General features: G+C 39.7%; 2 protein-coding genes across 4 annotated transcripts; both read right to left on the reverse strand.

Moving 5' to 3' along the window:
* Positions 1-14057: 14057 nt before the first annotated feature.
* Positions 14058-102103, reverse strand: ANKRD12 (ankyrin repeat domain 12). Of its 2 annotated transcripts, XM_075213298.1 has the most exons (13): positions 101521-102103; positions 56179-56313; positions 41962-42109; positions 36725-36793; positions 30185-30331; positions 29360-29560; positions 28374-28516; positions 27546-27699; positions 21733-26180; positions 19166-19264; positions 18730-18873; positions 15906-16001; positions 14058-15639 (listed from the first exon to the last, which is right to left on the reverse strand). In XM_075213298.1, the coding sequence occupies exons 2-13, from the start codon at positions 56266-56268 to the stop codon at positions 15454-15456; spliced, it is 5925 nt and encodes a 1974-aa protein (XP_075069399.1). In that variant the 5' UTR covers positions 56269-56313; positions 101521-102103; the 3' UTR covers positions 14058-15453. The 2 variants fall into 2 exon arrangements, with proteins under 2 accessions (XP_075069399.1, XP_075069400.1); XM_075213299.1 differs by lacking the exon at positions 36725-36793.
* An 8496-nt stretch (positions 102104-110599) lies between these two features.
* On the reverse strand, positions 110600-128722 carry NDUFV2 (NADH:ubiquinone oxidoreductase core subunit V2). 2 transcript variants are annotated; one of them, XM_075213301.1, is made up of 8 exons: positions 128561-128722; positions 124438-124497; positions 122026-122088; positions 121723-121839; positions 119431-119599; positions 117222-117331; positions 111841-111917; positions 110600-110777 (listed from the first exon to the last, which is right to left on the reverse strand). In XM_075213301.1, exons 1-8 carry the CDS (start codon positions 128600-128602, stop codon positions 110684-110686), a joined length of 732 nt encoding a protein of 243 aa, XP_075069402.1. In that variant the 5' UTR covers positions 128603-128722; the 3' UTR covers positions 110600-110683. The 2 variants fall into 2 exon arrangements, with proteins under 2 accessions (XP_075069402.1, XP_075069401.1); XM_075213300.1 differs by lacking the exon at positions 128561-128722 and adding an exon at positions 128444-128554.
* Between the last annotated feature and the right edge of the window lie 15457 nt (positions 128723-144179).

The raw sequence follows: 144179 nt of genomic DNA on the forward strand, positions 1-144179 counted from the left end.
ATATTATGCTTTAACGCGTGTGTTAAAGTATAATTTTTATTTTTTTTGTACACAAGTTGTGGAGTTGTTTCTTCTCTGTTTGACCGGGTATTTTTACGTTTTATTGATGTCTAATAGTTAATGTGTTTGTTGCACATAAAATTAATGAATAAAACTTGGTTGCAAGTGTCTGTGAAGTGTGCCAGGTGTAGAGGGGGTGCATATATGCTAGTGGTGCAGACCTGCACTGATCCTAAGATGTGTACTTCTCAGCATAATAGAGCAAAAACGCTATTTTTACATCCTTTTTTTTAACTTAAATGACGACGGCCAACTCTGCATCGGGTCCATTGTGTTCTATTTTGTGTGCTTTTTGTTGGGAATCCTACAGTAAACATAACTTAATCGGGTGTTAAAAATTGCAACACCAGTGGATATGTGGCCTTAAGGATCACAATGAACTTAACTTTTCTGTGACTTATGGTGGGAGGGAGATATTTTATTTATCAAATGCTAAACTTATTCAACAACGCTGTACAACTTGGTAAATTATAAATAGTGATAGAAATACATGCTAATTTATATTTGCAAACTAGTACAAAGGTATAACAGGCCACTGCCTATGAGGCATGTAAACCACAACCACTCCACTTCACCATTTATTTATATAGCGCCACTGATTCCGCAGCGCTGTGCAGAGAACTCATCCACATCAGTCCCTGCCCCATTGGAGCTTACAGTCTAAATTCCCTAACATACACACAGACAGACAGAGACTAGGGTCAATTTTTGATAGCAGCCAATTAACCTACCAGTATGTTTTTGGAGTGTGGGAGGAAACCGGAGCACCCGGAGGAAACCCACGCAAACACAGGGAGAACATACAAACTCCACACAGATAAGGTCATGTTCGGGAATTGAACTCATGACCCCACTTTTTTTAATCCACTGAAGAAAGGCAGTAGTACCGAGGCAATGTAAATGCCATCACTCTGTCGGGTCTCAAGCCTCCCTGTGCATGATATAGGGAGATTCAAAGCCTAAGTATTCAGATTTGCACACAGAAACTATTGCTAATGGTTAGGATAAAACTCATATTTAGTAATTGTAGCATTAAAAGCAGAAGATGGACAGGAAAGCCACCCCACTAGGCTGATGTGTTTCAAGCCAAAATTTGCGCCTAAAGGATAATTTCTGGAGTAAACTCCGGTTTTCATTTTATTATTATTATTAATATTTATTTATAAGGCGCTACAAGGCATCCGCAGCGCCGTACAGAGACAAACAAAATCACAATACAATGGGAGACAGCACAGTACAATAAACACAGCAACTCAGTACGCTCAATGCACAGCTAGAGAGGGCGGGGAAGGGGGAGGGAGGATCCGAAAACGACGGGGCCCAAGAAGGGGGGCGCAGAAGACAGGGAGACCCCCAGGGGGGAGGAGGTAGCGAAAGTGGACGTGGGGTGGAGGACCTTTGAGGAGGAGGGCTAAGTAGCTGGAGAGCAGAGTTAGAAGTGGTGGAAACAGGAGGAGAGATGGCCCTGCTCACAGGAGTGTACAATCTAAGGGGAGAGGTGGACAGACAGAGAGACGCAGGGGATGCTTATTTTTCATGCTTTTTTTTTTTTCATTATTTTTCATGCTTATTTACCTAGAGTCCGGAGAGCAGTGGTACGTGTGAGCTAGGCATCATAGGATCTGCAAGATATCTTGAACACCAAAATCCAGGTATCTTTTGGGATCAGGGTTTACTTAAAGGTATTTAACCAAAACTGCATTTTCAGTTTTAGGTGAAATTATCCATTACAGTGTCAGTAAAGACAGTTTTTGACATACATATATACAAAATCCATTTTAAGGGAGTATTATGAGTTTTCTTCCTTTCCCGGTTCATCTTTTTCCTCACACACTTATGCACAGTGAAGTGCACAGTGATCGTACCATTCACTGGTCAAGTTCATCGATGGGCTTGTTGAAGGCTGGATAATATCACTCCTGCTACTGCCTACATTCTGCTATCTGATATGAGGTGAGCAACTCTTGAAAGAATTGCCCTTCAGTAAGACTGACCAGCACAATTTACCGTCATACTTCAGATATCTCATTCCAAACCATGGGTATTAATATGGAGTTGGTCAATCCATTTGCTGCTATAACAGCCTCCACACTTCTGGGAAAGCTTCCACTAGAATCTGGAACATGGTTGCGTGGACTCACATCCATTCAGCCAAAAGGGCATTAGTGAGGTTGGACAATGATGTTGGGAGATAAGATCTGGCTTGCATCTAAGATGAAAACCGAGTTTGCAAAAGAAGATGTGCGGGTGGAGGAATGGCAAGAGTTATAGACAAGCTCTGGCAACAGGAGCAAGGTCACCCAATTATCATGAAATTTAGAGGTATACAACATAAGAAATTGCTCCAGGGATTGGTTGACCCTCTCAGTATGCCCATTGAACTGCGGTTGATATGCTGATGACAGGCTGATGTTAATCCCAAGAAGAGCACAGAAGGATTTCCAAAACTGAGCGATAAACTAAGAGCCACGATCTGAAACAATATGTACAGGAAGAATGTGGAGGTGGAATACATGTTGGGGGTGTGAGCGTTAGTCAGTTTGGCCAGATGGATGAAGTGGGCCATCTTACTCAACTGGTCCACTACCATCCAGATAGTGTTATGACCAGAGTAGATCCACAATAAAATCCATCGATAAATGTATCCATGGTTTTATTGGAAAAGATAAATAAATGATGATGATGATGATGATGATGATGATGCATCAATTGGCCCAAGGGACAACTTCTGGAGGAATTGCTCCTAGCGCATTCCTCACAGGAGAGGTCAAAATCCCTGACATCCGAGGACAAAGAAGGTCACCAGAGAATACGTGAGAGGATCTCAATGGTCTTGGAGAAATCAGGGTGTCGGGGTCTTTCTCACATGGGACTCAGAAAGAACTGCCTTCCTAAGATGGACTGGAACAAATAATTTATTAAGAGGAGCCAGAGTTTGAAGCTGGTGGAAGGATGTACACAAATCTTGAGCCAGTCCAATAAGAATGGAGGAAGTCAGAGTAATAAAGAGAGGTTCAGAAGCAGGATAATGATGGGAGATGAAACTACGAGTGAATCAGCTTTGGTGTTCTTGGAACATGGTCTAACGGTAATGACAAATCTAAAGCAGGTGAAAAATATAGCCCTGTGTGCCTGTCTGGAATTCAACCTTTTAGCAGATTCAGAATATAACAGATTTTTATGATCTGTGATAAGAGATGGTATGAACAGCCCCTTCTCACCAGTGAAGCCACTCATCAAAGGCCCATTATATAGCCAGAAGTTCTCGATTGCCCACATCGTAGTTAGCTTCTACAGAGAAGAATTTCTGGGAGAAATATGCACAAGGAGCCAGTCTGTGATCGAGGAGGTCCTTTTGGGACAATAAAGCACTTGCACCCACATCGGATGTGTTCACCTCCACCACAGTAGGTAAGTCAGGGTTACAATGTCTCAGAACGGGATCAGAAGTAAAAGCTAATTTAAGAGCCTTGAAGGAGGCTTCGGCATCTGACGTTCAATTGACAGTGTCTGCCCCTTTGCGGGTTAGGGCAGTAATTGGTGCCACCAAGTCAGAAAAGGAACAAATAAATCTTCTGTAATAATTAACAAAGGCCAAAAATCTTTGGATGGCTTTCAGATTGCTAGAGTCCACCCTGTTCAGGATGGCTTTGACTTTGCTAGGTTCCATAGAGAACCCAGCGAAGGAGATAACATATCCTAAAAAGGAGACATTCTGGACTTTGAATTCACATTTTTGGTGAACAGATGGTGTTCTCGAAGTCTTAGAAGTACCTGCTTGACATGAAGATGATGCTGTGCCAGGGACTCTGAATAAATAAAAATGTTATCCAGGTATACCACAACGAACTTGCCCAGTAAGTCATGAAGAACATCATTGATCAGATCCTGGAATTAAGCAGGTGCATTACAGAGGCCAAGAGACATGACCAGGTATATATAATTGCCAGATTGGGTGTTAAAGGCAGTCTTCCACTTGTTGTCCTCTCAAATGTGGTTGAGTTTATATGCCCTGTGACGGTCAATCTTAGTGTAGATTATAGTACCCTTGAGTTGATTGAAAAGAACTGAGTTGAGAGGGAGTGGATAGGTGTGTTTAACAGTGATCTTATTAACACCTGGGAAGTCTATACAAGGTCGTAAACTCCCGTTCTTCTTGGACACGAAAATTAATCTAATAAATCCTTTCTGAAGATTTTCCTCCACGTATTTTTCCATCGACTTGGTTTCGAAAACTGAAAGTGAATACAATCTCGCCTTGGACAACTTGGATCCCGGGATAAGGTCTATGGCGCAATCATAATCCCAGTGAGGCAGTAAAGAGTCAGCTGATTTTTCTAAAAAGACGTCATGAAACTCACAATAAGGTGAAGCAACCTGTTCTGACAGAGGGGCAGCGTCAGAAAAGCCGATGAGGAGCATGGACTCCAGCGGATGATCTCCCCTTTATTCCAATCAATGATCGGATTGTGAAGATGGATCCAGGGCTGACCCAGAATAAGTGGAATAGAGGGGCAACTGATTAAATAGAAGGACAGAAACTTCGAATGGAGGGTTCTCACCGTGAACTGTTAAAGTTGACACAGAGAGGATATCTTTACACCAGGCAAAGGACCTCCATCCAGACCACAGACAGTGATTGCTGTTTCAATCTTCACAGGAGGAATCCTTAAGGACTTGGCAAACCCAATGTCCAGGAAATTACGGTAACCCTTGTTGTCTAGGAAACCAGAGATGGCTGTAGTAAGAGAGTCAAAGTAGACCAGAAGTGCGTTTTTGGAAGAAATGATCTGCAGACCTATATGAACCTCTTCCTCATCCTCTAGACCTGATCTTTTCTCGCCTTGTTAGGACAGGAGTGGAGATGATGGCCAATGTTGCCTCAGTATAGACAGAGGCCCAGAAAACGTCTTCTCGTCCTTTCTTCAGGAGAAAGACGGTACATACCTACTTGCATTGGTTCAACTTCAACTTCCACTGGTGAAGAGAACGAGGCTGATGGTATAGAAGAAGATGCACCTCTTTTTCCGCTTTTCCTTCCTTGATTTGCCTATCAATTTTAATGGCAAGTTGCAGAAGGTTTTCCAAAGGGGTGGGTGAAGAATATTGCACCAAAGAGTCCTTTATCTAGTCAGACAAACCTAAACGGACCTGATTAAGGGATGGGGTCTCCGGCGAAAATAAAGCTAACTGCTTTGTTTAAAGTTGTGGAACTCCAGTGCTCGGTGAATCGATCCATTAAGAAAGAGAGTTCTTGGACTACTTGTGACAGTGTCTAAATCTAGCCAGCCAAGATCATCGAAGCAAAATCCTCCAGTGTATGTTTATTATGGCCGGGTATAATGTTGCGGCTAGCAGCTACTGACATAAACTTTTAGAACAGATGGAAAGAGGTCTTCACCTATGGCAGTCGCCTTTCCTGTAGAGCTTATCACACTCGCAGGTACGCGGATGCCCCCAGGTCTTAACTCTAACATAGTAAAAGATAATGTATGGCTACCTTAGCGCAGGGTAGGAGGCAGATAATCGGAACTCAGCAGACATATATCAGGTACAGGCCAATGGTCGTGGGCCAGTAGCCAGCAGGTTAGTCTGGGACAAGTCAAAAGGTCTGGGTAGGTTGCAAGAAGGGAGAATCCAAAATACAAAGCCAAAGGTTAGGTGAAATCATAGTTCAAGCACGGTCCAGAAACAAGCCAGGGGTCACAGTAGGAATGAACCAGAATTCAGGCAGAATATCCACAGGAAACTGGAGCAAGTCAACAAATATGTGGCACAAACGCTATTACCATCAGGGAGGCTAAGCCCTAACCACCTTAAATACAGAAATGGGCCAATCACAATTCAGGGCACCAGCCTGCGATAATCATCCTCAGGTGCTGTTATCTAATTAGACTGCATGCGCCCTGCCTGGGTGGGTCGGAAGTGAAAAGAGCATCCTGGTTGTCCTGGCATGGCAGGGACGCTGAAACCCGGAAGTGATGTCTTGGCTGCCAGGGCAACAGCCGAGATGTGTCCCTGAGCAGAGACAGGAGAGCCATCACGGCTAGCATGGCGGCTTGTGACAGGAGTTCAAAATGTGTGGAAAGGGGTGTGAAAGAGGGCGTTCAAAAAGTGCCTAAAGATGTGGGAGGGTGGACATTCATAATGTGCGTAAAGGAGTGGGAGGGAGTAGGTACATAATGTGTCAAAAGAGGTGGGAGGGTGGATGTTCATAATGTGCAGACAGGAGTGGGGCACGGGCGGGACGCTTGAAGTGACGTCCTGGGTGCCAGGGCAGCAGCCGGGTTGCGTCCAGAAGCAGAGACCGGCGAACGACTGTGGCTAGCGTGGCGGCTTGTGACAGCGTTTAAATGTGGGGTGGGCAAAGGCCGGGACACTGAGGCTGGAAGTGACATCCTGGCTGCCAGGGAAAATATGCGGAAAGGGATGGGAGGGCGTTTATGATGTGCGAAAAGAGGTGGGTTGTTGGACGTTCATACTGTGCGGAAAGGGGTGGAAGGGTGGACGTTCATAATGTGTGTAAAGGGATGGAAAGGTGGACGTTCATAATGTGCAGAAAGGGGTAGGAGGGTCGATGCTCATAATGTGCAGAAAGGGGTAGGAGGGTCGATGTTCATGATGTGCAGAAAGGGGTAGGAGGGTCGATGTTCATGATGTGCAGAATGGGGTGGGATGTGGGACGAATAAGGTGGGACGTTGAGGCTGGTAGTGAGGTCCCAGGGCAACAGCAGGGATGCGGCCAGGAAAGGGGTGGGAGGGTTTACGTTCATAATGTGCACAAAGGGGAGGGAGTCTGGACTTTCTTAATGTGTGGAAAGTGGTGGGAAGGTGGACGTTCATAATATGCCTACAGATGTGGGAGGGTGGACATTCATAATGTTCAGAAAGAGGTGGGAGGGTGGATGATCATAATGTTCAGAAAGAGGAGGGAGGGTGAACATTCATAATGTGCGGAAAGAGGAGGAGGGCGGTCGTTCATAAAGTGCGAAAAGTGGAGGTAGGTTGTTCATAATGTGCGGAAAGGGGAGGTAGGTTGTTCATAATGTGCGGAAAGGGGAGTGAGGGAGGTTGTTCATAATGTGCAGCAAGGGATGGGAGGATAGTAGTTTATTAAGTACAGAAAAGGAAGGTGGCGTTAAAATATGCAACTACGAGTTGAGGGTCATAATGTGTGGCAAGGGGTGGGAGGTTCGGGGGGTCATAATGTGTGGCAAGGGGTGGGAGGTTCGGGGGGTCATAATGTGTGGCAAGGGGTGGGAGGTTCGGGGGTCATAATGTTTGGCAAGGGATGGGATGGTAGTGGTGCATGTTTGTCAAGAGATGGGATTGTGGATATTCATAGTGTGTGGAAAGGGGTGGGTGGGTCATAATGGATACAAAGGGGTGTGAGAGTAGGGTTTTGTAATTGGGAAAAGCTTCATAATTGCTAGAAGTGGGGGGTCAGGGTTCATAATGTGTGGAAAGGGGTGTCAGGGTGGAGGTTCATAATTGCTGGAAGTGAGTGGGGGGTTGAGGGTCCATAATGTGTGGACAGGGGTGGGAAGTCATAATGTGTGAAAAGACCAGGCAGGGGGTTCATAATGTGTGGAAAGATCAGGGAGGGGGTTCATAATGTGTGGCAAAAAGGGTTAGAGGGGTCATAATATATGGGAAGGTTGTAGATGGGGTCATAATGTGTGGAAAGAGGTGGTGCGGGGTGTCATAATGTGTGGTAAGGGATGGGAAAGTGGGGCGGGAAGATAAAATGTGTAGCAAGGAGTGGAAGGTCAAGGGTTTGAGGGATAGAGAAGTCAGTGTGTGGCAAGGGTTGGAGGATAGAGAAGGCTTTAAGCATGCCCTTATGACTCATTTCTTGATTCAAACCTATCAGCCTTCCTCCTAACTCAACTTGTCATGACTTTCACACCCACTTCCCCAGTCGGTACCATCCTATTTGTATTTTCCCCTTTCCTTTAGGATGTGCACTCTTATGAGCAGGGCCCTCTTTCCTTGTGTTCTTCTAATATTCCATCGCCCTCTGTACCTCTTGGCCTGCTTCCCTAGCCATTTTCTAAAGCTTAGGCCTACTTCCTGCTGAATACTACCATCACTCTCACTCACTGTATTTTTATTCATTCAATATGTCTGGTCTTTGTATTTTGTTCTTCACGTATCATGTTATGTATTACTGCTTTCTGTATATGTCATGTACAACGCTGTGGTGCCTTATAAATAAAACAGAATAATAATAAAGTCAATATGTAGTAAAGGGTTTGGGGGTAGTTGTGTGATGTGGTCATAGTGTAGCAAGTGGTATGAGGATGAGAGATTACAATGAGTGACAAGCTGTGGGAAGGTCACAATGCATGGTGAGGGGAAAAACACATAAAAATGTCACATTACATATATATTTGGGTAGGGCCATCTTTCATGTCATTGTTTTTTATTTGTATCATGATAAGATACAGCTCACTACTGGTATGTTGGCAATTTATAAATAAAAGATAATTGTAATAATTTTCAATTCAGTTGTAATGTGTATATGTGTATAGTGCCTGACAAAATGAATAACTGGATTGGAATGAAAGCAAAAGAATAATGGTCATACATTTAATTTTTACCGGCTGTGTAACCTTACGGTACAGCTTGGGGGAAGCACTTATAAGGGGTTGCCTGTCTTTGTGGAGTGAATGTTGGTGTGGTGTATTTTGGGTTTAAACAAATTCTCCACAAAAAGGCAGGGGGACAGTTTTAAGGATTTGTTTTGGGATTTCACTGTCAGTAACCTGCCATTACTGACCACTCCTACTGGTTCTGCTTGACCACCAGACACTGACTGTTAGGGGCATATTCAATTGTCGGCGGGATTGCCGAAAATCCCGCGGTCCGCGCACGATTACCGTTATTACGGTAATCGTGCACGGAAAAACTGTTAATACGGTAAATTACTCGCTGGATTTGATTTCAGCAAATCCAGCGAGAGATTACCGTATTAACGGTATTAGTTTTCCGCGCTCGAACCGGCGGACAATTGAATACCCCACTAAGAGTTGATGCCCACCAACGTGGCATTTCTAGTTTTAGAATAGTCAGTCATCACATCGCTTCACTAGGACCTGGAACAGCTTGCTTTTAGATGGTATTTGTGTGTGTAGTTGCTGCATCACCTCTCTGCGGAGGTCTCCGGCTAGATCCTCCAGAACATTTGTTGAGTAGCAGGCAGTGTCGGGTCACTGGGTTCAACACTGGATGGGTTTTGCAGGAAAAAGAGCAGGATCTTTAGGAACGGCAATCCACCACAACAATCCAGACCCCCATATCCCAGCAAAGGTTGATTCCGTTATCTAGCATGTGAATCAGCCTGGACCATTTGCTTTTACTTTTGGACTTAAATTCCATGACTAAACCAACCTAAATTCCCATGAGCCCTTTGGGTATAGTACCTCCTATCTTGCTCCAGGCATGAGCCTCCAGAGTTACTTTAAATCCTGGAGGCACTGATAGTCCAAATAGTGCTCTGCAACTAATGGCTGGTGCTGAGGTGGTTGGACAGTGGATCCTTCAGTACACCAGCACTCTGTTTCCCACAAACTAGAAGCTGCGTGTTAGTATAACGGTGCTCGATGCGCTATAATCTGCACTTGACCACCAGGTTATTTTTTTGTATACGTTTTGCACAGACAGTGCTGTATATTAATACTCAGGCACTTCACGTGATTCTGTTACAAATAAAACATTTCCCAAAGCATGTGCCGGCGAAGGACGACTTGGTTGTAGTACTGGCCTGTATTCACCTGTGGTGCCTCTTGGCACTCCCAACTACTGTTTTCCTTACATGTCACAGTGCAGAAACTAGCACAGTGTGAAGCCGTTAGAACTGCAATATGTTGTCCCATCCCTCTATAAGTGCTGGACAATAGTTCAAGATGTGTGTAAAGTGATGGAATAGCTAATCTGCAGGGGATAACACAGGCACTAGGAGCAATAAAAGGTACCTATATTTGAAACCACAACAGGGTCAGCTATAGGAGACTACAGTCATTACCTTACCAGTACATTGCAATATTAGTTCCCTTTTACCTTTCTGTGGAGAGACTCTGCAATGTTGAGTTTGGTATAAGTCGAATGAGGTATAAAGTTGGTAGGTAAATGAGACAACACAATTTTAAAAAGCACAGCAAAGTGCGGGATGAGGAGAATGTACAGACCGTCCACTCGACACCAGTATAACTGGCATGTAGTGATTAAGCGTAGGAACTCTCTTTGTCTAGCCTACTTAGAGAGCCATCCATACCTTGTACTATTATAAAATAATGTAATTGTAAGGAATAGTTATTTATAATTTACAGTTTTGCTGTGTTTTACACACGTTCTGCTTTGTTGAGAGTCCACAATCCTGGTCAATTTAAAAATTCAATTTCCTTTTTCCCAATACCCCACTGTGCATGGCTTTACCGAGAATCCCTGGTACAAAACAATGTTACTAGCCAGAGAATTAACTTTAGCTTGAATCAGCAGGAGACCTCTCGTTCAGCTTTGCTCCCATTCCAGTTCCTAAACCAGAGAGTGAGCTGTAAGGAGCAGAACTGCAAAGCTGCATTAACAGCCACATATTTGAATGCATTATATGGTTATAAAGCTACAAGTTAACCCGTGCATGATACTCATGCATTCTAGTCAAATCAAGCTACTTAAGGTGTTAAAAAGGTTCTTGTCATGCATTTGGGCCTAGCCCAGGCCTCCTCAGGGGAAGAGCGTTACTTCCCGACACAAGCGTCCTTTTTTAACGTGGTTTTGTCTACATGTCACCACCTCATCATTTTTCTCCATCACCTCATCCTTCATCTTCATCGCCACATCCTTCATCAAGATACTTAAGGTGTTAAAAACTCCCCACTGTCACCCCCGGCAACCACCAACCACTCCCAACTGTCACTTCTCCTTCAAGAAATATATAGGTCAGTGTATAACTCTGCCCAGCAGGTGGCGCTGCAGCTTGGTTTTTTTTTTCCACACACACACCACTAGGCATTTATATAGTAGATATGATTACTATGTTTAGCAATACTTTAAAAAGGACTCTAATATATGTGAATATTAATTCGAAATCAACCTTCTACCTATTGCATCATAATTCTGCTATGCAAAGCTTCATAAAAGGTGGAGCTTAACACCTTCATGATGGGAGGTACCATATCGACCAGAACAATTTGTGTGTGTTCATTCCAAGCAAAAGTTGCTGGGAAAATTTATTTCCAAGTATAACTAAGTGAATTGTGTTTGGTGTCCCCCCCCCTCCCCAAGAAAAAAAACGGGATTTATACTTACGATAAATCTTTTTCTCTGAATCCATCTGGGGGACACTCCTTAATCATAGGGTTGAGTCGGGGGGAGGAGTCTGGCATCAAAGAGTTAACGTTTTTAAAGTTTTAAAAAAAGATTTATCGTAAGTATAAATCCTGTTTTCTCTTTCATCCATCTGGTGGACACTCCTTAACCATTGGGACTTACAAAAGCAATCCCTCTGAAGGGTGGGACCGCTCTGATCTCCTAGCACGCAGAACACTACGGCCAAAGGAGGCGTCCCCAGACGCAAATATATTAAATTGGTAGAATTTCGTAAAGGTATGGACCGAGGACCAGGTGGCTGCTCTGCACAGCTGGTCCGCCGTGGCTCCACTACAAGCCGCCCGACGCCCCAACCGACCGGGTAGAATGGGCAATAATACGTTTCGGCACAGGGAGATTAATACTTTGGACATAAGCCTCCCCGATAGTCAGGGTAAGCCATCTGGCAATAGTTTGCTTAGATGCTGGCCATCCCCGTTTGGAAAACTCAAACAACACAAATAGAGACTCTGTCTTACGTATCTTTGCAGATCTCTTAACATATACGTAATGCCCTCACTACGTCCAAATATTTATTTGTCTTTGTTCTTCTGTTTGGTTCTTGTCCAGCAACCACCAGCTGAGGACCTACCTCCTCTACTGGTACCTCGAGCACGGGAATGCTCCTCTGGGATGGGACCCTGCCCAGGGTAAGGTCGCGAAAGCAGCTTCAAAGACCTGGCTACTGACAGCCTCTTGTCTGACAGGATCCTGCCTGTCCACTCCATCTAGGACCTCAACTTGTCCTGTGGAGACAACCTTCTGCTGCGTACCAAGTCCCTCACTCTTTTTCACAAGATAAGAAAAACTAAATCACGTTTCAAAATTCACAAACACTTCTCCAATTTATCAGAAAATACAGATTAGGTTATATTAACATATCATAGTATTTCTGATTTAAATAAGACAGGCTTGGAGAACTTTATAGTTTTCTCATAAACAGTTCTCTCAACACATCATTGTCTTATAATATACATGTCTACACATGCGCACACACATACACACATAAGAAAATAAAAGTGATACTCAGCGGGGAAGATATGTGTCAACAGTGCACTTCTCTTCAAATGACTGCTGCAACTGTCCTCCTTTTGAAGCTTGGCGCCAAAAAGGGATCTTCCACGTGCTCACTCAGCGGGGGTGGGGAAGAGGTGTTTCTCAACACATTCCCCTACCACTGGAATCTCCTTCTGTGTCTCTGCTAACAGTGATTTCCCCAATCTACTTAGGTGAAATCCTGTTGCTTTATCTTTCTCACATTTTGCTACCACACCGCAAAATACAGGTACATATTTATCTATGAACCAGTCAAAAGATAGTATTTCTGTTCCTTTTCCTCTATATAGAGAGTATAAGGTAAAATTTTTTTAGTCAAGCTGAAAGGCTGCAGCAGGTTTTTCAGTAATGACTGCAATTAGCACAGAACACCTGGGCCCATTTAGCATTACATTTGGAACAGACAATATGTTTGGCACGCCCAAACACTTCCACAACCTTTATCAGAAAATACAGACTAGGTTATTTAACATATCATAGTATTTCTGATTAAATAATACAGGTTTGGAGAACTTTATAGTTTTCCTTAGACACAGTTCTCTCAACACCTCATAGTCTTATAATACACATGCATATACAGAAGAAACAAAGTGATACTTAGTGTGGAAGATATGTGTCAACAGTGCACTTCTCTTCAAATGACTGTTACAACTGTCCTCTTTTTGAAGCTTGGCGCCAAAAAAGGGATCTTCCACGTGCTCACTCAGCAGGGTGGGGGGGGGGGAAAGCGGTGTTCCTCAAACACATTCCCCCTCCACTGGCTCTCCTTCTGTGTTGTTTACCTTAACAGCGTTTTGCCCTTTCTATTATATTAGGGGAAAACCTGTTAGAATGTGTTCCCCGATAGCGCTACTCAAAGCGCGCCATCCTCAAGAATTCACTGCCATCCCCATGGGAGGAGGAACTTGGTATACTCCAGCTGGCTTCCGGGGAACCTCAGCAGTAAAGGCGCTCTCTGCCTAATGGCAGCGCCCATCCTGCATCAGCGGGGGGAGTCTCTTGCCGACTGCTTCCCGCTGTGAGAAGCGCTTCTTACCTCTCTGTCAGCGGGGCCGCCCCCGCACGGAGCCTCTCGCCACTGTCAAAAGAAAAAAACTGCAAAAGAAAAGTAAAAAATCTATAACCAGTGAACCCTGTTCACTGTCTCTCTTGGAGCTCTTCAGGTGCAACCTTCTTCCAAGGGCACCCAATTCAAACTGAGGTATGTGGGAATTGGCGGGGGTGATATGCTGTCAGCTGAAAAAAGTTAACTCTTTGGGTGCCAGACTCCTCCCCCCGACTCAACCCCATGGTTAAGGATTGTCCCCCCCATGGATGAAAGAGAAAATAGTTTATGGGCATTAATTAGGCATAATGGCAAACATTACACTGCCTAAAGTTACTCTTACTCAATCAGCGCAGTCCTAGAACATGACTGCTAAGTTACACCACCTGATTCTCCAAAGCATACCATATATAAACTGTAATTTTTGCAATGATTGAGGTAGATATAGGGACAAGAACAATGGTATGATTTTTCTTGCAACTAAAATACATCATTAAAAAATTACTTAATGGAGATAAGCAAGAGGTTAAGTGGGAACAGGATAGATTTATTAAAATAAATAATATATTTTGTTTCATTACATACTGGAAAAACTAGCAGACTTCTCCCTCCAGCAAGTAAAATTGCGTTGAGGGTAGACATGCTAGTAACGTTTGTTTCTAAAAACATACTTTAGCTAAAAACAGTTATTCATGTACTGCAAAATAAATATGAAATAAATGTCTGTAAATGAAATAAATTTACTTACAACAAATTTCATATGCTTTCCGAACATGACCAATAAAATTTATTAAACAATATATTTACATAGATATATACAAACTTTATGTAAATATTAAAATAGACCATTTACAATTTTAGAATTTTCGTTCAAAGTCTTCTTTAAAAAATAGGCTCATTTGAGTCATATGTCTAACAAGTATTGATTTTTTTTTTTGTTGGTTTTTAAGATTTAAACAAAAAAATACTCTGCGTAAGATAAAGATTATCAGCAGCAGGCCAACATGAACTTTGTTTTCTGTTGAAGTGTTAAATAGTAATGTATCTATTGTAGGAGAAATGTTGGACTGAGTGATGCATGCAATACCTTTTATCCATAAACCTTTACAAGGCAACGGACATGCCCTACTGAAACACTGACAAGTACAACACATGACAAATAAAAACAAAACCAAAAGACAACAACTTTGGTCCATTAAAACATCAGACATAAGTTTACACATAAAATATCTATCTTTGTACAGGTTTTGATCATTAATTACAATACTATATATATACAAATGCACATATATATATATATTTATATATAAAATAAGTTATTTAAAATAAGACAATATTACATTTGTTTGAATTTCACACAATCTTTCTAAGACGTGATCAATTCAGAGCTTTTCATTGCATTACACTTCATTATCTCCTGGGTTTCAAATGGAACGTTAACCCTTACTTTGGGTGTAAAGGGGTGTTCCTGCATTGCACTTTTATGGCACTCGGCGGACGAGCTACTTAGTGGAACTGTAATGCATGTGCAAAAGACAGGTACCAATGGTAGCATAAAGAAAAATGAATAATTCTTTATGTGAATGTCATTTAGAGATGCTTACTTCTTTAAGCATCTTTGTGAACTATATGTGGAATATTCCCATAAAATCACTGACTGTGAAGTTACATTAGTCAAATTCAAATTATTTTCTTTATTATATATGTAGAATAAAAAAAATCCTATGTGCATCTAAGTCTAAACTGTTCCTGAAAGACCTGAAGGCTGTGAGCACTTATTTCCTTGACATTCCCTCTTCCTTTAAGAAGCAGTGCATATATTCATCATAGACGCCGTGCCCTGCCATAATTGTTACATCAACTGTCTGCAGCTGAACCTATTGAAGTGCAGTCTATGGAAGTAGCTGCAGAATATGACAGTGTCATATCGGCGTCAGTTCAAAGTCATCGTTGACTTCCACGAGAGGGACGTAGAATTCTTGTATCTCATAGATGCTGACGGATTTGTAGGTGGCAGGATCCAGTTCTTGCAGCTTGAGCTGCCACTCTAACCTCTGTACAGCATTCAGTGCCGCGGCCTCATGCTGCTGCCTCATGAGTAAACACGTCTGCAGACAAAGTAGATAGAAAGTGACATAAGTAACCTTTTCTCAAGACACGGGCATCTTGTGACATTTACCATACAAAACGGCATATTGCATAACAACCTTAGCAAGGAATGATTTGTACAGCAAATAGATGTACAATACATTGGTGAAATATGATCAATAATAAACACTATATATAAATACTATATAACACTATACAAATGTTTACATGCATTTCAATCTTGTATACCAACAGGACAGCATGGATAATGCATAATACAACTTACTTTTAGTTTATCAAATTTATCATCTACATCATGTAGCCAAGACATGAACTGGCGTGCATTAAATCGATCTCGTACAGATGCTTTGCCATCTTCTGTCTACAAAAAGAAAACCATAGAAGTTTAAAATAAAACTCAAGCAAAACAAATGATTTCTCCTTTTTGCAAAATTACACAAATTTTATAAAACAAGATAATTAATGTATACATTTATGCACATTTAATTCATTTTTAAAGGACAAGCTCATGTACAGGCTGGTAAGTTAGCTAAGTAGAAAACGAGAGAAGCCAGACGGGCAGGTTTATTTGAGAAAATACCAGTTAAAGCATCTGAAATATACCTAGAAGTTATGTGTTTAAACTATTTTGAAATAGAAAACATGAATATTTATTATTAGGATGCCTTTCCTTGTTAGATCAAATAGTTCAGGCCTAGCTCTGGGACTTTAACAAGATAACCGTTATAAAAAAATGTTATTGCGAGACAGTGCCAATAAAGGAGTGTACTTGAAAGATCCAATACATGCAGACAAAATGAATAGCGGACTAAAAAACACATATCATAGATTTCATTGATGCCTATAATAACTTGACATCCTGGTATCTGAACATGTGTTAAAGTCCAGCACTCTAGGATAGCTATATATTATATTGCTATAAGAATTAGGCCACTGGGCGGCAATGTTTTAAAAATAAAATATCTCTCTCCCCCTCTCTATGTCTTTATATATCATCATCGGCTATTTATTTAGCGCTACTAATTCCGCAATGCTCTACAGAGAACTCATACACATCAGTCCCTGCCCCATTGGAGCTTACAGTCTAAATTCCATAACATACACACACAGACAGAGAGACTAGGGTCAATTTGATAGCAGCCAAATAACCTACAAGTATGTTTTTATAGATATATGTATCTCTCTTTCTATATATCTAAACACACACACACACAAATTATATATATATATATATATATATATATATATATATATATATATATATATATATATATACATATATACACATATACACACACACAAGTTAACCCATGCATGATACTCATGCATTCTAGTCAAATCAAGCTACTTAAGGTGTTAAAAAGGTTCTTGTCATACATTTGGGCCATAGCCCAGGCCTCCTCAGGGGAAGAGCGTTACTTCCCGACGTAAGCGCCCTTTTTTAACGTGGTTTTGTCCACATGTCACCACCTCATCATTCTTCTCCATCACCTCATCCTTCATTTTCATCGCCACATCTATCCAGATGTCTATCCAGACACAGGGATCTCTCTCAGCGGTCCTGAGTATCACACTCCTCTCGCTCTGTCACCCCTGGCAACCACCAACCACTCCCCACTGTCACCCCCGGCAACCACCAACCACTCCCAACTGTCACTTCTCCTTCAAGAAATATAAATATATATATTTTTTAAATCTTTATAAACACTTTTAACAATTAACAAATTAAATTAATAAATTAAAAACATCTTAGTATACCAAATTTCAGCCCTTTCTGGATTTTTTTCCCACACACACTAAGAATTTAGTAGGTCAGTGTATAACTCCGGCCAGCAGGTGGCGCTGCAGCTTGGTTTTATTTTTTCCACACACACACACAGACAGACTAACACACGCCACTAAGCATTTATATTATAGAGATAGAGATATATATATACATATATATATATATATATATATATATATATATATATATATATACATATACACATATACATACACACACATACATATATACACATACATATATACACACACACACACACACACACACACACACAGACACACTTCTATCATGCCATACATAGTTAAAATACAGAATAATTGTCTGCCTGCAATTCCAGGCTTGTGTGCGTAAACACAACAGAGACACACACACACAAGTCGATGAGGGCTACTATACTGCTGCTTTGACAACCCATATTGTGGCCTCCTTGTCTAATATCTGGAGATTACATTCGGAAAGCTGAAGCTTGTGGAGGGAGCAGAACTTCTATTTGTCCACAATACAAATTGGAAGGCAGTGTTTCTTCTCTGCCTAATGTAAGTAATCCAATATACTTTTGGCAGGTACACTTTTAAAAGAACTTCAATTATCTAAGCAAGCGAGTGCTTATTTTATTTTGAACTAATTATTTAACTTTTTTTAAAAACTTTTTTCAATCAACATCTTGTATGCAACTGCAAAACTGTCCTGTGGTTATGTATCTTGGAGAAAGATGGATGGAAAGTATATTGTTGGCCTAGCAACAATTCTGTTGTGTGTAGGGGAAAAAATAATCCATCATAACAGATTTATCTGAAATACCTAATAAGCTCCAAAACTGATACATATTTACAAATCTATATGGAAAAATGCAGATTAGTTATCCAAGGATAGAACTTAATTTCTTATATCCTATTATACGTCCTGTATCTTGCATTTTTGAAAACTCTCTTTGCTGCTAACATTTTAAAGCAGCAGAAAACTGACAGTGGCTGAAGCACATTAAAAGCACTTGTAAAATGCTGTTGCCTCAGGGATCATTGATTCTTAGGACAACAGCGTGTGTTCACAGCTTAGAGCACGGTGACGTTCAACGTACTGGAAATAATGCAGGCAGTATTTTACCAAGAGTTTTAAGATACATTTAAAAACTCCTGTGGCCAGTCCTCTTATGGTTATTACACTCTCTAATATCAGATTATAGGGTAGATTTGTATAAATTGATAATACTAAATTACATTTTCCAAATGGAAACAGCCAAGTGATGAGATGTGTAAAGTATGAAATTCTGTATATGGCTAGTTTACTTATTTGTTCCTTTTACCTGTGACTCCTGTGGAACGTTATACACCTCAGCATCCAGTAGTACTGTGCAGGCACTGAATGGGAGAGACTGATTGGCCAACGTCCTTGCAGCTCGGTAGTGGACACGCAAAACTTCTTGTTCATTAGAAACAATGAGCTTCTCCTACAGCAAATGAAATGTTACTGTAAATTAAGGATTCAGTGGCATCCTCTCCCCCCAAACATCTGAGTCCATACAGAATTACCCTTTCATTGATTTAGATTTCATGATACAGTATTCCTCTCATGTACTGATGACTGAATGGAGATGCATCCCATCTTCTGCCCAATTCTAGGGTTTACCCCAAAGGTAATCAAACACAGTATTTGCAAAATACGAACCCCTTTTATATATTTTCAAATGTTGCCATGTTGTAAAAATTCCCATTGAGATTGAAACGAAAAACAAAACGTACCCTTTCAATGCTGTGCTGCAAACGGAGTTTCATCCGTACAACCTCCTGCTGTCTGAAAAGCTCTTTGAGTGGTTCACAGAGGGACGGAGGTGGTGTAATCTGGAATATAACAAGACAAATAGCTTTTTAAAATTTCAATACAAGAACAAACAGTGCTGCATTTAATAAGGAGCAAAGAAAGTAATGAATTACCATTTGATGCAGTTTTTTCACATTTTCCGTAATACACTATCCAGAGTGTTACAGCTTCAAGAGGCTTATTCAATACCGTGGTCATATTGGCACAAAGTGTTGTAGCCCAGCACAACCAGATATTTGATTCCATTGCTCTAATAGCACTAGGACTGATCAAAGTTCATGTATAACATCCTGTTTATGGGCACAACATATGCCATCTGCATCATGTTTAATAAGCCTGATCGTTTTATGTACTTGTATATTATGTCTTAAATATTAAACCATTAGAGATAATGGGTTTTGTTCAATTTAGAAAAGTATATCCACCTCACAAAAATATAGTTTAAAAGCATCTTTTCCCACTTAGCAGAACAGCAGGGTCATTGGTGAGAACGCTCTCCACAATCTACACCACACTGCCACCATTCTAATATTTGTAAGATGCAGGCTGTTAATATGTGCCTTGAGCCCATTTTATTGCCAAAATTATACCCATAAAGCCCTATCTTTGTTTATTTGTTTCAAGGCAGATGATGCTTTCTTTCAGTACCATAATAAAAAAAAAAAAAAAAAAAAAAAAAAAAAAAAGTGATTTTGTTTTTTTGGGAGGAGGAGATTCTTCACTTTACTCTACAACTTCTATTTACAGCAGTGTTTCTTAACACCAGTCCTCATTCATTCCGAACAGCTCAAGTTTTCGGGATTTCTGTCTGTGGAAACAGCTAGGACAATTAATGACTCGAGTTACTTGTATGTGATTAGAGAAATCCTGAAACATGCGTTGTTGAGGGGGTGCGTGAGGATTGAACTTAACACTGCTTTAGAGGGATACCAAAAGTGCAGATTATTGGAAGGTTTGGTGCATATATTGGGTCATTATACGTAAGAAATTGTTTTTTTTCCTACTTAAACTTTCTAAAAAAAAAATTAAAAAATTATATATTGTTAATTTTCTGGCCCCTTTTTTCTTTTTTAAAAACTTTTAAACTGGTAAAGCATTTGTTAACATGCAACACCATAGACTAGGATGTCACTCTGATGATAGGAGCACCATAGCACCAGCAGGGGCGGATCCAGACTATTGCTATACCCTGGGCGATTTTAGGGGGGGGGGGGGGGGGGGGGGGCAGCACACTGTCACTGCCGAGCGGACCTGCACAGTGTGCAGCTGTCGGCAGCAAGCCCCCGCTAGGATCCGCCACTGAGCACCAGACCATTCCTTGGGCACACTAGGAGCATATTTTGACAGAATGGGGTACACACATCAACTACAACTGCTCTGACGTAAATCCTATGATGATGACAGAGGTATGAGAACCGCACCAGGTCTAAATATCTACTTGTATAATTACTGCCTCTAAATAAATACATAATAGTATATTCAAGAAATTCAGCCATATTTTGAAGTGTGCACTCAACACATTGTTTAATTTAATCAAAACAAGAAAGAAAAAAAGCGGTGTATCCTGAGGCACTCCAAGGTAGCTATTAAAATATAACTTTAGCTTTATCAAAGCTTTAGAAGTGAAACGTGAGTTGGCGTTTTGCCTTACTATATATTGATACTACTATTCCCTCCCTGAATCGCTCCCCAGTTTACTATCAGGTAGGGCATTTTCACAGAATCCCAGCGATATCAGGGGGAGGAACCCATGCTCTCTCCTAACATTATCTTTAAGCTCTCATTTTAATCGTTTAGGAACAATAGTATTTAGTTACTCCAATCTTTATATAGAGATTTGTGACTTTGTGATAGATACAGGATTGTATCCTTCAAGTATCGCTGTGCCAATATGTAGAATCCAAGCTCTCTGCTATCTTCCTTACCTAACTTTGATTTTCACAAGGATATATAACTATACAGTTCACCAATCCTTTTCGATATCAGAGGTATTGTGATATATTCAGGATCACATTTTTCAGTCATTACTATGCAGTATGAGCAGAGGGATCATCATTAGAATTTGGTGTAGGTATACCTCTATATTTAATATAGTGAGGCTATGCAACAGAGTTTGCATTTTTAGATCACAGCTCACATTTATTTTCACCTTTAGTTAATTTTTAATATTTCGCTCTAAATTCCCATTTTTAATACTTTTCAATAAAAATTATATTTTAATAGCTACCTCGGAGTGCCTCAGGATACACATCTCATTTCTTTCTTGTTTTGAGTAAATCCTATATTGTTGTCAGAGGAAGGGTTAAATATATAAGGAAGTAAAAGATTTTTAAATCAATTTTGTGGGCCTCAGTTTCCTAAAAAGTAAAATTCTAGTCATTAATCAATTCAACGTAGGTTAAAATTTGTCAAAGCCTACACATCATCATGAAAACGTAAAACAGGTAAGCAGATGTAAGATTCATTGTTAGTCTAATAGCTGATTTACCGTTGGTATGCAGAGCTTGCTGAAGGGGTTTCCATCTAGTAGATATGAGCCATTGAAGGTCACATACTCATCATAGTACTGTGGTGCCTGAGGAATGACACTACACAGCATCTTACGCCTCTCCTCTACCTTCCTTCTTATGTGGAGATACTCAAAATAAGGATTTGCTCTCTCGGACTGATATGGTTGAATGTCATCCAGTTTCAAAGAATCTACAACTGCTGCTAGTGACTGCTGAGTTTTCTCCTTTGCTTGCTGAATTGATGGATTTGCTAAACCTGGCTGTGGCACACGAGGCATTTTTCTTTTACGTGGATGATGAACTTGTACATCATCCTCTTCAGTTAGTCGTATCCTCCCTCTTAACGATATAGATGATTCAACAGAATCCTTTTCTGAAGTTTGTGAATAGGTTGCCTGTATCTGTTTATTCTGATTGGCTAACATGTTGGCTCGGTTTCTAGTAATTCGTTGTGGAATTTCTTGAGGTTCTGTTTTCTCCTCTGCATTTTCCTCAAATTCCATCTTAATGGACTGACTAAATTTCTGTATCTCTTCTTGAACGGAAGAGACATGATTCTCGGATGCAAAGTGTACCTCCTCAGGTTTATGCAACAAAGTGTCCCTTGTGTGCATGGACCGACTTATTTGAAGATGTGAATTCTCCTTATGTGTTTCCCCAGTTTGATAAGCTTCTTCCAAATCAAAGTCACTCTTACTGTTGCCCAATGAAGGGGACACATTTTCAGTAGTGGTTTTGCCTTCTTTAGGTGTAGATTGGCCATCATCTGTTTTATCTGTCAGAATACTTTCCTTTGTCCGCGCATTACTTTGTGAGCATTCCCTCAAGAGGTCACTGCTTCCCTGTAAATCATCTGTGTTTTGTACTCTTTCCACAGCACAGTCTGAAAGTACAATTTTTATCCTTTCAACAGGATGAGGATTTTCTAACGGTGGTACAGAAGGCACCGTGGTCTTCTCTGCTTGGGAAGGTTTGGGATCTGTTTCTTTCACGTTGTTTAGTTTGACACTATTGGAGTTGGCACTCGTTGGATTCTGCTCTTCCCCTAAATTGCTGTGCATTTCTTTAAAATTGCAGAGCAGTACAGTGTTTGGGGAACACGGTGTTTCCGAAGCTGCCTTATTTATAGCAGCAGTACATGACGTTGGAGAAGGCAAAATACAGATTTCATGTGAGCCTGTCTTTAGGCTTTCCTGCCTAGAAGAAAGCAGATCCTGAGATACTTCGTTATCAGCATCAGTGGAAATGGTATTCTCTGGTTCAGAACAAACTAATTTAACAGGCTTCAATTCCAAAGTCGAAGGCATTACTAATTGACAGTCAGGTTGGTCTGTGCCACTTTGAAGAGGAGTTCCTGCAGAAGTAGATTGTGTTTCTTGGTTTAACACATTTGAATCTACAGTAGGCTTACTAAAAGGTAAAGATTTTTTGCTGCTAGCATGACAATTAGAGACAGTACTGCAAAAATCTCTATCTGAAGGGGACAATACTTCTGGTTTTGGAGATATACAGCAGTTTGGCATTGGTGGGACAGCTGATGATAATTCTTGTAAAGTGCTTTCAGATACAGAGGTGGACTTTATTCTCGATTCTACAGCTGGTCTGTATTCACCATCATCTACAGAGATTGACCTAAGATAATTTGGGAGAAGTCTATTTATCAGAGGTGGTTTAACACGATCCGGTAGCTCGACAAGACTGTCCAACTCTTGAATAGCCGGTGACTTAGCACTCGGTAAAAATGGTGACTGCGAGAAAGACATTTGAGAGTCTGAACCTTCAAGTGCAAAGTCTGAATCATATTCAGTTGTAGGCCTTGGAGTAGTCACAGAAGCATGGCAAGAGTCCTCAGAGCTGGCAACTGAAATCATTGATATTGATCGAGAACTTAGACCAGTTTTTTCACTCTCTGACCGAGGAGATCTTGCCAAGTTATTGTTCTCTAAAATTAAAAGGGTCTTTCCAACATGTGTCAAATTTTTTCCATCAACTGATTGTGATCTGCAGCTTGTGGCATCCTTTAACAACTTTTCTTTTGTATAGACATCAGACATCTCCGAACTTTTGGATCTCATCAACTCTTTGTTTTTAGATGGTGTGAGTGAATGTCTAAGTTTTTCTTTTTCCTTTATTTTACTTAATTCGGCACTGTTCCGATGTCTTAGCCTCTCCTTTTCCTTTTGTTTTATTTTTTCTTTATGCTTTTTGTGCCACTGTTCAATTTCTAGATCTTTGAGACTTAACATTCGTTCAAAACTAGTTTGCATAAGGTCATCGTTAACCAACCTTTTTTCTTTCGGCCGAGTATCTTTTATTAACTGTAACTTGGGTTTACATTTTTCTGGTTCAGTCTCTTTTGATTTTACTTTCAATATATTGGTTTGCGTTTTGTCTTTATGTTTGTCTCGTTCTTTGTATCGATCAATGTCCTTTTCTTTGTCTTTCCTGTCTTTTTCTTTGTAGTCTGTAATCTTCTGTTGCTCCTCTCTGGTTTTTTCCTTTACTATTGACAGTCGTTCATGCAGTATTTTGTTGTTGTCTGTGTTGCTCTGTTTTCGGTCTTCCTGACTGTGCTTCATACTTGTCCCAGCAATAAAGTCTCCTTCTTTAGTTTTTTCCTTCTTTCGATATTCACGCTCCCTGCGTTTTGCCTTGTCCATTTTGGTTATTTCCAGATCCTTATCAGATAGTTTGATCTTTTTATCTGAGCAAACTTTCTGCTCACTGAGATGTTTATCTTTCTCATTTCTATCAAGCTTTTTCTCAAGCTTGTCTTTTGACTTTTCTTTGCTGGCTGATGCATTCCTGACTTTGTCATTTTCTTTTTGTACAGGTTGCAAATGTGTTTTACACTTTTCAGTAATCTCATTTATTTCAGTTTTTTCTCTTTCTGATTTGTGATCTTTTGCTTTTTTCTCTTTCTCTATACTTTTTTTATCCAGTTTATCTATATCCTTTTCTTTCAACGCCAATCTTTTGTCAGTCTTTTCTCTGACTTCTTTAACATTTTTTTCTGCATCAACTTCTCTTTCCAAGCTTGACGATTCTTCTTTAATAAGTGCATTAGATGAGAAAACAACTTCTTTCTCTGAAAAAAAAATATTACAATCTCTCTCTTTTTTTACAATCTCCTCATGTTCATTTTTAGAACTTTCTTTGTGGTCATGATTTTCTCTTGCTTTGTCCTCTTTTGCTGGTGTTTTTTCCAGCTTGCCTTTTTTATCTATGGTTGTGTTTTTTGATTCCATGCTTAAAAATTCTTCATCATTTTCATCACTTTTGAAAAAGTTTTCTTTCCAGAATTCTCTGTCAAACTCAATATTTATTTGTGTATTTTTACTGTTCTCTTTATGTTTATTTTTCTCCTTCTCCACATCTGGTTCTTTTTTAAGCTTGTCCTTTTCCCTCTCTTTATGTTTCATTTTGTGCTTTTTAACGACTTTTCCCTCCTTGTCTGATTTTTTTGCAGTGCATTCAGATGTCTCAAATGATGGGCTCTTACAGTCTTCTTTGCACTTTGAGACAGTCCTCTCTCCATGCTCAATAAAAAAGTCTTTTAGATGCTTACTTTTTTCTTTGTATTTGGAAAATGTGGAGCTTGAACTTTCTAGTGCATACTCCGAGTCAGGACTCTGATCATACCGAAATAACTCTGCTTGTAATGCGGACTCTGATCCTCCAGGTGGCGAAACACACAGTTTAGTGTTTTCTTGTTTCAGTGGTGTTGATTGCTTATCAACAAACGTGTATGTGTGTTTGGGAGATTTGCCAGGAGTGATCTGAAATAAATGTAATGACCCTTCATCCTTCGTGCACAAAGATTTCCTAAACATGTCCTCATCTCTGGTTTTCTCCAATGAATCTAAGCTCACTATGTTTACTACTTTCACATTTTCTTTCTTATCTTTTTCTGGCTTCAATTCTTTGTTCTCCTTATTTTTACTTTGGTTCTTCAGTTTCCTTTTGACTTTACCCTTCTCCTTCTGTTCATGTAAAACATTGAATTCTTTTTTAAGTCTGATATCAGAATTTAGGCTTTCCGTCATCAGCCCCCCTTTCTCAGCTGGCAAATCGTCATCTGAACTATCAGAACTTGTGAATAAGAGTCGTGATGGTTTTGATTTTCTGTTTTTATACAATTTTGGAAAATCGATCTTTTCCTTTTTTACGAAGTAGTTCTCATTCCCTTCAGTGTTCTCCTTTTTAACGTCATTCCGGAGCATATGCTTGTCTTTCAGCATTTTACCGATCTCTGTATCATCGTCGTCCTCCTCATCTTTAAATTCATATTCATCAAGCCCTGAAGTGCAAGGAGTCCCTTTAATGGCAACGTGTTTGTTTTCACTGATGAGAGACTCCTTGTCGCCCTCTGAATCTAAGTTTTCATCCACACTGGACAGGTTGGTGAACTGTGGCTCTTCAGAGTCTACAAAATAAAACATCAAAGTCGTTGTGAGGACAACAAATGAATATCATAACACAAAATGTATGCGTGTATATATTTATATTTATATATATATATATATATATATATATCTATATCATCTAATATATAAATGCTTAATGGCGTCTGTGTGTGAAAAAAAAAGCAAACCAAGTTGCAGCGCCACCTGCTGGGCAGAGTTATACATTGACCTACTAAATTCTTAGTGTGTGTGGGGAAAAAAAATTCAAAAAGGGCTGAAATTTGGTAGGGCTCAAACTCATTTTCGTGAGGTAATTTTACCTCATGAACACACATGTGTAGAGGCGTGCGTTAGTGTGTGTGTGTGTGTGGAAAAAACAATTTTCTCAGAAAGGGCTCATCCAATTGACCTGAAATTTGGTATACTGACATTATTTGACACAAAAATTAGAATAGTCAAGTCAGTTAACTTCCATCATCCCCCCTTCCCCCCGTGGGAGGGGTAGTAAAGGCTAAATTTACGAGTTGAGGGGTCAAACTCATTTTCGTGAGGTAATTTTACCTCATGAACACACATTAAAAAGGGCGCTTGCGTCGGGAAGTAACGATCTTCCCCTGAGGAGGCCTGGGCTAGGCCCAAATGCATGACAAGACCCTTTTTAAGACCTTAAGTATCTTGATTTGACTAGAATGCATGAGTATCATGCACGGGTTAACTTGTATAATATAAATGTCTAGTGGCGTGTGTTAGTCTGTCTGTGTGTGGAAAAAATAAAACCAAGCTGCAGCGTCACCTGCTGGGCGGAGTTATACACTGACCTACTAAATTCTTAGTGTGTGGAAAAAAAATTTCAGAAAGGGCTGAAATTTGGTATACTAAGATGTTTTTAATTTCTTAACTTAATTTGTTAATTGTTAAAAGTGTTTAAAGATTTTTTAAAAAAATAAATATATATTTCTTGAAGGAGAAGTGACAGTTGGGAGTGGTTGGTGGTTGCCGGGGGTGACAGTTGGGAGTGGTTGGTGGTTGCCGGGGGTGACAGTGGGGAGTGGTTGGTGGTTGAGGCCTGGGCTATGGCCCAAATGCATGACAAGAACCTTTTTAACACCTTAAGTAGCTTGATTCGACTAGAATGCATGAGTATCATGCACGGGTTAACTTGTGTGTGTATATATATATTAAAACAAATCATTAAAGATTGCACTCAAACTCAAAATATTACCAACATGACACAACTGAATTAATACAAAACAAAATGGACCTTTTTTGCATGGCATAACATTTCATGAGGTCTTATACACACTTAGGAAACAAAATAAACAATAAAAAGGACAATTCATCCAGAAACAATATACATTTTGAGTAAAAACAGTATTCCAAAATACCTGCAAAACTATCATCATCATCATCATCAGAAATGGGAATCTCACTCTTCAGCAGCTGTTCTAGTTCTTCTGTCTCAGCCATATCAATAGGGCGAGTACCATGTTTGTTGGCCTGGAAAGCATTGCCACCGTGTCGGAGGAGCAGCTTCACAATCTGCATTGTTAAAAAATAAGAGAAGATTAAGTATGTGTCCAAAAGAACATAAATCATTAGTTTATCTAGCGTTAACATGTATTTCAAGGGGAGATTTTAGATGCCTGGAACTCTCCACAGCCTAAACACTGGTTTGAATGCTTTAGGGAATAAAATAAATACAATGAAGAACTTCTATCCATGATTGGCTTAATGATAATGTAAATACTCACAAAGTGTGAAACAAGTTTCCCCTTGGTTGCCCCGTGGTACCCAGTAAGCTGGATCTGCCCCCTTCTTGATGATATCGATACAGCATCAACTGGCTCTAAGTGCGGTTGGATAAATAAGATGTTGTCCCTTCCTAAAGGTAAACCACTCTAGAGCCGGTAACTGAAAGCTTCACTGTCAGATTTCAAACTATTTATGTGGGAACAACCACCAACAAGATTCCTGCATGCATGTATTGAAATCTAATCAGCCAATGCCATTACATCACATTGTGCGTAAAAAGTCATTATTAGTCGATCACTACATCGCTGGCTGGCTGTTAACTGGCCAGAAGGAGTGCAAAAACGTGTGCATAATTTGCCACTTTTAATGGCGATACAACAGGCTACTGTGTTACCAGAAATCCATTTATGCCCTTTCATTTAGCAGTGTGATAAATACAGACAGGATACGGGAATACTTACATCTCTGTGCCCACTGCTGGCTGCATCATGGAGGGGGGTATCATCCTCCAGTCCCTGGGTATTTACATCTGCTCCAGCTGCGATCAAAACTTTTGCAACATCATAATATCCCATATTACAAGCTTCATGTAGAGGTGTCCAACCTGAAACAAGTTGTTTTATACACTGGCTTAGTTGCTGTAATGGTCATTAAGCAATGATTTGAAACCTCACATTAATGTCATGCCATGTCTACGGTGGAAAAGTGGGCCAAATGGACATACTTCTAAACGTATGAATCTTAGATAGTATTTGGTACTTTACAGTCGGCAAGTTTTACTTTGTTGCAATAAAAGAGTACATTAAATATAATTATGGATTTGGTAACTTTTATACTAGAAAACGTTTTTGTTTGTTTAAAAGGAACAATTTTATTAAAAAGGTGATCCCTTCCCAGCTAAAAGCATCATGGTACTGGTACATATATCTGCTTTAACTCAACTGTCAATCAGACCAAACATTTGGTACTCAAGCAGGAAAGCAGTAACTAGCATTATTGGTTACAACACACCTGCTGGGAAGTGCATGTGTTATAAACACCAAGGCCCTTACTCCTTGCTCGTGTACACTTGGTAAAAAACCCGATAATGAATATTATGGTTATCTGTTTCTGACTAGTTTTTTTCTACCCATCTTTTTACTCTTGTTTCTTTCACAGCATCATACATGTGTTTTCAAATATCCCCCCCCCCCCAGAAAATAATAAGCAAACAGCTGATGGAAAGCCCCAGTCTTATCACAATTCTCATAAATGCTATTAAAACTAACCTGCGGGCAGCATGCACTTACATTCAACAGATTTACACTATATAAACGATGTGACCAATTATTCTATAGTCTCCATGAAAATGGAAACCAGAGTGATACACTTGACACACACCGTAAATCTTACACGGAGTCCTACCCATAATATCCAGAAGTGACAGTAGTAACACCCCTATTATTACCTGCAAAGTCTTTAACATTGACATTTGCACCTAGACGAATAAGCTCTTTCACTTGACTTATGTCTCCTCGTATAGCTGCCATGTGCAATGGGGTTTCTCCACGCTCATTTCTTTTATTAACTTTGTCCTTCTGTCTTGTGGAGGATGATGGGGTTTTCTTCTGAGTTGGTGTTGCTTGTGAAGGGTGATTTGGGGTAGAATCTATGAATAAAAACAGTCAGATATTGAGGAAAATCAAACCAAAGACAACACAAATGATATAAAAGAGAAAACACCTTTGCTCAAAGTCTGCATTGTTTTTAGGACACATTTTAACCATATTACGAAGATTCCTCAAAATATCGTTTGTACTTGTAATTAACGGCTGGAATATTTTAATGTAGGAAATACCCACTAACCAAAAGCATCAACAAGACCTACAAATAACTGCTGAAAAGTGAACTAGAACGATCTCCTTGTTTGTCCAAACATTTTCCTACTGTACAAACCAGCCACACAAAAACAGCTACTGTAACTGCATTATGGTAAACATCTTTGTTGACGAGTATAGCTGCAAAAACAAGTTTTCTTACTAATATTAGGTGCTTTATTGCTTTGTGACTTTAGCTTAAGTAACAGTAAGTGTTTAAGTCCAAATGTCTGCAGACGTGTGAGAATGGTTTTAAATGTACATGATAGGTGCTTAAGCAAAACAGCATCCATGTGACCATTTTAACAGATGGAGAGTCATATTTGATGTATCATAGACCAAACCAGATCAAGAACAAGACAGAATGTGTCTGCTGTCTCCAAGCTATAGTTCCAGCTATTATTATTACCAGTTACCTGGGCTGTTGTCTCTGGCAGTCATCTGCATGAGGAGAGCCATCTGTTTGCGCTCAGATAATGGATAACCAAAGAGGATGTTAACAGGAGTAGATTTCTTGCTTCCAGTCTCTCTCTTCACTTTCTTTTTCTCTGGCCCTTCTTTCTCTGAAAATAGCAATGAGGGATCAGTTATAAAGTTTCTTCTGTAGCTATAACTGCAGTCTAGCGAATATCAACACATTCACTTATTTCATGTTTCTTTGCAAGACTGTTGAACACAATAACACAAGTGCAAAAACACTGAAGACCCTCCTCTTTAAATAAATTAAACCCACAAAAGCACCAGTCATCTGTATGTAAATCAGCTGTTATTTTTTTTTTTTTATATAGATTAGAAGAAATTATGTTTTTTCTTGTCTCTTGGATGTATGTGTAATCCTAAATTATGCCCATGAACAGAGCTGGATTAACAATAGGGCTAAAAGGGCTACAGCCCAGGGGCCTTGGGCAGCTGGGGAGCCCGCCGGCATTCATCAGGTCGGGGGCGTCCCTGCCCCTGGATCTAACTCTCATCTGTTCAAGGAGAATGGCAGGCAGCTAACAGCAAATGTTATGCTGTTAGCTGCCTGCTGTCACTGTAGTACTTACACGGCACACAGTAATTTTCTTACTGAGGAGATTACAGCGTGCCGCGGAAGCACTACATGGAGTGGAGCAACGGAAGGAGGTAAGCTCACGGGGGAGGCCTCACGGTACCCTTAGCCCAGAGGCTCCCCCTTCCCTTAATCCAGCTCTGCCCATGAAACTGCAATTCCCACAGTCCAACTAGGCAGACTGAGTGCTACTGTTGTGACTTTCTGCTCAGTATGGTAGAACGAGATCTGTCAAACTGTAGACGTGAGGGCCAGTGTAGATCAAGCAATTTGTCAAATGTCGGCGATGGTGTCATACTGAGGTTTCAGGGGTCATTGCAGACAGGAATAATGCTGCCCCAGTGATGTATATTAGTAAGCAGTTCTCTAATTTTTTGAGTTGTGAACGTAGATACAATTTTTAACACTGTAAACACTGTACGCCGTTTAAACAATTTTTGCAACACCAATTGTTCCGGTTTTTGACAGGCATAACGTCGGCTCAAAAGATTGTGATTCCGTACACACAAGCGACATATGGACTCCCTGCAGCGATACGAACAAATTTAAATAAAGGCCTGAACATCACCAGCAAAAAACTGGGACAGGTAGATACATCTTAATTTTACATACACACGCCAAAAAGAGAGTCGCTGTTTTAGGAACCATCGGCAGTTGGATGAGGAATTGGGCATTAAATCATACACACAGCAGGATCCAAAGGCAGTTGAAATGAGATTTTAAAACAGGACAAGCAATCAAATGAAACGTCAATCGGTACTTTGGAACGACTCTCGTTCATCGTGTAAGTATACACATTAATACAATATCTTGCCGAACAGTTGTTTATCGGGTGATTGGCCCAATAGTTGGCTGAAAAACCTGTAGTGTGTACCTAGCCTAAAGTATGACTTGATATCTTTATCAGATAGTTACATACATGTACCATATTTATTGTACCTCCTACAAACCATTATATAAAACATATATAGCAATTCATTGTAATCTTCATGACCACTAGTTACCATATTAAAACTTGTGATTAAATGTTTTGTTTGCTAAAATTATAAACATAAAAAACCCACAATAGCAAATATACTTGGCAAAGGCGACCAAGTGATTGCCTTATCAGTGAATGGAAAAAAAAAACAAACTAAAAAAACAAAAAAATACCTGTAACGTAAAGTTTATAAATATTTGCTAGTCCACTTATAGTAATAGGGTCATGTTACAGTAAAATCTGTTAGTTATCGTTTTATGGGTTGAAGGAACACCAACTTTATTTTTTGTCTTTCAATGAACTGAAGCAGCAATCTCACAGGTTATTTTACCCTATAAGTACCTTTAGTTAAGTACATTTTAAAGCGCACACATTTTTCGCCTACATCCTCCTACAAATCATTTTATCCTTTACAAAGTCAATCTGGAGGGAAAACAAGTATGGCTGCGAGGCACAGACTCTCAGCATGTCATGTGATGGCAGAGGAGAGAAAAGGGGGCGGGGGTCAGCAGTGCGAACAGAGTTCATGTGACTGTGGTTGCCATGGTAGTAACAGAACACTGGAAAATCACTAATAGCAGTCTGAAGAAACAAAGAATAAAAAGGAAATTACCAAGCTTACCATGTATTTAATAGCTTTCTACAGTGCTAAAAAAATAAAACAAATCACATTTTCATTTCCTTAAGCAATTGTTGCTTTAAGTTTTGCACAGGCCAATGTGTGAATATTTCAGATGAAAATAATGTATATTGTTTTTCTCCAACTCTAGCCAACAATCATAACATATTTCAGGACTTTCCCTGTTCTACTGCGTTCGCAAACCTTATCTACCTGCAGTAACTTGATTGAATGAGAAGAAAGGAGGTTGAGGGAAAATAAAGTTTTAAATATACAAGGAAAAAAAATCATCTAGTCTAAGGAAACACTGCCTTACTACAATGTTACATAAGGTATGAGAAGTTGTGTTATAGGAAAATACAATCATTTTTCATAACTCCATTAATATTTTTTTCTCTTTATTAAAATGGGATTACACTGACTAATGGGAATATCAACAGGAAACAAACAGTGCTAAGCAACACGGAACCAACAGAAAAAGGGTGTTAAGGGGAGAGATTGAGTGCAAAAATGGTGAAGGGTACAGGCATATAGCGCCCAACACAGACAATACTTCAGTCAATACTTTCCTGGGCGCACTCACATTCAATTAGATGTATAATTTATTGAGATATGTAAGCTTCCATCATATTTATAGTGCACTCTCACTCTCGCCACTATATGACGTTTATTTTCTTGTCAAAGTGTTTGTTCCTATGTTTTCACACTAGTATGATAGAAATCCAGTCATTAGGCAGACATCTATTCTCTGACCAGGCCTGTACAATAATATTGCACTGAACTACAAATAGCAAGTACGCAGTATCCATTCCACACCAGAAATATATATTCTTAATTCCAGTCATTCAACTGTCTGGGAGGACTATTATGTACCAATTTCCACTTTATATGAATATGCTTTGCATTAGTATTCAAAAATGGAGACTTTCCGATTACAACTAAACTTTGACTCTCATTTAGTAATAAAAACAAATATTAGGAGCAGGAGAGACCGTTGAGGATTCCTGTTGGCTACCTACTGTTTATAAAACACACAGTTTTTTACAGAAATGTCTTTATCCAACCACAGACTGTATTATCACATTTACTTTGCTGTACATAACACAAAGAAAAAAAGGAGATTAGCGTCTCTAATAAAATCGGGGTGCAACTCTTAAAATGTAATTTCTTGTTCTTATCACAGCGTGTGTTATAAACATATCATAAACGTGACAATAGATCATCATGCAAACCCACAACATTAGACATATTTTAGTAGGGGAAAATGCATACTTTTTGTGTTTGTATTAGATAGGCTTAAATTTAGCCTACCTAATACAGTGTTCTCCCCAGCTCATTTCACGGGTGCTCCACCCGGCTGTTTTTACCACACAGGTCTTGGAGCCCATCACAGTCCTATTAGAACAGGCACTATGTGAGAACTACAGCCAGCAGTGTGCGTTAGACCACTAGTCTGACCAGTCCAGGCAGGTGTGGGCAATACCCTAACATGTTTCAATTTTATTGCAAAGTATTACAACCGGCCCCACTTTGCTGCTTCTTAATGCCACCCGTCTGTGGCAGTGCACTTCACAAAACTGCACTTTATGGGAGGGTGGCCAAAAAAACAAAAATCTTAAATAAAATCTAACCTACAGTTTGCCAGAAAGCATGTAGGTCTGAACCACATACTAATGGGGCGAGATTAGATTAAACTGTTTAATCCCAATGCTACTATGTTTGGCACAAGCCTAACTGTACATAATCCAGAGAACCATCTCTATACCATTTGATGACAAGTTCATCATGATATGGATGCATTGTTGCATCCCATATCATTCCCAGGAATAAATACATTTTGATTACAGGATAACCCCAACCCCCCCCTCCCTCCCCCCCCCAAAAAAACCCAACACCCAATAAAAAAAAACGTGTGTAATTTTATTAATATCCATTTTACAAGCTTAAACTTCTCTCTCTAATTTCTGCTTTATTTAATTGTTTTCCATCCAGCCAGATCATCTCCCACTAATGTTGCATTATTAATAACTGTGACGAAACGAGTGTGATAATACTGTAACCATCCTGTTCTCGTTTCTCACATAATGTGGATTATAGAAAGTACTTTTTATAGCCCTTGCTTTTGTTCCTCAGCTCACCAGACTACAACTGCATTGTCTAATTACATGTGGCTAAGGGGACATTGTAGGTCAGCGTAAATATGTATATTGTGCATTGTATATTGATGACGTGGCAGTGAGATTGTTATTCATTGTCTTTAAAGTGAAGCCAGGGGGTTATGGGTAGGGATCAGGTTGAAAGATACTGGCGGGGCTAAACTAATTAGTGTCCATTGTTCTCAGAAGACTATTCCAGACTGAACATCTAGCAGGGGAGGTTCTGTGGAAGGACAGCTCAACTTCACTGCCCTTTCCAACCCCCCCTAGTCCAGCTCTGACCAATGGTTAAGAAAAAAAATAGACCTAGGGGTTTGCCTAGGGAGGGAAAAACACTGAAAGTTTGACCCTAGATATAAGGAGCCACTCCAGGGGGGAAGGGGGGAGTTTATTCATTGAAGGTGCAAGATCTGGTTTTGAGTTGTCGTTCTCTACTAGAGTCTATATATGCAGCTGAATGAGATCCATGGGTTGTCAAGTCTGTACAGCCAGGTGACTGTAGCTCCTTAAACTAGTGGCGTAAGCGACAGATGATGTGGTAAACCTGCCTGGCATTTATTTACTGTGTGTACATAATAATCTAGTGTTTTATTACAATAAATGTACTGTTGTACTTTTCTAATTGTATTTGCCAGAGTAAATCCTAGAAGGTACTGTGTAGACTTCCCTGGCATAGGAAGGCACCCGTGGGTGGCCATCCAGCATGAAGTGGGTAGCATTGGGCTAGATAAACCCCGTACGTTCACAGTAACATTGAAGAAGAATTTTACTATTGAGATTACAAGGATTGAATTACCATCACTTAACATCTAACAACTATGTACTCATCTGGCATGGACAAACTAAAACATCTTTACCTAAGGAAAACCCTCACCCTATGCTTTTACAATTCATACCCCCAGTTGTAAATAAGAGGATTAATAAATTTGTACCGCATTTTATTCCATCATGTGAGTAAAATACAGTACTCATTTATCACAACAGACCTGGGCAAGAGGCCCGTTGGTATTACTCACAGCTGAATCTGAGTAGGTTCAGACCGGAACACAGTTAACACTTTCTGCTGCTGAAGGTTGTTATGATTAACCTGTTAAGATGGTGTTATTGTGGGGCAATATAATTTAGTGCTGTTGTTTTGGAGATATTAATTTATTGTGGGGCTGTTTGGGGAGAATGAGGTCTATTTATTAAATGTGAATGCGTTACTTAATGGCTGTGATGGTTGCAGACATAAATGCTATGAATTTATTGCCGGGGGAAGGGGGGGGGGGGGGTCTGCTGTAATTTGGGTGGGAGGTAGATATTAATTTAAGGGTGGACTATGGGTCGGAGCAATTTAATTGCGGTTGTTTTTAATTTGTGGGGTGATGATGGGGCTATTTAATTTAATAATGGGTCCTATTCATTTAATGCTGGGTTTGTTTAGGGCTATTAATTGAATGTCCGGCTGATATTGGAGAGGAGGGCTATTTATTCAATGTGAATAGGAATTGTTTAATGCTGGGGATAGTTGTAGGGAATTGTTATATTTATTAAATGTAAATGCTATTAATTTAGTACTGGGGCTGTTTGGAGGGAAGGAAATCGCTTTGTTCATCAAATGTGAATACTATTATTTTAATGTTAGGGCTGGACGGAGGCCTAATTATAAAACGTGGGTGTTGTATTGATTACTACTACTTCAGGACAGTGACCATGTGTGTGCATTTGCATACTTGTGTCTTTTCCTCCTTTCCATTTAGCGATATATATCGAAAGTGCACCTAATACTTTAGGCTTTGACACCTATTCAAATATTAATACATTGTTAGAATCATATACATATAGGCATTCTTATCAAAAAGCTGTTTTATATTATCATCACCATTTATTTATATTTATAGATATATTAGGAATACAACAAATGATTCAATCACACAAAATAAACGCGAAGAGTTAAAATGTATTTGATAAATTGAGCTTTAATAGAAAATGACAGTTTCTTCACATGTCCCATTGTGGTGCACTTCTGGCTTTTAACAGACTGTGCCCTAAGTGTGATCTTTCTACAGACAAAACAGACCTCACCACTACCAAGAGTTGCCTGAAAGCTGATTAAGTATGTTCCAAATGGAAACACATGCTGGATAATAAATGCACAATCAATTTTACCTGCATATGTGCTGTAAGAAGGAGTTAATCGCTCGCCCCAGTTTTCACTTGTGTGTCCTGCTTCAGAATCTACAGGATTAAAAGGCACAGGAAAGAAAGGAAGAAGGAAACAAGTAAAGAAGAGGACAGTTTGATAGTACAAGTAGAAAAGAGTAGGACGCAACCTTGTCTGGAAATATGTATTAATTCATTTTGAGCAATTTGAGAACTATGGAAGCGCAAATAGCTATCCTGATGTAACGGATTAAAAGAGTTATAAAAAGGGTCAGTACGATGAACTCAAATAAAAATAAAAACAGTATTTAGAACATTAAAATAAAAGTGCTACATTATATCAGTAATGAAATATATAAATTAGCCACATAATAAAAAATGATCTTTATACTAAAAACAAACACACTTACACCAAAATAAATAATATAAAAAAAAATATATATATTTAATAGATGTTTTAAATATGAAACGATCCAAGCTCAATCTGATCCTAAAAGGTCAATGATGTACGAGGAGTCAATTGCGGTAGGATAATGAGCAGGGCACTATATTGTCAGCCCCATCAATAGAGTAACATGTAGTAATTACGTGCGTGTATGCAAACATAGTTGTAAATGCTAACAGTTATAGCTCTATCTGTGATTGCTTATATATCATGTATGTACATTCTTTTAGTATAAAGATCAATCTTTATTATTAAGATGTGCCTTTTTTATAGTCGTCTGGTGATATGATTTAGAATAACACGTTTAAATTTCAATGCTCTAAATAAGTGTTATTTTGTTTTTTGTGAAGAGTTCCTCACACTTACTGACTTAATCTGTCAGTCACATCAGGATTGTTATTTCTGTTCCATACTTTTCGAATTTGGCTATATTTTGAGGTTTCCAGTGTCCTCTGTGTGACTATCTATACTACTGGCAAGTATAGACTTATCAATTGATTTTTTGGTATAGAGAATGTTTGTATACATCTTGGTTTATCTTAGCACCTACTCAAGTTCACTGCTTTTATTTATTTTTTGTGCATTATGTAAAATACAGTCCACTTTTGCATACGCAGTCATACCCAAAGTGATCACAAGGACTTCATGTAATGCTGCATTTTACTTACACTTGTTTAAGTTTTTGGCTATTAACTAGATATTTCCACAAATTAGTGTTTCAATGGCTAAACCGTTCACAACCATGCTGACGCAGGGTCCTAGAGACCATATTTCTGGTAGGATGGGGATGGAGGAACTGGTGTACATCAAACAAATGCAGTCAAATGTGAAATACTTTGAATAAAAGCAAAAGGCACAGACATCACCTAGCGAGAAGTACTTTGTTCACCATCAGGCCATAAAATCAGGATAGCATAATTTACAGAGTACACTGTGCAATCCCTGAGCTGTTCAACTATAGATTTCAGCAATCCTCAATAATGTGGATAAGGATTGAGTTAGTAGTACTAAAATAATAAAATGGCAGCTGCACATTTAAAAAAAAAAATAGTTCTAGGTTTTGGCTGCAAACATTTGACATACTTTGTGGTTGTCATTACTGCCTCACATTATATATATTTTTACATGCATAAAGCAATATCTGTTTGTACTTAAACTCCTAGTTGCAATCATCAGGCAAGTTTACTTGAAATAAATGGTCCACCTTGTGATAACACTGATAAACACAAATCCTACCAAGCATAACTTTTGGGGTCATCCAATGAGATCGCCAGCCAGTGCCAGATTTCAGCAGCAGAAGCACAAACAGAGAACATTAGCAGCTGGAGCTTGCAATGGCGAGAACTTCACAATGAATGTGGCCCCTGATTGGGCAAGAGCCATTGTCATTCTAATCAGGTGCAGTATTTAATACACGGATGACAATCTTTGCTGCTTGAATAATCAGGACAGGCTACACGCTTCCGGTAAAGACTGGTCTGTGTAATAGTGTGACGTAAAGTAACACACTGTGGAGTTGGTTCGTGATAATGTATATAGAAAGGGTTGCCCCAGAATTTTTATTTTTAAAAATAAATAGTACACAAATATGAACATCATGGACACTCCTACAGAGAAAGCACAATGCTACACCCTTTGTAGAAGCAGAGTTGGCCTGGAGAAACGATTTTGTAAATCAGAAAGCTACACATATCCAAACAAAAATAAAAAATCAAAGTACAAAGATTGTTTTTTGCCATTCCTTGCACTGCTACACTCCTGTGGTTATAGTCTAATTCTATTACTAATAAAAGAAATCTTGTGTTTTTCAATCAAGCGAAAATAAAATTTCACTACAGAGTTATCAATAAAAAATAAAATACCATTTTGTCCTAAAACATAATGGGATCTAAGATTTACTATGGTCTCTTGATCAAATTCAGAAATCTCAGGCAAGTGCTCTAGAAGTACTGACAGTTGTGGTGTGTGTTTTTCCCAAATGGTGCAACACTTGGACAGAACATTGATTTTAGTTGATACTGCAGAGCGTCCATTATTTTTATCAGCTGCGCTGGTGTTATGAACGTTGCTGTATGTATGCTATATTTAAACAATCCATTACATTCTTTACACTACACACAATAGCAGTCATTTGACTCCTCCAGCTGTGTAAGAACAAATGTTACAAGAGGATGTGAGATTTCTGTTTGTCTCCACACCTGCACATTACTAAAGATTAGGCCCTTCCTCTAGTCAACCGACATGGTCTAATTTTAGGTAAAAGCACACGATACTTCTTTAGGCCACTTACTTATGATTTCAAAGAAATCATAAAAACTACAAACTCTGGAAGAACACCGCAATTGTAACAATCCAGAAAAATATATAACATCTGTTTCAAAATATGAGAGCATGACTTACATTCATACCATCGCTTAACTTTGTACACCAACCTATTTTATGTAGGACGTAAAACCTGACAAATGTTTTACTCCCAAACGTCTTAAAAGGTTTGCCAAATATGACTTATATATGTAACTATTGTTTTTTTTTTTACACATATGTATTCTTCACTCACAGTAAAATGTACACTTTGAAGGATGACTTCTGAATCATTTTCAACTCAATCTGTGTTTAGTATCAATAACTACAGACAACACCGCCAACTACACAAAACCGATATAACCCATTTCACCATATATGCCGTCCTACTTTTATTTTTTAATTAAGCCTTATAAACCCTTTGTACCAAGTGAAAACAGACATGCTGGTAGTTGTGTAAAACATAAAACTATTGCTGTGCATCTTCGTGACAAATTGATTAGCCATACAATTTGAGGAAGAAAAACTATGGGGAAAACACAACAGCTGTTATGTAAGGACATTTACTAAACCTGTTGCTCCAATAGTTGGCTGTCGTATCAATCATGTATGTGATATAGCATCATGTAATATACTACAGGGGGAATTTAATTCTAAGTGTTGTTGTTTAGAACGTAGGGCGCCCATCATTACCGTTACTACGGTAAAAAAATGTGCATTACCTTTAGTACAGTAAAGTCTATGAGCAGCGAGCAAAAATCTAAGTTATCGTACTAACGGTAATAATCACACATATGTGAATATTCAATTCCTCACGTTGTTCTTTAGAACGCAGGGAATTGAATATGCCCATGTGTGTGATGTTAAAGCAAGGATTATTACTGTGCAGGCATGCAACATGTCCGAATACCCACTGTCTTCTGAGTTCAGTAAACAGTATATAGAATAGCCACCCCCTGTTTGGGCCTTCCAACCTACTATCCCGCCTACTTCGTGATACATCTAAGTACCTAAGTGATACAGAGGCAGAATGATAGAGTTGCCAAATTTTCTCATAAGTAACTAGAACTTTATTTGGCTGGTGACAACAAACTTGGGGCTCTTCCAGCAAAACAAATACAAACTTGCTGTATAAATAAACTTACTAGATACAGCAACCCCTGTGGTATAGTCAAAGCATTTTTTTTAATCAGCATTATCCAAGGTATATTATATGAGAAAGTGTAAATCTACCAGCAAGTTCTCTTCCTTATATAATCTTCTGCAGATAAAAGTAGGGAAGAGGGAGGAAGAAGGACACTGGTACAAGTTCCCATTCATGGAGCACTCTGAACACGGAGTCAAGTGAGGAGATTATAATACAATGTGCACACAGTGGTGATAGTACTCTGGGTTACACTTGCTACCCCAGGAGAGATAAGTTCTTATATTTATCTGGTACAAGCATTTAATATTGAATAAGAAGCTGTCAAATAAGTGTACTATGGGTTTTATTAAGCTTGTTAAATACTCCCACAACTTCTCTATTGGTCAAAGGATTACAAGGGCAGATTGTGAAGATGACCAGAGGAGTGCATCAGGGCTGCCATTGCTTTTTAACTATGCATTGGGTAGGTTATCCCGATTGGAAGTATAATCCATCATGACTTGGCATTTGTCATTTATGTCAAAGTCGTCAATTCTTCCTTTCATGGAATTCAATCTCAGGTTTTCCCATAAACGTCCATTAGTCTACTGCAATGTTCCTGAAAAAGGGATGCAACCATCCTAACTGCGCCAAAACATTCCACTCAAATGGGCAGGAAATATAAATCTGGTATTTTAGTACCAACTACCCACAAACCTTTATAACCACTTAATATCATCAAGGCTCTTTATTCTATTACCAGGACCTTAGGAAGCAGGGTAGTTTCCAGTTGTCCTATTTCGGCAGGGCAAAAATTTAAATGATTTGATATAATCCTCTTATTTCAATCTAATATTTCACGTTAGGTTAACGTTTCGGTCCAATCCAGGTACAAGACAAGACGAGTGTTACATAAAACAGTAAGAAGACAGTCCGTTTGTCTTGTTAATGTTTCATGTACCGCTTGTCTTGACAAAGATCCTGGGGTTGAACCGAAACATCGACCTAACACATGAAATATAAGACTGAAATAAAAGCATATGGTTATATGAAAAACTCATGTGTCCTCTCTAATCATTTTTTTAAAAAAAAATAATAATGAAGAAAATCGGATGTCAGACTAATATTTACAGTTCATAAAACAGATAGCCCTATAAGACACAAAGTCACTAAAAAGAGAGTGAAAACAATGAATTATATGGGGTAGTTCAACAATACAAGATCACATAAACAAATGCTTTACCCCTGTCTCCAATCCATAGACAGCTACCTACAACCAATGAACGTGTAACCTTAACAGAAGAAAAAAAAAAAAAAAAAGACAACACTATCATTATAAAATAAGTCATGTCACGGTGCTACCAACATTACCTGTATCGGAGTCTCTTTCCTCCTCTCTAGGTGGGCTGATCGTGAAGGGAAGTTTTCGTTTCATGGAAGACTTCTCTTTCATTTCTTTCCCAACTTCACTCCGACCCAATTTAGGAGTTCGAGCGTATGATGTGATCTTCTCCTTATTCTAGAATAATGGATAATACACAAATACTTATTGACTCACACTTTACTAGCGTACCACAATAAAAAAGAAAATGTTAAAGGTTGTGTGTCCACATAAACGTGTTCCAGGGTGCTCCGGTTTCCTCCCACACTCAAAAAAAAACCAAAACATACTAGTAGGTTAATTGGCTGCTAACAAAAATTGACCCTAGTCTCTCTCTCTCCCTCTCCGTTTGTATATGTTAGGAAATTTAGACTGTAAGCTCCAATGGGGCAGGGACTGATGTGAGCGAGTTCTCTGTACAGCGCTGTGGAAACAGTGGCGCTATATAAATAAATGGGGATGATGATTATCTCACACTTTCACATGTCACAGTTTCATATTTAGAATAAGGACTACTATGTGGGTCACTGTGTGAATAAATTTGTAGCTGGATACTTTTCATACGCATTCCACACTGCCCAAAACATTCACCATTATAATTAATAGTAAGTAGATGGCTGGTAGTAGAGTAAAACAACCAAGCAGTAGTAATTTTTCTGCTGCCCAAAATAGCACAGACTTGTGTTTGGTAAAGCCCAACTTTATAAGTTAGTTGTATAATTAATGTTTCAATTGAAGTTCGGAATGTATTCCAATCAAGCTAGGGGTGACAAACATATGGAGAGAGAGTTGGACAGTTGTGTACCAGGGCAGGGTCTGAATTTTCCTTTTGAATCCAACTCTGAAAAAGTGAAATTCCTCTGTAAAACACCCATCGCAGCTTCAGCTTTCTTCCAACAATCCAATTCAACTCAAACAAGCTTAGTAATACAGTGTCTCAGCCAACTTTGTAAAACAAACGAAAGTGCTGTGTTAATGAAAACGTGCTCAAATGTAATTGCTATTTAAATGGTTAATTTAATAATGAAGCAGTACTTATCCATGCAGACTGAAATCATTATCCCATATTTTAAAAAAAGACTTTACAATCTAAAATAAGACAAAATCCCAAAAACACTTTTTTTTTAATAATTTGTATCACTAATCCACCTGAAAAGGACAGTTCCCAACAAAAATAGAACTAAGGCAGATCTACAGCTCTTAACATCTATTAAATTAACATGGTGTATGTACTGTAAATGTATTATGATCCAATAAATTAAATCTAATCGCATGTCTTAAAAATTAAGAGTTAGGAGGGAGGTGTGTCTTCTCTCAACTGAGTAACAAAGCTTCCTACTATGTGCGAGTTACATGCAAAAGCAGTCAGTACTTTCAATGCATGGGAAAAAAATATTGCAAGCTTTGCATAGCAACATGGTTTGCTCAGGTACAAATTTGCTCCTTTTATCTAGGTTTACCTCCAACTCTAAAAGGTGACCTATGTGAGCAATCTGCTGAAAAAAATCTACTATTAATTTTTATAAGAAATGTCCCCAGAATCAATATAGTAGGATCTACTATAGTCCTACCTATACCCCAGCTATATAATTGTACAGGAATTATCTATGAAGGAATGTTTTTGTGATTAATAATTTGCATGCATTACATACAAATTAATTTTTTCTTAATATCACTATTTGGGACAACTTATTTTCTATTGGATTACAAATAAACTTGTTTTCATGTCTTTCTGACATTTAAGTTTTTTTTAACACATTTTTTTTCTTAAAATTTTGTGCTCTGTGGCTGTCTGGCTTCGGGGCTGCCCCCTTTGGACCAATGGGGACAGGCAGCCTGACAGCAACTCCTATGCCGTTAGCTGCCTGTCCGTGCAGCTACGGAGCTCCTAGTCAAGTATTGTGGGATTTCCACATCTCACAAGACTTGACTAAGTATTCTCTGCCCCTGCACTGACAGTCAAGTGGATTTCCTGCAGGCCGCCTGTCATAGAAGAGAAAAATGTTGTAATGAGGTAAGTGAGTGGGTTTGGGAGGTGGGGGGTATAGCTGCAAGGGAGGAGGTGAAGGAAACAGTCACATGGGGAGGGGGTGAGAAACATAGCTGCAGAGGGTGGGGGGGTGGATGCAGGGTGGGAGGTAAGGAAAATTGCTACTGGGGGGGGAGGCAATGGATGCATGGTGGGAGTTAAGGAAAACTGCTACAGGGAAGACAATGGCTGCAGGGGGGTGATAAGGGGAATGGCTGCAGTGTGGGAGGTAATGAAAGTGGTGCAGGGCAGGTTGAGGTAATGAAAGTGGCAGCAGAGGGGGTAATGAAATGGCTGAGGGAGTATTTAAAAAATAGAGCAGCTTTGGGGGGGGCATGATCTATTTATTGTGTGGTGGTTACATGGATGCTCTCTGCGGTCTCAGCAATCACTAGAATACTAAATACTAGCAAGATGGGACTGGTAAAGGTTTGTATTTGATTGACCACAAATGTACAGATATTGCTTATCTATGCATGTACAATGGGGTAGTTTTATCTGGCCATAATGGAGTGTTTTGTTTTAACTAAAGGGTCTAATCATTCAGCGTTTGCCAACATTCTGTATTATAATACAGTTTTTGCATATTCAAAACAGGATCCCATCTTTTCAGAAGCCAGCGAGAAAACAATAAAACTGCAACAACAAGCAAGAGAGTAGAGCAAGAACACGTAAGAGAGAACAGCACAATCTGTCTAAATTTGAATGCTGGAGCATACACGTGAACTTTTCTATTCAGAAGTATTCCTATGCGCCTATATATGGTGGCGGGGGGCACTATAGGTGCAATAGCCTAGTGCAGCCAGAACCCTTAAATCAGACCCTGATTCAAAAGTTTGATATTTTAATGTTAAGTATAGGATTTAATTTTGAATAGAGATGTTCACTGACACGCGTGTTCTGATTTTGGTTTTGGAACTGGATTAACTTTGCATTTTGGTTTCCTATTTTTTTTTCTAAAATCCCTATATTTTTTTTGCTAAAATCACATAAATTTTGTTTTTTTTCTCCCTACATTATTATTATTAAACTCAATAACACTAATTTCAAGTCATTTGCAGTCAATTTGACCACCTCGCAGGTCACAATATTAGTTTCATACACTTTCAAACAAGGACTGCAGCGACCTGGCTGAATGCTAAGTGACAGAGCAATGCCACAAACCCACGGCAGTTCATAGCACATCTAGGAAACATTGTCACATAGCAGTGACAGAAAAGAAAAATGGTGCAAGATGGAATTGTCCTTGGATCATGAAATCAGTTACGGTTCATTTGATTGCTCCACCCGTTCCTTGGATAACTGTGGTAATTCGACAGCTTATTCCAGTGGGAAAGGCCTTCCTTGTGGAAATTGAAGTTCATTTTTATGAACATAATCTTTTTCACATTTTGAGGAAGTAGCCTCCTACGCCGATCACTGACAAGGTTCCCGGCTGGGCTGAAAACTCTTTCCGAGTACACACTGGAGGGTGGCCAGCTTAGGCAGTCCAAAACGAGTTGGTAAATGGGTCTCCAAATTCCTTTTTTTTCCCTCCCAGTATGTAAAGGGACTGTCTGATGTGTCTATTTCTATGCTGTCATGAAAATAATCCTCCACCATCCTTTGGATGTTGTTAGTAGGATCAGGTGGCGTTACGGCAGAGGTGTCACGTTTTTTGCTCAATTCTTTCAGACCAGATGTCAAAATGTTGTGCCGAGTCATCTGCATCACCCCTGGGTCTCTTGGGAAAGCTAAGTTTTTTCCTAGCAGCAGTTGACTGAGAAACTGAAGGAGGAGACGCCGTCCTCTCACGTAACACTTGAACTGTCATCCTGCTCACAAGGAGCTCCTTGTATCTCTTCAGATCTGGGTCAGTTGGAAACAAAGAGAAGACATAGCTCTTAAACCTAGCATCAAGCAGTTGCCAAAATGTAGTGATTTCAAGATTTTGAAAACTCTAGGATCCTGGCAAAGCGAATAAAGTACTTAATCTAAGTCCGACATACTTAGCGTAATTGCTTTGTTTAATCTCCTCCTTCAGTTTCTCAAGCTGCTTTTCCAAAAGCCTAATTAAAGGGAATCACCTGGCTCAAGCTAGCAGTGTCTGAAATAACTTTACAGATTACTACTTTGACTGGTTTCAGCACCTTGCACAACACTGAAAGTATGCTCCACTGCGCTTGACTAAAATACATCCCCCCTCCCATCCCAATATCATGGCTTGTGGAGTAAGCGTGGATGGCTTTTCAATGTTCCTCCATTTGCAGAACCATATACAGGGTGGAATTTCACCTGGTCACCACCTATTGCTTCAGTTGGTGGCAGGGCAAATTAAATTGCTCTTGTAGCTGCTGCAATCTCCTACACCAGGCCTGTCCAACCTGCGGCCCTCCAGATGTTGTGAAACTACAAGTCCCAGCATGCCCTTCCAGCTATCAACAGGTTGTCTACTAGCAAAGCATGCTGGGGCTTGAAGTTTCACAACACCTGGAGGGCCGCAGGTTGGACAGGCCTGTCCTACACGATGTTGCCGAATGCCAGAAATGTCCAGATATTTTACAGGCCACAGACAGCATCTCCTGCACGTCGTCCCTGTCATTTTTTAAAAAGCTCTTCTCCACCAAGTTTATTGTGTGAGCAAAACAGGGAATGTGATGAAATTCACCCAGCTATAATGCTCTCACAATATTGGTGGCGTTATCAGAAATGACATATCCTGAAGAGTGTCCAAGCGGGATAAGCCATGTTGCAATGGCATCCCTTAGTTTTTGTAACAGATTGTCAGCTGTATGCCTCTTAGAGAAGCCGGTGATACACAGAGTAGCCTGCCTCTGACAAATGTGATGTACTTTGGTACATGTTGCTCCTGCTGGTGAAGGCGAATCACCAACCCAGTGGGCTGTCACAGCCATATAACCTTTAGTTTGCCCAGTTCATTTGTCCACATATCTCTGATTACGTGTAGAATGGCATTTTGTAGCCAAATAATTCCTTTTTTACAAACCTTCTGGTAGAGGTGAAAAATAGCTTTTCTAGTAAAATGGTGTTGTGATGGAATTTGGTAACGGGGACACAAGACCTCAAGTAACTGTCTAAAACCAGCTGCATTAATAGTGGATATTGGACACAGATCTAATACTATCATAGTCGCCATGGCATCCGTGATCCGCTTTGCGACTGAGCGACAGCTTTCATACTTGCTTCCTCTTGAAAAGGATTGTTTAACAGTCAATTGTTGTAAACAACTAGTAATCTTCTTCTTGGTTGAAGATCCAACCCCAGCAGCAGGAGTGGGACTGACGGTCTACAATTCTTCTGAGGAATCAAAGTGGAAGAGTCCATCTAGCCTTGGCAACTTGGATGCAGAACTAACTCCAATCGCTACTGAGGATATTGATGAGGACGGTATAGTGTAGTTTGCAGGTGTTGGGATCTAGCTGAGAGAAGGGACCTAGTTGATGATGGACTTGTTGTTAACATGGATGAGGTTCCTAGATGGTTAAGGTCCCTACCTCTACTGACTCTGGCTTTACAAACGCTACAAATGGCTAGACAACTGTTGTCAGGATTTGGGTAAACATAATTCCACACATAAGAGGTGGATTTTTTGGTCTCTTACCCAGGCATGACAATGGCCTTCTTCTTATCACGTACAAGAACTGCTGCCACTGGTGCAGGACTTGCACAAACAAAATCATCCTCATCAACATCGTCAATTTGTGTATCGCCGACTACACTTGGGCTGCTTAGGCACACATCTGCAGAAATGCTGAAAGGGGCCTTCTTTACGGGTACACTATCAGAAAGGTCAGGCTTACACATAGTACTTGTGAATAGACTCTCCTCAGGGATTTGTGTCATTTCTGAATCTGAACATACATTTGCCTCTAATGCCTTACTGTTATCTTCCAGCTTGGCTTTTACACGTAAAAGTATTTGGACACCACTTCTGTAGTCAGAATGACAAGGTCTTGCTTGGCCATGACTGACCTTACAAGAAGATACCTTAGTGACAGTTTCAGAACTAGCACTCATAGAGAAAGGTCTCATTCTTTCCTTGCCACTGCATGTGTAAAAATTGTCAACATGCCATTCATTTTTTTCTGCAGAGACCTGTAATCCAGGCAAAGTTCTTTTTTTCTTGACCAAGGTAAAAGGTGTTTTTTACATTTTGGTTTCCCCGACTTAAAAACACTACGCACTTTAACATAGGCTATTATAAACTGATGTGAGCTCTCTGTACAGCGCTGCGGAATTTGTGGTGCTATATAAATAAATGGTGATGATGATAGGCTTTAGCAGATGACGTAGAGGGATTACTATCATCATGACTGGTGCCAGCAGCTGCTTGGTGCTCCTGGTCTTCTGTGTACTGCTGTGAGTCCATTTTGATAACACAGTACAATGTGACTGCAGATTTAGAAAACCAAGACTGCCAGCCCTATTATTTGTAATTTAGCAATGACAATTAGCAATGGAGCTCTCCTGAATGTCACTGGAGACTTTGAAGAACACTGCGACCCCTCCTCCTTTTTTACTACCTATTACGCTGCCCCACTGCACTAGAGACTGCCAAGAACCCATGCTACCCCTTCTGTGTCCCTCTGTGAAATGGCGCTGGATCGCTGTGGAGGGTGGTGCTTATAGTATCCAAACGAGATCCGACGACGTAGCAATGACGTTTTGCCTCATTTTCAATTCCGTGGGTGCGCGAAAGTACCAAGCCGGCTTGGCACTCGGATCTGCTAAGTTCAGGTGTGCTTGGTTCTCGGGAAACCGAGCCTGAGCATCTCTAATTTTGAAACATGTAAAAACGTTAAGAGCAGGTGTGATTCAGAAAGATGCGAGATTGCAGGGAGATAATGCAAACTGGATTTTGTGTCCCGAGTTGCAAAATTTAGGGATTAATAATATGTTATATTTTTCCTTAAAGTCCTTTTAGACTGTCTAAACATTAAAAACTCAAATAATGTAACAGAGATTACCTCAAAGTAGATGTCAAAATTAATTATTTCATATTTGAGCTTAACAGCTGTGTTTGAGGTAGTAATTAAATAAATACATGAGCCTTTCATTCATAATACACTTTATAAAAAAAGTTTTCGATTATTTTGTTTAATTCCTCTAGACATGATTTTATTGGTTGTTTGCAATATAAAAAACAAACATCTGTCACATGAATTGAAGCCTCTGGTGAAGCCACCATTCAACCAGGCAGAAAAACAGGTAAGGAAAGGATTTTCAAAAGGATTTGAAAGGTGACAATCTGTAAGGTATTCTCAGGCATTATGGGAACTATTAATCTCTAGAGATCAGGGTCCTGATACAATCTTTAGAATCATTGAAATATGGTAAACAAAATATGCTAATATACCAACCTTTTGTTCCTGCTCCATGTGGATTCCACTAAAACCTGTATAAACAAGATGCTCCAATTGGCCGGTAATGTGAGCTGTTGATGGACTTTACAATAGATCATTTAGTCCCTTCAGCAACTAACAGATATTCATAATATTCAATTTATGAATATGGGAACTTCATTTAACAAACGCTTCTGATTCAGCAATCATATTGGTATAATTTGGTGGGTTTTTGCAGTAAATCCGTACAGGAGCAGAACCCAAGTCCATCTCTCTCTTCTCTTTAAAAGGTAGTATTTGATAGATACTTTTTTGTACCACAAAGGTTTGAATATTTTGTGCTCTGTCTGTACCAATTGTGAGCCCCTGTATTTTTCAATGTTACGTTAAGTACCTAAAAGTCACAATGATGCATGCTCTGAACATGCCCAAAACAGTTCGAGTCCGAGTCTATGAAGCTTCAATCTGGTCACCTACTCTGTAAGTGAGGTGAAGGAACAATTCAGAAACGGACTACAAAAATAAACATGGAAAACAGTCAACAACCAGCACTGACAATTTGCAAAAAAAATGCAAGGTAAGAATATTGCATTTTTTTAAGATTATCTTTCAAGGTCATATAAGGCTTTATATATACAACTATGTCCAAATACATTGAAAATAACCTTAAAGACAATGTATGTAATGGAATCCTCTTCATTAGATGCATCTAAAAACAGCTTGGTTAATGACCGCTTCCCTTTGTTGCCAGGGGAAACCAATCAATTCAGCCGGTAAGTGCTGTGTCTGCTCAACCCAGTCTACCACATCATTCACCCATTGCTGTATAACTAACGAGCAATGTGAATAGCCTTTAATTTCAGTCTCTGTTTTAAGATAGCGTTATAAAAAGGGAGCACTGCAATTTATTTGCCATGGCTTAATAAAGGCAAGTGAGGCCAGAAATGCAGAGAATGTGAGAATCACATATTTAGCACTGGAGCTACAGACTCTACAAATGGACCTGGCAGCTTTAAATTACATTTTAAAAAAATACAACAACTGATCACAGGAAATCTGATCTTGTATATAAAAATCACTGGTCTGTTTGTCTGTCCGGTTATGCATTCGGACACCCCTGCTCCGATTGGATGAAACCAACATGAGGTGGTCCAGTTGGATCCTGGCCAGGTTTTAAGGAGTCCCGGTCAGACCTCTTGTTGATATATGCTGGGCAGAAATTTGACCAGGGAGCCTGTTTTGGGTCTTCCACTGGAAAGATTTGGACTAAAACTTCACATATTGATAACATTAGATCCCAGAAGACATACTAGGAGGTTGAGATCCTGGCCGTACCTCCCATTGGAGTACCCTGGGCAGAACTTTAACCCGGGGAGCCTGTTATAGGACTTTCACTGGATGGATTTGGAAAGACATTTAATGTAAAAACAAAAACACTGGGCTGCCACCTCATTGGTGTGTTGGAAGAGCTGCTAATTATTTTAAAAGGTTGACATTTACATTCAACTCATTGATAACTTAATAACATGAAGATTTAATCCTGGGCAACAGCAGGTGCTTCAGCTATTAAAAATAAAACAAAAACAAATGAACAAAACAAAAAAACATAAGCAGAGCACCCATAGTTCTGGATGACAAACATGCCTTCCAACTTGACCTGAGGAAATAAGTTAATAACAGGGGTTTGTAAGAGAATGTATTTGTCAATCCCTTGTCAGGGTGGTTAAGCAGGTCTCTTGATGGAGATCAGTAAGGAGTGAAGTGCTCTGACAAACATTTTAGTAAAACAAAAATAAAAAATGCTTGTATAGCTGACTCATTTCAAGGTTCTAAACCTCTTCATCAGGAGGACAAATAGATTAAAAGTGAATAAACAGGCAAGTTATCACTGGACAAGAATGGTGACATCAGGGTTTTAGCACCTCACTAACATATAAGAAAATAGCTAAAAAAAATATAACAAAAACATTTAAAAAATAGTATTCCCAAAAGTTTATTACCATTATTACTATTTTACTATTATATGTGTTATATGCCAAGACAGCTTGAAGCAAAAGACCTTCAATTAACAGGAGCCAAGATGTACTAGCAAACCACATTGTAGTCGCAACTTTATCTTAAACTGAACTTTAAGCGCAGTTGGGAAGGAGGTTTAAATGATAATTAAGTGAATATTAATGAATAAAAAAAAAAAAAAGGGAGGTGTAAACAGTGCAGGACAAAATTACAAGTCACATATTTATCCACACATACTGTCGCTATTTGAGGGATGTTGAAATGACAAGCAGCAGAGCATATAATAAAAATATACACAATTACCAATTATAAAGACTTAAAACCAACTACTTCTTAACTATTGCATGTGCTATGCTACCAGCGGCTACAGACCTCCATGAAGATACAAAGTCAGACCATGTTAATGGCAAGTTGCTATCTTTTGCTTAGTGATTTACTTGCACTACTATCTTCTTCCTTTTGAGGATTCTGTCAATGCCTCATTCATTATTACGTGGCACAGTGTAAAAGAGGAGCAGCATACTCATGCTGAATCTTCTATACAATTCCTGCTGTCAGGAACTAGTGCTGCAGTCACCCTAAGCAATGAGGGTAAAATATTTATATATATTATCCCCAGGGCCGGATTAACGGAATGGAGGCCCCTGGGCTAAGGGGGCCCCCATTCCCCCGTGAGCAGACTGGCCCCCTGTTATATATTTGGGTTCACATGGTGGATTCATTTTTAAGAGCCGGCTCAGTATTAATAATAATTGTGAGGTTTTTGTATCTGCATTGTTATTTGCCAATACTAGCATGTTTAATACATATGTCACTATTTGTGATTTTTTTTGTTATTATAAAATAACTTGGAGATATATTTATCTATCTTACTCCAACTAGCAGTTATCAGTAATTTGTTTTTTTATTATTAGTATTATTATAAAATATGGTTGCTTTTAGCGGTTAATAAATGAAGAGATGAGAAGGGGAAAAAAACAAAAAAATAAATAAATAAAAGCACCACAACAAATTTAGCATCTCTATCTCTATAGCTATCTATATTACTGAACATTTCTAGAAAAAGAAAGCCTTGGAAATATAGGTCAGACTGCTTTTCTTTGCCATGCTTTATCAATTATCTAAAGTCAAATTTTAATCTGGCCTACACCTGCAGAAGTAGCATGCAAAAGACAAAAACTCACACATTTCTAATCAAATATACATTATGTAAAACATCAAGGTGAAAAAACAAAACTAGCATGTACCGGGCTTATGAAAATATAGAAAATACCACACAGCTTTTATGAAAGACATTTAGACAAATGTCCAAGCACGAAGAGAAGTGGCTCAATATTCGCTGTGTAAAAACAAAGAGCCTTCTACAAGGTTAGCTTGACCTAATGCATATGAAGAGGCTCTGCATGTGGATGGTTACATTCTCTACTTACTTCCACAATAGATTTGTGCACATCAATGGCCAGTGTTCTGTACACAGAACAAGACATTTAGTACCCAAGTAGGTATGTTTTTTTTTTTTAAAAAAAATATACGATATCAATGTAAATATCTGAAACAAATTGTATGCTTTTATTATTATCGTTAGTTTCCCCCTACTTCTGATTAGGGCATCATCACTAGTGAGACTTTAGTTCTTCTTCAAACTCTTCCACCTTTGAAAGATCATGCAGAGCTTTAAGACTTTACAGCACGTCGCTGCACTTGAAAGCCTACTGATTTCTATAGCAGAGCATTCCTTCCCACTGGATTCTATGAGCCATTCATTCCTATAGCCCAAACTGTAGAAACTCCACTGAAATGCATGGGCTATAGAAAAGAATGGACCACCACTGTGTTGCTCAGCCGCTTGTAGGGGATGAAGTCCAAAAGTCTACATTCATAATGTAGACATTCCAAATATCTACACCATAATGTCTACACAGTTAAAATGTCGTCATGTAAACCGTGTACAAAAAATTTAAATGTTGACCCATTTTTTAATACTTGATGCACTACAGGTTCTGGTGGGCCCTGGGTGCCAGGGCATGCTGGCACTTGTGGTTCTCCAAGTGTCAGCATGCCCTTGCAGTTATGTGCATGCTGGAGCTTGTAGTACTTCAAGCACCAGCACACCACTGTCGTGCACCAGGGACAAAATTAATTTATACAGTTAAACAATTAACATTACCCCACACCTGCCGCCCTAGGAGTGTTGGAAGAGCACATTTTACATGTCGACATTTTAACTTCGTAGTCATTATGACTGTCGACATTATGGTGTACACATTTTGAACGTCTACATTAAGAATGTAGACATTTCATAACCAACCCGCATGTAGCTGGCTGAGTAACTAATGGGAGTCTCAGACAATTGATACTTCTGTCACTCTATAGCGAGGGTCCAAGAAGAGTAGTTTATGTCACACTTGTGTGTTTGTCCCCAACCCCCATCTGAATTACTCTTGTTTAAAAAAAGATGATCTGTCTTGGATTTCCCTTAGGATTAAAAAAATATTAAGTTTTTGATTTCCTTAAAAACCTTAATTTTTGGATTACACATTTTCCCATACGTAATAAAAGATATGGCTTGGTTTTCCGTTGGATTACAAATTAAGAACAGGTCCCTTTCGATTAAAAATGCAAGAATTACACTGTATTAAGATATTAAAAAAAATCCACTGGACTGTGGAGGGGAGTTGAAGTGGTTAACAAGAGTATTTTATTTAATTAAACATTATTTTTACAAATGTATGTGATTGCTTTACTTTTTTATACCATATCTCTATAACGGGCATTGGTATTAGGAACCCTGTTTCCATTATACTGTAATCACTACCATGGTACCCACAGTTCATGGTTGGCAGGAAGAGCATCAGGGCTTTTCAGCTGAGATCCACATCCCCCTATACATGCCGACTCCCACTAGGACAGGGTGATTCCACTGTGGATTTCTCGGTTTAAATGTAGCCTGCCCTGTCTGTCTAGCCTGGTGCTGCTGTATGTATCCTTGTGTTCCCGCACTGCTGCATAAATTATGAAGGCACCAAATAAAGGAAGTGCAATATTATTATATGCAGTCATTCACACCTGCCTATAACGAGGGTGTTTTAAGAAGCAACTTCGTAAAATATTTTGTTTGGACAGTGACTATTCCAGATTTGAAACATGTGCATATAGCTTGAAACAAATGCGCAAAACCTTTTACACGTACTTAATGCATATTTATAAAAAAAAAAAAAACAATTTAGATCAAATCACTAGTTTTATGTATGGGTAAATGACCCCTTACTCTAGAAAACTGTAGAATCCACCAGAAATATATGGGCAACTAGGCTGTGTCCAAACTAAAACTACACAAAGATAAGCAATATCTGCAGGGAACAAGTAGTTTGATTGATGTAGACTACAGAGAATTTTTGAATAATAAAATTATGCATGACAAAAACTATTTTTAAAGGAAAAGCAAATGAAAAACCCAGTGTCTTCAAGTAAGGTTTACTATTAATTCCTTTTGTGACAGGATGGACCGCCTCTGCCACCCTGTCTGTTGTTGCTGGGAACCGGCTGAACTTACTTACTTTGCCACCGTTCCCTTTTGTTATCCAAAATGCGCCCACTAACCGCAGTAGGAGGGGCTTACAAATGCTGCCACCACTGAACTTACTGGCATCCAGTACCGGGTTCCTTCTGTTTAACTGTCCCTGCTCGGGTACCACCTCACTAGTACACCTGGGCTGGTAACCCTGACTGCTTACTATGGATCACGGTTGCTGTGGATAGATCCCCTCTGGCCTATCACACTGGCTAGAGCTGCTAAGTAGCAGGCAGAGCGCTGGTGCTGGGAAGCTGGGTCCAAACCTCAGACAGCCGGAAATGGATTCGATTTTGAGTCTAATCTGTAAATCACAGAAATTTTCAGCATGAAAGACATTTTCAAGCAGGTCTTTGATGCAAGTGATGTTTATTTGCACACTGATTGAAGGTACCCGTGATCAGGTCAGATGGAACACGAATGATGATACATTTCAGTGTACAAGGTCTCTCTTTTTATATAGTTTGGACACAGCCTCACAGGGTAAGCCAGCCCCCTGAGGTCAGAGTTATTTTTAGCATCAGGATACCATATGTTTCCCAAACATGGATATATTTGCAATGCAAAGCTAACAATATTTACACTACTCTGTTATGTGCTAAAACTTGATGCTTGCATTATCTGAAATGCAGCCACGCCAGACAGCGGCCCGCTACTGGGTATACAGGCAAAACAGCTGTTTGTTACTTCACATAAAGACTTACTTAACATTTCCTGCTATCAGGAAACCCAAACAATGACACTTCCATACAAAACAAATCCCAATGTAACACGTTAAGTGGATTTCAAATTATACATTGGTGCCTGCACCTCTGATTGAAATACATTTCTACAATAAATTATTTCTACATGATCCAGCCACAAAGTTATTTATACCCTTTTCAGTCAGGTAACATTTTACATTTTAACTGTAGACTTAATGTATTTAATGCAACTAATTCTAAAGCAAATGGGTATATATGCATCTACAATTGACCTGCCCGTACAATTAAATCAGAACAATAAAAGGCCTGTGTGTTTAACTACAACAGTTTTTTTTTTACAAAACAAAAAATAAATAAAAAAATCCACCAGCTGTTTTCCATGCATTCCAGTAAGCACAGAAAGACATCCGGAACATCTAGAGCCAGCTGCTAGACATGGAAAAAATAGGATATATTTCACAAAAACAACCCATTTAAGAGAGGAGCAAATTAAAACATCTGGTGCCTTAACTCAGTTTGCACTATTCGTAAGAAATACCTCTTACCTTTCGCCCTGTTGGTTTCTCGACCATGATGTTGCAGTCACTGTCAGAATTCTCACTTGGAATTACTTTCATGGACAATGTTTTGGGCATCTTATTATTCAGTTTCCAGACCCAATCAGCTTGATCATTATGTGCCTAAGGGGAAAGAAGTAAACGTTATATACATATACACACACTCTTTGTGACTGCACATATGCTGCCCAATAATTTAAACTACCACTGGGGATAACACTGAATGTTTATTACAGTAATATAAATCGCCCCAAAAGTGTTGGGCAACAAACTTTGACTGATACAAGTCGGAATGGAAGAGTCCAACATGGTTCCCACCTTTGGTGCTTCCTCAGGAACACCTAATATTACAACGCACGGTCATTAAAAATGCATTACTATTTAACAATAAGCACACACACCATTAAACATTAAAGTTTAACTTAGCAGTCCTTCCTCCTTAATGGAGCTCAGCACCACCTTCCACATGCGCCCTATTGGGTTGACTGCATGGAACAAAAGTCACAAGCAGGGAGCCACACATATTTGACATTTAACCAGCCTAATAAATCCAGACTCATTTCACATATGGAAGGGTGGATATGCTTGGACTGTGTACATCCGGTCTGTATCAATCTGGATTTGAGTGAGGCCATGAAGTGTTTGCTGGCGCTGTGTTTGGTGTGCTATGGATCAAGTGAATAAGATGCACATATGACAGGAAGATATGTCGATATGTACAGTACGTAGTGACAGTTACTTTAGACACTAATGAATGGATGGAATGTTTTCTTGTAGCCTGGAGCATTACAGGTATAGTTCTGCAATTATTGCTGTTATCCGTTTGCTTGGTTACCACATTTGAACACAAAATCTTTGCACTCAAAAAAAAAACCCCAAACATAAACGCCACAATGACATCACACAGACTGCCGACACAGGCCAGCCTTTCTCTTTTGCCATTCAAAAAGAAGATTGGTCCTATGGGGAAGAGGGAGAGAGACCGACAGACAGAGAGACCGACAGACAGAGAGACCGACAGACAGACAGAGAGACCGACAGACAGACAGAGAGACCGACAGACAGACAGAGAGACCGACAGACAGACAGAGAGACCGACAGACAGACAGAGAGACCGACAGACAGACAGAGAGACCGACAGACAGACAGAGAGACCGACAGACAGACAGAGAGACCGACAGACAGACAGAGAGACCGACAGACAGACAGAGAGACCGACAGACAGACAGAGAGACCGACAGACAGACAGAGAGACCGACAGACAGACAGAGAGACCGACAGACAGACAGAGAGACCGACAGACAGACAGAGAGACCGACAGACAGACAGAGAGACCGACAGACAGACAGAGAGACCGACAGACAGACAGAGAGACCGACAGACAGACAGAGAGACCGACAGACAGAGAGACCGACAGACAGAGAGACCGACAGACAGACAGAGAGACCGACAGACAGACAGACAGAGAGACCGACAGACAGAGAGACCGACAGACAGACAGAGAGACCGACAGACAGACAGAGAGACCGACAGACAGACAGAGAGACCGACAGACAGACAGACAGAGAGACCGACAGACAGAGAGACCGACAGACAGACAGAGAGACCGACAGACAGACAGAGAGACCGACAGACAGACAGAGAGACCGACAGACAGAGAGACCGACAGACAGACAGAGAGACCGACAGACAGACAGACAGAGAGACCGACAGACAGAGTTCTTTCCGGAAGATATACAAATATTTTGTGAACCAGCAATTAACAAAAAACCCTGTTGTATGAGTTGGAAACATGGAGGTTTTTGGAAAATAAAGCATGATATAACAAGTTTGGAAAAATAGGTTAAAGGTCCATAGAATGCCATGAGAACTTGAGAATTAAAAAGTACCAACTTTTAATTGAGAATCAATGATACTTGGAGTAAAATATTAAACAATGAATTATTTTAATCTTACAATGTTAATTATCAAGCGCATGAAACAAGAGCAATTAAACCGGATACCAAAATACAGAACACACAACAAAAGCTAGAAAGTTTCAAGGATGATGTTGAATTTAAAAGAGAGCATGAATATCGGAAACACAAATAAGTTAAGGACCAAATTACATTTCAAAGAGATAAATGGGACTAGAACATAGATGAGATTTACACCTCAAAACAATTTATATCTAGTTTAAGTAGAACACAGCATATACTAAAGAAATACAGATATGGATTCAAAAGCTCTATGTGCAGAATCTGTTTTATGAGTTCGTAGAGATACCAACATGGAAAGTAAGAAGCAGAGCGACAGAGCGAAGAGTATATCAGTCGCACAGCTCCACAATGTCACAAGACAAGGACAAAGGAAGAGGCAGAAGACCTTGACAACTAGCATTGTGTGAGATGAAGCAAACATTGTAAATATGACAGACACTATTCTGTCTGAGGTTCAATTGAGTTTTTTTTTTCTACAACAGTGATGGGCAACAGGCGACCCACTGAGCTTACACCAGGCTGCCCCAGCTCCTTTTCCACCTTTATGCCACATCAGTGCTTTTCTCCGCTGTATGCTCCATCGACCCTGCCGCTTATCTGTTTTATGCTCACTGAGCAATGGCTGCCCAAGCTTTTGTTTAGAAAGAGCTGAAGTGATGGGTGAAACTCAGCGGGTCATAAAGCAGATACAAATATTGAACTTGATGTTATTTTTTTTGTACGGCAGCTAATTTCCCCATCACATGAACTCCTCCACACAACACAAGGTAATGCAGAACATCTGAGATCAATCGTGTGGTCTCCCCTTCCTCCACGGGAAAGAGCTGCGTAATTCCTGCTTACTTCTTAAAGGAACTTCCAGGCAGCTCCTGCTATGCCCCAAAGTGCTATAAAATTACCACCTATTTCTGCTTACAGTTATAATTGTGAATATTACATCTACATCCGCTGCGATCATGGGGCACAAAGAAAGAAAAAAGACGACAACCTGCTAAAAGTTGATGGGTGGAAGCCCCCCCTGAAGAACTGCAGTTTGTCTCTTCTATCCTTATAGCCATCTTTCACAAATGGATGGAAATATGGTCACCCATACACCCCATTAAACTATCAGGTTTGCTTAGCTAATGCATGTAATACTTGCTACTGAGATTAAGGGTAATGTACCGTTGACAATCAGTGATCTACACATTATTATTTTAAACACGATTTTGAAGAATATATAATATATATATATATATATACACACACACATACACACACACACACACACACACACATACACGTAATGCCAATTATAAGGTTGTAGAACCTATAGAAACTAAGGAACCCACATCAAAGGTTTTCAGGCCATGATACTGATAGGGATTCTGTGAAACTACTACATTAGTATGTTGTATATATTTTTCTCTCACATCCCAATCTAAAAGAGGCCCCCTCCTTTAATCCTGCCAATATTTAATATACATGTTTAGAAACCATTCATAAAAAGAGGTAGGAACGATTAGACCGTTCACCTCCAACATTACGAGGTAGTCAAATAGCACGTGAAAGCCTTAAATTACAATCCTTGATCACTCAAGCTAATCTTTATGATACATGGCGAGTGCTATACTCCAATGACAGAACGTATACACATTATTCGGTACCACATGGAACTTACTCTAGATTGGATATGGTATTTGTAGATGCTCTTACGACGCGATCCCTGAAATCGGCTACTACTACATCAGTTCCCTGGTCTGACCACTCAGCTGTGTTAGGGCGACTTGACGTTTTGCCACCCTATACACCATGTTATCGATGGAGACTAAATGACCATCTATTTCTGAAAAAAAGACAATGTTACGACGATACGACAAGCTATCCTTGACTTTCAAACAGACAATGCCCAAGAAGATACTTCTACTGTAAGATGGGAAGCTCATAAAGCGACCATCAGAGGACGCCTAATCAGTTTAGCATCTCATGAGAAAAAACTAAATCAAAAAGCAGTTACTGACCTAGAAGCCCAAATCCAAACCCTAACCAGACAGCACCAAACATATCCCAAACGTAAAAGTTATTTAAAACTTCTGGCTTTGCAAGGACAACTAGGTAAACTACTAGCTTCAAAGGCGGCTAAGACTCTTCAATGGCTCCGACAGCGACACTACGAAAAAGGGGATAAAGCTGATACATTGCTCGCTCGTAGGCTTCAAAGCAAACGGACCCGTAACCGCATAATATCCATTAAAGATCAAGCACAGCAATCCCTATACGACCCACAATCCATAGCCGATAGATTCAGCGCCTACTACACTTTACTATATAATCTCCCCTTGGCAACAGACTCCCCAGATATTCTACATACCCAGATACAAGACTTTCTTCAGACTTGCTCCCTCCCCCACCTCACTGCAGCAGAGCTCTTAATTCTAAATGCTGACATCACGATAAAAGAGATCAAAACAACCATTAAGACCTTAAGAAACTCGGCAGCTCCAGGCCCAAATGGCCTCACGGCAATCTATTTTTAAAAAATTTGCCTCTGATCTAGCACCTGTGCTTCTCTCGCTTTTTGAAACAATTTTGAATGGTGGACACTTTGAAAGGGACACCACCAGAGCAGACGTTATTGTTATAGCTAAAGAGGGACGCTACCCTAATCACTGTGCAAGTTATCGACCAATTTCGCTATTGAATGTGGACCTAAAGCTATTCGCCAAACTACTAGCAAACAGACTAGCCAGAGTGATTCCCGCCCTGGTCCACCCAGATCAGGTGGGTTTTATCCCTAGTCGACAAGGAGCCGACAATACTAGAAGGGCTATTGATCTAATTGAAATAGCAAACCGGGCCCGGGTCCCTGCTCTGGTGGTGTCTCTTGATGCAGAAAAGGCGTTCGACAGGGTCTCATGGCCCTTCATGAGCCACCTTGGGCACAATGGGGTTCAGGGGCCGTTTCCTATGCGGACTAGCGTCCCTCTATCACAATCCCTCAGCTACGGTTATAGCCAATGGCGCCGCATCGTCTCCGTTTCACATTACAAATGGTACTCGACAGGGCTACCCACTCTCCCCCTTGCTGTTCGCTCTCACGGTGGAACCACTGGCGTCGCGTATACGCAGGAACCCGACAATTTCTGGAATTCAAATGGGGACGACTGATTATAAGATATCTATGTACGCAGATGATATTCTTCTTACAGTTACCAACCCCCTTGCCTCCATCCCATCCCTTCAAAAAGAACTTGATGAGTATGGCGCAGTGTCTAACTTCAAGATCAACATGGACAAATCAGAAATTCTCCCTCTTAATCTACCTCCCCGCCTATTAGATACCCTGAAGAACCAAACAAATTTCCGTTGACAACAAGATAAACTTAAATACCTGGGAATTTACTTAACGACCCATTATAATCAGATATATGCAGCTAACTTCCCCAGGCTTTTAGACTTACTCAAGCGTGATCTTGAAAAATGGGATAAACTATATATCTCCTGGCTCGGCCGCATGGCGGTGGTAAAAATGAACCTCTTGCCACGAATTCTCTATTTGTTTCAAACCCTACCTGTTCGAGTACCCTTTCCTGCGCTACAGACCCTCCAGAAGCAAATCACTAGATTTGTTTGGGCAGGCAAACGACCCCGAGTAAGGGCCTGTACGCTCTTCCGACGAAATTCAGAAGGAGGAGTTGGCCTCCCAAACATCTCCAAATACTATAATGCTGCACACTTGACCCAGCTAGTCTTATTTCACTCTCCATTTTCCACTAGACTCTGGGTAGACATTGAGGCTACCTTTTTGCAATTACTCTCGCTCTATACACTACTTTGGATATCAATCAAACATAGACCACCACTCCCGTTACTCTTATCCACCACCCGTTTCTCCCTCCAGATGTGGGACTACAGTACCCGCACGTTTCAGCTAATAAAAAACTCGGAAGCTATGTTCCCACTGTGGAACAATCCAGCTTTTCCACCAGGGCAACAACACTCCTCTTTTCACCACTGGTCCCGACAAGGTCTAAGATTTATTACTGACATAGCGCCCATGCGGATATTCCCCGAATTTGCGGACTTACAATGACGATATGGCATTCCCCATGACTGTTTCTATCAATACCTTCAGTTGAGACACTTATATCAATCGCTCCCAACGCTTAAGCTTATATACCAACGTACACCTTTAGAAACTTTTTGCAGACGTAAATCCCTTCCTACTGGTTTAATATCTACTTTTTACAGTATCATGGTGGCATTTTGTCAACCTGCCAAAGATCGTTACGAGTTGAAGTGGGAAGAAGACCTTGGCGTCGAGCTAGAGATAGAGGAATGGGCTAAGATCAGGTCACGAGTCGCTAAGAGCTCTATCTGTGTCCGTACCAAGGAGAACTCGTATAAGCTCTTATATAGATGGTATTTGGTCCCAACCCGCTTGAAAGCCGTATATCCTGACTCCTCTAATCAATGCTGGAGACTATGTGGGCAGGAAGGCTCATTCCAACATGTTTGGTGGTCCTGTCCGAGACTTGTGGAATTCTGGCGGAAAATTCACAATTTAATTAATAGAGTCACCGCAGTAAAACTCCCCCCCTGCCCCTCATATTCACTATTGCATAGGCCTATACCGGATGTTAACAAATATACAATGGCGCTCATAGGCCATATACTTAATGCGGCTAAATGCGCAATAGCAGCAAATTGGAAACATCCAGAATCCCCATCGCTGCCTGAAATCATCAATAGAATATGGCAGACATATAGCTGTGAACACATTACAAGCATTCTCAATGATCGTCCCAATAAATTTTGTGCGATTTGGGATCCTTTGCTCGCCTCCTATGGTTCAGAACAACCAAGGCCTGATCAGAATGGAAACTAATGAATATAGCGTTAGAAGACGTTCAATATATAGTATATACATGTAATACTTCTAGACGCCAGGTCAGGTGCCCCTTTTCCTTCCCCCTCTTACCACACTAACATTTCTTCCTTTCCTCCCCCTTTTTCCTTCACCCCCCTGTTCCCTGCTTTCTCTCTTCTCTTTCCCTTTCTATGTTTTTACTTTGATTGACAAAGTTTACATTGTTCTTCTCATTTGCAAGGTACTTGTTGTTTGATCAATGTAACTTAACCTTTACACTGTTTTGAAAACTGAAAAATTTCCTTAATAAAATATGTTTAAAAAAAAAAAAAAAAAAAAAAAGAAAGAAGGTAGGAAATGATTTACAGCAATTAGCGTCCAGCATTTTAATTGTAGAAGCACCCTGTTTTTACGTATTGCTTAAAATACATAAAGCTCCTGGTGGACCCTTCAGGGAGGGCCATTTTCTCCGGCAAGCATGAAAATTCTTGAAACTTTAGCTTAGCAATTGCCTTTATTCTCACGGAACTCAGCACATTTGTTACAACTAATCCAGGATCTAGGGTGCAGAAAAATATATATTTGGGTGACTATAGATGTTGCATCTTTATATGAGGTATGTCTATTAAATAACTCACTTTTATTTAATGTTATTACAAATTTAATGTTTGTCTCCTTCAATATACTCCCCATTTGCACCAGTACATCGCTGTAGTCTTGTTTTCCACTGGTCGAAGGCATGGAGCAAATCAAGTTCTGTCACTTGTTTCAACATATCTGTCGTTTTCTTCTTTACAGCATCAGCTGACTCAAAATGTGTCTCTTTAAGCACTGATTTAACTTTTGGGAAAAGAGAAAAATCGCAAGGTGCTAAATCGGGCGAATATGGAGGATGTGTAGTAATGTGTTTGTCGGTCAAAAACGGCTTCACAGAAAGTGCTGTGTGAGCAGGCGCATTGTCCTGGTGAAGAAAAACCATTTTTCCACAGTTGCGGCCATATCTTTCTGACTCTCTCTCAGCTTTTTCAAAACTTCCTTATAATAATGCTGATTAACTGTTGTACCTTCTGGAACCCATTCTTCCAAAATTACATCCTTGATTTCGAAAAAACAATGAGAATTGCTTTGAATTTTGACTTGCTTTGACAAGCGTTTTTCATTCTTGGTGAGGACTGTTTTCCAGTGCATTGACTGTCTTTTGGTTTCAGGATTGTACTGGAAGATCCAGATCTCATTACAGGTGATTACTTTATGAAACAGGTTTGAATCTGTGTCAAGATGCTGCAGAATGTCAACACAATATTCCTTGCAATGTTCTTTTTGCTCTGATATGAGAACCCTTGGGACCATCTGTGCACAAACTGTCATTTTAAGATACTCACGAAAAAATTTTCATGTTAACGGATTCAGCTATCATTCGAACACTCGGCGGTCTTTTTGAACAATCTGAATCATTTTTTCAACATTTTCTTTGGTTCTTGAAGTGCAAGGTCGTCCATGGCGTTCATCATCTTCGACATTCTCACGTCCCTCTCTAAATCTTTAGTGCCACTCAAACACCTGCGCACGAGACAGGCAGCCATTCCCATAGGCCGTAGTAAGCATTTGAAAACATTCTGTTGGTGTTTTGTGCAATTTTACTAAAAATTTCAAATTGACACGTTGTTCAACTTTTAAACTTAGCATTTCGGCACTCTACAGAAAACACAACCAAACTAAATGGCGACTCACAATGAACTGAACGTTGCAGCTTGTCATGCAGGTTCAAGGTTACTACGTAGGCAGATATAACCGGTTCTGACTGCTTTGTTTACTAGGTCAAATCAGTCCTTATTTAAGACATACCTCGTATTTTACAATCGATCATATACAAGGTATAAAGACCATACAACACATTTTGGTGAATTATAGTATAATACAGTACAGTATATATAGGTCACATTGACTTTCTTACCAAGTGAATTATTTTTTCAACTTACACAATTAGTTTATTTTAGGTTTAGTGGTAATTGCCATCTCCTTGGGAGCTTCACATTGATCGTGGCTAATTGTGTGCCTACCTATGTAAATCTCTATGGGATGGTGGGAGTTGCACCACTTTTTTGGCAATAGCAACCCATAAACAGATTTTCTTTTTTTTTCTTCTACAGTTATTTTTAGAGACCAGCTTATTTTTGTTTGGAAAGGACCATAGGGGGAATTAAATTATTTTGTGGGAGAATTGAACACTAAGTTTTAGGATAGGTACACACTTAAGTATTTTATGCATGACATGCTATCTACAACGATTTTACTAACAACTGAAGGTTCGACTGCTTGGGCAATCATTCATGTGTACACACAGACGCGATCTACCTTCAGACTTGTACTCTTCATCTGGTCCTCTAGTCGTTTACAGAATGACAGCACAATAGTCACTAATTCATTCCTGTCAGACCGATTAAAACTACCTTGTTCTAGCTATCCACATGTCTTTACGAATTTCGTTAGCTTATTTGACTCTGAAACAAAATTTTCAGTCTCAGAACAAAACAAACTATTCCATCTACAGCACTAACATTTAAGTCACCAAGACATGTTCATTGCCAGCATCGGCTGAAAAGATCATGACTTTGTAAACTTTATGGAGATCGTGAGCGCATTCACACTACGTGATCGGAAGGTGACTGGAACCAGATTATTAAACAGTGGGACCAACCAAATTAAGCAACAATCGGCACTTTGGAACAATTGTCATTCATAGTGCGAGTATACACACTAACATGGCCGTTTATTAGGTGATTGGCCCGACAATGTTGGAAAACCTCCAGTGTGTACCTAGTCCAATTTGACATATACCATAGTAGATAGAAATACATGCATCTACCAATTCTTTTTAGATCTCAAATCAAATAGTGAACAATGCAGAAATATTAAGACATTTATTGTAAAACATACAGTGGGAATCCTTGATATGTAATATTCCAGTCAGATAGTTCCAAGCGAAAGAAGTAGCTGTTCAGACTAGCAGGAATTTGAATACAGATCGCAGAGGGATTGCCAAGGATTTCGTTGAGAGGGTATATTGAATTAATTAACCAAGCTGCATATGAGATGGCCAAGAAAATAGCAAAGGTTCATTAATATCAGGCCAGAATAGTGTGAAAAGCAGAAAGGTTGAATAAATGAATAACATGTCTAATTATTACTGATTATCTTGTGGATGATAATGATATTTGTAATAAATTACCATACTTTATTAAAATGTAATAAACTGCTATGAGGGGTATTACCAGAGAGGCACAAACTTGTGGAACAGAAAACACCTGTATTGACATGCAGATTATTACTTGAGTAATCCTGCTCGGGGATAAAGCTGAAACCAATTGGATAGGCGCAATAGCAATGTATAAATCTGAAGTACACAAAATTTATTAGTAGGCGCTATGGCATACAAATGAATGAATTAAACAGGACTAACACACTAAGATAGACAAGATAAACAAGAATTTTTAAAAAAAACCCATGAGGGAGATATTAGAAAGTAGTACCAGTTTTTTGTATCGGCCTATTAGGTACTAGAAAAGCAAATGGTTTAAATAGTGATATAGTGAATATGATGTAATACAGTGTGTCCATATAGAGAGGGGGGAGGGAGAGAGAGAAGGGGAAAGAGAGAGAGAGAGAATGAAAGAGACACACACACACTGGGTCAGAGACTCTCGAAAGCAACAGGTCTTGTGGTATGTTCCTTGTATGCAGTGGTTAGTATCTACCAAAAGTGTGCCAAGGAAGCACATGGGTGCTCAAGGCTCACTGATGCACATGGGAAGCAAAGGCTAGCCAGTCTAGTCCATTCCTACAGAAGATCTACAGTCATGGGCAAAAGTTTTGAGAATGACACAAGTATTGGCTTTCACAAAGTTTACTACTTCAGTGTTTTTAGGCCTTTTTGTCACATGTTGCTATGGTATACTGAAGTAAAATTACAAGCATATCATAAGTGTCAAAGGCTTTTATTGACAATTACATTACATTTATGCAAAGAGTTAATATTTGCAGTGGTCACCCTTCTTTTTGAAGACCTCTGCAATTCGCCCTGGCATGCTGTCAATCAACTTCTGGGCCACATACTGACTGATGGCCACTCAATTTGCCTAACCAATGCTTGGAGTTTGTCAGAATTTGTGGGTTTTTGTTTGTACACCCCTCTTGAGGATTGACCACAAGTGCCTGTCCATGGACCCAAAATTTTGATGTTTTGATCCCCGAGCGACTTCGTTATCATTTTTGCCTTATGGCAAGGTGCTCCATTCATGCTGGAAAAGGCATTGTTTATCAAACTGTTTTTGGATGATTGGGAGAAGTTTGTCTTGGAGAATGTTTTGGTACCATTCTTTATGCATGGCTGTGTGCTTAGCCAAAATAGTGAGTGAGCCCACTCCCTTGGCTGAGAAGCAACCCCACACATGAATGGTCTCGGGATGCTTTACTGTTGGCATGACGCAGGACTTGATGGTAGCACTCACCTTTCCATCTCCGGACAAGCATTTTTCCAGATGACCCAAACAATCTGAAAGGGGATTCATCAGAGAAAATGACGTTACCCCAGTCCTCAGCAGTCCAATCCCTGTACCTTTTGCAGAATATCAGTCTGTCCCTAATATTTTTCCTGGAGAGAAGCGGATTCTTTACTGACCTTCTTGACACCAGGCCATCCTCCAAGTCTTTGCCTCACTGTGCGTGCAGATGCACTCACACCTGAGTGCTGCCATTCCTGAGCAAGCACTGCACTGGTGGCGCCCTGATCCCCCGCAGCTGAATTAACTTTAGGAGACAGTCCTGGCGCTTGCTAGACGTTCTTGGTCGCCCTGAAACCTTCTTCACAACTATTGAACCTCTCTCCTTGAAGTTCCCGATGTCCGATAAATGGTTGATTTAGGTGCAATCTTACTAGCAGCAATATCCTAGCCTGTGAAGCCCTTTTTGTGCAAGGCAATGATGACTGCACGTTTCCTTGCAGATAACCATGGTTAACAAAGAAAGAACAATGTTTTCAAGCACCACTATCCTTTTAAAGCTTCCAGTCTGTTATTCTAACTCAATCAGCATGACAGAGTGATATTCAGCCTTGTCCTTGTCAATACTCTCACCTGTGTTAATGAGATAATCACTGACCTGATGTCATATCCTTTTGTTACAGGGCTGAAATGCAGTGGAAATGTTTTGGGGATAAAGTTGTTATGGCAAAGAGGGACTGAAATTAACTGAAATTTATTTGAGCACTCTTTATGACATTCTGGAGTATATGCAAATTGCCATCATAAAAACTGAGGCAGCAGACTTTGTGAAAAATAATATTTGTGTCATTCTCAAAACTTTTGGCCATGACTGTACACTACAGCGCAAATTGCTGAAAAAGTTGATGCTGGGTATGATAGAAAGGTGTCAGACCACACAGTACATTTCATGTATGGGGTGGTGTAGATGCAGACCAGTCAGACTGTCCATGCTGACCCGTCCATCACAGAAAGAGCCTACATTGAGCACATGTGCACTAGAACTGGACCAGGGAGCAATGGAAGAAGGTGGCCTGGTCTGATGAATTGCGTTTTCTCTTACAACATTTGGAAACTGACTGTATGTGTGCATCGCTAACATGGGAAATAGATGGCACCAGGATGCACTATGGGAAGAGGACAAGTTGGTGGAAGCAGTGTGCTGCTCTGGACAATGTTCTGATGGGAAACCTTGGGTCCAGACATTGATGTGGATGTTACGTTGACACATACCACCTACCTAATCATTGTTGCAGACCAAGCACACTCCTTCATGGCAACGGTATTACCTGATGGCACTGGGCTCTTTCAGCAGGATAATGCACCCTGCCACGCTGCTAAAGAGTTCAAGGTGTTGACTTGGCCTCCAAATTCTCCAGATCTCAATCCGATCGGGCATCTGTGGGATGTACTGGAAATACAAGTCTGAATCATGGAGGCTCCCCTTCACAGCTTACATGACTTATGGATCTGCTGGTAATATATTTGTGCCAGATACCACAGAACATCTTCAGAGTTCTGGGGGGCATATTATGGCAAGTGTGCATCATCGTGTCATGTGATGTAATTTTGGAGCTTTTTGTTTTTTTAATTGTTCAAATTATTAATGCATGTCATGGCCCTTGACATGTCAGGCTGCCCATTATGGATTTGCAGTTTATGAAGGGTGAAACAGTTTTCAGCCTTGCAAGCTTGGCAAAAACGGTGGTAATCATGTTCCCAAACATGACTACAACGACAACACTTACCCCGATATTTTGACTGTGAAAGGAGGCGGCACCTGCATATTATTGAAGTTTTCTTAACTACATTGCGCACAGGCACTGCCTCCTTTCGTTTCACCCTTAAGAGTAAGAATTATAGTGCCAGCGTTGCAAGTCACGTGATTGTGTGTGCCCGGCTTCTTAAAGAGTCGCACTGAATGAAAAGGTAATTATTTTAAAGAATCGATATTCACAGCATGTCAGGGTCCCAAGATTCGCAGTGAAGACGTCGAGGTAAGTGTTGTCATCGCAGTCATAAGTGCACTTACGTACCCAACGCGGCAAAAAACTCCTTTAAAAAAAACAAACCTTTTCCAAGTGATTGTCATGCGGCTAGAATTGTGGTCTCACAGCGCTGGGGTTATGAATTTGCTTCCAACCAGGGCCGTAAGTATGGAGTGTATGTTTTCTCTGTGTTTATGTGTGCTTCCTCTGGGTGCTCTGGTTTCCTCCCACAATTCAAAAACATACTGGTAGGTTAATTGTCTTCTGAGAAAAATGGACCCTAGTCTGTATGTGTGGTAGAAAATTTAGATAATAAGCTCCAATGGGACACAGAGTGAATTGAATACATATCCTATAATATATAAATGTAAATTGCTATATATCTTCTGTACAGCACTGTGTATTATGATTGGTGCTATATAAACGAATACTTAATCACTCTACAAAGTTTGTATAATAACAATCATCAGCTATTTATATAGCGCCACCAATTCTGCAGAACTTTACAGAGTATTCACATCAGTCCCTGCCCCATTGGAGCTTACAGTCAAAATAAATATATATTATATTTTCATTCTACAATGTTAAATAACAAGCAAGCACTTCAAAAACTCACAACCCTGGTTGGCTCAGTCTGAAAATACATTTATTTTCTTTTCCTGGAATGCTGGCCTTTCCGTTTCAACCAATTCTTATAGCTACTGGGCTGCCATGTCTAGGAAAATACTTAGCAATGTGAAAGACAACATGGACTACTCTGGTCATCTATTGTTGCAATTTTGCTTTACTTGGGGAAATAATTAAAGTGCCAGAGATGGGGATGTATTATCACAGATAATGAGGACATGTATGTAAACAACTGCACACACACCGAACATCAGGAAATTAATCGGTCTAGAAATATCTTTGTAGGGTGACTAGTTATTTATGAAAGAAGTATAGGGCTCATTTTCTGGACCAGAATATCCACAAAAGAGAAATTCCCAAATAACTTTCTCAGTATGGCAATGACAAAACATCAAGCACTAGATATTTGCACAAAAAAAAAAAAAAAAAATCATTAAGTGACACTTTAATTATGTGGTGAAGTGTTTTGTTGTCAGAATTAATAAAAATATTAAAACATGTGTAGGAACAGCTTTCTCAGATTAGCAAGGGAACCCAAAATCTTAAATATTTAGAGAAAGGCTGATCAATACAGGAGAGGCCCAAGTTATCTCAGCCAATGTAAAACATTTGCATAACCTATTCTTTTAATTCTGAACATTTTAGCAAAATGTAAATAGACGCTATGTGATGTTTATTATGTTCATATAGAAAGATAGAAATGAAAGTAAACCAAATATTTTTATTGTAATGTATTTGCCATTACATTTCAGGTCATCTTGCTGCTGCAAATACCGGTCATAGGTTAGCAGGGTGAAAGAAAGCATTCCTTGGCTTCACATCTGCAGAGTGACCAAGTGTTGCTTTAGTCTGAGGTTTCCAATCCAAACAGACCCTTTATAAAGGGTAGTAGATAGTATCAGAAAATATATTTCACAAACATTGTATGCTAAATTTATGTCACAACAATGGCTAACCACATTTGGTGGAATATTTGGATAAGGAAAATGGGTGTAGCATGGTACATTTACAGAAGTCACACACAGACACAAACCTAGTTGACATAATCATGTATACTATACATTTAAAGTAAATTATAATTAGACCAGCAGCTAATTCAATTTTTTTTGCATTCTGCTTTTCCTGAAAGATATCGATCAGAGTCAGCCACAGCAGTATTCATTCTAACCAATCCTGTGATTGCAGTAAAAGTCATCTATGTGGTCTCTAGCAATCACAGATTTCTGCATGCAACAACCCTCATCCCACAAACAAACTCATGACTGAAAAAAATGGAGGAAAGGCTGAATAAATATCCCTACTGGTTATTTAAGTACGCTTAAAATTTAAATTAGTGTGTGAAGAAAGGTTTAGCGACAACAATTTTCTCATTTCAGCTCATGTAGAAGCCAAACAAAGACAACATTAAGAAATACAAGGATATAAACTTCATCCCACAGGGCTCAGGCTTCCCCACAGAGAGGAATTTCAGTCAGAAAGAAAACATTTGATTTGAAGGGGGAAAAAAAAATGAAACACCGAATTCTTATGCTAAGGGGCCTGGACATTCTAGGGCTTTTCCCCGCACAAAGAGCCCCCTCCAAAACAAAAAACCTGTGTGTCCAGACCCAAACTGGGACAACTCCACATTGCGTGAGTTATCAATCTACTTCCTACTATCTTTCCTCTGTAACAGACATGCTGGAAATTAATTTTGCTTTATAAATGACAGAGCATTCATTTAACGGATATGGTGTTTGTCACACCAAAGCATGCTGAGAAAGCCATATGTTGCCTACACTTAAATCCACAATGACCATAAATTCAAATAATGAAAATGACGTACCAATTTCCACTACCATTTCTCACTTCCTAGTGCACCGTTTGATACGGTTGATCAGTAAAAACAGTCTGTTAACCCGCAGATCTGAAAGCTGCATATAAAATATCAAACATTTTCCACAACACAGATATTTGGTATACACAATTGTACAGATGATTTCTTGCACAGAAAGCCACTGACAAGGTGCTGAGCAGAGAAATGGGTAATAAGTTTCACTTCACACAATCTGCTGTCTCTAGACTGTGGATCCTATAGTTGCAACACTGATTTATTATGATCTAGCCATGATCTTTTACCTACAAGAAAGGCTTACAGATTAGTTAACTATTGCTGTAAAATAAATGTGACAGCGTGTTCCTGTATAATAAAAATATATATAAAAAAAATCATAAAATCATCATAAAATAAAAACAATTCTAACATTAAGTGGGGGGGATTCAATTGGCTGCGTTACTGTAAAAAGTAACGCGGCCTGTGCACTATTACCGACATTACGGTAATGGTGCACATAATTACCGTTAATATGGTAATTTCAATGCTAGCTTTTTGTGCCGCGAGCAGAAACCAGGTTTAAAATTACTGTATTAAAAGGTAATAGGTTTTCCACTGCGGTATTCTGGAGGGAATGTATTCCCCCCCAGTGAGTATGGGAGACAGGCACTTTAAATTCTATAAATTTACTCTACATCTTCAACCCACTAAATAATAAAATTATATTCTGGTGGAGATATCCTTTAAAATGGCTCTGTCTGCCTAGATGAGAGTGCTGTATATTCCCCAGAAAATAGTATTCCTATGTAAATTTGAAATGTAAATCTTCCCAATTTCAAGTGCATAAATATACTAATCCAACCTAGGCATATCTACAATACTTAAAAGGCATTTACTTCCTACATACAACAAAATCTGGTGATAGATTGAACAAGCAGATGGGGACTCCCTTGTTACATACCCTGAGTCAACAAACAGGGCAACACAACAAAGGGCGTAAGTGCATCATACCAATTTAAGAGAATTTAAATATATAAAGTATGTTGTGCTTTATTTTTGCCATGGAAGTAGAACTAATTCAAACTTCACAATTAAACCTAGTTGCAATTTTACCACCCACAAAAAGTGAATTACCCAGGTCTGAAGTGATTATATCTGTCTAGATAATCACTGGCACTATCATCATCATCACTATTTATTTATATAGCGCCACTAATTCCGCAAGCGCTGTACAGAGAACTCATTCACATCATTCCCTGCCCCATTGGAGCTTACAGTCTAAATTCCCTAACACACACACACAGACAGAGAGAGACACTAGGGTCAATTTTGACAGGCAAGCCCACTTGTTGCACTATACTTTTTATTATTATTGAAGGTTTATAAGGTGCCACAGTGCTCCACAGCTCTGTACATAAAAACAGCCACATACAAGGTAGATACATTAGATGAAATAAAGGCAGACATGAAAACATACGGTATGGAAGGGCCCTTCTCATTAGACAGCTTACATTCTAATTTTAAGAGGGCACAGCTGAAACAAAAGGAGGTGTAAATCCCGGTAAAATACTGTTTAAACCCACTGCACATTCTACAAAAAGCAAACCTGGAGAATACCAAGTGCATGGAGGTAGTGTATGGTAATTAAATAAAAAAAATCTGTTTTAACTCCAACAAACCACTGATTCCTAACTTTACCAAACCAGACCCATTAAATTAAAAGGGAACTTAACCTTACTTCTCTCCGATTTGTATTGTGTGCAGGAAAGTGAATGTGAAAATATTTCCTGTCTTTATGTTCTATCTTAGGACCACTCGCGGCTTCCATAAAAATGGCCATTCTGCTCCCTACACCTCGTTTCCCTCCCCACTCCAAATCTGTAAATCATAAATGTACAAACAGGTATTCTCCAGTAACTGACTTGAATGGTCCGAGTTGAGTGATAGGCAGATATTTTAGCTAATTAGTGTTTTAAGCTGTGAAAATTTTCCCTCCATAAACATCTTTTCTGAAGAGTTTAGCATGCAAGGCGTTTGTGTGGACAAGTAAGCTGCCTTCTGCTCTTTGGTTCGTCAGCTGTAAATACAGTATTATATTTTCTAGCCATGTCCTGCAAAGTATACAATGTTTATGGAGGGCTCCTGGACATAGAAGTACCATGATTTTTTACAAATACATAAATGTTTATTCTAAACTATTTGACTCTCTGAAAAAGAGTGTTAGTTGCATACATAAAAATTTCACTGATCTTAAACACTAGTAAAAAAAAAAAAAAAGGATTAGATGAATAAAGGTATGTCATGGAACAAGCTGGTGACTTGTCCTAAATGATTAATGTAAAAGTACTTTTATGCTTCCTCACACCATGATGACCTCAGTAACGTGTGTGTGTCTTAATATGTTAATCTACTTTAGGGCAGCCAAATGGAAATACTGTATTAACACCCCATTCGGTATGATGTGCTGTGAGGGTATATATACATTGAGTGATATAGGTGCTTTCTCAACTCTGTACATGGTTTTCCGTGCCTCCACCAGAATTACCACTTTCTTCTTCTGGGGGGTGTTCTTGAAATACACCAGGGGGAGATTCGGGGAAAACCCCTGCCCAGTACTAACACACTGACACACTGTGTACTGCAGAAGCCAACCCGGCGCATTTATTGAACTGGAACCAATAAATGCAGCTTTTGTGATTTTATAGAAAAATAGACTTTGGCATAACATTAAATAAAGTGTGAACAATACAATACCGTGTGGATGAAAATAGAGCACACTCTTACTATGAACAGCAGGTTAACACAATAACTATCAATAATATCAACAGTATGAGACATAAATATGAATTGTCACAACCTTATACACCGGACCAATATATCATATGTTAACATACTAGAATTATAAGAGTGAATGGAAAAAAAAATAAAAAAAATTATATATATATGAGCCATTCGCAGTTTCACTGTACCGGCCGTGTGTACTTACACGTGCATGGCTTAATCTTTGAGACAAGCATATGCTACTGGCAGGATCAACCAGGTAGCTTTCACTCTTATAATTCTAGTATGTTTTCAAATGTTTTCTTTCTGACTGAAATTCCTCTCTGTGGGGAAGCCTGAGCCCTGTGGGATGAAGTTTATATCCTTGTATTTCTTAATGTTGTCTTTGTTTGGCTTCTACATGAGCTGAAATGAGAAAATTGTTGTCGCTAAACCTTTCTTCACACACTAATTTAAATTTTAAGCGTACTTAAATAACCAGTAGGGATATTTATTCAGCCTTTCCTCCATTTTTTTCAGTCATGAGTTTGTTTGTGGGATGAGGGTTGTTGCATGCAGAAATCTGTGATTGCTAGAGACCACATAGATGACTTTTACTGCAATCACAGGATTGGTTAGAATGAATACTGCTGTGGCTGACTCTGATCGATATCTTTCAGGAAAAGCAGAATGCAAAAAAAATATATACATATATATATATATATACACACACACACACACATACACAGTATAGTCCATAAATATTGGGACATCGACACAATTCTGATATTTTGGGCTCTATACGCCACCACAATGGATTTGAAATGAAACTAACAACATCAGCTTTAATTTGAGGGTATTTACATCCAAATCAGGTGAACGGTGTAGGAATTACAACGGTTTCCATATGTGCCTCCCACTTTTTAAGGGACCAAAAGTAATGAGACAATCGACTCCAAAGCTATTTCATGGACATGTGTGGGCTATTCCCTCGTTATTTCATCATCAATTAAGCAGGTAAAAGGTCTGGAATTGATTCTAGGTGTGACATTTGCATTTGGAATCTGTTGCTGTTGACTCTCAATATGAGATCCAAAGAGCTGTCACTATCAGTGAAGCAAGCCATCATTGGGCTGAAAAATCAAAACAAACCTATCAGAGAGATAGCAAAAACATTAGGTGTGGCCAAATCAACTGTTTGGAACATTCTTAAAATAAAGAACGCACCGTAGAACTCAGCAACACCAAAAGACCCGGAAGACCACGGAAAACAACTGTGGTGGATGACAGAAGAATTTTTTCCCTGGTGAAGAAAAACCCCTTCACAACAGTTGCCTAAATCAAGAACACTCCCCAGGAGGTAGGTGTATATGTGTCAAAGTCAACAATCAAGAGAAGACTTCACAAGAGTGACTATAGAAGGTTCACCACAAGATGTAAACCATTTATGTGCCACAAAAACAGGAAGACCAGATTAGAGTTTGGCAAACAACATCTAAAAAAAGCCATTACAGTTCTGGAACAACATCCTATAGACAAATGAGACAAAGATCAACTTGTACCAGAGTGATGGGAAGAGAAGAGTATGGAGAAGGAAAGGAACTGCTCATGATCCAAAACATACCACCTCATCAGTGAAGCATGGTGGTGGTAGTGTCATGGTGTGGGCATGTATGGCTGCCAAAGGAACTGGTTCCCTTGTATTTATTGATGATGTGTCTGCTGACAAAAGCAGCAGGATGAATTCTGAAGTGTTTCTGGCAATATTATCTGCTCATATTCAGTCAAATGCTTCAGAACTCATTGGACAGCACTTCACAGTGCAGATGGACAATGACCCGAAGCATACTGCAAAAGCAACCAAAGAGTTTTTTAAGGCTAACAAGTGAAATGTTATGTAATGGCCAAGTCAATCACCTGACCTGAATCCGATTGAGCATGCATTTCTCTTAATGAAGCCAAAATGAAAGGGAAAATGCCCCAAGAACAAGCAGGATCTGAAGACATTTGCAGTAGAGGCCTGGCAGAGCATCACCAGGGATGAAACCCAGCGTCTGGTGAGGCCTTCCAGACTTCAGGCTGTAATTGACTGCAAAGGATTTGCAACAAAGTATTAAAAAGTGAAAGTTTGATGTATGATTGTTTAGTTTGTCCCATTACTTTTGGTCCCTTAAAAAGTGGGAGGCACATATAGAAACCGTTGCAATTCCTACACCATTCACCTGATTTGGATGTAAATACCCTCAAATTAAAGCTGAAAGTCTGCAGTTAAAGCCATCTTGTTAGTTTCATTTCAAATCCATTGTGGTGGTGTATAGAGCCCAAAATATGAGAATTGTGTCGATGTCCCAATATTTATGGACCTGACTGTAAATATATATATATATATATATATATATATATATATATATATATATATATATATATATATATATACACACACATACACCATATACTGCCAAACAAGCATTGGCAGCACTCAAACACCACGCAGATGGAGCAGTGCACTGCAAGTTGGGGACCTTTTGTATTGATGACAGCATTGCATGGAAGCAACATGTGTCCAGTTTGCAGCTTTCAGGGGTCTTTAAATCACTTCCAGTAAGGTACAGCCCTCACAGTATGCAAACCCTCCTGTAGCAACAGCTGGAAAATGCTCAACTTGTATCTTCTTATTTGTATCCTGTGACTTGTAGTTAGACAAATGTTGATTAGACAAACACTTGGTGCATATTTACCTGCCCACCCATCTATCCCTGACTCTTCAGCCCTTGTGGCCAGATATAGTCCAAACCCCACTTGAATAATAACAGAGGTAAATTGACCAGTTACTTATCTGCACCAATGTGTGTCACAGGTCTGAACTTGATTATCTCCAAAATGGCTGACTTGCAAAATGTCCTTCTACAGAGGTGCATGCAAACCTCCTCCTACATATTTAAACTGTGACTTCCCAGCAGGTTCTGTTCACCACTCCACTCTGCCTCAAAACTGTCTGTTCTCTCTGCTTAGACCACCAATCCAGTGCCCTTCTGCCTAGGGTCACCTATCTGGACTCTCACACAACTCAGTCTCTCTCAGGGTGCTCGTCTCTCCCTACCTCCCCCTGCTCTCTGGTTTCCCAGTCTTGTTAGGCTCCGCCCCCTTTTCACAGTAGCCTTGCGAGATATATAGAGTCTCTCCCTAGACTGGTTAATGTCATTATCCATCTCTTTTCTTACTGATGCAATTGTGATTAGTAGCCACTGGGTGCTCAAGTCCAACTGCAGCATCCCTAGGGGTTAACATATATTTAAATTTTTACAGACCTCCAGTGATGATCTCAGACACTGGTTCTATGGTCATCATACATGACAATCAAAACAGGAGAGAACATTTCAAGGACAGTGACATGAATTTGAATAGCTTTGCAATTTGTTCACGTTGACTAATTTTGCTTGAATTATCATCAGTTGCATGTGAGATTAGTCATCATGAGATAGTTCTGTTCTCAGAGTGCATCTTATATAAACCGATGTTTGTAAATCACAAGTATTAAAAAAACAGTGAGTGGGAAGTCTCAGATTACACAAACAGCTAAGGATAGATGCCTACAATCAGAATATACATGTTAATTCATCACACAAAACCCAAAGTAAATCAACCAGAAAACTCTTACTAAATTTTAAGTACAGGTTAATGTTCACTTCATTTTCTTCCCAGTTATAAATATATGAGCAAATGTCATACCACTGACGATTTGTTAATGTTATTAAGACAAACAAAATGACAGAACACAATAGACATAAAACAGCTTTAATGCAGCAATAAAACCAATCATCTGTTTTGAGGCAAAATAAAGTGTCTTAAACCAGTCCGTTTATTTAAATAAATAAAAAAATTAGTACTAAGAACATCAAGCACAATGACATTACTTCAAGGGCCTGATATTTCTATCATGGGACTTCAAGGATTTCTGTAGTACCATTAGTCTATTTTCCTATCAAACATTTATTAGTGAATATGGTAAAGATTAAAGGATGTAAAAAAAAAACAAAAAAAACATTTGCACCAAATAGATTAAACTGAATATAATGTTATGAAGCACAGACTTATTTTTTTATATCTGAATTCACAGACAGTTCGAGGTCTTGCCGACACATAAAAGCTGAAACATGCTTTTGTTAAAACAGATGCTGAAATAAGCATCTGTACAAAAAACTGAAATATGGTTATTTTAAAATATATGCTGAATCACAAAGATTATAACCTAGTAACAGCACACCACAATTGGTTTTTTTTGCTTGCACATGTTTACCAGTAGCATTTCAACATACGCAGACCACACCACTGCTGGTAATATCTATATATCAGTCTGGTGAACAGTATACAACACAGAGTCCATTCTTTCTGCAAATATAAAGAGAGCATATTAAGGTCTCTAGCACACAGGACAGAGCCCGTTAGTCACCCTTCCATGCTTCTATGGGAAATTATTGTGCTCACCAGGTTGAGGAACTTCTAGCAACGTGTGATATTACGATAGTACTCTGGTTGCTTTTCCTGCAGTACGCTCTGATTTAGCTGACAGAGATCACTGCAGGAGAAGCAATTGGAGCCGAAGTAGCCCGTTAGAATCAGCTAGTGAAAAGCCACAAGCAGTACAATTATGTTGTCTTTACACTGCACATCTTTGTTTCCATAGTAACCAAAATGGATCTGCAAACCACTACATTCTTGTAAAAAAAATAAAATGCATAATAAAAATAGATAGTGTGTATGAAAGAATATTATATATATATATATTTACACACACACCAGCAATATTGTGTCCTTTTGTAGATACCAACATATAGTTCAAATCTACTTGTATGATGTATTTGGCGAACAAGCATGAAAATATAAATACGTCACTGACAGCTGTAAGCCACACAGACATGGGGCACTGCTGTCAGTCACATGCTGTGACTGACAGCAGTGCGCAAACCTGGCTTTGCCTGGAGGTGTGAACCTGGCCTCCTAATGCAATGGAGCCATAGCCTCCCAATCAAGAGTTGTATTAGCTAACCCACCCCCCACCTCCCAAGACACAGCAGCTTCCTCATCTGCCTACGATTAAACATGGTGCTCCAGGTAACAGTGGTCTCTCTTGGGGTGGGAATGGCGGGTGGTCCTCACCAAAGTACTGTCTGCATTTTATCAAGGTCAAATGAATTCTACAGGCAAGTAAACCCAATGTTCCTAATAGCCAACATGTCATAACAATTTATAAAATATAAATAAACAGCATTATTATACCATAAAGATTTAAAAAAATAAATAAAAATAAACATGGGGAAAACATTTTTCTTTCAAGAACAGCTGCTCAAAATTTTTTGCTTATAAATAACTGATATTTTCAGGATAATTAACCTTTAACTTTCAATTCAAAAAGGCAAACCAAGTCCACTATGGAAGTGTAATTGAAGGGGTATTCTTCTACTATTCCAAAGCTGTTATTATTGTATTCCAATAAAGGTGTTAGTTAGTTGTGTTAGAAAAACACAACCAAACATGACTATTCGACTGAATTAATCAAAAATGGTTACACCATGAAAAATGCAGCATGAAAAAGGGCAATGCAATTATAATGTTAAAGCAAAGTGCAAAAGTTAAAAACATGCCAAGTCATGGAAACTGCTTTGGTTGTGTACACAAATCTCCCCCAACACAACAGACTCCCAGCCTACACCACCATAGTAGCAGGTTCACTAGTCCAGCTTTCCAATTCAGCAGAAAGACAAGAGTTCGAGATTTCCAAATCCCCCTTCCCCACTAACCATTCACAAATCCCTAGTCCTTCTCCTAACCTCCCCCTTCCCTATAAACAAACTCCTGCTCTGTATTCTCACCTCCCAGATGTTGGGTTAATGATAATTTAGGCTACAGATTGCGCCTACCAGCGAGCAAAGTGAGTAGGTCCAATCACCGGCTAAATTAGTAATACCACCTAGGCTGCTGGACAGATACAGCAGCTAGGGTTATCTTGCAAATATAAGCAGCGGAATGGGCCTACCTATTAGCAAGGCAAATAAATCTATAAATTGTCCTAAAATAGTATAAACAAACTAGCTATTGTAATGGGAAACAACAAGATACCACTTCTCTAGTTAATTATATAGTGAATGCAATCATGTGACTGGTGCCAATATCAATATGGTTTATTTTCTAATAAGATTTAAGTAAATTAATCACAACTAGAGATTTGTGTTTCCATTGTCTAAACTGCTCTAAATTATATCTAAGTGCAGACACTATGCTATGGGTTATTGCACATTTGAAATCTCTTAGCAAATAATTCTATTTTAGATGCTTACAAAATGCAAATATCAGATGTGAGCTCTAAACCAGCCAAGCACATCCACTGTAGAAATGTTGCAAAAGTCAGGTAGTAATGGTTCATAAAAATTCTGAACTCCATTGGCTATGCAGTGAGAAAAGGGAAGACGGACCGGATGCCAACAGAGATCTGGTATATTGAAGGAAAATCGTTTGACATGTCAGCTTTACACCTGTTGTAATATAAGCCACAGATATCTAATGAAGACTCTCCTCCAGGGCTGAATTTGTTGAGCAATGGCTATATTTTTTTTCTTGAAAGCACTATTTTTAGTCCATAGAAAAGTTATGCGAGCTTTCTCTTTAAGGAGATCTAAAAGCTGAATTCTGCATTTCAGGGTTAGATTTTAGAACTGCCCACCAATGACCTACATTGTGAAAGGAATCATCAAACAGTGTTTGCACCAATGAGTGCTGCTCCCAAGTCTACTGTAGATACTAGTGTGGAGACTCAAATATGTTTCTCTCCTCCAAATGTCAAAGACACTGGAGAAATTCCACTTTTACATCATGTTACTGAATCAGGAAAGTCTGGTTTGATTCCCATGACAACCTCATGTTAGTCATGTTAATACTTCCAGTCACTAAAGTAGATTGAAAGTTTTCCCTAGCAGACAAATGTATTCTAGCTCAAACTACAACTTGCTGCACTTGGCTCACCACAGCAAACTACAATTAGAAAACGGGCCCTGAGAGAGGAGAGAGGCATCAATGTTTCAATGCACTGTGGGGATGAGTACTGTTTTACCATGTCTTAATGCACAGATTAAACTCACTATAATGGTATGGAGTGTTTTGATTGTGTTTGTTTTATCTTCTTTTTTCCTCCAGACTAGTTAACAGATACAGAAGCATAGTAGCTGTGAATCGTTACCACCTTTACATGACATTCTGGTAAAAATCCTTAGGCCTGTAGAAATGTATATTGCAGCAAAAAACACCAGTGATTTTTAAAAGCATCGCTTTTCTTCAAAAGGGCAATTAATGCCATTCTAGCCATATTGCAGAAACTCGATTTAATGACAAAACTGGAAAGCCAGTGGGATTTATTTTGCTTTTAATAAAATGGTATGAAGTGGAGCTCACTATGAAGGCGAAAAAAGTGTAAAGAACTGTTTAGCTGTCATTCTATTTCGCGTTATGAACACCAACAATGGCCGATCTACCTTAGTCAATAATAAGTTAATTTGAAATCTATGACTTCTTCCAAATACAACAACAAAATGTCTTTTTTGGCAGGAATGTTTGGTTTACTTGTATGCAGAGATTAGAGAATGGAAAATTTGATGAAATCTTTACCCATACAAGTTTCGCTCCATATGTTTTCTTGACATTGCAGCACCCAACATGTACTAAGAACATACTTGCCAACATTTAAAACCTGAAAGCGCAAGAGGATCCACCCGCATCAATTGTCAATTGGATGAGATCTGGGAGGGAGGCTTGTTTTTATGTGAGCCTCCCTGAAATTCAGTAGTCTTCCAGTTGGGAGAGTAGGCAAGTATGCGTAAGGAAAGTTATGGAACTTAATCATGGGAGAGAGGGGGAAAGTCTAGTTCCTCCTCAAAACCAAATTTTAATCTAGGATTTATAAAGTGGAAGGAAAGGGAAAGGATAGTGTATTGCACTGCTACACCCTCTCCACAAACAAGACAAAACCACATATCACAACCTTTAAAGGTTGCTAAAAGAGGACAAACGGTTAGTGGAGGGTGACCCAACAAAATGAAAACCGCTGGCTAAATGAGGGACACCAAACATGCTTTAGGGGCTTCCACAAACATGTTAATAGCAGCATCCCTGCATGGTTAGGGTCATGTATACAAACTTTGGAAAGTCCTAGTTGCCTATAATTGTAGCTAGAATTAGGCTTTAAGAGGAGACCCAGTGACTAATAAAGTGGCTATAGTTGGTCAGAAGAAGCTTCAGTGACCAACACAGCAGAACTTAGATGTTTCACAAGCAATGATTTGCTGAGGGAACGGCAGCAGAAAAGGTGGTAAAGATAGTGGGTAGAAGCGTATTCTACAGGACCTTGATACCCATGCATTCATTTGAAGTGTGCATTTTCCTAGCATGGTGGACGATGGGAAGGGGGAACTTAATGTCACATAGTGATCAGCTTTAACTCATCATGCTGCAGCCTCTTTCCTGAAGAAGAGTGGGGAGTCTTCCAGTATGACCATGCCCCCATCCATGAAGCATGTATGGTCACCCAATGGTTTGAGGATCATGAACACTGATATTATCCAATCATCATTGCCGTTAGTCACAAAATCTGAATACGAATGAGCATTTATGGGATATTCTGGAAAGACACCTGAGACAGCATTTTCGACCCCCATCAACCAAGCATCTGTTGAGTGGCCCTCTTGTTCACGAATGGTGCTGCATATCTCCTGCACAATTCCAGATATTGGTACAGTCAATGTCATGGCACATAGATGTTGTATTGATGGCCCAACACCCTATTAAGCAAGTTTATATTGCAGTTTCATTCTTTGTCCACTAACTGTATACTTCTGTTTCAGGTATATCATTAAGCTTAATAATACCTAGGTTAGGAAAATGTACTGCTGGCGACTTCATTTGTTTTTCATTCTTTGTTATAACAGTTGCTTGTAGATAATGCACCCCAGGCCTCTCACGCCCACTTCTATTACTACTATACAGTGCTGCACAGAATCACGAGAATGTTTACTTGTTTCCATGCTACAGTCTTGTGCAGAGGGTTGAATCTGTGATAAGATTGATCAACTGTGGGCAAATGCAGCATTGCATGTTTAGTCGACCTGGCATACAGATTCCTGCTATAGAAAACATGCTCCCACTGATGCCAAGCTATTAAATATACATTTTCTCAGTTGTCTTCTGCCGTAAACATGTATTCTGTTTCCTCGGCTGCTAATAAAGCAAATTCCATCTGCTGCCTCAGCTCATATGAACACAGAGGATGTAAGGTATTGTGCACTGGCTGCTGGGGACAATGTGCTGGGTAATGTCTATAAATGGACTGGTCACATCCCTGATTGTTAAATCATAAAATTGATGGTTTCTACCTTTTGAGACCGGCTGCTTAATTTTGGACAAATCTTTTCAGTTCCACTATAGTATTTTATTTACTTTAAAGTGAACATAACAGTGACATAGAAAGGCATTTCCCTAATAAAATAAGTAAAGCTAGAGCAACATATTCCCCCAGTGATATGGTTCCTTGGATTTTCCGAGCTAAGTGTTTAACTTGGCTGTAGAGCTGGAATGTGTGCTCATTCTTTGCAGAAAAGGGGGATTCCAGGATATGTCATCATGCACATAACCTTGGAATTATTATTAATTTGTTTATTCCAAAAGGTCCAATATGGTGCCTATAATCAGTATCTCATATTTTAAACACATTTTCTTGAGCTGTCAACTTTAATGACAAAATTTCAAAATCAAAACATCCCATCCTATGTAAACAGTCTACAGAAACAGCTTGCTTGTCCATTGCAGTCTGCAGAATAGGAAGGCAATAGCCTGTTTTCTTTATGCGCTCTTGTCTTTCCATTCTTCAGACTTATTTTATCAGCACAATTAAAATAGGATCCTACCAATTGTAACCATCACAGAACCCTTTAACAACAACCCTCTCACTGCCAGGGCTTTTCTCATGTTTCTGTGAGACAAGATTGAATAAAAAAAAAATTGGACACACTGTTACCCAAAGCCCACCATAAAATTTGGCCATAAATTTTGACAGTTGCCTTGCCAATAACTTCACAGAATACAATAGTGCCACACTACCCTATATAGTGCAATACTTCCTCTGCAACATGGTGTTCCTCAGATCATCCAACCTCAGCTGACTTAACATTTCTACAACTGTACTAACCTCCAGATGATTATTTATACATAACCCCCTGCAACTTTACTAAATGCACTGCCTGTATGTGCTTTTTGTGCTTTTATACCAAATATTTATATAAAGAAGGCAGAGTTGTTTCTTTTTGTTACCCTGGAATATGACAAAGCTGTTAATTCACTATAGTCGCATCCAATGCAGAGAGGAGAGCAAAATTTAATCCTATCCGGATGCAACAAAAATATGCAACTAGACATTATTATTATAGAAAATTTGCAAGACGCTACAGTGCTCTGCAGTAGGGAAAACAGGACAGACATGGCAGACAAAATAAATGCAGACATGAAAACAAAGGGTATGGAGGATCCTGCTCATTAGAGAGCTTACATTCTAAGTGACACAGCTGAAACAAGAGGTGCAAGTGTGGCCTACGGTGGAGATTGGAACAGCTGTGAGGGCAGGAGAGAGAGTACTTTGATATGAGATTTGAGATCTATGAAGGGGTTGTATTGTTGAGGGCTTTGTAGGTAACAGTGAGTAATTTGAATTGGATTCTGGAGGACACAGTGAGCCAGTGTTGGGCGTTGAAAAAACACTGCTGGAAAGCACACAAGGAACCCAGAAAGATGGTGTAAAGGAATTAAATAACATTTTCGTCTCTGCCTCTCCTAAATACAGGCTTATGGTGCCCATACAACTGCTATTTAGTCTGTAAATCTCAGCATGAACAGTCACAAAAAGAATGTCAGTCCCTATCAACATCTCATGGAGACCTATGAAATGTTCAGGACAGACGATAAATCCGGTCAGACAATGGGTTTTATTTACAGTTGCAAGTGCATTTGACAGTGGTAAATTTGTATTTTGCATAACATGTTACACTGCATATGTGCACAACTGAAATGCAATACAGTCTTGCCGTACACACTCTTAACAGATTCTTCCTACTTAGAGTTGCAAGTATCTTTAGATGCACCTTTTAGGTATCTTTGAGCATTCACATGTCTGGTGCAAGTTCACATGATGTTGATTAGGATAACTTGCATACCTTAGCTCCGGAAGCCACTATAAGACAGACATGTTGATAATGATCACTGATATCTTTCATCTGAATGCCTCTGCGTGCTCTATTTTAGGTTGCATATATCTTACGACCTTAAAGATATGTACAAATCAAAATACAGACCCAAGTGTGCAAACACCTTTCTGCGTTTAGGCAAAGCGCATATGCTTATGACCCCTATAAATGAGGCCCTATAACTACACCTGGCAGCAGGTGCATTAATCTTCCAGCCATGCTTATGGTGCGCTATCACATCTATCAGATTTAGTCACACAACCATATGGCCACAACTGATAGAGAACCACTTTTTGACCCCTAGTTGAGGACTCTCACTCAATGCAACATTTTTGCCTGCATACAAGTGACAATGACAGGGAAAATAAACTAATTTAAAGGGTATCCATCATGTTAATCATACTAACAATACATTTTGCAATGCATAATTATTAGAACAGAATTCTTCTACATAACATTAAACACATTAATATTAACTGGTGTCCACCCCTTCTCTGTTACTTTCTGTAAACACATGACTGAAGCCTTATTTAATAGTTGTTAGTGTGGACTCAAAACCCCGTGACACTAATTCCATGTGCTGAAAATTGGTCCTACAATCACAAATAGATTATATATTTTATTGGCACATTCTGCTCCTGTAAAGAATCTATCCTGGAGGAACATTGTACACTTCCTAGCATCTTAAAAAAAAATACACAATTATTTATTTACAGTTACGATACTATATGTCTCTAACCCAAAACAAATCTATTTGGCCAGCCTCCATGAACTGGAGAGTCTTTTGCATTCCTGAAACATTATAGAACTAGATATCTCCTGTAAATTAATAGGGCAAGTTGGCAAGGAACATGAGGCACGATAAAAAGACAATGCTGAAAATCATCTTACGTTACTTTGAAGCACCTTAAATCAGCTAAACTGCAGGAAATATACCTCAAAACAATTAATATTGCCTCTCTCAAACCCAAAGAAAGCAGATTGTGGAGAGAGAATCAGGAAGATGCTTAAAATGCAATAGAGAAGGCACCACCTTTTCCGACAACTTCTGGGACAAGGTAATGTCATTTGTAAATGGAACTCAAGCAACACACCAACTGGATTCCACAATTTTGCTTTTTTATTGAAATGCGTTTGTATTTTGGTTCTGTACCCTGGCATTTGTTATCTTATAAAATTTCTCTTTGGACTTTAATTTCTTTACTGTATCCAAGAAGCACAGATAGTTAATATAATATATTACAAGTGTGTGATATGAACGCAGACAATGTACTAAGATAAACTTGTTTATACAAAGTTTATAGCTAAACTTTTGAAAAATAAATAAACAAAATGGACCAAAAGGAATATACTCTTACACAATGCTCTGAAAGCTGTAATAGTAAGAGAGATCAGTAAATGTATTCTCATAGTTCAGTAATGCAGTGGGAGCAAAGGTTGGCAAGAGATTATTTAACTTTTTTTTTTTTTTTTGGGAGAAGTGGTGTTGGCACTGGTTGATGTGCAATTTTATGGGGACAAAAGCTGGTGACAGGGTAGTCATATCTGTCAGGGCCCAAGCTGAAGTATAATAACTATGGGGGCACATATTGGGGTATAGTCTTCAGTTGGAACAGCAAATGATCAATAATATTAGAACGTGCTCTTTCACACCTCTCCAAAAGTACCCATAAACAAGCAATATAAAGAAGGAAACTGTGTGTTATATTTGCAATCATTAGCAATCAAGGTTGAGAGGAATTTTTATTGACAATTTGTAACATACTTAAAAGCCACAAGTGTCTCATGTGAGCAATACAAGGAGGTCAGTCTGGTACTGGCTTGGTGTTTTCACTTAGTAAAGCCAGCTATATCTGATCAGATGATGTTTTAGTTTGTGTAAGGTGGATTGGATTTTTAGGTTTGGGATTTTATATGTTAATAAGTATATCTGTATATTGAATTAAACTGTTCAGTATAATTTGGCTGCAAGGCTTAAAGGGATTTAGGTAGAGTATGCACTTTTCGCTCTCTTACGGGCGTATTCAATGGTCGGCGGAAACGCCGAAAATCCCACGGTCCGCGCACTACTACCGTTATTACGGTAAAAGTGCGCGGAAAAAACATAATTTTCTCGCTGGATTTCAGCTCGCAGCTTCCTGAGCTGAAATCTAGCTAACTACTACAGTTTTAACGCGCCGCAGAAACGGCACAATTGAATATGCCCCTTAAAGTCTTGTTTAATGGTTTGCATAACTACACAATAAGCCTGTAAGGAGCAGCTACTTTTCCTCCTCAAAACATTGTCAGGACATCATAAATAAAGGAGATATAGATTATAGAGAGACAAAAAATATATATATATATATATATATATATTTAATGAATTAGTAACCAAGTGTCACACACACAGACACTTGGTTACAAATTAATTATTACTAAATTGATTAAATCGGTCTTTTTCAGCTGCTGATTAGTGTCCTTAAGGGTCACAATAGAAAAACTTTTTGGTACTGGCTTGAACTTAAGCTACAAGGGGCAAAAACTCCATGCTTGTATTGAACACATACTCCCTTTTTGGAATAAATGCTCTCTTAACAAGACTAGAGCTCAGAGCCATACACTTACAATACTCTGTAACCAGGGACTTGTACTAAAACATTAATATGGCTCATAGAGCATTGGGATCACTGGGAACAGTATAGCTCTGATGAGAGCCTAAGATGATCTGCAACACATAATGCCAAATCATTGCTAACCCTGTAACATGAGTACACGGAAACCTTCAACATTCCTCTATACCTTCCAGTTTCCATTCAGTTTATTCTCTCATGGGGACAAACTTTCTCCCAGATGAACAGTACGTGATCACTTAATTTTGTTGAAGTCACAGAATGCTTTATATTGCTGTATTCCTGGGTTTGTACTTCTAAAATCAATCTGAAAACATGGAACTATAGTGTGTCTGAAGATATATATACAGACACTTCTACTGGGTTATTGGCTTTTAGTGTGTGTGTGTGTGTGTGTGTGTGTGTGTGTGTGTGTGTGTGTGTGTGTGTGTCAGTCACAACATTAAAACCACTGACAAGTGAAATGAATAACATATCTCATTACAATGGCACCCGTGCTCCTGGTATAGAAAGGTTAGTATCTACCAAAAGTGGTCCATGGAAGGACAACTGGTGACTGGGTCATGGGCGTCCAATGCTCATTGATGCGTGTAGCAAGCGGAGGCTAGCCCATCTGCTACAATCTCTAAGAAGTATTAAGTGTAGTACAAATTGCTGAAAAAAATAATGCTGGCTATGATTGAACGGTGTCAGAACACAGTGCATCACAGCTTGCTGCGTAGTCGCAGACTGGTCAGAGTAACCATGCTAACCCTTGTCCAATGCCGAAAGATACTACAATGGCCACGTGAGTGCCAGAACTGCATCATGAAACAATTGAAGATGTCCTGGTCTGATAAATCACGTTTTATTTTACATCATGTGGATGGCTGGGTGCGTGTGCATCAGTTACCTGGAGAAGAGATAGCACCAGGATGCACTATGGGAAGAAGGCAAGCGACTGAAGGCCGTGGGATGCTATGGGCAATGTTCTGCTGGGAAACCTTGGGTGTTGACATTCATGTGGATGTTACTTTCACATGTACAACCTACTTTAACATTGTTGCAGACCAAGTACACCCCCTTATGGCAACGGTATTCTTTGATGGCAGCGACCTCTTTCTGCAGGATAATGCACCTTGCAACATTGCAAAAATTGTTCAGGAATGGTTTGAGGAACATGACAGAGATCAGGGTTTTGACTTGGCCTCCAAATTCCCCAGATCTCAATCTGATCGAGCATCTGTGGGTTGTGCTAGAAAAACAATTTCAAATGGAGGCCTCACCACGCAACTTACAGTGCTTAAAGTATCTGCTGCTAACATCTTGGTGCCATATATCATAGGACACCTTCGAGACTTGTGGAGTCCATGCCTTGATTGGTCAGAGAAGTTTTGGCGGTACGAGGGGGACCTACACATTATTAAGCAGTTTATTGTAATGTTGGGGCTGATCGGGGTAAATGTAAATACCCCTTGATCTTTATATATTGTGGTAGGTAAAACAAAATATAAAAAGGTGATTCTAACACACACTGTCCTTTTTACTTGAGGTCTTTAACATTGCAAATAACTGTATTTGTTATATGCCAAGCCAGCAGCAAAGAAATTTTATTTTATTTCTTTTAGATTTTTGGGGGGGGAGGGGGCTATGGCATGGGACCATTTATGACCAACAGTTATTTTTCGAAAGTGCCAATAATTAAAGTCCCTGACCTCTATGAACAGGTGATCATTTCACTGACAAAATGTACTAATGGTTTTTGAGGCATATGAAGTTGGTGTTAGACCACCTCATAGACAGAATGGCCTAATACTGTTCTTTTCGCCAAGCAATAGACTGCTGTCCAGTACAAAGGAAGTTCATGCTTTATTGTACATCAAGCTATGGAGCAGTGCGTAGTAGGATGGGCTGTATACTTTCATACAGGTCAGATATATTTAGTGATTTGGCATCTTAGGTTCGTGACCAGCTTACAGAGAAAACAGTGCTAAACTGCCAAACGGATAATTATGTATCTATAACACGCTCAAGGAAACTTAACCCACGTCACTAATTGCAATACTAACTTGGAAACAAGTTGCTGACACTCTTAACTATGGGACTATGTATCTTTAGTAATTGGACTCCATCAGAACATATACACTATTTATAATTTTTAATAACATCAATTTTAATTTTTAAGTGCTTTAATAGTTTGCTAAATCAAGTTCTGCAAACAATAAATACAAATATAGGACATTTAAATTTTTCTATAGTATAGTGTACAAATTTGACTTTACATTTGATATGTTGATTTTAATAAATAATTTGCCAATTGCAATATTAATATAACTTAGAGAATCTGTTAAAACTGGCCAGAATTTTATACGTGTTTGTAAATATTATTTTACGTCAGTGGTGGTTATTTGAAACAGCCAAAACTTTTAGGTTTTTTAATTTTTTTGTTAAGTTTTGAGATCGTTAGTAACTCCTTTGTTACTAAATCCATATGCCCAACAGTCCACATATGAAGTTAGGAAATGGTGTTTCGCCCCAATCATCATCAGCCTGCAGTCCAGGGGAAAAGCAGTAGTTTCCATGCAGTCCAGGCCTCATTGTACTGTATAATGGGATGGGCATCCTAGAAGTTTTGAGAGTGAATAGTTGAAGGAAGTGCTGTATACTTTTATACCGGTCATGTATATTTAATTTCAAAAATAGTAGTAGTCAGATCCTCTAAGTTGTTACAGGGTCAGCCAGTGTTAATTGGGAGTCCTGTGTAATTTGTTCCATTGGTGGTTTAACATTCTAAGGTTAATTACTGTAACTAGAGGTCAATATAGCGTGACTGGCTAATAGGTCCTCATCATCCATGTCTGTGTGCCAGGGAGGGCATTAGCAAAGTCTGTGTAAGGCCTTCTGTAGTTTCTTACAGATGGGAGAGTTTTGTGCATTTTGAGATAGCGGCATCATATGCACGTTTTGAGCAAAGGAATTGTGCATAAATAAAAAGCCCCAAAAAACAGGTCAATGCTACTTCATATTCTACTAAGCGCCAGAAAACAGGCTTCATGTTTAAATAAGAATCTACAACACAGTGCTCGCAGTCAAAATCTTATCACCATTTGCAAACTGGGACGTCAGCAGGGCTCCCATCTCTCAGAGGCTCTCAGAGGGCAGCGGCAGTTTTTGCAATTGAAAAAAAAGACCTGCAGCTGATCCGTTCCCCCTCCCTCTCTTACCTTGTGTGTTTTTGTGTGTCTCCTCCCTGCTCTTCATGTGTGTATGTGTGTCTGTGACCGTGCTCTACATGCGTGTGTCCATCAGTCCTCTCTGTCTTCCTTGTGTGTCACTGGGTTCGTTCTCTCTGGCCTTCCTCTGACAAGTCACATGGGATGCATCAAATGACCGGTTTTCCGACCCATGCACGCAGCTTCCAGAGACAGAGGAGGCTCCTACACAGCTCTGCTGAATGCAGGTAAGTGTGTGAGAAGGCTCAGTTGCAGCGCCTGGGGAGGGGTTATCTTCTTAATGTAATAAGGGAGGGGTGGTGGATTTGTATTAATATAATGAAGCAAGGGGTGTAAGAGGTGATTTGTCTTACTGTAATGAGGGGAGAGGAGTGCGTTTTTTCTTAATGTAAGAAGAGGTGACCTATTAATTTAATCGTTGACTGTGGGTCGGGACTAAGTTTGGGGAGAAAGAGGGCTATTTATTAAATGTGAATATGAATTATTTAATGCTGGGGATGGTTGTGGGAAATGGTTATATTCATTAAACGTAAATGTTATTAATTTATTGCTGGGGCTGTTTGCAGGGAGGGAACTAGTACTCCCAATTAATAAATTAACCTATTAATTTAATGCTGGGACTGGGGGGAGTGAAATAGGTCTATTAATTAATTGTGTATGCTATTAATTTAATGTCAGGGCTGGTTGGAGAGAAAAGATATTTATCAAATACGAATACTTTAATATATTTTAATGTTCGGGTCTCATTATTAAATGTGGGTGGTTGAAGTTTCTAAATTAAATGTACATATTTTTTTTTTTCACAAATAGGGCCCCTAACATTCCAGGATCAAGACAAGCAGCAACTAAAGGCGCCAGCAGCCACAGGTGGTGAAGTGACAAGAACAGGTAGGAGAGAGCAGGACGATCTGTCAACTGTCCTGAATCTGGTGGGGCAGTCCTGAATTTGGGTGCCTGCAGGACAGGAATTTATCCAACTGCAAGGACAGTTGGGAGGTATGTCCTGCTTTACATCACACTGCTCGTGAAGGCAGAGCTGTGTGCATCTAACAGTAGTGCACACAGTATTGCCTGTGTATTTGTCTAAAATGATAACCATATAACATCATAAGGGCACCCTGGCTTAAGTGCCCCAGGCCCCCTAGAGCCTTAATCCAGCTCTGTTGGTCGGGAATTTAAGGGAGATAAATATAGGAAATATAATAAGCTAGATTTCTTTACACTAGAGAAGAAATGTTTAAGGTGGCATATGACAACACTTTCAGCATAAGGACCCCACGGAGTACACAGTCACTGCCTTCGGTTGGAAGCAAACACATTTCATCCGTAAGAAATACTAATAGAAAGCACTGCAGTTAGATTCAAGAGAAAGATTAGACAAAGCATAAACAGATAACGATGACTACAAGAAAGCTGGTTGCTTTATTTATATTTTCTGACATTTTCCAATACATAGTTTATTTTGCTTTTATCGCTTCAATACATTAAATTGATGAATATAAATTAATGGTTTTGCCTTCACTTTCCAGTAGGCTGTGGGTCAGTTTGCAGGTAGTTAGCAAGCAGGTAAAGTCTGATCACTGGTACAAAGAGGTTGAAATATTCATTGCAGGTCTGGAACAAGGCACAAAAGGTGAAAACGTACAAAATTTGACCTGTACTGGGCTTTAACCTGTAGTTTGCTGCCAGACACCAATATTTACAGAGACAGCTGCAGGAGAATTGACCACACTCATTGATAACTTTTACTTATATTAACATCTAAAAACGGGAACCAGCTGGAGTAAAAAGATATATGTGGATTACAAAAGGGGTGAAACTACTTCTAAAAAGGTAGATGGGATATTCCATTCACATAGTCAGTTTTGGTTGGAATTCCAAAGTACAAAAGTCTACCTAAGGTTCAGTATCAACCATCACCCACAGGCCATTGTGGCTTCACTGCTCTCAAGGATAATGATTTTTTGGAGGACAACTTGCTACCTGGTGGAGGAGTGGAAAAGGCTTTAGTGCAAAAATGTCTTGCTCTGCACTCCTGCTGCCCAGGAGCTCGGAAGAGTAGCTGGATAGCCTGAATGTTAGATCACCAGTAGGTAAGCTTTTAGGACCAGCTGGTACTAAAGTTTCAGTTTTCTGTGATATCTGACTAACTCTAAATGATTAATGGTAGCTCAAACAAATCTGACTGACAGTGTTCTGCTATGAACAAGTCATTATAGTTATCATGGCCGTGCTGTCCTTTTCAAAATAAAAATGATGACTACTTTGATGTCTATTACACCTACAGTTTTTTGCAAAATGTGAACATTCTGTTTATTGAAGACTAATAACCCAACTGAGAAAAAAATTCTAATCCAGTACAAAGTTAATATTAAATTTTCTGTGTACGTATGCAAAATGTTAGCAATGTCATGTTACAATTGCCAGATCTTTCCTCTGCTTGGGGTTGGATTAAAATATTTGAATGTTATCCAAGGGTTTTACATTTCGAATTAGCCAATTCCAGTGTGCACAATTGAATATTTTTATGCCGTATAATGTTTTTAGTAGACATTTAGTGCCCTTGTTTGTCAAACTGACTAGTTAAGAGCCTTAAGACATCATTTTTGAATTAAAGTAGTAAATTACTAGTAACAAACATTGTTAATTAGCTAATATTTAGTGTTATGCTATGACAAATCACAAAATACCTTAAAAAAAAAAAAAGAAAAGATTTTTAAAGGTTACAATTTACATATATTAAATGACAATTGCACTGTAGTAAAAGTTTATTGCAATGCATAGGATGTACGCTACTGTATGACGTTCACTTCATAATTGCAATCGATATGGCAGAAAACAGCACTGCTTCTCAAGATTCCAACAACTTTCACCTACTATTACCAATCAACTTGTTAGATATACAGAGACAGTTTACGAGATTAAAGGCCCATATTGAAGGCCAAAAAAAATTAAATGAGACTTTTCTTTATACTATTTTAGACGTTATATTTGAATAAAGCAGGTAAAAATGAAATAAATATGGAAACAAATGTTCAAGAAACCATTACCAACCTGAAGTTTAATCATTTTTCTACGCAAGAATAGTACAAGTGCAAAACTATGCAAGTTTCACCAGCAGCATAATTTAAGGTGCAATTAAAGGTTTTTCACACTTCCAGAAGGCAACCACCATTTGTCCTATATTGTAAAGTTTCAACAGCAACTTAAGAAATGGGAAACACATATGGACAGCTTAACAGCAGGATAATGTGTATTTCATATAGTGGGCCAACTGTGCAACAGCAAAATCCTGCATTTCACGTACAGACCCACAGTTAAAATAGTGTCAAGCAAACAACACTAGTCACAAAATGTTACAAACAAGTTAACCCGTGCATGATACTCATACATTCTAGTCAAATCAAGCTACTTAAGGTGTTAAAAAGGTTCTTGTCATGCATTTGGGCCTCAAGCACCAACCACTCCCCACTGTCACCCCCGGCAACCACCAACCACTCCCAACTGTCACTTCTCCTTCAAGAAATATATATATATTTTTTTTAAATCTTTATAAACACTTTTAACAATTAACAAATTAAATTAACAAATTAAAAACATCTTGGTATACCAAATTTCAGCCCTTTCTGATTTTTTTTTCCCACACACACTAAGAATATAGTAGGTCAGTGTATAACTCCGGCCAGCAGGTGGCACTGCAGCTTGGTTTTATTTTTTCCACACACAGACAGACTAACACACGCCACTAGACATTTATATTATAGATCTTAGCTGAAAAAAATTATTTGACAAGACTAGAGCTACTTAGTTGTCAACAACTGCTTTTGGGGCAGTAGTCATAGCCAGACTTGTGTTGATAAAATGTTAAGGGCACACCCCTTTTTCATTACACCCACTTTGGTACCATATGCACAATCCCGCCTGATTACTTCAATACAATATAGAGACCAATTGCTTCAAGGAGAACTCCAGGCAATCTAGTATAGCTGCAATGATTTCTCCCTACTGGTTCCTTATTCTTTAGGAAGAACAGCTTGATAAATTATAACCAAATCATGGTGTGATGCAGGATGTAGAGCCACAAAGACGTCATCAAATCTTCTCTTCAACAACTTGCCTCTAGCATGGCTCAGAGTTAAACTTCCTTACTCTACCTGAGAACTAATAATAATAAATATAATAATATACTGTATTACATTTTATCTAGCTTACAGACATTAACATGAATTGCTATGTCCGTGAAAATCTGGAACAGCACCTGCATAAAGCATAATAAATGTAATTGGACAATGTACATAAAATGAGTCCCATATAGTAACATTTACTGACTCCTTATCCTACAGAGAAAGTGTGAACAGCACTGTATTATAGACATGAGTGTACCTTTATATTATTCAAACAGTACAGAACATATTTTACAATACACTGATAGATATGCAAATATTTTTTTTTAAATATCACAAACTGTTATTGTAAAGAAAAATGATGAGGTATCAAGTATTCATAACTTACATACATTACAGCAGGGTTTCCCAAACCCAGTCCTCAGGGCTCCCCAACAGTGCAGGTTTTCCATATCTCCTTGCTGGAGCACAGGTGTATTCATTACTGACTGACATTGTAACAGATCCACAGGTGGTCCTAATTATGTCACATGTGATCCGGAAAACCTGCACTGTTAGGGAGCCCTGAGGACTGGGTTTGGGAAACCCTGCTTTACAGTATATCAGATTTACAGCAAAATTCACCATGCTTTATTTTGTGTTTGTACCTAAAAACTGACAATCATTTATAACTACTTTCAATATGAAAATAAAGACTGCATGTTACGTTGTATTACAGTTGCAAAGGATTAAAGGTAAAAGGTTTATTTTAGCCCTTAACGCCTGCGTGGGCCAAAAACAAGTAACAATTATGATCAACATTTGATGGTGTTCTATCAGATGTTGATCAGGACTGACATAAAATGCAGTCGGACGATGGAAACATGACCATACTAATTTTGCTACATAGGATCTGGCAGTTCAGCCACAGCACGTTACTGCTGGATCTATCCAAGCAGATCACAAGTGTTTGTTGTTATACTAGACATAACTCCAGCTGCTCAAGCTGAATGGCTGAGTCTGTCGAAGAATGGATAGTAGTTCTCTCTCTACACACAAACCATAGTCCCAAGGTTGGGTGTTATCCTGTATGAAGCAGAATTACTACACAAACTACTGCAGGTGAGAGGTAGTAAATGGTGAGGAGGAGCAGAGACTTTTATAGAGGGTAATAAAAGATAGGCTGGCATGTGAAGCACACTTGGAGGAACTAATCACTTACGATGACAAAAGGCACATCCTTAAAGTGAGCTATTGTGAAATCTCAATTGGCAGAACAGCGGGTGTCCCTCTCCTAAAATCCAAACTTTCAGGACACTGCACTCACACTTGTTTTGTTTTATTTTCCTCACAGTTGTAGGAGAATTTTCAATCAAACCTTTAATCTGATTAGGACTGAAAGAAGACATATATATATATATATATATATATATATATATATATATTAAAATCAATTTGGGTACAATTCCCATTTAAAGCTTCATCATCATGTACGACTAACCTGTACCTCTCCCGCCCAGGAGATCTAATTCCCTTCAAGTAGCCATTTTTCCTGGGACTCAATGGTCTGCCTGACAGCCCCTGGCAAAACACTGGGCTGCATGATGCAGCAGAGGATGAGCAGGACAAATCAGAAGTCGCAATCACAGAGATTGAGGCTTTGGATTGATCCTCTTATTCACAAACCCCTCAGCAACCATTTTAAAATATTCTGCCACCCTCGGTGGAAATGCAGCTTAACGTTTCTTTAAAAGAAAATGCTACAGCTTTCAGGAATATATCATACTGAAGGATTTAAAAAAAAAAAAAAAACAAAAAAAAAAAAAACACGTAGGTTTGGTAGAGCTCATCTTCAGATTTTGTGAAGTTATTGCTTAATATAGCCAGCAACTATTCTACAATATATAATCGTTTGGCCAGTAGTACAGTTATTTGTACGGTTTAAAACATCCTATAATTTGGCAATAGATGTGTAATTTAATTCTAAAAAACTATCTTTGTACTTTTCTAAATGTTGTATTTTATCTGGGCATACAAGCAGTAACACATTGTAACTAGTAAACACGAAATTGAACACAGGATTCTCAGTGCAAAATAACTAGTGTGTCTGTATATTGTAATTAATATTTAAAGAGAAAAACACATCTTAATAAAGTACGCTTTGCCTATAATTGCAGACTTTCACTAGTTTTTCAGCAGTTGAGTCTTAAGTTAAAGCAAACCAATAATAGGTTTGGTGACAACAAGGACTACACCCTGATGCCAGACATCCCATCTCCAATAGATATAATACTGCATTGTTTATAGCACAGACTGAAATATGTAGCAGACATACCTATGTTATTCCTACATGACCGTAAAGCTTGAGGGGCCATTTGTTAGGTTCTATAACTTTCATAGATAGTAAAGCAACCAGGTTAAGTCAGCTTTGGGGAAACACTGTCTAAAGAACACGGAAGATAACTAATGCACCAATACTAATACCAACTACTGTGAACCAAATTCAAAAATAAAAGAATAAAAACATCCAGAGTGGAAGTCTTGAACATCTAAAGATGCCGAGAGGCCAGATTTAAAATCTGCCAAAATAATTTCAAGGACACATAACAGCTGCAGTACCAAGCAAGTGCAAGTAAACAAAGAAAATCAAAATCTATTTAGCAAAAAGGCCAGGAAAAAAAGCCTCACTCAGCTATGTTTGCCAAATGTATTGCATTAAATGGTTTCCAATTTAGAAACAGTAATCAAGCACTAATAAATACAGTCCTGTATATAGTTGGACATTTCACATACAAAGTAAAAGGAATTGTACCATACTTTAAAATCTTTAATTTCTTAGGTAGATACCCCATAAATATTTTCAACATTTCACTGTGGCAAACTATAAGCAACACATAAAACAACCGATATACAACAAATATTTTATGAAATGTAGTATTTACTTAGTGTAGGTCAGTATCACCTTAGTATCAGCAAAAACACTTCTCATTGACTTAAACTCAGGCTACATCCTTTCAAATCTAAAATACTGTATTGTCTAGTAAGAGAAAAATAAAAAAAACTGATTGATACCATTTATTGTATTACAAAAGGCCAGCATAATATGCACACAAGTTCAGCGGTGACAAATTCACAGCAGCAAATATTCTGGGGACATCCCCACCTTGCAAAGAACAAAAGACTGCTTGTGCATGCATATACATTCTTTATATGCAGCCATTTGGTTGACAAAGCAATTTGTGTTCTGAGCAAGGAGTCTATTCTATTACTGTGAATATTGGTTATAGCGATATTCACATCTGCAGCTACATGTGATGAAATAGCCAGGTTAGAACCTCAAGCAGCTATTAGAAATTGTCACAATTTAATAGATTTAAACATGAATGAACACCGGTGTGTGGCAAAGCAGCCTTGACATTAACCTTATCGGCGCATTGCAAGCCAATATTGAGGTACAGTTTACTTTGACATCATAAATGTAAATGCTGGGAATATGCATCTTTCAAACACCCTAAATAAATGTAATCTTGCACCTGAAAAGTGTGGCTTGTATCAAAACCATATTTATATTTTCAAAACAGATGTGTTAACAGTATGTAAATGATCAATAATTAAAACACCATTTTAGCCAAAAAGATAGGTTGTACAACTGATATTCAAAGGGGCATTGACTAATCTGTCACTGTCCATTTGTGGCCTCATTGTGCAACTCAGGATTTTTCTGCTTCCAAAGCACAGCAATCCTTCAGTGTGCACTAGAAAAGGTGGAGTACTCAACTCAATGCCAGATACCAGATTATGTAGAAGCCAAGTAGGACATGAATGCAGAAGCAAAATAGCAGCAAGCATGAGGCGATGCCATGTCAAACGGCCTCAAGCAAGCTTATTGCTAGGATATACAGTTTCTTCTTTTCTATGCGGCATTCATGCCAGGGTTGCATTGTCTCTGAATGCTCTCCTGTGGAGAGAGAAGGAACACACCCCCTTTCTTCCCACTTGTTTTATACCATACCAATAAAAACATGACAAAAAAATGTATACATACTGTGTAATTATGTACAACAAAGAATATTAAATATACATAAAGCACATAAGAATATTACATACTACTTGACATCCAATGCATTTGATTAGATCTGGAAACTTCATACAAATGCATTCCACTATATATATATTTTTTTATGAAGGTTTGGTTTAGTGGTGTCAGTTATATTAGGTTGAATTAAAACAAAATGTAGGAATTGAACAAACAAGCCAATTCTGTAGTTTTGCTGCAATGGGTGCCTGCTTTTCTAGAAACAGTTATTTATGGCATGGATTGGTGATGTATGTGATAAAAGGGAAAGTAAAAGCATTGAATATGGAGGTTGGGCTGGGAACCTCTCAGGAGCCTGGAGCGATAGCAATGCAGGCAGATGGGCAGTGACATATTCAGCAGCCATTCCTGCTGCTTTTTCAGGACCAATCCTCAGCAACAAAACACCCTGCTCAGCCACAACAGCTCCTCGATTGGCACAAACGAATCCTCTCACTGTACAATAGCGCACAGAATACAAATACAACTTTACCACTCTGGAAACAGAGCCAAACAAAGGAAACTATAACCTATCCTATGGGATGAAGCTAGGGGTGACATCTGTGTTTTTTCCACTGGAGAAAAAAAACTAACACTCTAGTGACCCTGATTTCTCAGGGGTAAAAGAGAAGCAGGTAAAACATACAAAACTGCAGATAAATAGCATGATTGAAGAGTCCAGGAAAAGCTTGGTGATGCAATACTAAATAGCCACAAAACAGATCGATGCTTTGCAAGGAATAACAAAGAATCAATACTATGTAACAATCTGAGTCAAGACAAATAAATGTCAACTTGTAATACAAACATTCTATAGTACAAGACATGCAAATACTGTAAAGCTAAGGGCACATTATAGAATACTGTACTGTAATTGCTGAAACATGTACTTTTATTTCAATATGCTGCAATAATTATGGTTGAAGTTATTTAAAACGACAGGAAACAAAACAATTTGTAACAAGATAGTTTTGATGATAATAATAATGACTACATGACACTGCTAGCTGAGCCTACAATGCTAACACAGATCTGTAAAGATCTTAAAGTCAAGTTAGTAAGAAAAACAGTGTCAATCTTTCCTAAAGGAACTGGAAATGCATTCAGGGTTTGTAAAGGAGAGGTGTGATCATAATCCCATAATATATATTACACACATCCAGTGAGGCCACAGCACAGGGACACTGACAGGTACCCACACAGAAGAGCAGCCTCTAGACCAGCTAATGGGAGATGACATGAGCCACACACACACACACAGAGAGAAAGGGGGTGTGGATAGGAATGGCTAGAGATGGGGAAGAATAACGATATGATACAGCACGACTGCTAGATGCAGAGAGGCTGCCACCAGGCCTGCTGGTCACCAAGGCCTCCACCCCCCGGGACAACCACTTCATGCGCTGTGCAGAACAACACAGGTGACCCCACTGACGTGACCTGCACCCTGTCAGCCCCCCCGGTTGGCCTGAGCTCACCCACTCCCACAGCTGCTCACCTGCTATAGCGCGGGTCACTCTCCCGCTCTTCCCACTCGAGCGCGAAACTGTACGAGGGCGCAGAGCTCCGAGCGGGGGCACTCCAGCAGCAGTATCCCCACGGCAGCGGCTCACACCCCTCTTCTTCCCTCTCTGTCTCTCCGCCACCCTCCCCCTCACTACACGCTCTCCTCCTCCCCAGCCCTCAGCGACCCCGACCGGATTGGACGCGGCTCTAAGCACCACGTGACTCCGGGACACAAGGGGGGCGGAGCCAGCGGAGAGCTGTCACTCAGAGAAGCCATACATAGCCATAGTGGCAGCTGCGAGAATGACTTATTGTGTAGGGGCAGACAATGAAGAAAGGTCATCTCTGGCGATAGCTCACAGAGCGCTCGATACGTCTGTGCACCGCAGCTTTATTACCACTGTGTACATAGCTCACGTCTACTAGTCCCCCCATCCCCCTAGTAGTTACACCAAGCCAGAATACCGACTAATTCATGTATGCACATCTGTCCACAGACGCAGTGCTCCGCCCCGGTCATACGTCACGGGAGAGGCGGTTCCAGTCGGTGCAAGCTGGCAGTTGGAAACAGACCTGCGCTGTCTGATTGGTTGCTATGGTAGTGACGTTACCCAGGCATGGATGCGCCTGGAAGAAGGTTCTCGAAGCAGCGGAAGGCGGCCGAACAAGCAAGAGACGTGAGCTGGTGGGTTCTGGCAGCGGGCACCCCCGGGCTTCTGTTGAGCTATCCTTTTATGTATGTTGTATTCTGAGTTTAATGCGAGCGTTGCCATCGTTGTCTTTGCCTTCGGTATTGTTGTGATGGCGCAGCGAGTATTGTCCTCTAGAGGACTGGTGCGCATGCGCGAAGTTTCAGGAGGAGGAGGGGGATGGTGCTGTGGCTTGCGACAGTGACGCAAGAATCTGTTGACAGCTTGTTTCAGGTCAGGTCTGTGATCTAACTACTACTATCCAGATTTATAAAGGAACTGTACTGGAAAATGTCCGTATTCAATACTGACAATATGTACAGTACAATTCGTTGTGTTCTGTATATTAGATGAAATTTTCACTGTTCATTCTTATCCTCTTGCCTTTTTCATAAGTGAATATTTATTGTAGATGAGCACTTAAAATGCAAAACAATTACATCATAACATAGTACAGTAAACATGTTCTGATGGTAATTGTAGTGCATCGTGCAAAGTGTCCCTGAATAAAAAACAAAAAAAAAAAATATATATATATATATATATATATATATATATATATATATATATATATATATATATATATATATATATACACATACTACAAAGTATTATTCTCTACCACAAATGTTAAATGGGGTATAAGGAACTTGAAACTGGGGTGCAAGAGCGGTGTGACCACAGTAAATATATATACATATATATTGTATGTGTTTTATATATTTGGAGACAAAACGGTTACGTTCTTTGCTATGTCAGGATAGTCGGGCACATGAAAAATACATGTGTTTATGTACAATTTCAGTCAGCTGTTTAGTCATTACCAATATAAAAATACATGAATACTATGGGGGGGGATTCAATTAGATGTGAGGTGTCTCCGGAACGTTCGCGAGACACCTTGCGGTGGAGATTTGACAGAAATCTCCGCTCATTTGAATTCCCAGCAATGTGTGTGGTGTGATATTCACGTGCCAATTGAATCTCCCGCTATGTTTATATCAACTTATTATCAAGCCAACATGAACCTCGGTAAAAACATATTTGGAACTTTCTTAGTATAATAGTTGTTCCTCCAAGACCTGTGGTAAAATTCACAAAATTGCTATAGATTTATCTTTACATTTACTTTTTAATAAAAATTACAAATGCTCCACTACTACTTTTGTGAATGTTGTGTTCGTGAAATTACTAAAATGTGTATTCACAAATTCCAAAAACACTTGCAGTCAGGGGACGAAGATGCAGCGGGCAGACCTTCTCAGTAAGAGAGGTAGATGTAATACAGAGTAACCCAAATCATTATATTTCTGTAAGAGAGCCATGTTATGAAGGTCCTCTTGTTTTTAGTGAGAATAAATTGTTTAACAGGCTCCTGAAAGTGTTTGGTTCAGTGGTCTTTCAGGTGGATTTTGGAGCATGGCTACAGATTTAGCAAATACACAGGTGACGGAGTTTAGAGAGATAATAGTGCCTGTCAGTCTATCACAGATGTTTTGTACATTTCCATTGAAAGAGATATCTACAAATGCAAAATGCTTAGCAACTGCACTTTTAGGGGATGATTCAGTTCTCTGTGATGTCAGGCTGTGTGCATTTCAAGTTATTATGATACCCAACATTGCAGTTTTTTTTGGGTTTCAAGGCAATATTTGCGATGTTACGTCACCTGAGAGTACTACTTTGATTGTTACAGAGGCACTCCACCGAGAACTGAATCTGCCCCTTAATGTCACTTGAACTGTAACCAGCCATAAAAGTTTTTATATTGGTTTAATTTGTATTTTATTCTAACTGTACATCTGAAAGTTTGACCACACATTTCTCTAATCTCATATTTTCACTCTCCTAGGAGCTCAAATATAGCAAAGAAAAATAGGTTTTACTGTAAAGATATGATTGATAAATATATACGGTAGCCAAAAACCATGTCTATTCTCTAACTCTATATCATAATGCATTATGATACAGGTAGATGAGGGGACAAGTGTGATATAAACCAAAAGAATCATATGTATGTTAGACATACATTAAAACATTCCCTTATAGAATATCATTAATATTACATTTCAAATTCAGGAAGGGCATCCAGATTAGTCTTAGCCAACACTACACCAGCATGTTCAACTATAGCTGCCTGCAGTACAGAAAAACCCATTACCTCACAAGAATCTAAGTGGGAGTTTTGTATATCAATGAAAATATTGTTTTGGGGGTGTGGTTCCTCTAACACCAGCAGTTAGGTGATTCATGAGGGAAAAAATGACTGCCTCTGAGCCTTTTATATATTACAAATCGTAGTAGAAAGTTGCAAGATGACTGTCAAGGTTCATAAAAAGTGAATCAGTGGAATTGTGTGTTATACAGACCTATAATTTATAGTGCTTTTTTGAGAAGTCTGTACCACTTTACTGTAATTGAAAGTCAATTTTAACAAGAACTAGTGTAGGGGGTTTAGAAAATCAACAGAAAAGTGGCTTGGGAGCAGAAAGGAGTAAGCTACAACAATCATAACCGTTTACTTTCTGAGTGTGTGACAAGGGCATGGTAATCATTAGAAAGTGCATTAAGATTATCATTCACTGTAACTAATGAAACATGGCACAGACCACTATTCCTCCTCCATTAAACTTTTCAAGTGGCGGTATACATTTGGGTATTAAGCATCCTCCAAACCCAGATTCCTCAGTCAGACAGTGAAGCATCATTTGTTACGCCAGAGAACAAGTTTCCACTGCTCCAGAGGAAAGGCTTGTGTGTGGCTGCTTGGAATGGAAACTCAGACCATGAAGCTCCTAATGAACAGTTCTTGGATGACGTTGCTTCCAGAGGCAGATAGGAACCCAGTAGAGTGTTGCAACCGAGGAGACAATTTTCACATGCTGCAGCATTTAGTGGTTCCATTATGTGAGCTTCATTGGCATACAACTTTACTGCTGCCGAGATGTTGTTGCTCATTGACGTTTCCAATTCGCAATAACAGTTGATAGGGGCATCTCTAGCAGGACATAAATTTGGCAAACTTTTTGCAAGGGTGGCATCCTATGATGATGCCACATTGAAAGTCACTGGATCTGTGATAATCAGCCTGATAACTTCAGGGGCTGCATGTGTGGCCTTCTATCCTGTGCACTACACTTAATATCGGTAATAAGTTAAAACAATATATGTAATAAAAGAAACACCCATCTGTACTAATAGTAACATCGGCAAGCATTTATCAAAAAAAAAAAAAAGTTACAACTATCACAAACAAATCTGACACTAAAGCAAGAAGCAGCTGGGGCCCACAAGAGATGGTGGCTTATAATTGGTCCTCTCGCTCCCCCGCTAATTTAATGTTTCAAACAGAATTGATTTTACCATTTCTGTGTTCAAGAACACGCGACTCACATGTTTGAGATTAGTGAAAGGCTTACTGCTACAGTGATATTGTAGCTTAACTTAGGATCAATTTCAGCCACCCCAGGTAGGTGAGGAAGTTAGTATAATGTAATGTGTAGGTGCTGGTACAGCTTTAATGTGCACATACATGAGTAAATATGAAATGTAACATTATCCTAATGGTGTACAGTGACAGTTTCATCCGAGCCAAGATACTCTAATGTATTATTGTGGCCTCAAGTCCGACAGGAATATCTCATTATACTGGTAGCCTATGTGGGTGGAACAAGAGGACACGCACAATCATCATTGCTAATTCCTATGGAAAAATGCCTAGTTGTATTGACAAGAATTGAGTGTCTATTTTTTTTAGTAAGCAGTTATGTATGTGTTTTTGTATGTCTTAAAATTGAGACTCACTGTTGCAAGGCAAGTGTTGTGTGTGTTAACCCCAAAGTAGTGGAAAATGTAATACAAGTTGCCAAATAAGCTTCTATTATGTTTGTTGCTCACTGCTGGCATGTCCATAATATCAGAGTTTAATAGCCCTTTAAAACCTAGCTTTGACACTCATGGAAAATATTTTGTTTTACGTGTGTGTGTTCGTTTCAAACATAACTCCCATTATTGAGATAAGTGAAACAATATCACCATGTCAGTAAACTTAAAGTGGCAAAAGATTTTTTCTTTGTTTTAAACATAAGTACATTTTAAGCACATCTGATAACACACCCAGGGCCTGAGTCATTAACGGGAGTAAAGCAAAAAAAAAAAAAGAGTAAGTTTGCTCCAGGGCATACCATGTTACAATGGAAGGGGTGCAAATTAGTTTATTATTTGGCACATAAGTTAAATACTGGCTGCTTTTTCATGTAGCACCAAATGCTTGATAGTTGTTGTTTTTTTTTTACACTGAAATTTATATGTCTGTTCCCATATTTTAAATTTACCTCCCTGTCCAATGCAATATGGTTTTGCCCAGGTGCAAAGATACTCCTTTTTTATGCCTTGCTCTCCTTAATGACTCAGGCCCCCAGACTGTTTGCATGTCACATGAAGCTAGAGGTGGATGAAGGAGGGAGAGTCTTTGACAGTGCAGGCAGAGATCAGGAGCATATCAAAGCCTGTCTGCTCACTACATCATGTGACTGTGGTTGCCATGGTAGCCAGAACACTGCAGAATTAAAGATCATTAATAACAGGCTGAAGAAAGAAACCAAGGTCATATGCTCCACTGATTCAGAAAGTACTTCTGTGCAGAAATATGCTTTTAGGGCTATACACATGCACTTGTAAAATGGGTAAATATACATTAAAACTACACACTTTACTGATGCATTTCTAATACTCCTTTCATGTATTGCACGTTTACCTATACAATCTATTGTGCTACTAACCTGTGATATAGGTTGTGCTGCTTTGTAATACTTTAAACATGTAAAAATTCCAGAATGGCAGGAACAAGCTCATAAGAAACCATTCATCCTATTTTTCATGCACGTTTCAGGCATTGGGTAGTGAATTAATAGCACTTTAATAGGGCATAGGTGTAATCAAGCCCTTACAAATAATGTTGCTGAACAGAAATCTAAGTGCAGTGTTTCCCCAACAGGTAAAATTTTGAGGATTTCCTTAATCATGCACAGGTGAGTTCTAGGTCAATAATTATTCCAGACACAGATATCTTCAAAACATTAGCTGTTGGGGTTCTAGAGTTAGTTCTTCAAAGACAAATATTTCTATTTGTAGTTATTTTTCCAGAGAGTACCTAGACAAAAGCTACCATACATCTGAATAGCCATTTCAAATCAATGATGATGGCAGGTGAAATTTACAAAATGGTTTGTGCTTACTAAATCCATTTACATTAAATTAGTTTGCTGTGTTCTCCTTTATGGTATTTCAAATTCTCTGTCCCCATTGGGAAACATTTTAGTTTATACAACATCCGTATATAAAAAAAACAACCTTTTAAGAATGTCAGAACATCGTAGCTTGTCTTCTCCTACATCATACAATTTCACCTGTCTGGTGTCCTTTCAAAGTATTGGAACCCTGACATGCTTGTGGTAACGCCATGATGATTTCCAATCATAGATGATCAGAATAGATAAGTGATTAAATTTTAATGTGGATAGTAACCAATTAGTGTGTTTAAGTCATATGGTGTGGTATTAATATGGAACATTCTCAGGACAGAGAAGAACAAAACAAGCCTTTTTAATTATTAATGAGCAATACAAATCAAGTGTAAAAAGGTCTCTCCCAGGAGGCAGCAGCATTTGAGAGCGAGTTTCTAATTTATGCTTGCATTAAAATGTTCCTTTATGATACTTCAATTCAAAATTAGCGCTCCATTTTCTTAAGGCAGATTATGGTATCTATAAAACATATAGTCTTAATAAAAAGGCCAATGTGCATCTTTTACATGATCAATATTTTAGGGAGTATCATTTCAAGTAGAAATTAATAGTTGTGTGGAGGTACCATTATTCATTAATACGTACAGTTCAGTGGTTCCCAAACTTTTGCAGTTCGCGGCACCCTTAGAGTCTCCAATTTTTTTCAAGGCACCCCTCCAAAATAATTATTGAGCAGTCCTGTTTTAGAAGTAGTTGGGTCAAAAAATTATAATAAGTATTTAGGTCAGGACAGAAATACTTATTTAGTTGTATGCAAAAATGCCCCCTCTGCATCCAGACACACTGCCGCCTCTGCATCCAGACACACTGCCCCTTCTGCATCCAGACACACTGCCCCGTCACCCTGTCCCCCCTCCTCTGCCCTCTGTTACGCTGTGTCCCCCCTCCACTGCCCCGCTGTCACTCTCCTGAGCCACTCTCCTGTGCCCCGCTGTCGCTCTCTCCTGTGCCCCGCTGTCGCTCTCCCTCTCACTCCTCTGCCCCGCGCCAGACATAAAAAAAAAAAAACAAATACATAAACTTACCAATCCGTCGGGCGCCGGGACCCAGCAGCCTCCTCTCTCCCGCAGCTGTCACTGAATATTGACATCAGTGACAGCTGCGGGGGAGAGGAGGCTGCTGGGTCCCGGCGCCCGGCTGATTGGTAAGTTTGTGTTCTTTGTTTTTTGTTTTTTTTATGTCTGGCTCGCGGCACCCCAGTGACAGCGCCGCGGCGCACAGTTTGGGAACCTAGGGTACAGTTGCTTTCCAGACAATTTAGGGCACTCGGGGTAGGAGCCTAAGTTGTCATGAAGGATATATCCACAACAAATCAAATGAGTTATGTTATATTTCCATGAGGAGTTTATCATTATAAATGGTGCAAGACTTCTAGTTATACATACATTAATAGTTATGGCATATACTGTAATAATGTTCTTTTGCTCTGATGGGCATTGCCCTCAAAATGTGTTCACTCAAAGGATAAGCCACTTTCTATACAGACTGGATGTAGGACCATGAAATTGGTGACTAACAATGTGCCCAATTGTACATACCCCTAAGAGGACAAAGTATTCACCAGACATTGCCGTAGTCCCTGCCAGGTCTGAAGGGTGGTTACATAAGGACCTTCCATTTTGTTTTGTTTTTAAACACATACATTAATATTGTGCTAAAAACAAACATGGTCTTATTTGGTTGGGCAAGACCATGATCCCTGCGCAAGCACGGTTTTGAGTACTGAAGACCAGCGTTTTGCATTTACTTAGGGCTAGATTTACTAAGAGACGGTTTCATGAAACCGCCAGTTTTTGGTCAAATCACCAGTTAAAAGGCTGTAAACAACAGTTTCACAAACCACTACTTTACAATTCGCCTTCCCGATTTTTAACATGATCAACATACAATCTGCCAGATTTACTAAGCTGCTGTTTGACAAACCACCAGATAAACAGCCCAAAAACAATAGGTGGTTGTGGGATGCGAGCATGTTTGAGCAATATTGCCATTCAGAACATAAGAGGAGGCACAATTGACATAAATTATGGGGGCCAATCATTTACAGGGCAAAATTAATTTATTAACCTATGGGTAAATGTGTTATATTATGGGGAAATATGAATATATCATTATATTAACTGGGCAATACTATTTGATTGCTAATGGGGGCTAAAATTATTTATGATGCCCACGTGGAACTGCATAGTGCCCCCTTAATAATGAAAAATTTAATTTGCTTCCATAAGTTATTTATAAATTGTTCCTCTTAATCAATAAATAATGATTGCACCATAATTTATAAGTCAATAATGTCTCCTCTTATGTTCTGAATGGCAAGATGGCTTAAACAGCATGTTTGACCTATGAAGCCAATCAGAAGCAGATATCCCAAAAAAACAAACCTGTCTTTTGGATGGCAGTTTAGCGGTTTTCAATCCGCCAAACATCGCCAGTCATTTAACACCCCAGCCTCAAACCGTCCTATAGTGAATGCGGCAGTTTAAAACCACCACCAAAACATGATTCTTAGTAAATCTACCCCTAGAAGTCACCAAAGGAACTTCAGAATTATGCAGCTTTTTCTGTCTTCTAAAAAGTTATTAAAGTTAATTGGGAAACTTTTTCAAGCTTCTGAAATCAAACAATGTTTACGTTTAAAAAAAAAAAAACAGGTTTAGGGGAAAGGGAGGTGACATGTATGGTCCAAATATTATTATACTTTACACGTTATGTTATTATGTAGTAAGTATTATAGCACCCAAAACTAAAGAAAATTGAGTGAGATGAGAAATGGAGTCCTGTGCTGCCTCACATTGTCCAGGGCATGAGATCCTTTCTCCTACCTGGAACATGCCTTAAAACTACTAGCATGGTTGTCATCGTCCTTTTTACACCGTGAGCTTTTTATTCATCTGAATGATTTGTTATTTCACCTAATAAAATCCTCCCAAAAAATGTTTCGTTTTGGGTGGAATTATCCTTTAATCTCTAATAAGATTTTCTCTGTCTGTCAACCAACGATTTAAAAGCTTGCAAATGAAGCACTGTATTTACTTCATTTCAGACATACAAACTGTGCTACAAAGAGAGTACATAAGTACAATAGCTATTTTTATTAAGTACACAATATTTTATGTTTGCACATATAATTATTGTCATTGAATATTAAAGTGTAACTTCAGAGGTCTGCACGAACACCAAAACCAGGTCCTTTCGGAGGTTCAGTCAGAGAGGTTAGTCCTCCAGCAGGTTCACATGACAAACGTCCATTCCTGAAAGTAAAAGAAACGGTGAGCATAAATAAATAAATAAATCTAAAAATGGTCTCCGTACACACCATCATTAATTTATAATTTACGTATATATTGGAAGATATCTTGTTTGGGAGATGCTAAATACTATGATAGAGGTTTTAGAAGGCGGCGCTGGTTATAATAACTATGGTCACTGTCTGGTATTCTAATAGTACTTTTAAGATGGTCTTGTAAATAGAGTAACAGTAGCTTAATAAAACGTATCTTTGTGACCTGTGTTGTAGGCAGGTTAACGGTTATTATTCATCTGCACAGCAGGAAAAGTGCTACCTTCAAATTCTGAGCATGTCCAAAGCAAAGTGATTGCAGAGTTCTCAAAATCCACTGCTGTATTGTGTCTTTTAATACGGTGTGTTAATTGTATTCTTTGATGTCATGTGGACACACCAATTTTGAGATCTGGCAGAACTGCTGGTCTCTAGCATTATCCAGCTTGCAAGATGTTAGTTAGATGATTTTAAATAAAGAATTGCAATTTACTTATACAGAAACAGTTTAAATTATAATATTCAATTATGAAAAAGAGGATGCCAACATAATTTTCTTTCCAAATAAACCTACAATCCATAATTGATAACTTTTCAATATTTTCTCCCTAAGTATTGTCTCATTAGTAAGTTTTTTTCCCCTGATGAGAACAGGCGACACACATACATATCTTCACAACAGGCTCCTGTTGCAGTGTATCCAGAGATGTTCTTACTACTGCATTGCATGCCTGACTTTGTAGCCTAGCTACGTGCAAAACTGGGAAAACAGGTCTGTAGAAAATAGCAAATTCCAAAATAAATGAATAAATAGGACATGCGTTCTTAGCAAACTATCATTATACATTTACTTATGCTTGTGTGGACATTCCCTTTGGCAATATGCCTATGCATTCCTGACTTCTATAGACCTGTGGTAAAGATATTGAATAATGTGGCCGGAAGCTACACATAAAAGTAACAGTCACAAAACAAATGAAAACTTGTTTTCACACAACCAAGTTATGAGAGTATGTCATGTAGCTAGTTGTTACCTTGGCCCAGGATTAGGGTTTTTCCCAGCCTTCAAGTCATCAATTATACTTTCAATATCTTTTGGCACAAGATCCTCCTGCAAGATTGATACACATTATTGGTTATATAGTGTCACCATATTACGCAGTGCAGATAATCTATTCACACAGTTCCTGTCTCAATAGAGCTTACAGTCTAAATCCCATAACACACATACAGATGTCCATATCAGTCAGCAGGCAATTGTATACTGTGAACATACAGATGTCATTACGAATATACAGTATGTATCTAGGCTCCAAGAACTAGCTTTACCAATTTAAAGCATGCCACTTCCAACATAGAGATTTTCCAGATATCTTTATTACTAAGTCAAGCAATAGCCTGGTTTGCAACCAATCATGCCCACAAATGGATAGCTTTAGAAACCTCTGGGTAAAGTCTCCTTTTCGGTTGTGATTGAAAGAGTCCCAATCAAAGGAAGACGTGCTCTTTCACTTCTTCCAAAACTGGGACCACTATAGTTTTAATTTTAAAACTACATCCTTCTCTCACCCCTGGGCCCATCTTTATCATGTTTCTTACCTTAGACTAAGGGCATCAAGATGGTAATGGATGTTTTAAAAGAATGGTCAATGCCTGTCTCTGGAGACACTACTATGACCATTGAAAGCTTATAGCTGGACCCCTGACACAGAGTCCTCTTGTTATTGCGACCCCTTTTAAAAAACGTATGATCTTAATTCTCTAATCTGGTGATAGTGAAGTAATCTGATACCGCTAAACACAAACTGAATTGGGGAGCAAATCTAGGCAGGCCACCAGAGGAAGATATATGATCCACCATAGGGTAAAGGGTGTTGCAGTTCTCCATTTCAACTTGCGTTAAACTCTTATAAAAAAAAAAAAAAAAAAAAGATACTATAGAAGGTACTTGCTACCTACCAGACTAAAGAGGATCTATTGCACAGCCTCACCCCAATGTTGGAGAGGTTGTGAAGAGACAGACCGGCTCCTTCCATATCTGGTGGACCTGCCCCAAAATATCCACATATTGGGACAATAAGGCCTCTCTTCTCGCCAACATGACCCAAACATCTAGCTTCAAACATCCATGGGCTTTCCTCTTAATTCTGTCACTTGAAGGTCTGGACAAACGTTCTCATCAACTCTCGATTCAAATATTCAATGCAGCTAGATGTTTTCTGCTTACCTAAACAATAAATCTCACAAATTTACACTTTCAGATCTACTAAACACTTTTATATTAATAATCACTTCTCAGCTCTGGTATGTGCAGGTATACATAACTAGTAGCTCATCATTTAGCACTGAGGACCCCCTTTTAAAAAAAAAAAAAAAAAAAGTATCTGGAATGTTTGAGACTATATCGTGCCAAAAATTGACCAAATTTTAACAACACCTGGCATTTCCACTCCTCAGATTGTTCCTCACAGTGACTGTAGGGGGTATTTGGTTAAAATTTTGGGTGTTATTGTTTTTTTTTTGGAGGTGGGGGTCCCATGTCTGTAGTATATCCAACATCACGTGTTGAGATGAATGAAAAGTAGTCTTATCTTATAATAAACCACAGCAGTCATAAAATAAATGGCAGTTACAAAGAACATTCTTTGTTTGCTACTGGAGACTGTGCTGAAAGCAAGTGCCATGCCAACAGAAATGCTTCACCGATTGCTAATTTAGTCTTTTCTAAGGAACAAGCCAGATAGCAAGTACAAACAAGAAAAACCAGAGTAAAAATGTCCCAAATCATCCCAAGCTTGCAACCTTCTTGTTGGGATGTCAGAGATATAGCATGTTATGCGCAAATTCTCTTTTGATTAAATGTTTTGAATACACAAATGCAAGATGAATGTACTGTACTGCTCAATTTCTCATATACAGTTTGTCACAGTTTAGTGGTAGACCAGCCCCTTAACCGCCAGCTCAATGCAGTAGCCCCGCACATACGGTTATATGCCTATACAAAAGAAGGTCCAGTCTGTCATGAATGTAAAAAACAAAACAAAAAAAACAACACAACATTCATCAACATTTGCTTTGCTACACTAATTTTTTTTTAAAAGCTATTCCATGTCAAACCAATACATTGTAAAAAAAAATAAAAAATAAAAAATATCCTATCTGATGTCAATGTACTTCATATTTGCCAACAAGCATAATTCTATTGTCCCATAAGCCCCCAGGATTGATAGGCGTACTGCACATGAACTATATGTAAAAACTTTTCGCTTCTTGCCCTCCTGGCTTAGAGGAAGTGCATCATTAGTAGTACGAGAGATTAATGACCCTTCTGATCATTTTATAGGCAGCCTTGGTCTTATGGTAAGTAATCCTATAGCAGGGAAGAATGGGGTACAATGTGTCCTCAGATTAGTGATTCAGGATACTGCGTATGGGGAGCCAACCTCAATTTTTATTGCAGCACAGTTCTGCCTCAGCGCAGTTAGATTGTGACGAGGACACTATCTGTGTGAAGTGTTTATGTTCTCCCTGTAGGTAGGTTAATTAGCTGCTGATGGAAAGGGGTGTGTGGTACAGAATTTACACTGTAAACTCCAACAGGGCAGGAACACATTACTCAGTGCTACCATAATCGCCCTGAGTAATATGGTAGCGCTATGTAAATAAACAATAAATGGGTCTTTAACATGTGCCTCCTTTTTATGCTACATTACTTTAAGTTGCCCTAACCTCACACTGGGCAGGACCTTATTTTATATACCAGCTGGAGGCTGGGGCTATAGATCATGCATGCAAATTATTATTTCATTCTTCATGTTTTATCATACACTCCCCCCCCCCCAATTGATTGGATGTGGTTGAACCTTTCCCCAGATATAGATAAGATGGTGTGGCCCTGACTTTATTTACTTATATTTAATTTGTATATAGATATCCCAACAACCAAAATTTATTCTGAACTGGGCTTGCTACATAGAAATTGTTGCATTAATCTCGTGGCCAGAAAGCAAATCACACAACAGATGCCAATACCTATAATAGACAATAGGGATAAAGTTTATGGTACTGCACCTCAATCTCACCTTAGCAAATTACAATTCAATTTGCTGTTTTATATTGTAGCTACAGCACAGGCCATGGTAATATGCTATAAAGACCTTTAATGAATGTCATTGTAATCCAGGTGAAGTGTTGATTTTGCCTGTCAAATGTTCAAACGCTTTTTAGACAAGTTGTCCAGACATCTCACCACTTCTGAAGCACACAGCACTTATCACCTGGGCTCCACTTCCTGAAGCCTGTTAATAGTTCCTAAATTCAGTAAACAATCTCAATGCTTTACATTTGCCTAAAGGGTACCACATACCTGGAATAATCTACCAGTCTGTTAAATCCGACTCTAGACTAATATTTTAAATCTGTCATATCATATTAGAAACGTGTGTAATTGTAAATTATAATTTGACTTTTCTCTAACCAGAAAAAGTGTATTAGATATACCCAGTACATGCTTTCTATTTAACTCTCAATGTATTTCTACCTGGCATAACATATTTGTAAGAATATACAGACTATAGCACATCATAAAGATTACTCAGTGACCATGTAAAATTAAAAGGTCGCAAAATGAGTATTTCTATAAGGGCAGATGATGCAAGTTTGGTAACAGAGTACACAAGACAGAACACAACAGAATTTTAGTCTTAAGAATAAGATTCTCCAGTTCCATCCTTATTTTATTTCCAATATACAGGTCAACCTTTTACCACAGCGTTCTTCACAATCCTATATATCCCTACTCACCCCCTCACTGAGCCAGTCACATACTTCAGAGAGCAGTGTCTTTTCCCTTGTTTATTCTGCTGATCTACTTACAGCTCCATTCTCACTGCTCTTCCTGAGGGCCCCCAGAGGGGATGATGCTCTCCATGTAGTACACAGAAGCACTATGCTAAATCAGTGACTTACTGCTGGCCTCTCTCGTTTTTCTGAGCTGCCAATGCATATGCCAATGTAATTACCAGACGCTATTACATGGACGGCCAGCACTTACATTCCTGTGTGCTCCAAGATGAACACTAATGTAAACAAAGAGCATTGCCATATTTAGGAAAGCGTGAACAGTAACTGAATTCTGACTGGGGACACAGAGTTTTGTCCCACTGACATTGCTGTTTTTTAACTTATCGTCCTAAAAATATAGTATTTGTACAAAGAACATATTTTCAGTTTTATTTTGCAATGTTATTATCGACAAGTATATTACATTTACTTTTCACACTATTCATTGAATACATTTCAGGCTTTTTCACACCAGATTTGTGGTTATAGTATTTACTTGCATAAAAGGTGGTTCCTATTGCATACTACTTATCTAGTGTGCATGTTTACAAGCCTCAATGCAAACACCATCTGCACATCTAAAACCCTTATTTAAAGTACTGCTTTGAGATTAGCAGGTGTATTGTCTATCTAGTAACACAGCAACAATCTCAATATCGATATATATTAGGAATACACTTTGGTTGATAGCATGTGCCTGTAATAGAACAGCTTGCCACAACGATTGAAAGCCTCTAAAATCAGTTCCTACATCGTTAACATGTTTTGTTTTGTTGTTCCATGTGTGCGTATCTATACACAAAAGATATTTGAAGACCAGGATGCAGCCAACATGTTTCTGATTTTCTGAACGCTATTTTTAAGTGGACTAATTCCAAGTAAAGTAAATGTTATCTACCCATATGCTAAATCTACCACTGAAACGGAACTTTATTTTTTGACACATTCATACAAGTAGTTACTAGATCATAGATTAGTTTGCCAACACATAGGATTTTATTATTAAGCTAACCGGGTTTCTTCATGTCCAATGTATATATTTATTTGAGACATGAGCGTAGCCCTGTATTACTCAACATACAAAGAACTAGTCTTCTAAATGTTCAATATGATCACTTCACTGAAGTAGAAATAATAGGTCATGAACATCATAAGCATAGTGTCAAACATAGCAGTAAAACTAATCTCAGTGTGACTTTTCAAATGAGTGCTAGCTGGATTGACAGCCTGCACCTTGGATGGTTTCCCTGCACTTTCCAGCCATCCTAACTGGAAGCTTTTAAACTATAGGCGGTTCTCCAGCACATAAATAACACCAACATACAGGTAAGAAGAACTAGTTGTCTCCTTTTAGAATGTCTGTGGAAAATAAACGGTGGTAAGTAATCAAACAATATCTGTGCTTTTATAATAGAATGACATTATACTGCTTAGTGCTCTTTCACAGAAAATATTACTTGTGCTTAAAATACAATTTTAGTGTCATGTTTTCAAATTGGTAGCCTGCTCTAATCACTAGAAGCCAAGCAACAAAACAAAAAATTAGAAATGGTTACTCAAATACTATACTTACATAGTAGTTGTCATTAATTTGTACCATTGGTGCATTTACACAGGCACCAAGACACTCAACCTCTGTCAGTGTGAACAGGTGATCAGGGGTGGTCTCTCCCACATGTATTCCTGCGATCAGAGTATACAGTTAGCTTACCTAACTTGCTACAACTATACCACAATAAAGCCACAACATAGCAAACATAGTATTGACCATTTTATTTTCTTCTATATGTATAACATACTAAATATGTATTAATTACTAAAAAATTGTGATTAGCTAGTGACCATATACACTGACCTTACAAAAAATAAACTTCATATTGGAATTTAAACGCTATTTAAGCATTCAAAGCTGCATACTGTCTCAGTGGTGCACGCACTAATCGGTGGCAACTAATTAATTGTTTAATGGCATTAACAGTCAAATCAAGTTATTTAATTTGCTATATTACTGATTGGGAAAATTGAATGTTTATTAATAACTTTATTTTTTTTATTACCAACACTGAGCAGTACATCATTCAAACGTTATGGCTAAAAACAAGTTCTGTGTTCAATAACCTCCTCTCCTACTACCTTTCTGGCTGTCCCTTCCCTGAGGTGCCTGCTGCTACCTAAGGCACAGGAGAACTTGCATCCATCCAGTCTGACCTTAGCAGAATAAAAGTGCTCTAATAAAGCATCAGTCCCCCCAGCGGCTATGAGATGAGCTGAATTAGTTCCCTTTAAATGAACAGAGTGGTCAGACATCAGGTAACAGCAGAGATCTCAGAGGGAGGGAAACAAAAGTGGACAACTCCTCAAAAAATTACTTTGGAGGAGGAAAAAATAAATCAAAATTATGCATTTATTTTTATTTTTTTTTAACAACTGACATTTAATTCTACACAACATATTTAAAATAATGTTTCAATTGCACCATTATTAAGAATTGTGATGCATGGGAGAAATTGGTATCTAAACACATGTAGTAAAGTTTAAAAAACTGCTTAGTGTTCATGCACTTTACATAATGCAGGTAGTCTCTAACATCAAAACCTTGGTAAGCGAGGTTATGTAGAAATAATATGTAAATAATTATTTATTTATTTTTAACCAGTGAATACTCAATCTTTGTATAAATTGCACGTTGATACCAATTTTTTTGTTTGTTTTATAAATTGGTTTGAAAAAGGATCAAGGACCCATACTTGCTTCCCGCTGCTTAACATTATCGTGTTGCATGCTTTAAATCAGGATTGTCCAACCCGCGGGCCGCATGCGGCCCAGCATGCCTGTAAATTTGGCCCAGGAGGAGTTTTGGTTGTGGCAAGGGGGCAGCACTGTTAATGGAAAAAAAAAATCCTGCAAAAAGAAAATACTTATCTTGCGGTCACACGGTCACGTCAGCTGGTACTCCAGCTCCCTCCCTTGTCTCCTCCGTGCGGTGCTCGCAGTGAATCTCGGGCGTGATGTCATCACGCCAAACATCCATTGCGGAGCGCAGCACAGAGGAGTCACCCAGGCAAGAAGAACAATCAGCAGCACAGAATTGGCGAAAAGAAGAGAAGAGGACAGGAGAACAAGCCGATTAAAAGGTAAGTTAAGGGGATTTCTTTTTATTATTTCAAGGGACGCTGACCAGTGAATAAAAGTCACCTGGTCCTGGAGCATCATGGACCTTATCTCCCTGCTACATACTTCTACTTGTAATACTAATGGGGCATTATATATTATTCTCTTTGGCCCATTATAAATTGTTATCCCTTAACTAACATAGTGGTGTAATTAGCAAAACAGGTCACAATTTGGGGTCACGGTGATGTATATGTCAGGTACCGCAGGCCTGGTCAGGGCACCCTGATATACAATGCCTGGCTTAAATGCACTTTCTTGATATTGCATCGAAAAAATACAAAAAGTGATTATAGTATAATAACTAGAGAGGATTTTTTGAACAGGGCGATTGAAAGGTAAGTATAGGGGGATTTGAAAAAAAAGTGATATATATATATATATAAAAAACTTTTTTTCTCATACATATATATGTTAACTATGTTTTCTATGTTTTTTGGATGATCAGTTATTGTTAGTGTATTTTATGTGCGGCCCAAACCAACTCGTCGTCTTCCAATGTGGCCCAGGGAAGCTAAAAGGTTGGACACCCCTGCTTTAAATGGAATGCAATGTAGCAATGGGTTCACACAACATATAATAATTAAAGGATATAAAGAAACAAGACATACCAAGCTTCTTTTGGATTGCCTCTAGTATTGAATCAGAATCTCTAAGCATACAAGGTGTTGTTGTACAAATTTGAATGTGATATTTTCCTACTGGTTTCCTGTTGTACATGGTATAGAAAGTTGCCACTTCATATACTCGCATGGCAGGCATCTCCAACACTTCAGCCACCTGAAAACACAGCAACATCTACTTTGAAAACAATCCTTTATAGGCGCTTATAGTCAGTGCTGCCAACGTATGGGTTATTTAGTTTTTGTACCAGTGTCGCTGAGAATTTGTAAGTCTGCTAATAGTGTTACCATACAGGAACCAAAATGTGTGAAGACTGTCACAACCAGGATAACTCAGACTGCATGAGCTAAATGTGTGTAGTTAATGTGGGACTTGACTGGACAAGAACCACAACTATTTAATGAATGAACCAGTACACACATTTCCTGACAAGTGTTTGCGCAGCATTAATTCCAACATTGGAACAGTCACAAGTATTAATGCTCTATGCATAGTAACTTTCTTGTAGGGAGGCTTTCATAATACTTTTTGAAAACGCTGCCAAAAGCATGAAGTCTACGCTTTAAACAGGTGTCTTAAAACACGTATACAAGCCCATAGTGTGTGTCACACAAGCTTTTTAACATGTTGCATTTTACCAGAAAAAAAGTGTTAAAGGCTGTCCTCTTCCAGTCTTAAAAACAAGAGGTGTCAGGATACCAGACATGGGTTTTAATCAGGTAAAACAGCCATCAAGGTACAAGTATTTTAGCTATATAAACTTATCTTAATTAAAGTACAGCAAAAAGTACACAATCATATTGTGTTAAACATCCTTTGTCATGGACAGGATACTAGTTTGTATGTGGTGTGCCTTAAAGTGATGAGGTTATTGCAAATAATCCTAAATTTGTCACTCCCTTTACTTACAAGACAATTGCTTGAGTAGCCAAGACAGATTCAGTCCTTCATATCCAACAACATTTAGCTGTGTTAGTTCTAGGCCTAAAAACTGAAGGGCTACATAGGTGGGTGGGGCATCTAACTTGACAGCAGTGTCCAAAAGTGGACAACACTTAACTTTACAAAAACAACAAGACAATTTTAGCATTGGGTGGCGTTTTTTCGGTGTTGAGTTAATAACCTGGAGTGGGCCATTTGCCCAATTTGTTAGGTCACCCAAAGCCTTCAGTGATCTAATGCAGCTTTTCTGTAGATTATTAAAACTGACATTTTTCAAACAGGGAGTGATATTGTCAATGCCCCATTCCTGGGGACTTCTCTGTGTATGTAACAGGCCATCAGTCTAGAAAAGAGCAGCGCTGGATTATTGAAGGCTCTATGGGACCCAGCAGATCAGGTGAACGACACACTCCAGGTAAATAAACTCTAGATTTTCTCTTAACATAGTTAACTCCAGCCAAAAACAATTTTTAGCTTAGGATGTTGTTCTCTATGGAGACACCAAACAATAAGAATGCAGAAAGCTGAGTAAAGGGTCCATCTTCCATTTAAGGTCAGTACCATGAAAATTGACAGTGTAATCCTCATAATAATCTATTAATCACCATTCTGGGGTCCATTCACACTACAGGGCAATGCAACACATGCAACTTTACAACCAGCAAATACAAACCCCATAAGGAAATAAATGGTGCTAAATATGGATGTACCCTTTACCATTCATCCAGAATCATTAATCTCAGGATAATTTTTCAACATGGTTACATTTAAATTCCAACAGCCCCTACTGGCCAAGATTAATATTGCCATGATTAAAATATGGCCTGCACACCTTAAAACCAAATTATTATAAATATGTATTTCAGACAGGAGGTACTTTGCAGACGTTTAAGAAATCAGAATGGTCTCATACCAACTAAAACATTCCAAATGGCCTTTGTGACCACCTAAATATTAGCGGAAAAAGTTCAAATAGTAAGAAAACATATTGTAAAGTTAATGCTTGTATCAAAGTTCATTGTTTACCCCTGAAGGAACATGTTCTCTATAGAAAAAAGTTAAATAAACTAGTTGGACGCATGAACAGTCTTTCAAATAGTCAATATTTGCATGTATGACAAATGTGTCATACATGCAATATATTACTTTGCAGGTTCTATTTCATTTGGCTTTGTAAAATATAGTATTGTGAAGATGTACCTGTCCCAATTGGCTATAGGTTGATTTTAGCACTTCAAAGTTACTTATATATGAACATCACTAAAATTAGAATAAAAGGGTAAAGGGATAGAATTTAGCTTTGAAGCACGGTATTGTCTTTATACTTTCAATCAAACCTTGTTCATAGCAGAGATAGGCAGCCATCCATGTTGTCTCTGTGCCAAATCGAGCACTGGGATTACAGCTGCTGCTTTGTGACCTTCTGGGTAGTTGCCAATTATAACCTCTATTCTCTTAAAAGAAAAGAAAAAAAGTTAAAAGCTGATTCTCAACTTGTAAATATCAGTAGTGTTAATGAGATCTAGAATAAAAAGCAAAACAATTTAGTTGCAAGCTCGGCATACACTAATCTGTGTTTTATAAACAGAAATATATATAATATAGAAGATAAATGTGCCCTATTTGTGCACACAGAATACCTGGTGATTTTCTGCAGTGAATTCAAATGGAGTATCTGGGTTGTTTGAAGGGGTATCTCTGTGCTGCCATAAACATAGTAAAACAAGATGAGAACACAAATAGAATGTTACATTCATATTTACAGTCACTTGCTAAAGGCACGCTAACCCTGAATTTTACATTTGTAATTGTCTAATATAAATATTAAAGGGTAACTATAGAATATATTCTTTATGAGACTGTACCTAGTGTCTTTGATGGTGCTAGCAAATCTGCATTCAGGCTCATTATGTGGTACAGCTCCATTATTTTCTCTCTCTTCTACCTAATCTCCCAGATCTCTCCTGTTACTCTAATTGAAGTGTGATAATCCTCTAACAGAACAACAGCTTGGTGGTGTGGCCTAATCTCAAGTAATGTGTGCGACATCATTGAGGCAGGTGTGATGCAACTAGAGGAGTGGACAGGCACAGAAATGTCAGACACAACTCCCTAAATCTAGCAGTGTTTCCCAACTCCAGCCCTAAAGAACCCCCAACAGGTCATGTATTGAAGATATCTTTACTCATTCTCAGGTAAATTATATTTTACTGGGTTAGTTATTATTATGATTAAAAAAATCCCCAAACCATGACCTGTTGGGGGTTCTTGAGGGCTGGAGTTGCAAAAAAAAATGGGCTGCCATATACATTCTCCTGTGCTAGGCACGACTATGTAAAGAAAGGTTACTTCATTTTTAATGCAAAAAGATGACCCAGAACCAGCAAACTCTGGGAGGCGGAGCACATTGTAAAGAACAATAAGCCAGAATGTATTGAACAGTGTCTTTAGTTTGTCACCTACAGTTGCAAATGTACAGTCATGGCGAAAAGTTTTAAAAATGAAACAAGTATTGGTTTCCACAAAGTTTGCTTCTTCAGTGTTTTTAGACCTTTTTGTCAGATGTTGCTATGGTATGCTGAAGTAAAATTACAAGCATTTCATAAGGGTTGAAGGCTTTTATTGACAATTACATTACGTTTATGCAAAGAGTCAATATTTGCAGTGTTGACCCTTCTTTTGAAAGACCTCTGCAATTCGCCCTGGCATGTTGTCAATCAATTTCTTGGCTACATACTGACTGATGGCCGCCCATTTTTGCTTAACCAATGCTTTGAGTTTGTCAGAATTTGTGGGTTTTTGCTTGTCCACCTCTCATGAGGATTGACCACAAGTTCCTGTCCATGGACCCAAAATTTTGATGTTTTGATCCCCGAGCCACTTAGTTATCACTTTTGCCTTATGGCAAGGTGCTCCATTCATGCTGGAAAAGGCATTGTTCGTAAAACTGTTCTTGGATGGTTGGGAGAAGTTTGTCTTGGAGAATGTTTTGGTAGCATTCTTGATTCATGGCTGTGTTCTTAGGCAAAATTGTGAGTGAGCCCACTCCCTTGGCTGAGAAGTAACTACAGGATGCTTTACTGTTGGCATGACACAGGACTGATGGTAGCGCTCACCTTTCCTTCTCCAGACAAGCGTTTTTCCCCCAAACAATCTGAAAGGGGATTCGTCAGAGAAAATGACTTTACCCCAGTCCTCAGCAGTTCAATCACTGTACCTTTTGCAGAATATCAGTCTGTTCCTTATGTTTTTCCTGGAGAGAAGTGGCTTCTTTGCTGGCCTTTTTGATACCAGGCCATCCTCCAAGTCTTCACCTCACTGTGCGTGCAGATGCACTCATACCTGCATGCTGCATTCCAGAGCAAGCTCTGCATTGGTGATGCCCCGATCCCGCAGCTGAATCAAGTTTAGGAGACAGTCCTGGTGCTTGCTGGATGTTCTTGGGCTTCCTGAACCCTTCTTCACAACTATTGAACCTCTCTCCTTGAGGTTCTTGCTAATCCAATAAATGGTTGATTTAGGTGCAATCTTACTAACAGCAATATCCTTGCCTGTGAATCCATTTTTGTGCAAAGCAATAATGACTGCACGTTTCCTTGCAGTTAATCATGGTTAACAGAGGAAGAACAAAGATTTCAAGCACCATCCTGCTTTTAAAGCTTCCAGCCTGTTATTTTAACTCAATCAGCATGACAGAGTGATCTCCAGCCTTGTCCTTGTCAACACTCATCTGTGTTAATGAGAGAATCACTGACCTGGTGTCAGCTGGTTCTTTTGTGGCAGGGCTGAAATGCAGTGGAAATGTTGTTTTGGCAAAGAGGGACTGAAATTAACTGAAATTCATCTGATCACTCTTCATGACATTCTGGAGTATATGCAAATTGCAATCATAAAAACTGAGGCAGCAGACTTTGTGAAAAACTATATTTGTGTCATTCTCAAAACTTTTTGTCGATAACTGCTCAAGATCTTGGGCAAGGAACAGAATTTCACATGAAAGATATGCATTTAGTTGAGGGTTCTATAAACCATGACCAAGAATGTAAACTTACCGCAAATAAGGCTCCTCCAGCTCCGTTGCATCTTGCAGTTTTGTGTAAGTATCGTCTGACCTATCAAACAAACCAAAATAAAGGACATGAATATGTCATATTCATAGAAACCTGTCGGCATGCACATCAATATCATTTTATATACAGACTATAAACAATACAAATAAAACATGTTAAAACAGTACATAAACAACCGATATGCTTTTTTTAAACAAAATTTCTCAACAAATACTGGATAAATTAGCATTTAACTACTTATAATATATGTAAGAATTTGATATAGTAGCCAATACCATTAAATGATGAAGAGTAGCTGTGAGATTCTGTATATACATTGGTTCTAATGTCTGGGTCACATAGTTCATAGTCAATGTAAGTATCTGTTTATACTTGTATTTTAGAGAAGATGAATTGATCTATTCCTTAGTCTATTTAAAAGTACAACTTAGGTTTTTTTTCTTTTATATGACCCCATGTCACCAACTACTCAAACCCCCCATTTATAATAAACCACTGCATAGTATTGTAACTGCCAGCTCTCCGCCATCACTATTCCAGTATAGTGATGGAAGTGGTGCAGGCATTTAGTGCTCTAACCTGTACAAGTACCCCACTCTTAACCATAGCTACAATGTTTTTATAGAAGCACAGAGTTTCCATATTAGGGTTACTTGTTAAATGTAGTTTTTGAACTAGAATGTGGCAGAAAAAAAATCATACAAAAAAAACCAAAAAACTTGTTGATCAATTTATCATTATGCGACATTTTTTAAAGCACTTTAAGCAGTAACAAAGGTGTGAAGGTGTGTACCCTCTTAGAACTCAGACATAATTGACCATTACATATACACTGCTAGGGGTTGATACTTAAGAGCACGCTGGTTTTGACTTTTCTAGGAGGAAATCCCATATGATAAAGTTACTCCTACAGCAATAGGAGAAAATATAATGAAAATAATGTTTCTGTAAAACTGTAAAATATAAGGATATTAGAAATCACAAAGCAGTTATGTGACTATAAATAATACAAAGCCACAGGTCATCAAATTCTAAGGTGACTTTAAATATTTTTTTATTTTACAGTAGGAAGTACAATATTCATTTTAATACATGTTTCAATTTAAAAGAAACTGTATGAGATCACTCCCATATGCATACGATCTGTATCCAGGAGGGACCCCATTCTAGAACAGGTATTCTTTAAACATCTTCCTAAATGACACCTTGGTAATATTACCAGGCTGAACACATGTCATATTTTCAAAGAGTGTGTCTTCAATGTCTCATGTTCCCAAAGAGAAAGACGATTGGCATTTTGAATATTCGTTCCTCAAGATGGATGTTCAATTACCAGCATGGAGTCAGGAGGGAATTTTAATTATGTATATGCCACCAACTCCTTTAAAAAAAATTGGACTGAGCTTTCATGATTTTTTTTTTAGCCGTTCCTCTGAATCACAATTTTAATTTTTTTAACTCAAACTAGATAATTATGTAATCATGTTTACTGCACCATGGGATAAGCTATTCAAGGTGGTACTTTTATCAGCAGTATGAACAGTATAATGTACGTACGTATGTCTGTATGTATGTATGTACTGGGGAGAGATGTCTGTTACAGATATACTGGCCATACTACAGTCATGAGAAAAGCAGGAATGGCGGGTAGCTGTATATATGTAGAAAAGTTGGACTGGTCATACTATTTACATTAAGAGATATTAAGGCTGTGTACACACACCTATGCAATCTTACTTCAGATGCAATTTCTGTAACAATTTCACCAACGATTTAAAGTCCTGATGGACATGCAGATTCATGTGTACACACCCACGAGTTACCTTCAGATCTGTGATTTTCATCTGTCATAACCATCTGCTGAAAAGTTTGTGACTCTGTACACACTCTACACTGCTGATCGTGAGTATACTTCCATATTTGCCAGACATCGTTCCATCGATAATCATGATTTTTAGTGAGTTTAGAAAACCAAATCAAACAATACGATGTGCTTTGGTGTGATAAATCATCATTGTGGGAGTGTACACATTCTTGCAATATCTGATCAAACGGTTGTTATCGACACATGATAAACCCAGCTTAAGACTTAAATTGGTGTCAACATTCTAGACTTGTCATTAAGAAAACTTACTGCTGATGAGTGACGTTGCCATGAACTAAAAAGTTGTGCGTGTAGTTTTAAAAGTCGGAAAATATGGAAAATGTAAAGGAACTATAATCGAACACAATCGAGCACCGAGTTACTAGTATACACTAGAGAGCCCATTATAATTACCAGCATACAAAAAAAGACGCCATTCTAATGGGCAATATACATTACAGAAACCATTTTAGCAACTGCAATACATTGTATATCAGTTACTAATGGGATATGCATTGTGTGACCTAACTACTGGTCAGTCTATTATTATTGTTTATATAGCACCTATATGCAACACTGTGCAAAGGATAGGTAGCCATTCACATCAGTCCCTGCCCCAATCTAAATTCCCTACCACACACACACACACACTAGGGTCTGTGTGTGTGCGCTAATTGCTAATTCTGTAATTAGCATTAATCTACCATTATGTTTTTGGACTGTGGGAGGAAACCCATAAAAATGTATGAAGAACATTCAAAGTCCAAACCAATATGCCCTGGTCAGAATCGCACTCGTAACCCTAGCGCTATGCGGCTGCAATGCTAACCACTGGGCCACTGTGCTGTTTAGCTCTGCTCTTCTTAATGGGACATATGGGCTTATTACTTTCCTCCAGTGGAGGAAAATAGTGACTAACTGGAGGAAAGTAGTGACTTCTGTAACAGCAGCAGGCAAACACACAGAAAATATACCCAGCATGTTCCTGTAGCACGTAGAAAAACTGTGCCACCCTCTAGTGCTCAGTATGGAGCCCTGCAGTGTTCATCACATATCAGCAGAGATGTCTACTCATTCTCCCCTTGGCCACAGCAGCAGAGAGGGTGCGGTAAGGAGTCTTTGTACTGATGCAGCTCACGCTATCAGTGGCTGCTGGCACTTCGAGGCAAATCAAGGGAGAATCCGTTAACTCTGCAAACTCACATCACTTGAGCTCCTGCCCTCCAAGTTTTAAGAACATGCTCCAAATACAAACCAAGGTCACCATGTAGCTGTAATGCAAGAAGATTGACAATGCTCTCCTCCAGTCAAAATGGTGAATTTTCTAGTCACCATGGTAGACAGATTGTCAGGTCGACTTATGCAATAAAATTTCCATTTGTCTGTATGCTATATGCAATTCTTACCATGTTTTTCATGTTGTCTGGACTTTATAAGTTAATATTTATTGCAGCACAACTCCCAAATGTTCTGATTTCAGCAGGATGGTCCTTACGTTAGCACATTTATCCCAACTTGCGGAAAGTATGTCCCTTCTCACGATTGGGAGTGCATGCTGCCTCTGGTGCACTAGGCAATTCAAGAGTATTTTTAAAGGAGAAAGGGTGGGGGCAGCTAGCCCTTACAGAAGAGCATGGCACACCCCCAATGTGGTGTAATAATGCCCCTTTTTATGTATGCGCCACACAAATTTATGCCAACTACCTCCAGGACAATGCTGGAAGGTGTGAAGAAAAGTGTTCCAAATGCAATAAAAGTATGTTATAATAATACTCCATAATTTTATGCATGATATGATAGGAATTGTTCTGCTCCAAGGTCCATCAAGACAGTACCACCCATATGTTTCGATGCATAGCATGGTATTGCTGGAAATAGTTTTAAAATGCTATAAACTATGACCTGTTTTTAATATACTAATAACACAGAACGTTTTTATTGTGGACATTCGTTTGGAATAATTTACCATGTTCAGTTACATATGTGCATTTTACAATCCATGTAGTGCTTTCCTCCAATCACTATTGATGGATTTTGGAATAAAGCAAGCAGTAAAATGCAGCATAATACCGTGCACATAACATAGACCTGTCCCTCAGAGGACATGACTGAGGGTGCACTCACTGTGGGGTCAGTGTACTGTCTGGGCCGCGCGCTACACAGTGAAGGTCGCGCGGACACCCGGTGTCCGAGCCTCATCCGCCGTTACCGATCACTGTCTCCCTTACACATCTTACTCACCGAACTCGTTACGCCGGCCCGGAGCCTCGCACACAAGAGCATCGCAGCTCAGAGGAATACAACTCTATTGCCCCTAAAGGAAACAGCCAGACTATACTAGGAGAGCGCAGATCTCAGTAGGCCGACGACCAGTAAAGACCTTATAATGCAGACAGTACATTCCAAGGTGAAATAATCGAATGCCGAGTAATCGTCACATAGCTTTGGAAGACGGAAGTTACCTTTAACCTCTGAGCTGTCACTGGTGCCGATGACATCTTATTGGATACCTACTGGTTGCGGCTGCTGTCATCCTCACCTGAGACAGCCAGAGAATGAGAAGGGTTATCATTAGGCGGTCTGTCAGTGTGAGTGTCACATGTAAGACAGTGAGTGGGTCTCTGCTGCTGAGTAGGGAGGGCAGTGAGTACAGGGAGGCCCTCTGATCCCCCGTGTAATCTGGTACTTGTACTAGGGGGAATCTCAGTCATATTCAAAATAAAATCGTAATATATTAGGTATGAATAACGTTTCTTAACCCCATTATAGCCATAAGGTTTTTACTAATACTCCTGAATGTTCACAAGTACATTTTATATCACTTTTTTTTCAATACAGAGATTTTTTTTGTAGCACAGCATAATCATAATAGTTCTCCCAGAAGTAGCAATACCAAATGACAGTACGTTATACAGGGTCTGAAACAGCATAGGTTCCAGAGACAAAGGTGTACATGTTACTTTTTGTTAGTAGGGGTCAGGTCCAGTATTGGAATAGAAAGTAATCAGTTCATATAAAGAGGCCAATTACTATCCAATCAGATTACCTTTTTATGGCTCCCTTGTCATCAGATTCATATAGTTAAAGCTAATTCCTAAACAACCATATAGTGGCCAAGTCTGGTACAACGAATTTAAACATTTATACAAAGATTGGTCATTTCCATCCAAACAAAGGATATATCTTAATCCTCAGTGGTCAGGTCTTGTACGGGTAGGGCTCCCATGTGTTCCAGTTTTTCCAGGATAATCTTTTCTTGGAATTAATCATGGTATGATAAATATGGGTTAATTAGGACAGACCCCTTGCTAAAAAAAAAATAATAATAAAAAAAAAATACTCCCCCTCATTATTTTTTTCTGCCCTCCTACATAGCCAGTGTTTGCTGTCTACCAAGGCAGTTTCAATCTTTCTTGCCAAGCTAAAATGAGCCCTTAGTGTGGCTGGGGGCAGCTTTACACTTGATCAATGCCAGTATTGCAGAGTGTCTGGGGTTTGGAGTAGAGCATTGCTACTTGTTATACTTCTTGCTAAGGGAGCATCATCATCATCTATTTATATAGCGCCACTATTTCTGCAGCGCTGTGCAGAGAACTCATTCACATCAATCCCTGGAGGTTACAATCTAAATCCCCTAACTTACACACACAGACCGAGAGAGACTAAGGGCAATTTAATAGCATCAACTGACCATTCGCTATAACCATATAATCCATATGGCTCAAGTGTCTTTTTATGTGTGTGTGTATATATATATATATATATATATATATATATATACACACACACACACACACACCCCGATCAGCCACAACATTAAAATAACTGACAAGTGAAATGAATAACATTGATTGTCTTGTTACAATGGCATCTATCAAGGGGTGGTATATATCAGGCAGCAAGTGAACAGTCAGTTCTTGAAGTTGATGTGCTGGAAGTAGGAAAACTGGGCAAGCGTAAAGCGACTTTGACAAGGGCCAATTGTGATGGCTACATGACTGGGACCGAGCATCTCCAAAGTAGCAGGTCTTGTGGGGTGTTTACGATATGCAGTGGTTAGTTAATACCTGCCAAAAGAGGTCCAAGAAAGGACAACCTGTAAATAGGCAACAGGGTCATGGGTGCCCAATGCTCATTGATGCATGTGTGAAGCGAAGGCTAGCCCATCTGGTACAATCACACTGAAGAGCTACTGTAGCACAAATTGGTGAAAAAGTTAATGCTGGCCATGATAGAAAGGTGTCAGAACATACAGTGCATATGGGGCTGCCTAGCTGCAGACCAGTCATGCTAAGTGCCCATGCTGACCCCTGTCCATTGCCAAAGGTACCTACAATGGGCACATGAGAACTGGACCATGGAGCAATGCAAGAAGGTGGTCAGATGAATCACATTTTCTTTTACATTATGTGGACGGCCGGGTGTGTGTTGCTTACCTGGGGAAGAAATGGCACCAGGATGCACTATTGAAACAAGGCAAGCAGGCGGAGGCAGTGTGATGCTCTAGGCAATGTACTGCTGGGAAACTTTGGATCCTGGCATTCATGTGGATGTTACATTGACAGGTACCACCTACCTAAACATTGCTGCAGACCAAGTATACCCCTTCATGGCATCGGTATTCCCTGGTGGCAGTGACCTCTTTCAGCAGGATAATGCGCTCTCTGCCACACTGCAAAAATGTTCAGGAATGGTTTGAGGGATATGACAAAGAGTTGAAGAAATTTACTTGGCTTCCAAATTCCCCAGATCTCAATCCAATTTAGCAACTGTGGGATGTACTGGAAAAACAAGTCTGAGCCATGGAGACTCCCACCTTGCTACTTACAGGACTTAAAGGATCTGCTGCTAACTTCTTGGTGCCAGATACCACAGTGCACCTTCAAAGGTCTTATGGAGTCCATGCCTCGATGGGTCAGAGCTGTTTTGGTGGCACCTGGGGAACCTACACAATATTATGCAGGTGGTTTTAATGTTGTGGCTGATCGGTGTATACTTACAGTTGTAAAAGTGAAAATTTAAAAGTGGCGATACATTTTCCGTAAGTGAATGGAATTTGATAGCTTTACAATGAAGGCAGTAGGAGATGTGGCAGTGTGACATACTACAGTATACTAGCCCACTTCAACCCCTGTATATACATACATACTCTCAGTGGTCACTTTATTAAGTATACCTGCTCGTTATTTCAAACATTTAATCAGCCAAGCACGTGGAAGCAGCCCAGTGCATAAAATCATGCTAACATACTCAAGAGGTTCAGTTGTTCAGACCAAACACAAAAAAGGGAAATAAATGTGATCTAAGTGATGTTGACTGTGGAATAATTTCAATGTCAGATTGAGTGGTTTGAGTATATCAGAAATTGCTTTCTGGTATTTTCATAGACTGCATTCTCTAGAGCTGCAAGAGATTGGTGAGCAAAACAAAAAAACATTCCAATAGGCATCAGTTCTGTGAGTAAAAATGCTTTGTTCCTGAGAGAGCTCAGAAGAAAATGGCCAGACTGGTGCAAGCTGGCAGAATAACGACAGTAATTCAAACACTATGTGTTATAACAGTAGTATGCAGAAGAGCATCTCTGAGTGCTCAGGTTTTCATCTGCTGTGCATTCTGCTTCTTACTCATGTAATGGAATGCAGTTCAGATGTGTCTCCCTTTGAGGCTGATTGGAGGTTGCACTTGGTAAGCTCTCATCTGTCCTGCACTCATTGAAAGTGATAGCGTTACACACTAGCCTCCTAGTTCCTGCAACTGTGTAATTTCTGCTTCTAACCTTGCATCAGTAGTTGCTGGCTTTGCATTCGTTGGTCTCCTGGTTCCTAATACCTGTTTTTGCATCCTATAGTATGCTGTTTCCTGACTCTGCTTTCACTTGTATTCTGGCTCCTGATATTTGGTTTTGCATCTGTATATTTATATACAGTCAAGTACATAAATATTGGGACATCAACACAATTCTCATTTTGGGCTCTATACACCACTACAATGGATTTGAAATGAAAATAACAAGATGTGCTTTAACTGCAGACTTTCAGCTTTAATTTGAGGGTATTTACATCCAAATCAGGTGAACGGTGTAGGAATTACAATGGTTTCCCTCACTTTTTAAGGGCCCCAAAGTAATGGGACAATCGACTCCAAAGCTATTTCATGGACATGTGTGGGCTATTCCCTCGTTATTTCATCATCAATTAAGCAGGTAAGAGGTCTGAAGTTGATTCAAGGCGTAACATTTGCATTTGGAATCTGTCACTGTCGATTCTCAATATGAGATCCAAAGAGCTGTCACTATCAGTGAAGCAAGCCATCATTAGGCTGAAAAATCAAAACAAACCCATCAGAGAGATAGCAAAAACATTAGGTGTGGCCAAATCAACTGCTTGGAACATTCTTAAAAAGAAAGAACGCACCGGAGAGCTCAGTAACACCAAACGACCCGGAAGACCACGGAAAACAACTGTGGTGAATGACAGAAGAAATTTTTCCCTGGTGAAGAAAAACCCCTTCACAACAGTTGGCTAAATCAAAAACACTCTCCAGGAGGTAGGTGTATATGTGTCAAAGTCAACAATCAAGAGAAGACTTCACAAGAGTGACTATAGAAGGTTCACCACAAGATGTAAACCATTTGTGAACCGCAAAAACAGGAAGACCAGATTAGAGTTTGGCAAACAACATCTAAAAAAGCCATTACAGTTCTGGAACAACATCCTATGGACAGATGAGACAAAGATCAACTTGTACCAGAGTGATGGGAAGAGAAGAGTATGGAGAAGGAAAGGAACTGCTCATGATCCAAAACATACAACCTCATCAGTGAAGCGTGGTGGTAGTGTCATGGCGTGGGCATGTATGGCTGCCAATGGAACTGGTTCCCTTGTATTTATTGATGATTTGACTGCTGACAAAAGCAGCAGGATGAATTCTGAAGTGTTTCGGGCAATATTACCTGCTCATATTCAGTCAAATGCTTCAGAACTCATTGGATGGCGCTTCACAGTGCAGATGGACAATGACCCGAAGCATACTGCAAAAGCAACCAAAGAGTTTTTTAAGGCTAACAAGTGGAATGTTATGCAATGGCCAAGTCAATCACCTGACCTGAATCCAATTGAGCATGCATTTCTCTTGATGAAGCCAAAATTAAAGGGAAAATGCCCCAAGAACAAGCAGGATCTGAAGACATTTGCAGTAGAGGCCTGGCAGAGCATCACCAGGGATGAAACCCAGCGTTTGGTGATGTCTATGCCTTCCAGACTTCAGGCTGTAATTGACTGCAAAGGATTTGCAACAAAGTATTAAAAAGTGAAAGTTTGATGTAGGATTGTTTAGTTTGTCCCATTACTTTTAGTCCCTTAAAAAGTGGGAGGCACATATAGAAACCGTTGTACTTCCTACACTGTTCACCTGATTCACAGAATTCTCTGATGGTAGCCTTATGAGCTTCCCAAATAATTCCTGGGGTGATCTCTTCTGAGGTATTCAATTCAAAGTATTCTTTAATTGCTTCCTTAATCTCTTGGTGGACAGAGTGGAACAACAACAGTGAGTCATCTAGGCGCCATCGACGAGGTCTTTGGAGCTAATTTTATCAAGTCAAGAGTGATCTCTACTTCTGCGTGATCTGTCCAGTTGAGAGGGGGTAATTCCTGCATCTAATATCGCATGAGTGAGAGAATGGGAAACAAATATCATGTCTATGCGAGAATAGCTGCCATGAGGGGCTGAATAATGTGTGAAGTCTTTCGCGTTCGCATTTTTAAGATGCCAAGTGTCATATAGAGATAAATTGTGTAGACATGACAGCAAGGATTGGGAGTCTCTTAAGGAAGTGGGAGAAGGTTTTTGTTTGGAGGGGCCAGATGATCTGTCTAGTGTTGGATGTAAAATGGTATTGAAGTCCCCAGCAAGAATTATATGACCTGTGCAAGGCACCTAACACGACTAAACACTTCAGAAAAAAGGAACTCTGACCCTGATTAGGTGCGTGCAAAGAAATTAGTGTAATCTGCTCAGAGCGAAGTGTACCAATCAGAATCAAATACCGACTGTCTGGCTCTGAATATGATTTAATTAGGAGAAAGGGAACCCTATTGTGTATTAAAATAGCCACCCCACGCTTCTTGCAGTCCGCAGAGGCAAAAAATGTTTGGCTTAAAGCTTACTTTGTAGACAAGTGTGTTGTCCCATGGGGTGGGTCTCTTAAAGGAAGACTATATCAGCTCTCTCTCTCCTGCAGGCTCCCAGGACCACTGCACATTTAGTAGGTGAGTTCAGACCATTGACATTAATCGAGAGTACCTTAAGCTCCATGGGTGCAGGAGGAAGCATAAGTCCTACATAATTTTAGTAAAAAAATTACATGAGTGAATAAAAAAGATCTTCAATTTATCTGGAACCTTGGGGGAAGGATGGGGAGAGGGATGGGGTGCCACAGGTAAGAGAAAGAGGCCTAATTAGGCTGATACCCTCAGAGAGGAGAGCCCGGGCTAGGGCCATCAATGAAATTTTCAAACAATGAAGAAAAAACATTGTAATACAAGAAAGGGTGCTTGTGGGGGGTGGTTAGTTTAATGAGATACTGATAGGCCGCAAAAGGGGCCAGGTATAACTATCTAGTTGTCACGAGCCGCCGCGGCTCGCTTCCTGTAGGTCTCAACGTCCCGGCCGTCACCATGACGACCGGGACGTCATTTCCTTCCAACTCCCGACCGTTGCCAAGGCAACGGTCGGACGCTTCCTCAGCGCCGTGTCCTGGCAGCCAGGCGCGCATGCGCTCTAGGGACAATCAGGCAGATTTAGCCTGTGGCTGAATTAGCAGGCATTAGCCTGCAGGTGTGGATTTCAGGGCTAAGCCCTGATTGGTCTTGCTAGGTGCTGGCAATTAGCCTACAAGTGTGGCCTTGTCTAGGGGCAGGTTCTGATTGGTTATGGGTTGTATTTAAGGCAATGAGGTCTGCTGCCTCATTGCCGGTTATAGCTTCTGTGCTCCAGTCTGCTGACCTGCTTGCTCCAGTTCCTGTTCCTGTATCTACGTTTTGACTTCCCGTGTATGACCCTTGGCTTCGTATTTGACTTCGCTTGTGTTTCCTGTGACCCTGATCCTTGGCTCGTTTACCCGTTCTGCTACTTTGCCTGTGACCTCTGACCTCAGCTTGTTCATCGTTTCTGTTACCTGCTGCCGACCTTTTGACCTCTGCGTGGACCTGACTCTTCTTGCCTGGGTTCTCCCCAGCCGGTACACACTTCACGACCCTCTGTCAGTCTGCAGCCCAGTCTGTCCCCACCATCAGGGGCTCCAGTGAACACCTGACTGGCAGAGTAGACTCCGGGTTGTGTTGTGCCGGCTGGAGGGGTTCCTAACATTATAACCGGCCCACTCACGCAGACAAGGTTAGAATGGATACAAGTGGATCCACACCGTCTCCAGCACAAACTCTAGCAGGCCACGTTGAGTCCTTGTATCAGATGATGCAGGGATTGGCTGAGCGTATGTCTGTTCAAGAAGAAGCCACAAAAGCTTCACAACCGACTCCAGGTCCCATCTGTGAACCCAAAATGAACTTACCAGATCGGTTCTCCGGAAATAGAACCCTGTTTCGGAACTTCAGGGAGAGCTGCAAGCTCTATTTTCGGATGAGACCTCGCTCCTCCGGTTCAGAGCAGCAAAGAGTTGGGATTATTATTTCCCTTCTACAGGGTGACCCCCAGTCCTGGGCGTTTTCTTTGCCGCAGACCAGTCCGGCCATGCAGTCCATAGACTCCTTCTTCGAGGCACTGGGTCTACTGTATGATGACCCGGATCGAGTGGCCTCCGCGGAAGCTCATCTACGGTCCTTGAAACAAGGCCGACGGTCGGCAGAAGAATACTGCGCTGAATTCCGTAGATGGTCACCTGATAGTGGATGGAACGACCCTGCCTTACGGAGTCAGTTCCGTCTCGGCCTATCTGAACAGATTAAAGATTCTTTGGTGCAATACCCGTCTCCTAGTTCTCTGGAGGATCTGATGCACCTCTCCATTAAAATTGACAGGAGATATAAGGAGCGGAAAACTGAAAAGGAAGCATCGTCACCTCCATTCGCCTTCGTTCCTGTTTCCCAGGATGGTGAGGAGCCTATGCAATTAGGAGCATATCGTCTCTCTTCGGAAGAGAGAGACAGGAGACGTTCGCAAGGTCTATGTCTATACTGTGGCATAAAAGGCCACTTCTCCCGTTCTTGCCCAAATAAGTCGGGAAAAGACCATGCCTAGGGAATGAGGGGAAAGTTCACCTAGGTCTGCAAATTATCTCCCCGAAAAATGCTGTATTAATCCCTGCACAGCTCACCTTCCGGGCTCGCTCTGTGGACCTGTCGGCCTTCATTGATAGCGGAGCTGCAGGCAACTTCCTTGATATTGGGTTTGCCCGCTCTGCCGGAATTCCGATGGTAAAACTCAACTCTGCCATTACTGTCTGTGGCTTAGACGGAGGTCCGTTGCCTGGTGGCAAGATTTCCTGGGAGACCCCGCCACTACAGTTGAAGATCGGAGCTCTCCATTCTGAGTCAATCACCTTCTTCCTGATCGATTGTTCGTCGGTTCCTATGATCTTGGGCCACCCATGGCTTTCCTGTCATAACCCTGTCATAGACTGGGTAAAAGGAGAGATTGTCAAGTGGAGTACTTATTGTACACAGTCTTGTTTGTCACTGTCTCTGCGTATGATTCAGCCTATTCCGGAGCGGCTTCCCTCACAGTATCATGAATTCTGGGACGTGTTCTCGAAGAAGGCTGCTGATACCTTACCGCCACATCGTGACTTTGACTGTGCCATCGAACTTATTCCTGGTTCCAAGTTACCTAAGGGGCGTTTGTATTCCCTTTCTGCTCCAGAAACAAAATCCATGCAGGAGTATATCGACGAAAACCTGGAGAGAGGCTTCATCAGGCCATCTAAGTCTCCCGTAGGAGCGGGATGCTTCTTTGTATCAAAAAAAGACGGAGGGTTAAGACCTTGTATTGACTACCGGGGATTGAATCATATCACAGTCAAGAACACCTATCCCCTTCCGCTCATCTCGGTTTTGTTTGATCAGCTAAGAGGGGCCACTGTCTTCACTAAAATCGACCTTCGCGGAGCATATAATCTCATCCGTATCAAAGAAGGAGATGAGTGGAAGACGGCATTCAATTCGCACTCTGGCCACTACGAGTATCTGGTCATGCCGTTTGGCCTTAGTAATGCACCTGCAGTGTTCCAGGACTTGATCAATGAAGTTCTTCGGGAATTCCTTGGTTGTTTCGTGGTCGTCTATTTAGATGATATCCTCATCTATTCCAGATCTTTGCCCGCCCATCAGACTCACGTCAAACAAGTTCTACAGAAATTACGAGAGAACCACCTGTACGCTAAGCTGGAAAAGTGTGAGTTCGAGGTACAGAGGGTATCCTTTTTAGGCTATGTAATCTCTTCTGAGGGATTCTCCATGGATCCAGCTAAGGTCCAGGCTATTCTGGATTGGGTGCAACCCAACAATCTTAAGGCGGTGCAGAGGTTCCTGGGCTTCTCCAATTATTATAGGAGATTCATTCACAACTTTGCCGACATTGTGGCTCCCATTGTCGCTCTGACCCGTAAAGGAATGGATCCAACTAATTGGCCGTCCCAAGCAGTAGCCTCATTCGAAAGCCTGAAAAAGGCCTTTGTCTCCGCTCAGGTCCTTAGACATCCGGATCCAGCTAGGACATTTATTCTTGAGGTCGACGCCTCTGACATCGGTGCCGGTGCCATCCTATCGCAGAAGGATCCTCATACTAATCGTCTGCACCCATGTGCTTATTTCTCCCGTCAGTTCTCTTCAGCGGAGGCCAACTATGATGTCGGTAATAGAGAACTATTGGCAATCAAATGGGCCTTCGAGGAGTGGCGGCATTGGTTGGAGGGTGCTTCACATCAGATCTCTGTCATTACCGATCACAAGAATTTACAATATATACAGTCAGCCAAACGTTTAAATCCCAGACAGGCCCGGTGGGCGTTATTCTTTACCCGGTTTAACTTCCTGATCACCTACCGACCAGGCTCCAAAAATGTCCGGGCAGATGCCCTTTCCAGAAGTTTCTCGGCACACCACATTCCAGTCACTATCCCATAGCCGATTATTCCCCCTTCTGTAATCCATGCCGGGTTGACCCAAGATCTGAGTATCACACTTCAGAGATTCCAGAAATTAGCCCCTGATACTACTCCGGAGCGACGTCTCTTTGTTCCAGTCCATCTAAGGAAGGCGGTTATTGCAGAGGCGCATAACAGTAGGGTTGCAGGGCATCCTGGAATTTTTAAGACGTTAGAAATCCTTTCCCGTACAGTCTGGTGGCCCTCTATGTCTGCTGACGTCAGGAGTCATGTCCTCTCATGTGAGGTTTGTGCCAGAAACAAAGTTCCTAGGATCCGCCCAATAGGCCAGTTAGTTCCTTTGGCACCACCTGCAAAACCATGGACCCACTTGTCCATGGACTTTATAGTGGATCTACCACCTTCTGCAGGACACAATACCATTTGGGTCGTGGTAGACCGGTTCAGTAAGATGTCCCATTTCGTTCCCTTACCCAGACTGCCTACAGCTCGGGATTTGGCCGTCTTATTCATTCAACATATTTTCCGGCTCCATGGACTCCCTACTGACATAGTTTCCGATCGGGGTTCTCAGTTCATAGCGCAATTCTGGAGATCTTTCTGTACCCTCCTCGGAATCAAGGTTAGTTTATCATCCGCATATCACCCTCAGTCCAATGGGCAGACCGAAAGAGTTAACCAGTCCTTGGAAAAAATTTTGCGATGCTACACGTCAGAGTTCCATGATAATTGGTCTTCCTTGTTACCCTGGGCGGAATTTGCCTGTCACAACCTGTCATTCATCTACTAAAACTTCTCCGTTTTTCTGCAATTATGGTTTTCACCCCAGATCTAACTCCCTGTATTCACTTAACCCAGTTGGTGTCCAGGAGATCCGTTCCACTGCAAGAGATCTCAGAGTTATCTGGAGGAAAGTACAGGCATCTCTGAAACAGGCTTCAGTTGTCGCAAAAAAAATTTCGGATCGCCACCGTACCATCAGCTCCTTCAAGGTGGGCCAGAGAGTGTGGCTGTCTACAAAAAACATTAAACTCAGACAGCCTTGCAAAAAGTTGGGTCCCAAGTTCATCGGCCCGTTCCTTATCATCAAGCAGGTTAATTCTGTTGCATTTAGGTTAAGAATTCCGGGCTCATTGAGAATTCCCAACACATTTCACTGTTCTCTGTTGAAGCCGGTATTATATCCTACTCAAATCCAGTCTTCAAATTTGCCTGAGAGAAAATCAAACAGATCACCAAGATACGTTGTTCAGAAGATCTTGGATTCCAAAAAAGTGCAAGGTCAGGTGCACTTCCTAGTGCAGTGGAGGAATCGTGGGTTAGAAGAACGGTCTTGGATCCCACGGAGACAACTCGATGCTCCTAAACAGTTGAAGGAGTTCTTTAAAAAATTTCCAAGGAAACCGGGATGTCGGGGTTCCTTAACCCCTCCTCAAGGGGGGGGTACTGTCACGAGCCGCCGCGGCTCGCTTCCTGTAGGTCTCAACGTCCCGGCCGTCACCATGACGACCGGGACGTCATTTCCTTCCAACTCCCGACCGTTGCCAAGGCAACGGTCGGACGCTTCCTCAGCGCCGTGTCCTGGCAGCCAGGCGCGCATGCGCTCTAGGGACAATCAGGCAGATTTAGCCTGTGGCTGAATTAGCAGGCATTAGCCTGCAGGTGTGGATTTCAGGGCTAAGCCCTGATTGGTCTTGCTAGGTGCTGGCAATTAGCCTACAAGTGTGGCCTTGTCTAGGGGCAGGTTCTGATTGGTTATGGGTTGTATTTAAGGCAATGAGGTCTGCTGCCTCATTGCCGGTTATAGCTTCTGTGCTCCAGTCTGCTGACCTGCTTGCTCCAGTTCCTGTTCCTGTATCTACTTTTGACTTCCCGTGTATGACCCTTGGCTTCGTATTTGACTTCGCTTGTGTTTCCTGTGACCCTGATCCTTGGCTCGTTTACCCGTTCTGCTACTTTGCCTGTGACCTCTGACCTCAGCTTGTTCATCGTTTCTGTTACCTGCTGCCGACCTTTTGACCTCTGCGTGGACCTGACTCTTCTTGCCTGGGTTCTCCCCAGCCGGTACACACTTCACGACCCTCTGTCAGTCTGCAGCCCAGTCTGTCCCCACCATCAGGGGCTCCAGTGAACACCTGACTGGCAGAGTAGACTCCGGGTTGTGTTGTGCCGGCTGGAGGGGTTCCTAACACTAGTATGATAGATTGGAGTATTCTGAGCAAAGTTGGAGTGTATAAGTGACCAGAGGAAGGATTGTGATGTTGGGAAAAAAGGGAAGAGGGGGCAAAAGTAGTAGAAAGGAGGGAGGGGTGGTAAAGGTTGTGGGTGGGAAGGGGACAAAAGGGAAAAATGCACATACGCACCAAGAATAAGCATGCATACATCCATACACTGATTTTGACGCATCCTACACTTCCAACTTTTTACACCTGGAGAGGCGAAACAGAGGAAGGAAGGGTTGAGAAGTACAGTATTATTTATTTGTCACTTATTACTGATTATTTATATAGCACCACCATTATGTGCAGCTATGTACAGAAAATATTGTATCATTCACATCAATCCCTGTCCCAAAGGAGCTTACAGGCAAATTCTCTACCATTTAAACACTAGGGTGAATTTTAGTCAGAAACCAGTTAACCGCAAGTATATTTTTGGACTGTGGGAGGAAAATAATCATCTTAGTTTTTACCAAGTTAAGTTGTTCTTCACTATAAACATATATTTTGTTTTTTCATGACTTAAGCAATTCTCACCGTCATTAGTGTTAGTCATTATTTTTGACTGCATACGTTATCTTCTCTTCAAATATCTCTGGAGGGTAGACAAGTATGGGTGCCAGTCCATTGCCGTAATTAGACATTTCTAGTTGTTGCACATGGTCCTGGTCTGGGGCATGGGGGTAAGCCGCTCTAGAGAGGCGTTCCAAAAAAATGGCTTAAAATAAAAATAATATAGTAATCCCAGACAGTATAGCCTTTTCATATACATATTACTCTCACAATCTCAAGCAAAATGTGCAAACAACATTCTTGGCAGAGTCAAAAGGTGTTGGTATATTTGGAGAGATAAAACTGATTTGATGGCAATATCAGCTATATATTTTTACAGACTCCACTTAAGCAGGTGACCGTGTTCTCATTCCGGTGTCTTGGCCATGTGAAGATGTGCGCTCTCTGATTTTAAAGTTGTCATGACAGAAATAAATAAAATAACTCCTTGAATGCTTTTTAAATGTTGAAATCTATAAATTGCAGAGGCGGAGAGATGCTTGGTAGTATAGGGAGAGGAAACCGTAGCATAAAGAAGGAAGTAACAATTGCCACTGTATAGGTCATTAGTATGACTTCATCTAGAACACTGTGTTTAGTTCTGGAGGCCATATCTCCAAAAGAATATAAATACATTAGAGACTGTACAAAGAAGGGCAACTAAAATGGTGCATGGCCTATATCACAAAACTTACATAGAAAGATTCAAAGATCTTAATATGTATAGTTTCAAGCAGAGAAGGGAAAGGGGGACATGATAGAAGCGTTCAAATACATCAAGGGTTTGAACAAGGTACAGGAAGGATACTTCTTCAAAGGAAGAGAAGTACTACAATACGAGGACATGCACTAACACTGGAGGTTCAGAGGAAATTTGAGGAAAATTTACATCACAGAAAGGGTAGTGGATAAGTGGAATAGCCTCCCATCAGAGGTGGTAGAGGCTAATACAGAAGAGCAATTTCTACATGCTTGGGATAGACATAAGGATATCCTTAAAAAGAAACCAGGATTAAATAGGTTTGGAGGTTACCATAGGTTAAAAAATGGGCAGACTAGATGGGCCAAGTGGTTCTTATCTGCCGTCAAATTCTATGTTTCTATGGAGAGATGCTAGCACGGTGTAGGATATTAAATGATTTGGTTTGCTGGGAATATAAAAGAGGCATGTGCGGAAAAAGCACAGACTGTATTATTAAAGTGACTTTCATTTGTTTTCCAGATTTTGCATATGTGACTGTGGACAATTTATTGCTTCATATTTACCTTTTCAGCTTCTCTTCTATACTGCTGTATTCTTCTTCATTATCCTTCTTCTGTATACTGCTGTCTGTAGACAGTCCTTTCTACCTTCCCGGTCCAGCCTCCACTGTGCTGTAGCTCCTGGCTCTTTTTGACTCCTCTAAATCCATTGGCAGCATTGTGAGGTCAGATGCGGGGACAGAGGGCAGAGTTCACAAGCCAGGAGGAGCTGGGTGCTGGGCACCATTTTGGAAGCGCTGGGTGCTGGGCACCATTTTGGAAGCGCTGGGCTGCCGGGCGCCCAGCACCGGTAGTCTTTGGTCACAGAGCCAGGGCACAGAGGCAAGTAGCAGGCAGCCGCTGCATTCACTTAGCACCGTCATAGTTATGGCTGTGCTCCACAGTACTGAAATCAACAAAACCTCGCCAACTCTCCACATTACAGCAACTGGCTATACCAACCTCACCTTGCAACCCATGTCCCCACCCTGCCCCAATGCCAGCTTTGTCCCCACACTACACAAATGCCACCCCTCTACACGACTGCCAGCCTTATCCTCATACTACACCAATGCCAGCACTGGCCCCACCCTTCACCAATGCCACCCCCCACCCACATTACACCAATGTCACTCCCTTACCCTCACTACACCAATATCACCCCCCTACCCACACTACTCTATTGTCACCCCCTCTACCAACACTACACCAATAACAGCCCTGTCCCCACACTGCACCAATGCCAGCCATACTGTGACATGCAGGGGGAATAGGAGGGGCTTTCACTTGCATAGGGGTGAAGAGGGGAGGGCGGACAGAAACTTTCACACACAAAGGGGAGAGGAGGGACAGAGGCTGACTGACACACAGAGGGAAAGGGGAAAGAGGATCTCACATGCAGAGTAGGAAATGGGAGGATATAGAAGCTGTCACACTCGGGGATTTGTTGAAAAGACAGAAAATGTACGTTTGGGCATAGCTCCACCCACTTTCAAAAATTCTGCCCTTCCGAACGCCGTGAATGACCGGTATGCCAAAGCTGTCACACACAGATATGGGGTGAGTCTGAGAGGAGAGAGACTGTCCCAGGTAGAGGCTAGCAGAGAGAGAGGCTCACATACTTAGTGCGTGAAGTCTCCAAAGTCCAGCCTTTATAGAGAGCATGGGTTCCCCAGCAGCCTGCTGTCATAGAGCCAGGCACAGAGGCAAGTAGCGGGCGGCTACTGCGCCCCCTTGGGCTTGAGCTCTGGACGACGGCACCACCCGCACATGTCTAGTTACGGCTCTGTGCCAGTCACACACACAGACTCTCAGCTGGAACTTTACACTGAAGAAAGGCATCTCTCGCATGCACAGAAGGACCCTGCACTGGCTGGTAAGCGGTAAGTCTCCTATTAGCACTGCCAGTCATTGTCGCTGTGAAGCTGAGCAGCTGCCCCTGTGACAATTTTTTTTCCTTTAACTAAGGGGTCTTGTTAAAAAAGAACCCAAAATCACCTTCTGTTCCATAAACTCTATAACTGAGGTTAACCTTAAGCCATTATCACCATATGCCACTAGAGGGCCATGCAAGCTAAAAACATTACTCAAAGCTCTCTCAAGTAACAGAAAGGAAGTAAAGTACATAATGGCAAGACTTTTTCAATGATAATATAACATCACCACGATTCTTTGTCAATAAATATAGGGATATCAATTCCAAGACGTTTATAAGAGCTAATTGTGA

This window comes from Mixophyes fleayi, chromosome 5 (genome assembly GCF_038048845.1).
Source record: "Mixophyes fleayi isolate aMixFle1 chromosome 5, aMixFle1.hap1, whole genome shotgun sequence".
NCBI classification, from domain to species: domain Eukaryota; kingdom Metazoa; phylum Chordata; class Amphibia; order Anura; family Limnodynastidae; genus Mixophyes; species Mixophyes fleayi.

What these genes read in the sequence shown, in the direction of transcription:
- ANKRD12 (XM_075213298.1), bottom strand. Translation starts at nt 56,268, where the DNA reads ATGCCCAAAACATTGTCCATGAAAGTAATTCCAAGTGAGAATTCTGAC. An exon ending in TGCAGCACAGCATTGAAAGG is followed by an intron (nt 18,874 to 19,165) that starts GTACGTTTTGTT and finishes CATTTGCTGTAG; the next exon opens with GAGAAGCTCATTGTTTCTAA. An exon ending in ACGTTCCACAGGAGTCACAG is followed by an intron (nt 16,002 to 18,729) that starts GTAAAAGGAACA and finishes TTCTTTTTGTAG; the next exon opens with ACAGAAGATGGCAAAGCATC.
- NDUFV2 (XM_075213300.1), bottom strand. Translation starts at nt 128,518, where the DNA reads ATGAGGCTCGGACACCGGGTGTCCGCGCGACCTTCACTGTGTAGCGCG. An exon ending in GGCAATCCAAAAGAAGCTTG is followed by an intron (nt 117,332 to 119,430) that starts GTATGTCTTGTT and finishes CTCTGATCGCAG; the next exon opens with GAATACATGTGGGAGAGACC. An exon ending in AACCCTAATCCTGGGCCAAG is followed by an intron (nt 110,778 to 111,840) that starts GTAACAACTAGC and finishes TTTTACTTTCAG; the next exon opens with GAATGGACGTTTGTCATGTG.